We start from the raw sequence: 127,745 nt of genomic DNA, 5'->3' as shown, positions 1-127,745 counted from the left end.
TTGCAAAGATTGTTAGAAACACCTTGACTATCGGTGTCGACATGGTCCACTTCTAAAGGAAGAACTTATTAAAAGTTTGTTATTAAGCCAATAAAGAAGGCCATGCCAACATTCTTTTAGCAAATTAATGGAACAAGAAAAAAAATTCAAATGTGACATTGAAAATTTGTTTTTGTTTGGTGACCAAAATAGAAACACTCTAATATTTGGATGATAGTTTTTGTAATTTGCTCTATATAAATAGTGATAATAATATTACAAAAAATTGTTCTTGCTTCGACCATTGCTTTAGGTTAGGTTTGAAGAAGAGTAAAAGAATAATATTATCTTGAACTTTCATGTAAATATTTCAAAGATTCACTTAAAAAAATTAATTAAGTATTTGAGATAAAATCAAAGTATAATTTGTACACCAGTAATATATAAAATTAATTATGATTTTTAAATATTAAAATTCGAGGCTAACTATTAATTTTTAAATTTAATGTTAAAACATTAATATCTATATATATAATTAAATTTAATCCGCTTAAAACATAATTGGTTGCACTTTATTAAAATTTGAGAATATATCTAATTTTCTTAAAATAAATTAAAAAGAAATTAAATAAATCCAACCACCTAAAACAATTAAAACAAATTATTTTTAGATAAAATAAAAAATCCAACCTCCTAAAAAAAGTTAAAATTTAATTTAAAATAAATATAATTAATATTACAAAAATATTTAAATATTAAAATTCTTGATTTTCTTTTTCTCAATCTGTCAACCTTATCAATCATCTCCAATGAATAAGGATTCCTCCTTGTCAAAGTAGTTGAATTTCTAATGCAATTAATTATCTTTTAACGTCCATTTCTTCGTTTAACTCATAAGAAAAAAGAAAAAGTCTTTTTCCTTTACAAAGAATCAATAAATTAACTTTTTTTTATCTTAAAATAAATAACTTCCCTCATTTACAAATTTTAAATATTTTAATGTTCTAATCTCATCAAAGAAAATCACATATAAGCTCTATTGTTATTCAGAATATTTAATTTTTTCATTAATATTATAAATTTCGAATAAATTAAATAGGCCATTAGTCATGTTGGCCTTCTTTTATAATCAATTGAGCCCTACATCTTTGAAGTTGGGTTAAATTGATCCAATTTGGACGTAAAATGTTTGATTTTTTGTTAGCCACTAAAGTGGCTTATTTGTTTATGTCGCACTAAATGCAATTAATTTTAAAATAAAAAAAATTAAAATTGTGAATATTTTATAAAATATAAAAATTAGAAAACATTAAGATTAAAAAAATAGAAATTAACCAATTAAAAAAATGAAATTTGGGAAGGAAAATGAAAAAGAAAAACTTGAAAAAAGTTATATTTTCTTACATCATGTGATAAACTCAATTGAGTGCATATGTAATCGATTTTCAATTACAAAAAAGTTATACATGTATAAACTCAACTAATCTCAAATTCATCCTTCTATAACCCTATATTATTAAAAAAAATTATAGAAATATTATACTAATTTCAAAAATCATGCATTTTTGTCTCGATTTTCAAAACTAACAATTAAACTTTACAAATTTGCCATTTTCACTACTAAGCTTAAAATCTAACAATTTAGCACCAAAAACTTCAAGAAATCAAAAATGAAAACTTTAACAGTTTTACAAATTGGTACACAGATTAGCTAAATCAAGCTTCCGGGACCTCAAAAATATAAAATTTGCAAGAAACGGACTTAAAATCACATTCCAATTTAGAGACCAAAGTTTGAAAGCTTTGAAACCCTTTTTATTCTTCTTAGCTATAGTGGGGAGAATATGAACATGGAAAATGACCATTTTTTTCCTTAATTTATCTTTTATACTAAAATTAAACTTTAATTAATTATAATTAACTTAATTAATTAACAATTAATAATGTTAGCCTTAATTAGCGAATTAGGTGGACGATAGTTGTACACCATTACCATTCACTATATCAAAAAGGGCCCTATTAATCAATTGCTCCTTTAATTAATTAAAAATTCATAGCGATAAATTTTTACCACTTTTATAATTTGGTCATTATATCTTAATTAACTACCTAATTGACAAAATTAAGGGATCAATCTTTAATTAAACTTTATACTAACCTCGGAAATATTAAATAATGATAGTTAACGACTCGAATATCAAAAATGGGATTCTGAAACTACTATTTTCGACACCACTGAAAAACGGGCTATTACAGGCTCTGTCATCGATTGCGTGGTTTCACTTCCATTCACCACCTCCCACAGGTCTTGGCCTTGCAAGTACGACGTTATACATGTATACCAAGCAATGTAGTTCTGATTATTGAGTTTCTTAACTTCATTGATGGCATGAAGGTCGCTCATTTTGCCAAGAGGAGGCACAACAAACGATATAGAAACCTGGCTCAGATACTAGAATGAAGAACACACAGTAGGTAACAGAGGAAAACAATAAAAACAAGGGAATCTGAATTAAACTGATCAATAATTCCTGAAACCAAATGAATGTCTTATATAGGCTTACACCTCATGACACACCACTACCCTTAAAACTAGGGACACATCCCATAACAACCCACTACGCTAGAAAACAAGAACAACTGATTAAATTAAAATTGACTAAAGAATCAATTAACAAATCAGAATAAGACAATTAATTAGACCAACAGACCAAACATAGACAACATAAACATTATTGGTGTTGTTGCTTTAACACAATATAATAATTTAAAACCATCATTGTCAAGCCACTCAGGATGATAAAATATGCAAACAGTGAAAGCCATCATTGTCGGGCCACTCGGGATGATAGAATGCAAATAGTGAAAGTCATCATTGTTGGGCCACCCAGGATGATAGAATGTACAAGTTCTACATGGAATGTTGATGAAATTGCTATATTGTGTGTAACACTTCTTACCCAAGTCCGAGGCCAGGACTGGGTATGAGGCATTCTGGACTTAAACGTACACAACTATGTAAAATTGGGCCATAAAAAAATTTCGTTCAAATTAAAAACATTCATTCATATTCATAATGTCCCTTATATGGGCTTACGAGGCCCAAAACATACATCGAGGGTGGTTCAGGACTAAACCAAGACCTTACGAACTTTTTACAACACTTAGAAAATTTTCTAGTTTTGGAGAGTTACACGCCCATGTGGTTACACACGTCCGTGTGGTTACACACGTCCGTGTGGCTCGAACATGCCCATGTCCTCAGCCCGTGTAACTTTCTGTTTATAACGTCAGCAATATTTTAAGGTCACATGGCCAAGACACATGCCCATGTGCTAAGTCGTGTCTTCCACGCGACTGAGACAAACGGCCGTGTCTCTATCCGTATGGCCAATACTTAGGCTATTTTCCAAGCCTTGGTCAACCATAATTCCTCACACACTTATACAACATCAAACCTTGGTCAACGTTAATCCCTCACACACTTATACAACATCAAAGGCATAGAACTTGGTATCCAATTAAAAGATTAAACATCCTCAACTAAGCTACAAACATATCATTTGCATGCCATCATACTTGTGTTTCTCATACTCATTTGGCCTTGTCTATTATAATACCACTTATACTTTTATACCACGGTTATCATCATACTAATTAATTTCAACTTAATTATAGCAAACAAGTATAACCACATCACACAAGATCTCGGTACATATAAACACATGATCACATTTCAAGGTATTAGCACATTGCACATGGATAAATAGGTTTACAAACCCATAACCAATATAAGCCACATCTCATGGCTATATACACTTGAATCATTATAAGCCAATACATTTGGCCAAACCATTAAACACATAACACAAAGGACTAAGTCTCTATACATGCCACTCACTTGAAAACATTTAAGGTTTATCGATACCCCAAAATTGATAATTTGATAGTGTGATATTGCCTTCGATGATCTCCAACCCCAAGCTAACCTGGAAACACTAAATAAATGAAAAGAAGGGATCTCTTATCGATGCCTATGCCATATCCCATATATGGTCTTACAGAGAATCTCAATACTCACATGTCGTGATATCCGTATCTTAGCTATTCCTAGGGTTCAACCAGGATTTTTGAGACACCAACTTTTGTCTAATTGTCATTGAGACATCATGAATCGATTTCATAAAGGCAAATACATATACATATACATATACATATACATATACATATACATATACATATACATATACATATACATATACATATACATATACATATACATATACATATACATATACATATACATATACATATACATATACATATACATTTCATGCAATATTAAAGCATTAAACATATAATAATAACATGTTGCATTATTTTCATACAAATTTACCTCAACACCAAAATGGCAAAAAGGGACCTAACCGTCAATTTCTCGTTTTTCCTACATTCTAGGTTCGAACCTCATTTTTTTGATCTATAATATCACATTTAGTCTATTTATTAGTCACATTAGTCAATGTGGTCCCAAAATCATACAATGAAAAATTACATTTTTGCCCTTAAAGTTCCACATATTTACACTTTTACCCCTAGGCTCGTAAAATGATTTTCATTCAATTTCTTTGCACTTTAAGCCTATCCAAATAATTTTCATAACTATAGCAGCCCACAAATTCCACTAAATCATACTTTTATGACAAATTTTTTAACTTTTACAAATTAGTTTTTTTTAGCATTTTCACCGAAAACTACTTAATAAAAGTCGTTTAACACACAACAAACATTCATATTCCTCTTTTAAACATCAAAATACACACATGTAGCACATGGGTGAATTTTTAAACATCAACCCTGGCTCAAATAAATGGTAGAAATAGATAGATCTTGTTACGGGGATTGTAAAAACGTAAAAATCATTAAAAATGGGGATAGAACGGAGTTACAATTGAGCTTGGAAGCTTGAAAAATCCTATCCATGGTTTCTCCATGCAAGTTTCGGCCATAGCTTGAAGATGGACAAAAATATGCTTTTAATTTTGTTTTTAATTCAATTTAATGACCAAAATACCCCTAACTTAAAAATATTTTATTTCACCTATTTCATGTCCATTTTTGTCCAAAAAATTAACCAATGGTATAATTACCATATAAGGACCTCCAATTTAAAATTTCATAATAATTGGAAACCTCTAGCACGTAGAACTCAACTTTTTACACTTTTTTACGATTTAGTTCTTTTGACTTAATTGAGTGCCCAAACGTCAAAATTTTCAAACGAAATTTTCACAAAATTATTTCGTGAAATCGTAGACCATAAAAATATAATAAAAATAAATTTTCTTATGTCAGATTTATGGTCTCGAAACCACTATTCCGACTAGGCCCAAAATCGGGCTGTTACATTGTGATAGTTTGTTGTGTATAAGTTTACATCTAGAAGTTAAGTTCTTTTTTAGATTTGATTTGTTTAAGTTTTTAGATCTTACTTAAATTTGATAAAATTTATGTTCCCTTTAAATTTATTTAGATTTTAAGTTTTAATTAGAATTTTAGTTCTATAGCAAATTTAGATTTAACTTTAGACTAAATATTTTTTTTATGGATTTAGCATTTTAGGTCTTTATCTTTTTTTTTTTCATGTTTCTTTGATTCTAGAATTTTACATTTTTAGGATTAGATGAGTTTAATTAGATTTGAAGTTAAGTTAGATTCATTTCACTTTAGTAAATCTTCGGTTTTAATAGATTAAATTATACTTTGGTTTAGATTTTGTTTTTTTTTTCTAACTTGAATTGAGATCTTAATTGGTTTTTTATTTAATTTTATTTTTGTTTTAGATTTTAAATATTAGATTTTTAAAATTTTAAAATTTTTAGTGTTATTCTCAGGTCTTATAATTCTAAGTTAGATTTAATTTTATACTTTTTAAGTTAAATTTATTTTCAATTTTTGGTATTAATTTCATAATTAAATTTTCTTTTAATGTCCTATATTAATTATTAGATTTTAGTTTTAGCTTTCTTTTAGTTTTTGAAGGTAGGTGGTATATTTGAATTGGTGCTTAGAATTTTAATTTAGAAAATCTAAATACCAAACTTTATAGGATTATTTTTGAATAGGCGTTGTAGGGGTTCTCAAACATTCTACGCACATAATCGTACTCTCAAATCTAAATTTTGGTAATGAGACCGAGGTGTAGTATTTAAGTGGTTTTTTTTTTTCCATAGATACATCTTTAAGTTTAGTCTTCAAACTTTATGTAATAGGTATGGTTAACCAAACTAGCTTGAATTGGTTAGTGACGATACCACTTTTTTAGGTTTTCATGTCTAGTTTGTTAGGTTCTCGACTAGCACCTTATGACAGCTACGTGACTCCACTTGGAACTAGTTTAAAGAGTTGATTTACTTAGGTTTTGGTATTAGAGTTTCCACTTCTATATGTTGTGATATTCTTGGTTTTTTAGGGATTGTGCATATTCTTGTAAAATGATCAAAATGTCCTTTTGGCAAAATTTTCATTTTACCTTTTAGATCAATTTCTTCCCAACAAATAGGAATTTAGCCACTCAAATCCCATAACTCACATTCAACCTTTAATATGAATCCATTGGAGTGAAAATTACATCGTTACCCTTCTTCAGTAGAAATGAGAAATTTACCATTTATTCACTGTACTTATCATTTTTGAAGAAATCTAGTCTCTATAGGCTAGAAGATTGTTAAATTAAAGAAGATTATTGCGGTAAGTGGTAGCTGCTTCACCATGCTTCTACACATTTCAACAACAGTGCAACTCTTACATTTTGCTACGCGATTCTACTCAAATGTATAAAGTGTTGTGAACTCTTTGTTGATACTATTTACTTCACAAAAAGTGTTGAATTCTATTGAATAAACTTACCTCCCCTATATATTTGGAGAGTCGTTTTATTTTTTTCTTGTTCCTACTACAATTCAACCATTTGGAAACAAGGGGTTTGCATGCAGTATGTGCATGTTGCACATGTTGCCAACAAATAGAAAAATGGGTGGAGTTTATTATATGATTATCTTGTTGCGGCGGAGGGAGGCAATATCTGCGTGCAAGCTTAATAATTTCTACACATATTGCCTACAAATAGAAAAAAGGGGTGGAGTTTGATGGTTGATATTTGGCAATAAGCTGGCCTCACCATTTCAACCGAAACGTGTGGTAGATTTGAATTCGAGCTTGTTGTTATCACTATTAGTGCATGCATCCGAGTGAATGAATTAACAAAGGAATCTTAACAGCCTCAAACTTGATAAATTAATTGCATTGAAGAAAGTAAAATACAAGAACCCAAGTTTAACTTTGTTTCATTACTATCTAATTACTGTTTTATGAAACTTTTTTGTTTTCTCTGGATGAAAAGAAGGTTAAAACAAATGCTATTGAAGAGGAAAAATAACAGGCAATGATGGTAATAGTATGAGCAAAACAGGGAACTTTTGTCGTATGGAAATGGAAAAGAGTATTTCATTTATATATATGTATGTATAATTGATTTCTATACATGATGTAATCCAAAATTTGGTTTGGTTTTGTACGGGCCCAAATTTGCCCGGGCCAGATTTAACAAAACCAAAACAGTCCAAATTCATAAAAAAATTATTTAAAGTCCATTTACAAGGCCCAAATACTCTATGGCCCAATGCACTACCCAATTTCACAAATCCAACAAAAAACCCTAGGGCCCAATAAGCCCACTACCTAAGCTAGTTTCAGCAAAGCTGAAACCCTAGTTTCTCTCCAGTGCCGCAGCTTCCGCCACGTGCCTCGAGCGCACCACCCGCGCCTGGCCCCGAGGTCTGACCACCTCTGCTCGGCCTTGTACTAGCCCCGTCCCATCGCTTTACTGTCACCTGCAAATAGACCAAAGAAGAGCAGAGACAAACACAACACGCAAATACGCAAAAATAGTAAAGGAGTCAATGTAATCGGCTATAAAGCCGAAAGAGAAAATCGATTAGCGGGGGGATTTTTTTGAAAAAAAAAAGAAAACAGAAAACAAAGCTTCAAAAGTTTTTACTGTTGTTTTCAATTTCTTGTTTATTTTGGCTTTATTGTTATTTTCATTTTTATTTCATTTATATATGTGTATACGAAAATAATAAATAATAAAGAGAAGAAAAGGGCTCACCTGAACTGTTTTAGGTCATCGGAGTTTCGTCTGTTGTTCCAATAGGGTCGGAAGCGTGTAAATTATTGTACTAAAAAATCACACAAAGTTCAATTCCCAGGGAAGAGAGGTGGATCACAAGGATCTCTTAAATACCAAGTCTTTCCTTAGTCAGAATATTCCTTCTAACGTAATTTAATAGCACAATTAAATACTACTATTATACCCTCAAATATTGAAAGAAAAATAGGACAAAAAGAACATAAGAGTTTTAACGAGGTTCGGTAAATTATACCTACGTCCTCGGGCACTAACACCAGATGATAACTTTACTATCTCCAAAATATTACAAACAAATAGAATTCCTTAAGAATTCTCAAATGGGAGAAGAGAGAAAACTAAGAGAGAAAGATTGGTTGGGATGGTGTAAATGAGAAATGGTTAGGCCTATTTATAGTTGAGGTTCAGGGACTAACTTGCAAATGGCCTAAAAATTAGGGACCAAAATTGCAATTATCCCATTCAACTTTAAACAACTTGCCTACCATTTTTTTCTTTCGGTGCCACTTGCACCTCCCATTTTTTTGACTTTTCAACACCCCTTTTAATTTGTCTTTTCAACAATCTCCACCTTGAAGATTTGATTAGGATAATCACATCTTCACATACTTCCTTCAACTCCCCAAATTCGATAAAGCTATCTTTTGTAGTGCCTCCAAATGCGCTCTCGAGCGCCATACACCTAAAGGTGCTCAAATTCTCAGGATGTTAATCAAGTTCAAACAATGATTAAACTTGATTGTTGTTACCACCTTGGTCATCATATCTGCGGGATTATCTGCTGTCGGAATCTTCTGAAGTAGAATTTTTCCTTTTTCAAAGACTTCCCGCACAAAGTGATATCTTACGTCGATATGCTTGGTTCTTGAATGATAGACTTGATTTTTCGCTAAATGAATAGCGCTCTGACTGTCACAATATAAACTTATGTGACTTTGAACAACTCCTAAGTCTTTCAACAATCCATTAAGCCAAATAGCCTCCTTAACAGCTTCTGTAACTGCCATATATTCTGCCTCTGTAGTAGACACAGCTACTGTAGACTGTAAGGTAGACTTCCAACTCACTGGGGCTTTCGCAAGAGTAAACAGATACCCCATAGTTGAACGACGTTTATCTAAATCACCAGCAAAGTCGGAAAAACATATCCAACTACAAACTGACCAAGTGCTTCATCCTGTTCAAAAATTAAACCAACATCTACGGTTTTTCGAAGATACCGTAGAATCCATTTCACAGCTTGCCAATGTCCTTTTCCAGGATCATGCATATACCTGCTCACAACTCCAACAGCTTGTGAAATGTCAGGCCTCGTACACACCATCGCATACATCAAACTCCCAATTGCATTAGCATATGGGACTTTCGCCATATATTCTCTTTCATCTTCAGTCTTCGGAGATAATTGAGCACTAAGTTTCAAATGAGAAGCAAGTGGGGTACTTACATGTTTTGTGTTTTCATTTACACCAAAACATTGTAATACCTTTTTCAGATATTGCTTCTGATTCAAACAAAGCTTGCCTCTCTGTCTATCTCTACTTATCTCCATGCCGAGAATCTTCTTGGCTTCACCTAGATCTTTCATCTCGAATTCTTGATTCAACTGAGCCTTCAGCTTATCTATCTCATTTTGGCTCTTCGAAGCGATTAACATATCATCAACATACAAGAGTAGATAAATGAAAGATCCGTCATGCAGCTTCTGCAAATATACACAATTGTCATATTTGCTTCTTGTGTACTTCTGCCTTCTCATAAAGCTATCAAATCGCTTGTACCACTGCCTCGGGGATTGCTTCAATCCATATAGCGATTTGTTCAGCTTACAAACCCAATTTCTACCACCAGCATCTGTGTATCCTTCGGGCTGAGTCATATAGATCTCCTCTTCTAACTCACCATGCAAGAAAGCCGTCTTAACATCAAGTTGAGCTAGCTCCAAATTCAACTGTGCTACCAAGGCCAACAAAATTCTAATGGAGGAATGCTTCACAACAGGGGAAAATACATCATTGTAGTCAATTCCCTCCTTCTGAGCGTAGCCTTTAGCTACCAATCTTGCCTTGTAGCGAATATCCTTCTTGCTAGGAGATCCATCTTTCTTTGCGAATACCCACTTGCATCCGATTGCCCTTTTACCTTTCGGTAATTGCGCCAATTCCTAAGTATTATTCTTCAGGAGAGACTGCATTTCTTCATCCATGGCGCTTTTCCATTTATCACTTTCTAAGCTTTGCATTGCTTCTTGATAAGTGATAGGAATATCATCAACAACGGGAAGGGCGTAGGCCACCATATCAGTAAATCGAGCAGGTTTACGAATTTCTCTCCGTGGCCTTGCAACTGCAACTGGTTCTGGTGTACTTAGTGGTTCTTGGGTCAGAACCTCTTCAACCTCTAATTCCTCCATTGTGGCTGGAGAATTAGACTTATTAACTGGGCAAATCCCCATCTGCTCAAACTCCACCTGTTTTGGAGTACACTCCACCTGCTGTGAAGTATTGCTCGTCTGAATATCTTTATCTGCTACCTTTTTCAATGTGGCAGATTCATCAAAGGTAACATCTCTGCTACAGATCATTTTCTTTGTGCTTAAGCACCAAAGACGAAATCCCTTCACTCCAGAAGTGATTCCCATAAAGAGAGCTTTCTTTGCCCTCGGATCTAACTTTGACTCCTTCACATGGTAATATGCAGTGGATCCAAACACATGTAAGGAATCATAATCTGTAGCCGGTTTTCCAGACCATACCTCCATAGGAGTTTTTCTTTCTAATGCAGATGATGGCAAACGATTAACAAGATGGCCAGCGTATGTCACAGCCTCAGCCCAAAATTGCTTGCCTCAGCCCAAAATTGCTTGCCCAACCCAGCATTGGACAACATACATCGAACTTTCTCCAGCAATGTTCGATTCATACGCTCTGCCAATCCATTCTACTGTGGTGTATCCCTAACTGTGAAGTGTCGAACAATACCATACTCTTGGCACACATCGAAGAACGGATCACTTTTATATTCCCCTCCATTGTCCGTCCTAAGCCGCTTGATTTTCTTGCCAGTCTGGTTTTCGATCATAGTTTTCCATTTAAGAAAAACTCTAAGCACTTCATCCTTAGTTCTCATGGTATACACCCAAACTCTTCTGGAAAAGTCATCAACCAAAGTAACAAAGTAGTGTTTTCCTCCCAATGAAGGTGTCTTGGAAGGCCCCCACACATCTGAGTGAACATATTCCAAAATACCTTTTGTATTATGGATAGCAGTACCGAATTTGACTCTCTTTTGCTTTCCCAGAACACAATACTCGCAAAATTTTAATTTGTAAGCCTTTGCACCTTTCAACAATCCTTGCTTTGCCAGAATTTGCAAGGATTTTTCGCTGGCATGTCCCAACTTCATATGCCACAACTGCATTGAGTCCAATTCTTTGTTACCGGAAGCTGTAGCGACTGCTCTAATAACTGTACTACCTTGGTAGTAATACAAGTTATTTTTCCTGATGCCCTTCAATATCACAAGTGCGCCAGATGTCACTTTCAAAATCCCATCTCTCATAGTAACAACTGAACCATTGGATTCCAAGGCTCCCAATGAGATGAGATTTTTCTTCAAACTGGGCACGTACCGAACATCAGTCAGAACTCTGGTTGATCCATCTTGATTCTTTAATTGGATTGAACCTATCCCAACAGTTTTACAGGCATTGTCATTGCCCATATAAACAACTCCTCCATTTAGTTCTACTAAATCAGAGAACCACTCCCGATTAGGGGACATATGATAGGTACAACTCGAATCCAATATCCACTCATCTGAATGGAACGACGATGATGATGCAACCAGTGATAGTTCAGAGTCACTAGTATCATGCTTAGTAACACAAGCATCTACAGTAGCTTTTCCCTTATTCTTCAGCTTTGGACAATTTTTCTTCCAGTGGCCTTTCTCATGACAAAAGGCACATTCATCTTTCCCGAGTCTGGACTTTGACTTTGATCTCCCCTTTTGAGTTTTCTTCCGAGTGTATGAACGACCTCGGACTACTAAAGCTTTTGTATCTCTGATTGAGTTTTTCTGTTTGTCCTTCTTTCTCTGTTCATAACTGTATAAGGCCGCACAGACTTCGCTCAGAGATATATCACTCCTGCCATGAAGTAGAGTAGTTTCTAGGAACTCAAACTCCTCAGGAAGTGACCCCAACAGCATCAAAGCCAAATCTTCATCTTTGAATGTCTCATCCATATTCAGCAAATCAGTGACTAACTGATTAAATTTGGTGATGTGATCATTCATTGTGGTACTTGGGACGTATGTGAAGCGAAACAGTCTTTTCTTCAAGTGGAGCTTATTTTGACTGTTTTTCTTCAAAAAATTTTCTTCAAGTGCCACCCACAACTTATTTGCAGAAGTCTCCTTTGAAAAAGCATACCTCTGCTCTCGAGAAAGGCATGATCGAATTGTGCCACATGCCAACCGATTGATCGCCTTCCAATCTTTCTCCTGTACATCATCTGGTTTCTCTTCATCAATGGCAATGTCTAGACCCTGCAGAAAAAGGGCATCTAGAACCTCACTTTGCCACATACCAAAATGGCCCGTGCCATCAAAGATCTCCACGGCCAATCTTGCATTTGCAATTGTTGGTCTTGTCCACATGGACGATGTTGAAGCTCCTACACCGACCGTTTTCTCCATAATCTTTCAATATACCTAAGGAAATCTTTTCTGATGTGGAAGATCAGTTTAAACTGCAACCACAGAGCATACTACGATTAACCTTCGGCTCTTGATACCACTTGTTGTTCCAATAGGGTCGGAAGCGTGTAAATTATTGTACTAAAAAATCACACAAAGTTCAATTCCCAGGGAAGAGAGGTGGATCACAAGGATCTCTTAAATACCAAGTCTTTCCTTAGTCAGAATATTCCTTCTAACGTAATTTAATAGCACAATTAAATACTACTATTATACCCTCAAATATTGAAAGAAAAATAGGACAAAAAGAACATAAGAGTTTTAACGAGGTTCGGTAAATTATACCTACGTCCTCGGGCACTAACACCAGATGATAACTTTACTATCTCCAAAATATTACAAACAAATAGAATTCCTTAAGAATTCTCAAATGGGAGAAGAGAGAAAACTAAGAGAGAAAGATTGGTTGGGATGGTGTAAATGAGAAATGGTTAGGCCTATTTATAGTTGAGGTTCAGGGACTAACTTGCAAATGGCCTAAAAATTAGGGACCAAAATTGCAATTATCCCATTCAACTTTAAACAACTTGCCTACCATTTTTTTCTTTCGGTGCCACTTGCACCTCCCATTTTTTTGACTTTTCAACACCCCTTTTAATTTATCTTTTCAACATCGTCTCCTTCGCCGAAATCGAACCCAACAATGATCGGGAGTCCTTATCTGATTTTCGTTTGCTGTTGAAAGCGCTAGACCTTCGGGTATGGATCTCACGAGGCTAGAACAAGGGCTAAAGGCCCTGATTTGCTAAGCTCTGACCACCGTCCATGGCGAAGGAGTGGTGGACAGGCGATGGCGGCGCAAAAAGCTAGGGTTTCGAAACCCTAGCAAAGAAAAGGAGGGAGCTGCTCTTTGCTTCTAAAAAAGAAAGAAAAATGAAAGATTTTTAAAAAATTTGGGTTTAAATTCAACGTCGAAACGACGTAGTTTCAGTCCCTCCCCACACGCCTCAAAACGGCGTCGTTTGGGGAGAGAACCCGCGTGTTTTCGCCCTAATGGTTTATTTGCGGATCTGGTCCCTCTAATTTTGTGGTCTATCGCAGTCCGACCCTATTTCCCTTTTCTTTTCTTTTAATTTTTACCCTATAATCTTTGTAGTATTAGATTTTGACCCTTATTGAAATTATGCGTTTTGGGGGACGGAAATATTGCCTGTTTGGTCTCCCATCTCATCCGCACATGACAATTTAGGCCTAACATTTTATTTTCATTCCATTTTGTTCCTTTTGATTCTGTTTCAATTTTAATTTAATCCTTTCTCTCGTTTTCATTCACGATTTTTACCCTAAATTTTTTATTGAATTTTGATTAAGTCCTCTTGGTATTTATTTTTGTTTGAGCCTATTTTTATTTTCTTATTTTATTTCATTCGCTTTTATTTATTCTTTATTTGCGGTTTTATTTTACTTCAAACTTAAGATTCTTTTATTTCATTTTATTATTATTATTTTTACTATTATTATTATTAACCTATTATTATTTTTATTAGTATATTATTGTCTCTCTTTTTTTATATCATTGTTATTAACATATTTTATTATTATTAATGTACTGCTATTCTCTATTATTATTACCATTACTTTTATTATTATTACAGTTTCTATTATTGCTTTTCTATTACCATTTATGTTATTGTTGGCACTATTCTTTATTTTATTATTTTTATTATTATTATTTTTATTATTTTATCATTACTTTCTATTATTGTTATTATTAATATATTATTATTATTGTTATTAACGTATTATTACTATTATTTTCTACTTTATTATTATATTATTTCTATTGTTATCATCATCTTATTAAATTAATTAATTTTATATTGATTTTGTCACATTATATATTTTCTTTTTGTATTTATTTACATTATTATTATTATTATTATTATCTTTGAGCAACATATATTTTATATCATTATCAATTTTAAATATTTTACATATGTTATTTCTTTTAAACTATTATACGTATTATTTATTTTGAAATTTTTATGTACATCTTTGTATTTTAAATTATTATGTATATATACATATATATTACTTATCTTAAACTTCTTATATGTTATATCGTTTTATATAATAATTGTGTTAAATTCTTTTTATTATTTATTATAAAACTTTCTACTACTATCAATCTTAAAATTTCATATGTTATTTATATTAAACTTTTTGTATATATATCTTTTATATGTTAATGATTTTAAATTCTTTTTATTGTTATTTTGAACTTCCTATATATTACTTATTTTTAAATTTTTTATCTTAAAATTTCACTTTGAATTATATTTATATATAAATTTTCATTTAAACTACTTTTGTATATTGTTTATTTTAAATTTCTCATTTATACATTATTTATTTTAAGCTCTTTTATATGTATTTGAAAGGGTCCCTTTTTATTTTACTTTGTGAATTATTTATCTTAACTTATTTAACATATTATTTATTTGAAATTTGCTTTAAATATTATTTTATTTCGAATTGCTTTATATCTTATTCATGTTAAATTTTTTCATACGTCATTTCTTTTGAACCATTCTTTGGTATTATGAGTTTTAAATCTTAATTATTTCATTTGTTATCAAGTTTAAACATTTATCCTATTTATTTTGAATCATTTTTAGCATGTTATTTTACTTCGTTTGTCTTTGGTTATTGATGGGTATTAAAAAGTAATATACATTGTGAATATTGCCATTACATGTACTAGAAATTATTCACTAACATCTCCATATTGCGACGTTCATTAATATTGTATCCAATTCGTGTTTCATTATTCCATGCTCTATTTTGCACTTTTGGTTTTCCTTAGCTCGAATCATGTTGTGTATCAAACTCCAACGTATTTGTACAATATAGACCTATGCGTTTTATTCAAAACAAAATAAACGCGCATCATCAAATGCTATACTTATTATTATTCAAAAATAAAATTTTCAAAATAAGGCAATGTTTCGCGTTTTGGAACATCGAAGAATCGTGCCCTAACTTACGGGGTTTTGGTTCTCTCGTTGATTCTAAATAGCTAAATATCCTTTTGAGTTTTAAAATACACGGGATTCCAATTAAAGTTAAAGACGACCTTGCGCTCGGGGATTCATGGTATTGTGTCCTAACTTACGGGATGTGATACTCCGATATCTCGAGATAAGGAAATCTTTAACAATCGTTTTGAGCTAATTCAAGTGTTTTTTAAATCGACGTTAGTAAAGAAGGATCGTATTTTAAATCCATTCCTGATTTTCAACTTTCGACATTAAGACACTAACTAATCAATTTGGTACCAATTTTTGGGCGTGTCGAGGGTGCTAATCCTTCCTCACATGTAACAGACTCCCGAATCCATTCTCTCGAGTTTCGTAGACCAAAAACATCGTTTTAATAAACTAAAACGTTTTATTAAAGCAAGGGTGATCCGATCACACCTAATAAAGATCGGTGGTGACTCCCGTTCTAATTTTCACTTTCAAACAAAGTCGATTCCCATTTTCAAAAAATGGTTTCGACAGGTTTTTTACAGGGTAAGGATGTTAAGAAGCGAGACTCTTGCTTTGATCATACACCTGAAGAGGCATTCAAGTCCATCTTCAAGATCTTGAATAAACAGCTCCAAGTCTTTTAGCTGGTTTTGCATCTCAAGATTTATGATCTCAGATTTGGTTGTTCCGAAGGATTTCAAAGCAACATCAACCTTTTCGAATTCATTCACGTTTCTTGCAGCATCTTCGCACTCTATTTGTAACACCCCCATGCCCGAAACCGTCACCGGAGTCAAGCTTGAGGTGTTACTAAACTTATCTTACCTTTTAAACAACTCTAAACCACTTATTTTAATTTTCGGAATAAACTATTTTTCTGCGTCATGGTTGCTTAAAAATCTATTTCTCAAGTTTAAAATCTCAAAATTAAGATCCGTAAATTTTTCCTGAAACTATACTCATATATCTATCTACTAATTTTTTTCTAGAATTTTTGACTTAGCCAATTAGTACAGTTTATTAGTTAAATTTATCTGTGTTTCATAATTCGACTGCACTGGCCTCTACTTACTACGAACCACTTTTCTCTCTGTAAAAAAATCATATGACTATACCGTTTGTTTCTATTAAAACTAGATTCAATAAGGATTCTAAACATATAAAGTACACCACCTAATTATTTTTTTTAAAATTTATGGTGAATTTATAAAGTTGGAATAGGGGATCTAGAAATCGCTCTGGCCCTATTTCACCAAAACTCAGATACCCTATAAAATACAAAACCTTTACCTGTTTTGCTTATTCCATATGAAAATAGACACAACGAGCTTTAATTTCATATATTATTCACCATCAACCCATGTCTCTACAATTTCTTGTGATTTTTCAAAATCCCGTTATTTCTAATACTTGAATCTGTTTTTAAGTTACTTTCACATTTTTCTTAGTTTTCATGTGATAGTTACTACTTAATCATACATACTATTAAACATGTATATCATCAGCCACTCTATTAGCTAATCATTAGCAAGTATTTACACATCATTCATTGATCATATCATATCAAAAGAAACCAAGTTCCTATACATACCATACACAAAACGAAACGTCTAACTATGCCAATGTGATTTCTTCGATAGTGTGATCGGGTCTCCGACGTTTCCTTCGATCCCTGAGTGGCTTGATAAAAACTATAAAAAAAATAAAGAGAGTAAGCACTAGGCTTAGTAAGCTTACAAGCAAATAAATTACAACATTCAACATAATGAATAATTATTCATAATGTCACCTAGCCTCATAAACTTTCTTTACTTCTCATTTTCTACCTTCTTCTTTACTCACTTACCTTCTTTCTTACCTGACCTTTCACTATTCATAAATATAATCTACCTTCCCTTTTGCTGATAATTCACTATAATTTAATGTGTACAATGACCCGTTGAACCACTCGGAATACTAAGGATACTAGGGTCGTTCCTGTCTATCAATATCCTACCAATGTCATGACTTCGACATGGACTTACATGAATTATTCCTGTCTCCAATGCCATATATATATCTAATATGGGCTTACATGGCTCATTCCTGTCTCCAAAGCCATATATCTGATATGGACTTACATGGCTCATTTCTGTCCTGTCCTGTCCTGTCAACCCCAATATTCTAACATTCCTAAGGTTCAAACGGGGCTTCCTAATGCTTTTTCTCTGTCACTTCGCCTTTAATTTGACTTTAAATATTCAAAGAAAATAAGTATATAAATGCTGAAAATTGACAATAATAATGTAAAATAAAATAATATTGCATTTATTTACTGTAAACTTATCTCGATACAAAATGTGACTAAACTTTACAATTTAGTCCTTTACTTTTTCTTTTCCCCGATCTACTCCCGAATTTCGCTCTTCTTGATCTATAATAGCAAATTTAACTTATTTAATATTCACATTTATCAAAACAGTCCTTGACCCAAACTTTGGAAAAATTACATTTTTGCCCCTAAACTTTCACATATTTGCACTTTTGCCCCAAGGCTCGTAATTTAAACTTCATCCTATTTTCTTATGTTTTATGACATGTTGATCATTTTTCGCTTCTATGACAACATCAAATTTAGACTCTAACATGTACTTATGACTATTAGGTATTTTTACCGATTAAGCCCTTTTACTCATTTTCACTTAAAATCGAGTAGCACAAGTTGTCTAACATAATTTAAAACCTCATATTATATCATGAAACATCAAAATAAACACTTTTCACCTATGGGTATTTTTCCAAATATGAACCCTAACTTAAATTATTGCTAGCATAAGCTTTATCGAGCTACCGGGACTCCGAAAATGTAAAGAACATTAAAAACGGGGCTTGGAATCACTTACTATGGAGCTTGAAAGCTTGAAACAAACCCTAACTATGGAGAACCCTTGAAATTTCGTGCTAATGAAGAAGATGATGAATTTTGTGTTATTTTTCCCTTTTTATTTCATTTAATATCCAAATGACCAAAATGCCCTTCCTTATTAAACTTTCAAAAATTCCATCCATGTCCTATTTTGTCCATGAACCTAGAAATTGGTCAAATTGTTATTTAAACCCTCCTAATTAATATTCCAAAGCAATTTCATACTAAAAACTTCTAGAATGCAAGTTTTGCAAATTATTCGATTTAGTCCCTAATCTCAACTTAAGCACTTTATTTCATCACGAAATTTTCACACAATCATGCAATCATATCATGAACCTCAAAATAATAATAAAACAAATTTTTCTACCTCGGATTTATGGTTTCGCAACCACTATTCCGTTTAAGCCCTATTTCGAGATGTTCACTATTCTTCTTTGATGCAATAGTTTCGAAACTGATAACCAACTTCTAGGCTTTGGTCCGGAGATGAGAGATAACAAATCCTCAAACATAGAACATGTCATTGCTTCGATCTCCTTCAGCATGCTAACAGTTTCTGAATGTGAGACTGTGTTTTTCCTTTGTATGACCTTCAAGTTTCCCAATGCCTTGTGGATAGTCTTTTTGGAAACTTTCCTGGAGCTTATGTATTTCCTCACTTCACTTACAATCTCGTATTCACCGATTTTCCTTCGACGCAAAGCCGATTGAAGTTCATTTGTGCTTTCTTTTGTTTGCAGCACAATATCTTTAGCAGTGCTACAAAGGTCGAGGAGTCTAAGAGAACCATCCAACAACTCATCAGCACATTCATGGGCTAAAGCATGGTGGGACAGAGGCAGCTGAAGAAACTTAACAACACAATCATACAAATCTTGAAAGCCATTTAGTTTATGGCTTATTGATGTTGATGAAGTAGATGCCTCTTTAGAAGACCTCAATCTATTCAAATGCTCATTAACTTCTATTGCTAGTGGGTGTTGTCTAGATGAGCGGGGGAAACTGTTGGATCGAGTGGCTGCCATTGTTTTTCTTCTGAGCAAAGAAGCCTATTTGTTGAATCAATGTTTCTTGCAATTTTCACTGAAATACTAGGCATCTGCTCCCAAGATATATATGTATATGCATATCAATCCATGGAGACAAAGGGAATCTCAAATGCTTCTTCTATCTGCTAATGTTAACATGATTAAGATCTCGATCAAAGGGTGACAACAATGTTCATGCAATGTCTCCCCTCTACCATCTCTCCAGCTCACTATCCAAGCACTTCAATATATATATCCTTGCCATTTCTTTGCACACGTTGAAACCATCCTAGTTGCCAATGCACCGGAGTTGGTGACATTTTTCAAATATATTAAGGAAAAACAGACAACCAATCCATTATTTCTACGTGTGTGTTAGCACTTACCATTATTTTTCATGCAATTTGATAACCAAGTAAAGAAGGGTTCGAAGTTGAACAAGATCCACTTATGATCCTTGCTTCCTTTCACCCTAACATAACAAAATTTTATGATTGACATAATATCAAATTATCATCTTTTCATTGCCATTTTCCTTGTGATAAATTGATGGGCATCGAATTTTTTATTTTTAGCAAGTCTTCCATTGTCTTCAGTGGGACAAGAGGAATCCTGGCAGCTCACATATTCATAGAAATGTTCCATGACATATTCCAAGATGATGATGAGGCTCTATAATTCAACTTGGCAAAACTAAAGGTAGGTCTAAGTTACTCGGATTCGGGTGTAAATTTTGGATATTAGCATGTGCTGGATAAAAATATTTTTCAAAGTTTGTTCTTGTTTTGAAGTAAAAAATTCCTGCAACCATTTTGGAAATATAACTAAATGATTTAACAAGAGGTAGAATTTTGAGAATGAAGATTGTATAATCTTTGTATAATCTTTGTATTTCTTATCTATTGTATAATCTCTGTAAAATTACAGTATATGTACAACTGCAATGCCAATATTTAACGGCTGATGATATTAAGAACAGTAACTCTAGTTTTGATCATACGCCTGGAGAGGGTTTCAAGGCCTTCTTCAAGATCTTGGATGCTCAACTCTGAGCTTTGAAGCTCCTTTTGTACGTTCTCGACATGCTTCATGTTTTCGGATTTGATGCAGGAACGCACTGCAGCTTCAACACTCAGAATTTCATTTGCTTTCTGTTCTTCCTCGCACATTACTTTCTTCTGGTGCATTAGCTTCGAAACCAGCGACCAACGGCTCGATTTTGATTCTGCCTCTGACCCTGAAATAAAGGACAATACGGATTCTAGCACGCTGATGGTAACTGCTTCTACATCTCTTAAGATGCTAATCACAGCTCCATTCTCGCCAGGAGTACTGAGTTTATTCTGTATATGCTTCAAGTTCTTTAAGGCCTTGCAGATTGCCTTTTTCATGGCTTTCCTAGATGTTAAGTATTTCCTAAACTCATTAGCAAGCCCTTCGGCTCCACGTCTTCTGCGCAAAATTGATTGAAGCTCTTGTGTGCATTCCTTTGTCTGCAACAAGGCATCCTTAGCAGTGGTACATACATCCAAGAGCATGAGAGATCCATCCAAAAGCTCTTCAACCATTTCCCTTTGAGTGAGGGGAAATTGAAGCAATACATCAACACATTCATGCAAATCCTGAAGACCATTTAGATTGTGGCCTATCGATGATGATGTAGAGGCTGATTGGGATGTCCTCAATCGGTTCAAGTTGACGTCGATTTGTGAAGCGATGGGGTGTTGCCTTGAGGGCAAGCTGTTTGATCGAGCATGGTAAGAGGCTGCCATTTTCTTGTTTTGCAAAAGCGATTTGTGTTTTCAACTCTGCTTAGCTATTTGCTGTAGCCCCTTACCATCTGCTCAACATATATATTACATGTTGAGGGCAGACATGAGGAATCTCAATCATTTTAAATATCGATTGGAAGCAAGCAACATGAACTAACTGGATCTCGATCCCCACAACTATCGCCAAAATGTTCTGCTGTGTCTCCTCTCCACAATCACAACAACTCATCACCCTTTGGTAGCAACAAACACGACTAGTTTTCAATGCCATAATATCCATATATACAAATATCATATAATAATGCGCACGGCGGTACTACATTCAATGCCTTGTATTAATGAATCATTTGCTTTTAACTTGTCTCGTCTTCTTCTTGTTATTGCTGTATTGTCGAGTAGGTTCTGCAAGGAGGCAAGATCCGGTTGCTTCTAACAAATTATTTTTTTTTATGCAGCAACACATGTATATATGTGAATGAAATTAATTCTTTATTATTATTACTGGTTTTTTAGCCAATACGAGTCCTTTAGCTGGTTTTGCATCTCGACATGATGTGTTCATCTCCTGACTCACAACCAGCATCAACATTTTCAAACTCATTGTTCATAGACATGTCTCTTCGTGTTTGCTATTCGATTCTGGAAACTAACAACAAGCTGATCAAATATATTTTCATTAACTCAGTCGAATTAATCAAGTTTTATTCACTCTACCCTTACTATAATCATTAAATAAATATTCAAATTGAAAATCACAAGTAAAAAAAAATTGTCTATAAAGATACACAACATTTTATAATGACCAAAATATAAGATTTTATATATTTTAGATGATACAATCATTTTTCGTATAATTAAATCTCAATTTAATTAAAATAATCAAAGAATTGAATTAATTTCGTGCTAAGTTAACATAAAACTTAAAACGCATAGAAATATATATATATAACATTTTGTATTGATGATAATTTTTATTATTTTCGAATAACCAAATCAAATTAATTTTGATTCACAAATTGACTTTTTTGAAATATTATATTTCTTAGACATGGTAACTCGTTTTTTGTTTTGGCCCATTTTGAGCTTACCTTTATTACTTAAAAATAAAAAAATAAAAAACAATCAAGTGCTAATTTGTGCGCCTGAGCAACTAAGACGAGGATGTTTTGAACCATTTTTAATTGAAAGGCTAAATTCATCAAAACAAAAAATAAAAATAAAGGTTGAGGGCTATATTTATTATTGTACTTTATAAATATATAATTTTTAAAAAAAATTATTTTAAAATACCTTAACTTAAATATCAAAGTATATTTCAAAACAACGCAAATATACATTATATTTATCTCCACCAAAAAAACTCTCAAGAAGCTCAGAGAGATTTATGTAACATATGACTTTAAAAATAATATGGTGAAAAAACAAAATTTAATATTGTTCAAGCTGAAGATTGACACATTAAGCGGTTGAGCCATGGATTTTGCTCATTCCCTAGTAAAGATGATAAGTGTTGATGCAGTTTCTAATGGATTAGGTAGGAGAGTGACCTTTGATGGAGGTGGGATGGACTTAAATATTCTGAGACTCTTGCAATACATGGGAGAGCTAAGGGGCATCGAGTGCTGTGAGATGATTTTCAATACTTAAATTAGTATAGTGAATCAAGAAAAAAATAATATAGTGAAAAAGGAGAGGAAAATGTAAGAACAAAAAGTTAAGATGAAAGAGATGCCATTTATTATGGAATACCTATAGGTAAGGAAAAAGCCAAAAAAATTTATGGCGACCAAAATTAAGTTAAAATATAATTTTATAATTATATTAGTTTAAAATTTTCCAATTTATAGAATGATTAACCTATAAATTATTTATTTTTGAAAGGTTAGAATTGAATTATAAAATTTTAAAGGTGAAAAGTACGTTTTTACCATTGTATTGGTTAAAATAATTTAATTTTTAAAGAGACTAAAACAAAAATTTCCATTTTGGGGAGCTTTGGAGAAGATGATGAAACAAATCTTACCTTCACTAAAGCGTGCATATTATGTTAATGTTTTATCAGCCAGTTTTTTGCCCTAATGAAGATTGTTGTTCTAACACCTCTAACTCTTATTTGTCGCTGGAATAGGATTACGGAGTATTACCAAGATTTACAGATAAAATACAAACAATTTTACATCATTTCACATTCATATCATAAACTTGTAACAATCAATCATATCGTCCCTTATGTGAGCCCTCGAGACTCAAAGCACGCATTAGAATCAAGTCGGGGCTAAACCGGGTACTCAAAGAATTTTTCGCGAAACTTCAAAAAATTTCTTAGGTGCAAGGGACATACACGCCCGTGTCTTAGGCCGTGTGGACATTCGAAATAAGGCACACAACCGTGTCCTAACCCGTGTTAGTACCCGTGTAACTCTCTATCTTGGGTCACACAGCCAAGTCACTCGCCCGTGTGCTAGGCCGTGTGAACATAATAATTTTCATTAAATAGGTGCAAGGGTCACACAGCCAAGCCACACGCCGTGTGCCAGGCCGTGTGATCAATTTTGTGCATTTTGTTTTGAGATCTTAAAGATGCAGGGGGCCGTGTGTCACACACGACCAAGTCACACACCCATGTGCTAGGTCATGTGTCACACACGATTGAGACATACGCCCGTGTTGACAAAATAAGGTCATTTCTAAGACATATTTCTCACCCAAATTTGTCTTTCACCTATATAAACACTTAAACATATTCTCAAGCCAATACAAGACATTCAAATCCATTCAAAATCAGGTCTTATACATGATATAATACCTCTTATAACCAAGTATACAAACTTACCTAACTTACCAAATTCACATATATGCATTTATCATTAATTTAATACAATTCGTACTCAATTAAATCCAATTCACATCTTAGTCAAAAGTATCATTTTGTCCTTATACTTTTATTTAATTCTGATTTCGTCCCTAGGCTCGGAAAATGAAATTCATGCAATTTAATCCTTATTCCAAGCCTAGCCGATTTTTATATGTAACATTAGCAGCCCATGTATTTCACAAAATTCAAAATTTTTTCATGAATTTTACATCTTTTCAATTTAGTCCCTAAATCAAAATTTCATCAAAATTCCCTTTACAGAAGTTGTTTATCTATCAACAATTTTTCAATTTCTACCATAAAACTTCATAATTCATGCATATTAATTCATGGAAAAACCCTAGTACTTTGATAACTTTACAAATTAATCCCCGAGATAGCTAAATTAAGCTATTACGATCTCGGGAACATAAAAATCATTAAAAACGGGACTTGAATGCTCACCTAATTGAGAAAAATAAGCTTGTCTATCTTCAGGCTCTTCTAACTAGGGTTTTCATGTATTTTGTTTAGGAAAGATGATATAAATGATGATATTTTTTTATTTAATTAAAATACCATCTTTTATTATTTCATCTTTCCAATCTAGGGTCTGTTTGTTTACTAGGAAAACATTTTCTGGAAAATGTTTTACTGGTTTTCCAGTATTTGTTTGCTTGAAAATCACCTACATTGGTAAAACATTTTCAGAAACACGGGAAAATGATAAGGGATTTGGGGAAAATGTCTTACCGATTTTATTTCTGTAAGACATTTTCCATCTTTCCTCCTCCTTCCGTCCTTCTTCTTCATCATCCAATTGGACCAGTTCCCTTCCTGAAACAAAGCTCAAAATAACTTTTTTATGCTTTACTCTGTATTTCATTCAATTTGTCACCTCTCTCACTCAAATCTTCTTCCTTTTTTTTCTTTTGTTGAAGAATCTATTTGGATTTTGCATCTGTTTGGATTTTGTATCAATCTGTTGAAGAATCTTCTTCTTCTTCTTTTATGTTTTATTTAAAATCTATTTATTTCTGGGTTTTGCATCATTCAGTTTGTGCTTGCTCTTCTATTACCCTAAATTTGTTTTTTTTCTTTGATGTTTTGCGCTTATATAGTATGCCTCTATCTCTATGAAACATAGAGCCTTTCTTTCTTAGTCAGATTCTTTCCTGACTTGAACCAAAGCAACTCTTTCACCTCTCCATGGACACTATCGCTAAATCATAGCTACTTTCATCATTGATCTAGTGGCATTCTATCTTTCATCATTGATCTAGTTGCTTACTGCAACATTTACAATTCTTCTTTTATGGCATTAACAAAAACAAAGCATCGAGAGAGAGAGCAGGCCATTCCCCTATCTGTTCATTTTTTATTCAATCGAGTCCATAGATATTTGGTAACAAAACACTATCTTCCTTTTTTTCTTTCTCTCTTCCAAGTTCTTCATTATAGAAACAAAACCCAAAGGTAGAACCTTTTTTGCAAGCATACTTTTTCGGAATTTCAGATATCACTTCACTTTCTTTGGAACTTTGTTTTCTTCTTTCTTGTTTGGGAATTTAAAGATGAAGAAACGGAGAGATAAGCTGACTTGAAATATGATGGAGCCAGTGCCAGGGTCATTGGGAATTAGCGCTAGCTTGGCTCTTCGTTTGGGACAAACCATTTTCTCCTCTGCTTCACTTCTTTTCATGTGTTTGGATGTTGAATTCTATAACTATACTTCTTTCAGGTGATTCCCAAAAGCTTCATTTCTTCTATTTTTTTGGGTAAAATTTTGATTTTGGTTTTCTCTTTACCCTTTAATCGTCAATACCCATGCCCTTATTTCTGTTATTTTGTTGGAATTCAATTTATTGTTACTTGATAGTTGATTTCTGGTGTTAAAATGGACGTCTGTGGGAAAACTGTCATGATCATCATCTTGATGAATCTAGTACTATGTTAGGAGTTAAATTTTTTATGAGAGGACTGATCAAACATTTCTTTGCTTTTCCATTTTTATTGAGGAAGCAAGATAAATGCAGTCAAATGAACTGTATGCAATTCTTTTATGTGATCTTTTGGGTTCTGGGCTTTGGAATTATCAAATGCTTTCACTTGCTTAAATATCAAAATTCAGTAAGGATTCTAATATAGTTTATTGTTTGTGAGTTTAAAAAAGGGGTGAATTGTATGTTATTTCTTCTATTTCAATGGAAATTTCTCTAAGTTGATTCTAAAACTAGTTATCATGAACCTTAATGGATCTTGTATTGTATCTTCTAATGTTTTTTCCTTGGCTTTTGGTCCTTGATTTCTCATGTTCATATTAACTTCGAACCAGATAGTATTAAAAATTATTTCAATTAAAAGTCAATTAGTTACTCTTCCACTTCTCTCAGGTTCTAAACACTAAAAATTTCACAGTAGCTCATCACATAAACGGAAAACACAACAAAAAGATAACTACAAACTTAAACAGATAACTTGAACTTCGATAGTTACAAGGTCAACTCAAAAGTCAAAGCCAAACAGTAAATCTTTTAATTTAAATTTTTTTTCCATGAAATATCAGTTTATAACATCACATACTCCAAATATCGCAACTATTCATCAATCAAAACAAAAAAATTCAAAAAATAACTAAAGAAAAAGAAGAGAAAACTCACAGAAGAAAAAGAGTAATCCAAAGGAGATAGAGTAAACAAGATTAGAACCAAAAATAAAAAGTAAAGATGAATTACATGAATAATTTCGATATAATAAAAGAGAGCTACTTACATTTTCGATGATGAATTTGAGCTGAAAAGAAGACGAAATGAAAATAAGAGGATGAGATACTCTCTTTTCTAGATCCTTTTTGAGGTGTGTCTCTCAACTATCCATTCCTTTAGTTTCCTTGATTTCTCATGCTCATTTTCTCATGTTCATATAGTAGTTAAAAGCTGGTTCAGCTATCTGCCACAAGTAGTGACTCCAATATCCTATAGTTTCAGCGTTCTTAGAAAAGAATAAGGAAACTTGAATATCCTATATTCTCTTGATTTTAATATATACGATATGAAATGATGAATAATATAAAGAAAACCCGAGAGAATAAGAGAAAAAAATTCACACCAATTAATAAAAGCATGAGCTTATAAGTTGCTTGCAGCTACCAACATGAATAAACTATATTCTAATTTTGGTGGTAAGACTGAGTTGAGTGGGTGAAGGGTTCACGAACCTGGTTTCCAATAGCTTTACTTTCTCTAATCTTTCAATATCGTGCATTTTGGTAATTTCAGCATGCTTTGATGATTGAGACTGGTTATTGGCCAAAGCTAGAAGTAAGCATTATGTCTTTATCATCAGTTAAGTAAATAAATTATTTCCTCAAAAGCCCTATGCTTTATCTCAGTTTATTTTGGTCAATATTGTAGTGCTGATAGTGATGGAAATTTTGGAATTCAACTTTGAATCCGAAGTTGTTTAGTCCACTGAATTGTTAGCACAATTGGTTTAAAAATTTTAAAAACAAATTCTAATTGCTTTTGGACTCTTTAATTTATGAAGCATTTAATTAATTAATTTTATATCTAAAAAAAGTATCATTAAATTGAATACAATTTTTTTATTAAATATTTAATTAAATCATATTCTTAATTATTTTGATTAAAGTATTTATCGATCAATTTAATTGGACTGACATTTAATTTTTAACTGTATTGTTTTTGTCTTGTTGAAGTGGTCTATACTGTAGTACTTTTAATGTTTACGATCTGAAATGATGAATAAGTATAGGTCCGGACAACATTACATATGTACATTATATTATGACCAATCATTGGTTTATTCTCAAATTGAATCATATCTAATTTTAGTTGTGTCACTAAATTGGTACAAAGAAGAAAGTAGCTTAATTTCTCAAAAAAATTATTAATGCAATTATAATTAGCTTAATATGTATATGTAATAACCCAAATTTGACCGGGCCTTGAAACCCAAAACCAAAATTAAAATAAACAAATGTTTATTTGTTAAAAAGTCCTTTTACAGCCCAAAAGTTAAAACCTACACTCAGTAGCCCAAATACCCTTTAAACTATCCCTTAACCCGTTTACACCCTTGACCCATTACAATTACAACCTTAGCCCAAATATACCCAAAGCCCAGACCTAAACTGGACCTGAATAACAGAGGCCCAAAAACCCAAAATTATCAGTTAGGGTTTTCAACCCTAGCTTTTTCCCCTCACGCCGCAACAGTTTCTAGAAGCTTCGGGGAGCGTCGGTGCAACTCCCCAGATCAAGGCCGTCAATGCATACTGACGCGCCATCAATGCGTCCGTCCCTCTCGTGACCGTCCAAGCACCGCAATCTCAGGCCTCCCTTCTAGCCTTGGCATCACCGTTAACGCCGAGATCATTGGGATACCTGCAAGAAAAGGAAACACAGCAGATATGAAGAGCAAGAAAAAGGAAACTAAAAAGCATCTCAGCGAATCAAGGTCAAAGATACAGTGAGCAAGAAATAGAAAGAAATCAAAGATTTCTTTCCCAATTTTTGTAATAAATAGTGGCTATAAAAGCCCGAAAAACCAATGTAATAAGGGCGGATTTTTTAAGAGAATAAGAAAAATATACTGACATTCATTCAGAGAAATATAAACGGTCCCTAAAAGGTGATTTATTTGTACCTTGTTCTTATTTTAGCATGCATATACAAATCACTCTAAGCAGAGATTGTTGAGTTTTAGAAAAAAAGGAAGGAAAGTTACCTGTATCATGCTGGAAAAGGGAAGGGTTTTTAGCCCTCCGACCACCATGCACGGCGGCGCATAGGCGCGTGGGAACCAGTGGATGAAGGTTCCACGGAACTCCGATGGCCAGCCCCTAGTCCTCTTCAGAGGATTCTATCTTTTTTTAAAAAAAACGATATCCAAAATGATTTTTAAGCCTTAGTTTTGGCTTATATAGCCATAATAAAACAACACCGTTTTAGCTTAATCTGATAAGCTTAAAACGACGACGTTTTAAGACCTCAGGATCCGCGCGTTGACCCGATTACCCGAAAAGGATCCGCATGTTTTCTATTATTGGGATAATCTTCTAATCGGTCCCCCCTACATTCTCAATCCTTTTAATTTTATTTATTTTTATTTTAATTTGGGCCCTGGGCTTTTATATTTGTTTTGATTTAGTCCTAAACGACCTTTAAATTCGGTTCTACAGAACACAATCGTTTTGGGATTAGGGTTTAAATTACCCAATGAGTCCCTCGACTTTCAATTTATGTTTTGACTAAATTCAAAATTTTTTTACTATTTTACAAATTAGCCTTGTAATTTTATTTAAATTCAATTTTAACCCTTTCTTTTTATTTTATTTTCTTTATATAATTTATTTATTATAAAAAAATATACTTATATTATTACTAAAATACCATTTATATATTTATAAAAAATTTTATTTATTATACATTGTTTACATATACGTATATTTATATTTTATTATATAGCATTTATTAGGTTTTATTTTTTATATTACTTATTATTTTTTATATATTATATATCACATATTACCAATTATACAAATTATATTATTTTATATATATATTATTTTAAAAAATGTAAATTATTTTTATTAGATCATATTTTTAACTCACATTATATACACATTTCATTTTTTTTATTTGCTATACATATATTATTTCATTTTAAATTAATATTGTTATATTATGAAATCTCTTACATACTTTCAAACCAATATATTATTATATAATTATTATTCTATTATTCTTGTTACTATGTTATTATATTATATATTAAACACTATTGATATGAAATGTCTTGTTTTTTAATTGCATGTATATTTTGTTAGCAATCAATCTTTTTTTTTATTAGTTCTTCTATATGTTGTATGCGTCATGAATGTGTTAAGTTTATTTTTATTATAATTATATGCAAATTAACACTATATTTCTTCTATTTGTATATCATACATTATTTGCTTATGTTTTTTATGTCATGCATCATTTAAGTATTAATCCGTATGTTTATATACTTTGTTTATTCATTTTCAATACATGCTATATATATCTTTGTTTGCATTTTTTTGCTTTATATGTATTATTCTTTATATCGTAGTATTCATTTTTTATCTACCTAGTACAATAATATATTATTATGATTTATAATGTAATACAATTCTCCACGCATCATCTTTAAAAAGACAAGGCTCCAAAATTTTCAAAAAAAATATAAAGGCAATACTTGGTGTTTGGAAATTTCGAAAAAGTAGTGCCCTAACTTATTGGGTTGCAACTTTTCTCGTTAACTTCGAATAGTCAAGTACCCTTCTAAAGTTTTTAAAGGATTTCGAAATATAAGTGATTGTCTTGGAATTGCAAAGTGATATGTCCTAACTTACTGGATGTAGCATTTTGTTGTTTTGAGATAGAGATTTCTAAGGGCTAACTTATAGTCGATACTTTGATACAAGTAAACCCAAATTTTCAAATACTTTAAAGAGGATTACATCTTAAAGTTTTAATTTCCGACATTAAAAACATTTTGATAATCAATTAGGTACCAATTTTTGGGCGTTACGAGGGTGCTAACCCTTCCTCGTACATAATCGACTCTCGAACCCATTCTTTTGATTTCGTAGACCAAAACCAACGATTTTTAAAATGAATGTTTTAAAGGTGATCCAATCACACCTAAAAAGATTGGTGGCGACTCCCGTTTTTGTTTTTAAAGTCGATTCTCATTTTCCAAAACTCGATTTAAAAAATGATTTCGACAGCTTGGCGACTCCACTGGGGACCAATAAAAGAGTCAAGCCGTGTAATTGATTATCTCTTGTCTTGATGTCAGAAATTTTAAAAATTCTAAGATTTAATCCTCCTTGCATTACATGTGTTTGTATTATTGCATGTGTTGCTATATTCTAATACGCATTGCATTTGCATGACCGTTGTGGTCACAACCTTAAGTGGGAGTGAGAAGCTACGCCTTCGTGAGGTTTTCACCTTCGTGCAGGATAGTGGATCACTTTCGGGATACATCCGTACCTATGGTTTCGTGAGATTTTCATCTCCGTGTAGCCATAGGGAAATGTATTCCCCTGAACTGAACTCGATTCAAATGAGCCTATAATGGGTGAGGATCGAGGAATCTGCTGGTTCAGGTACCTCAAACTTTAGAACCAACCTCATATAGAAAAAACCATAAGAGCCCAACTTAGTTAGAGTTAAACTTTAGATATTACCCTTATAAATTATTGTTGAGATTTATTGATATCATGTGATACTGACTATTTCTCTTCTTTTGTTTGCATGACATTTTGCATTTACAAAGGTATCGATTCACGGTCAGTGTCTAAATTAGAGAGTTTTATTATGGAGAACAGACTTCTTGATAGAGTGGAGGGCAACGCCAACGTCCATAGATGGTCTAAGCAAACTCAGTTAGAAAAGGGAGATAGTATAGCTGCGGGATATATGTCGGAGCTGTCAGGATATACTCGCATCAGTGTTACGCAGAATAATCTCCAAGAGCTTAAGGAGATTTGGGATCAATGGGGCAACGAGACTAAACAATTATTCTACGGTAATTACAGAGACTTACCTTACTTGCTCGATGTTCAAATAGATGAGCACTTGTTTCGAGCCCTCGCTCAGTTTTGGAATCCAGCGTACAGTTGCTTTACTTTCGGGGAGGTAGATTTGGCGCCTACTGTAGAGGAGTACACTGCTTTGTTACGTTGTCCCAGGTTCCAGGAAGATAGAATCTATTCTAGAGCTGTTAATGTCCCTACCTTTTGGAAGAAATTGATGGCTATTACAGGGATGAGCGAGCAGTGGATTACTGCCAGAATTAAAGAGAAGGGCGAGTGCAAGTGCATTTCATGGGATGCTTTGAAGGATCTGATTTTGATACACCCTAATAAAGCAAAAAGTGTAGATGTTTTTGCCTTAAGTTTGTACGGATTGATGGTGTTCCCTAGGGCTTTGGGATATGTGGATGAGGCAACCACGGATCTTTTCCATAGACTCAGTAAGAGGGTCACCTCTGTCCCTGCAATATTGGCAGAGACATTCAGGTCCTTAGGCGCATGTAGGAAAGCTGGCGCAGGCAGGTTTGTTGGTTGTGCACAATTGCTTCTAGCTTGGTTCTATAGTCATTTTCGGTTGATAGATAAGGTCGTTTGTCGGGTTTTCTTTGAGGATTACTCACCGCTGAAGGACATAGTCGCTTCAATTAGGAAAGTTGATGTTCCAGAGGAGAATTGGATTGCACTACTTCAAAATCTTCAGTCGAAAGATGTTAAGTGGAGAGCTCCGTGGATGATTCCTGGTGAGGTTCTTTACCGTTGCGGCAGTTTCAATTGGGTCCCTTTATTGGGAATTTTGGGTGCCATTGGTTATGCTCCCTTGCTCGTGTTAAGGCAATTCGGTTTGAGGCAGTTCGTGCCAGCAACTCATGGGCTAACTCAAAGTGAGTTCGCATATAGAGAAGCCGATTACAAGAAAAGGGTCGGTGAGATCTCTAACGCTTGGAACAAGACGTGCCGGTTGAAAGGAGTAACTATTAGCCCTGCTACGACTTCAGAATATGTTGAATAGAGAGGTAGAAGGATCAATGATAACATTCCTGAGCCAAATATGGAAGGAGCTCGACCGATGGAGGAATATCTGTAAGTGATGCCCTCGGAGTTAGAAATTATGAAGCAAGAATTTGAGAGGAAAAATCTGGAGCTCGAGAAAAGGATAGCAAAGCTTGAAGAAGAAAAGATGTACTTGAGTTTAGATATTGATGTCCAGAAGATGGAGGTCGAAAAAGAAAGAAAGGAAAAGAGGAAGATTGAGGAGGATAGAGATGACTTGAAGGAACACTACAAAAAGGCACAGGTATCCTAGAGAAGAGCGAAAGTAGGAGGATCTTCATATCAGTTGTAAAAAGAGGTCCAAGAAGGCAAGGCTAGAGCTGAGCACTGGGAGAAGAGGTTTCAAGAGATGCAATCGCGGAATTTGGCATTAGAAGAAGAGAATAAAGGGTTGAAGTCTAAAGTAACTGAGCTTGGAAGATCCCTTCGTTGGCATCGCAACCATGATTCTACGGTCGAGTTAAAGGAACTAAAGAGTAAAGTTGAAGATTTGGAAGCAGCATTGCAGGAAGGTAAACTTCTGATCGAGCAACTCGAGGCGCAAAGAGACTATCTAAAGAGAGAGCTTCATCAGTCTAGAGGGTAGATTAGAGAAAGAGATCATGTCATGGAAGAAGCCATAGCTCAGATTCAAGAGGTTGCTGAATATGTGCAAGACTTGGCTGTACGAGCCGACGTATTAAGTATGATGTGTGGGTCATCGTCAGACATAGGAAGAGAGTTAGCCCTTTTATTAGATAGAGTTAAACTTTGGGCATTAAGGCGAAAGTATACTTGTAATCCATTTATATGTAAAGATATTTTTTTTCTAAATAAAGTTTTCTAAATGAGATTGAATCAAGATTGATACCTTTGCTGCATTCATACATTTGCATTACATCATATCATATGCATTTAAGGTTATAGAAAGACTCTAATTAGTTAAAGTTTCTTTATAAAGGTAGAAAAGAAAACTGGAAATTACACATCCTTACGGCACTCGCACTAAAACTAAGAACATGGATCAAAGGTTTGAGCAGTTGCAAAAGGATATGCAAGACCAGTTGCAAGAGCAGTTGGATAAGATGCAGAATGAGATGAGTGAACAAATGATGGAAGCTCAGAGGAATAAAATGGCCGAAATGGCTTAGTTACTGAGGGCCACTGATAAAGGAAAAGCTCCTATGGCCATCACTGAAGAGGAAAATGAGGGTCCTCCTCTAGGTTTTACACCACCGCATGTATCATTGCAAACTGAGGCACCTCCTAGAAGGCCATCTACTACTGTGAGGCCTCAGCATGGGCCAATTGATGCTAGTGTCCATGTGAATTTCCCGATTGGTTCAGGACTTAATATGGGTGACAATCTTACTAATCCTCTTGTTCCCGATCTAGATATGGTGGAAAAGGAGGATTTGAAGGTCGAAGCTGCAAGGCAATTGGATGAATGCTGCAGATGGTTAGAAGAAAAGTTCAAGGCCTTGGAAGGCACTGGCAACAATCATGGGTTGATGCCAAGGACTTAAGTCTGGTCCCAAACCTAGTATTACCTCACAAATTCAAAATGCCAGAATTTGAAAAGTACAATGGCACTACTTGCCCAGAAGCCCACATCACAATGTTTTGTAGAAGGATGACAGGGTATGTAAACAATGATCAGCTGTTGATCTATTGTTTTCAAGATGGTTTGATAGGAGCGGCAGCCAGATGGTACAATCAGTTGAGCCGGGCTAGAATAAGTTCATGGAGGGATCTTACACAAGCCTTCATGCAACAGTACAATCATGTAACAGATATGACCCTTGACAGGATTACCCTGCAAAACATGGAGAAAAAGTCTAATGAGAATTTTAGGCAATATGCATAGAGGTGGAGAGTGGTGGCAATGCAGGTTCAACCACCACTGTTGGAGAAGGAGACCACTATGTTATTTATTAATACGCTGAAAGCCCCATTTATTACTGATATGATTGGAAGCACTACTAAAAGTTTTGCGGACATAGTTATGGCAGGAGAGATGATAGAGAATGCCATAAGAGGAGGAAGAATTGAGGGGGAAGTAGTCAAAAGATCAGCCCCAAGAAGAAAAGACAATGAGGTAAACAATACAAGTGGTTTTAATTCAAAAGTAGTCATAGTTAGCCAGCCCAAAGTAGCCACAATTGGGCAACAAGACTCTCAAAAGCAGGAATCCAACACTAGGTATGAGAGGATGCAATTTACACCTATACCTGTGACGTATAGGGAGCTTTATCAGAATCTATATGATGGGCATGCTATAGCCCCTTTCCACTTAAAACCATTACAACCTCCGTATCCTAAATGGTATGATGCAAATGCCAGATGTGAGTATAATGCTGGAATATCGGGGCACTCAATCGAGAATTGTACTGGATTCAAGAAAGCTGTAGAGAGGTTGATCAAGAATGGGGTTTTAAAATTTGAGAGTACCCAAAATACTGAGAATCCTTTGCCGAACCATGACAATCAGAGAGTAAATGCCATTGGTGAAGCCGCTGAAAAAAGGGAAAAGGAAAATGTTGATGAGATAAGGATGCCTATGAGGGTAATCTGGGAGGAGATGATGAAGAGAGGTATGTTGACCTCTAAAAATACGAAAGAAAGAACGTGGGACTACGGTGAGTTCCATGAAGATTGCGAGGAATTCAAGACCTTGGTGCAAGGCTTCATAGACAACAAAGAGCTACAGGTTTATGAAGGTAGCTCTAGTGAAAAGCAAGTTTGTGTGCTGGAAAATGAACAGCAAAAAACCGGTAGACCAAGGATCATTATCTCCCTGCCAGGGAATAATGAAATGGGGACACCAGCAGCGCCCAAGGTTATTATCCATACACCTACTCCTTTCCCTTACAAGGATAGCAAAAAAGTACCATGGAGTTATGACTGTAGCGTGACGGTGCCGGGAGAAGAAAGCATAGCCAGTGCATCTAAGGATGTACAAGATGAAGGTTCCCATACGTGGAGTGGGAAGCGTTATGATATAGGGGACGTCAGACTGGAGCCTACAAAACCCAAGAATGTTGAAATTGAGAAAAAGAGTGAAGTATCTGTTAACGAGCCAGTAAGGGAGGAGGAAGCTAAGGAATTTCTAAAGTTCCTTAAGCATAGTGAGTACAGTATAGTCGAGCAGTTGCATAAGCAACCAGCACGCATATCGGTTTTAGCTTTACTACTAAGCTCTGAAGTGCATCGAGAAGCGTTGTTGAAGGTACTCAACGAGACATATATTACTCATGATATATCTGTCAATAAGTTGGACCGGTTGATAAATAACATCAATACTGATAATTTCATCTACTTCAATGATGATGAAATTCCACCTGGGGGCATAGGGTCAACTAAGGCTTTGCACATCACCACTCATTGCAAAGGATACACGCTTCCAAGTGTACTCGTTGATAATGGGTCCACTTTGAACGTCCTTCCATTATCCACATTGAACAGATTACCCATTGACAGTTCGCATATGAAGACGTGTCATAATGTGGTAAGAGCCTTTGACGAAACTGAAAGGAAAGTAATGGGACGAATTGACATCCCTCTAGAGATTGGACCAAATACGTATGAAGTTGACTTCCTAGTAATGGATAACAAGCCCTCCTATAATTGTTTGTTGGGGAGGCCATTGATACACTCGGCAGGAGCGGTGCCTTCTTCACTGCACTAAAAATTGAAGTTGGTGACGGATGGACGCTTGATAACCATCAATGCAGAGGAGGACATCATAGCAGCCGTCACTAGTAAGCCTCCTTATGTGGAGACAAATGAGGAGGCTATTGAGTGTTCTTTTCGTTCCTTGGAAATTGTTAATGCTACCTTCATTTCGGAGGGAAGCGAGGTGCCGGTTCCCAGGATGTCTAGAGCAACAAGGATGGCCCTATAAATAATGATGGGGAAAGGAGCATTGCCAGGAAAAGGACTAGGAAAATAGTTGCAATGAGGGATTCAAGTCCCGAAATTGACGGAGAAGAAGGATCGCTTTGATTTGGGTTTTAAGCCAGACCATAAACAAAAGAGACAGGAGATGGAAAAGCGTCAAGCAAGAAGGAAGGCGCGTTTGAACGGAGGAGAAGTAGAGTGGGAACTGATGACATTCCTACCTATATCCAAAACCTTTAAGTCAGGAGGGTTGCTAGTAGAAGAGAGTCATCAAATCAATGTTGTACATAATGAGTGGTTTGGACAAGAAAACCTTGAGGCTATTCACCCTTACGAACTGGGGAGCTCTCTGAACAATTGGACTGCGGAGGATCTTCCTGTAGTCTTTAGAAATTTTTCAGAGTAATTCCCGAAACATGTTTATTACTCTAGGGCCTAGGAGTAGTAAGATTACATTTGCGAAAATAGGCTTATGTTCATCTATTATTATTCAAATAAAACATAACTTTTACCAATTTAAAAGAGTATTGTCTCATTTTTATCAACCAATATTCCTTTAAATTCTAACAATTCTTATTCTTTTATTCATAGCACATAAACGATCATTCTCAAATTCATTCATTCTTTGTATATTCTTTCATACCCCTCACAGGTCTCTAGATATCAATGATATGAATGCTAATACTGCCGCTCTTGATTTCTCTTGTGAGCAAGACATGTGTTTAGAGGAGTCTCAGGATTTTGAAGATGTTCAAGATTGTGATGTATCTCTTGATCTATTAAGAATGGTAAAACAGGAGGAGAAACAAATCATGCCACATGAAAAAGAGGCAATAAAGAATATAGCCTTAGAGGAAGGGAAGGAGGTGAAAATTGGAACACTGATCGCTAATGACACAAGGCGTAGTTTGATTGAGTTGCTTCAGGAATTCAAGGATATTTTTGCATAGTCTTATCAGGATATGCCCGGATTGAGTACTGACATTGTAGTACATCGTCTTCCGATAAGACAAGAATGTAGACCGGTCCAACAGAAGTTGCGAAGAATGCGGCCAGACATTATCTTGAAAATAAAAGATGAGGTCAAGAAGCAGTTTGAAGCAGGATTTCTGCAGGAAGTAAAGTACTCTGAATGGGTAGCTAATATTATACCAGTCCCTAAGAAAGACGGGAAAGTACGAATGTGCGTTGATTACAGAGATTTAAACAAAGCAAGCCCAAAGGATAATTTTTCTCTGCCACACATCGACACTTTAGTAGACAACACAGCGGGATATTCGTTGTTCTCCTTCATGGACAGCTTCTCAGGATACAATCAGATAAAGATGCATCCAGAGGATATGGATAAAACTACTTTCATAACATTGTGGGGCACCTTTTGTTATAAAGTGATGCCGTTTGGGTTGAAGAATGCAGGGGCAACATACCAACGAGCCATGGTAAACTTGTTTCACGACATGATGCATAAGGATATTGAGGTATACGTTGACGATATGATTGCCAAGTCGCGAACAGAAAAAGAACACATTGAGGTCTTGAGAGGATTGTTCTTAAGGTTGAGGAAATTTTAGTTGAAGCTCAATCCAGCAAAGTGCACTTTTGGAGCTAGATCGGGGAAGTTATTAGGCTTCGTAGTCAGTGAAAAGGGAATTGAAGTTGACTCAGACAAGGTCAGAGCCATACGGGAGTTGCCTCTACCACGTACTCAAAAAGAAGTTCGAGGATTCCTAGGAAGGTTGAATTACATTGCTCGGTTCATTTCACAATTGACTGAGAAATGTGATCCTATCTTTTGTCTCCTCAGAAAGCACAATCAAGGTGCTTGGGATGAAGAATGCCAGAATGCTTTCGAGAAAGTCAAGCAGTATTTGTTGAATGCTCCAGTATTATCTCCGCCTAGTCTAGATAAACCGTTAATACTATACTTGTCAGTGTTCAGCAATTCTATGGGATGTGTGCTGGGTCAGCATGACGAGTCAGGGAAAAAGGAAAAGGCAATTTATTATCTCAGTAAGAAATTCACTGACTGTGAAATGAGGTATTCGTCAATCGAAAAGTTGTGTTGTGCATTGATTTGGACCACACGGAGATTAAAACAGTACATGCTATACCATACTACTTGGCTCATATCAAAATTAGATCTATTAAAATACATGATGGAATCAACGGCTCTAAATGGTAGAATAGCGAGATGGCAAATTTTGCTTTCAGAGTTCGATATAGTCTATGTAAGTCAAAAGGCTATCAAAGGAAGTGCGGTGGCAGATTTCTTGGCCAGTAGAGCTTTGGAGGATTACGAGCTATTGAATTTTGATTTTCCAAATGAGAAGCTAATGTGTATAGCAGCAACTGAAGATTCGCCATGGAAGCTAAATTTTGATGGGGCTTCTAATGCAGTCGGAAATGGGATTGGAGCAGTCTTGGTATCCCCGAATGGCGACCATTACCCGTTCACATGTAAGTTGGATTTTGACTGTACAAATAATATGGCTGAATACGAAGCATGCATCATGGGGCTCCAAGCGGCTATAGAAAGAGGCATAAAAACCCTGGAAGTATATGGAGATTCTACGTTAGTAATCTATCAGCTAAGAGGTGAATGGGAGACAAGAGACCCTAAGTTGATCAATAATCGAATGGTAGTTTTGGGGTTACTAAGAGAGTTCGATGACATCACCTTCAACTATCTCTCACGAGATGAGAACCAGATGGCGGATGCTTTAGCGACCTTGGCTTCGATGATTAAGGCAAACAAAGAGGAAGAGATGAGACCAATTCAAATGAATGTCTATGAATTTCCAGCTAGCTGTTGTAACCTTAAAGAGGAAGAAAACGGTGACAATCCTTGGTATCAGGATATATTGCGATATGTAAGAGATCGTAAATATCCAGCACAGGCATCTGAAAATGACAAACGAACCCTGAGAAGATTAGTTTGTGACTATGTTTTGGACGGGGATGTTCTGTACAAGAGAAGGAAAGACCAAGTACTTTTGAGATGTGTCGATGCTGTGGAAGCCAAGCTAATTCTAGAAGAGGTCCATGAAGGTGTATGTGGTACGCATGCAAATGGGTTCACGATGGCAAGACAAATCATGAGGTTTGGCTATTACTGGGCCACTATGGAAGGAGACTATATCAATTATGCCAAAAAATGCCATAAGTGTCAGACTTATGGGGAAAAAATTCATATACCACCATCACCTTTACATGTCATGACGTCTCCATGGCCATTTTCCATGTGGGGCATGGATGTCATCAGACCAATATCGCCGAAAGCTTCGAATGGACATCGGTTTATTTTCGTAGTGATTGACTACTTTACAAAATGGGTAGAAGCTACTTCTTACGCAAATGTTACCAAGTCAGCTGTAAGTCAATTTTTGAAGAAGGAAAATATTTGTCGGTATGGAATGCCTGAGAGGATCATATCCGACAACGCGTTGAATTTGAACAACAAAATGATAGCAGAGGTTTGCGACCAGGTCAAAATCAAGCATCACAACTCTTCACCCTATCGTCCAAAGATGAATGGGGCAGTGGAGGCTGCCAATAAGAACATTAAGAAAATAGTGGGAAAGATGACTGAGACTTATAAGGATTGGCATAAAAAGTTACCGTTTGCACTCTTGGCTTATCGAACATCTGTTAGAACTTCTACTGGGGCAACTCCGTTCTCATTAGTTTACGGGATGGAAGTAGTTTTACCTATTGAAGTGGAAATACCTTCTCTCCGAATTTTAACAGAGATAAAGTTAGATGAAGCTGAATGGGTTCAGTCTCGATATGACCAGCTAAACTTAATTGAGGAAAAGAGGCTGAAGGCTATCTGACATGGTTAGATGTACCAGAAGCATATGATGCGAGCTTACGATAAAAAGGTTCGTCCAAGGGAATTCCATGAGGGGGACCTTGTGTTAAAGAAAATCCTCCCCATTCAGAAGGACTTTAGAGGAAAATGGATGCCAAATTGGGAGGGGCCATACGTCGTAAAGAAGGCTTTTTCTGGTGGTGCATTAATTTTGACAGAAATGGATGGAAAGAGCCTACCCAATCCGGTGAACTCAGACTCAGTTAAAAAGTACTTTGTCTAAAAGCGAAAAGAATCCAAGGTGAAAACCCGCAAATGGCGCCTTGAATTTAAAAAAAATGGAGAGGCCAAGGTGAAAACCCACAAAGGGCACCTTGTGACCAAAGGGATTTTGAGTTGAAAACCCGAAAGGGCAGCTCAAATTTTAAAGGGGACACAGCAACCTTGCTATATTTGACTTAACAGAGAGTGAGGCACAGTGTACATTGGGGCATCAACAAAGTACTTTGGATCTTTTAAACACATGTCGAACAAAAAAAAGAGGGCTTCGGGGAGCTAATGTATAGATGCTCAAGCGGCGATATTTAGAGCATCTGATTTTTATCCTGTCTGCTATCTTTAAATTCTATTTCTTCTTAAAGATATGCTATCGGACGTATTTCCTTTGTACTGTTAACAATTCGAATCCAATTATTCTCAAATATTTACTCACCTTCTGATATTTTTAAAGAATGTTGCATTGAAATAATGAAAGATGAACTAAAATTTTCACAAACGAAGTTTTGCACATTACTTTGGAATTTCTAGATAATGCAAGAAACTAAAACAGGATAATTGTTTGAGAAATTTTCGTAAGTAAGGGATGAAAGAACTCTAGGGATTTCTTTCTTCCAATCCAAAAAGAAATGGATGATTCAATTCTTACAGACATCCTCAGTAGATCATAGCATTGGATGAAGGCCTACAAGCTGAAATTTTGAGAAAGACAAATGAAGGAATGAATAATGACACCCGAGATAGGGGTCATATTCACAGCACTTTGCATCACAACATGTTAAGGACATTCGACTCATTTCAATCATAGCATACTTAGGCATAGGCACATACTCATCTTACAGGTCATGAAGATCAAAGATTTCAACATGGCAGCCCTGTGCTTATGGGAAACAAATTGAAGACAGCAGATCTAGAGTTCAGACATTTATGCTGAAGCAGATCCAAGATGATTTGGTTTTCTTGTGTTTACAAGGAACAAATCGAGGACATAGCAGATTTGACTCTCACACGTTCTCAAATATAGCAGATCTAACTTCAGATGTTTATACTGAAGCAGATCCAAGATGATTTGGTATTCTTGTGTTTACAAGGAACAAATCGAGGACATAGCAGATATGACTCTCAAAAGTTCTCAAATGTAGCAGATCTAACCTTCAGATATTTATACTGAAGCAGATCCAAGATGATTTGGTATTCTTGTGTTTACAAGGAACAAATCGAGGACATTGCAGATATGACTCTCAAATGTTCTTAAACAAATTCAAGAGGGTTTGGCATCCTTGTGCTTACAAGGGACAAATCGAGGACATAGCAGATTTGATTCTTACACATTCTCAGATATAGCAGATCTAACCTTCAGATGTTTATACTGAAGCAGATCCAAGATGGTTTGGCATCCTTGTGCCTACAAGGGACAAATCGAGGACATAGCAGATTTGACTCTCAAAAGTTCTCAAATATAGCAGATCTAACCTTCAGATGTTTATACTGAAGCAGATCCAAGATGATTTGGCATCCTTGTACTTACAAGGAACAAATCGAGGACGTAGCAGATATGACTCTCGAATGTTCTCAAAACAGACTCAAACTGATTTGGCATCCCTACAAATCGAAGAAGCAGATTCGACATCTCTATGGTCGGCGGGGAACAGATCAAAGATATCAACATAGTAGTCATAAAATTGAATTCCATTATTTGATAAAGCCGGTCAAATTGGGTCTTTCTATGAGTCTTTGCTTGATTCCTGTTACACAGCAATAAGCAAAGAGGGGCAGCTGTAATAACCCAAATTTGACCGGGCCTTGAAACCCAAAACCAAAATTAAAATAAACAAATGTTTATTTGTTAAAAAGTCCCTTTACAGCCCAAAAGTTAAAACCTACACTCAGTAGCCCAAATACCCTTTAAACTATCCCTTAACCCGTTTACACCCTTGACCCATTACAATTACAACCTTAGCCCAAATATACCCGAAGCCCAGACCTAAACTGGACCTGAATAATAGAGGCCCAAAAACCCAAAATTATCTGCTAGGGTTTTCAACCCTAGCTCTTTCCCCTCGCGCCCCAACAGTTTCTGGAAGCTTCGGGGAGCGTCAGTGCAACTCCCCAGATCGAGGCCATCAATGCATACTGACGCGCCATCAATACGTCCGTCCCTCTCGTGACCGTCCAAGCACCGCAATCTCAGGCCTCCCTTCTAGCCTTGGCACCACCGTTAACGCCGAGATCATTGGGATACCTGCAAGAAAAGGAAACACAACAGATATGAAGAGCAAGAAAAAGAAAACTAAAAAGTATCTCAGCGAATCAAGGTCAAAGATACAGTGAGCAAGAAATAGAAAGAAATCGAAGATTTCTTTCCCAATTTTTGTAATAAATAGTGGCTATAAAAGCCCGAAAAACCAATGTAATAAGGGCGGATTTTTTAAGAGAATAAGAAAAATATACTGACATTCATTCAGAGAAATACAAACGGTCTCTAAAAGGTGATTTATTTGTACCTTGTTCTTATTTTAGCATGCATATACAAATCACTCTAAGCAGAGATTGTTGAGTTTTAGAAAAAAAGGAAGGAAAGTTACTTGTATCATGCTGGAAAAGGGAAGGGTTTTTAGCCCTCCGACCACCGTGCACGGCGGCGCGTGGGAACCAGTGGACGAAGGTTCCACGGAACTCCGATGGCCAGCCCCTAGTCCTCTTCAGAGGATTCTATCTTTTTTTTAAAAAAAAAACGATATCCAAAATGATTTTTAAGCCTTAGTTTTGGCTTATATAGCCATAATAAAACGACACCGTTTTAGCTTAATCTGATAAGCTTAAAACGACGACGTTTTAAGACCTCAGGATCCGCGCGTTGACCCGATTACCCGAAAAGGATCCGCATGTTTTCTATTATTGGGATAATCTTCTAATCGGTCCCCCCTACATTCTCAATCCTTTTAATTTTATTTATTTTTATTTTAATTTGGGCCCTGGGCTTTTATATTTGTTTTGATTTAGTCCTAAACGACCTTTAAATTTGGTTCTACAGAACACAGTCGTTTTGGGATTAGGGTTTAAATTACCCAATGAGTCCCTCGACTTTCAATTTATGTTTTGATTAAATTCAAAATTTTTTTACTATTTTACAAATTAGCCTTGTAATTTTATTTAAATTCAATTTTAACCCTTTCTTTTTATTTTATTTTCTTTATATAATTTATTTATTATAAAAAAATATACTTATATTATTACTAAAATACCATTTATATATTTATAAAAACTTTTATTTATTATACATTGTTTACATTTACGTATATTTATATTTTATTATATAGCATTTATTAGGTTTTATTTTTATATTACTTATTATTTTTTATATATTATATATCACATATTACCAATTATACAAATTATATTATTTTATATATATATTATTTTAAAAAATGTAAATTATTTTTATTAGATCATATTTTTAACTCACATTATATACACATTTCATTTTTTTTATTTGCTATACATATATTATTTCATTTTAAATTAATATTGTTATATTATGAAATCTCTTACATACTTTCAACCCAATATATTATTATATAATTATTATTCTATTATTCTTGTTACTATGTTATTATATTATATATTAAACACTATTGATATGAAATGTCTTGTTTTTTAATTGCATGTATATTTTGTTAGCAATCAATCATTTTTTTATTAGTTCTTCTATATGTTGTATGCGTCATGAATGTGTTAAGTTTATTTTTATTATAATTATATGCAAATTAACACTATATTTCTTCTATTTGTATATCATACATTATTTGCTTATGTTTTTTATGTCATGCATCATTTAAATATTAATCCGTATGTTTATATACTTTGTTTATTCGTTTTCAATACATGCTATATATATCTTTGTTTGCATTTTTTTGCTTTATATGTATTATTCTTTATATAGTAGTATTCATTTTTATCTACCTAGTACAATAATATATTATTATGATTTATAATGTAATACAATTCTCCACGCATCATCTTTAAAAGGACAAGGCTCCAAAATTTTCAAAAAAAATATAAAGGCAATACTTGGTGTTTGGAAATTTCGAAAAAGTAGTGCCCTAACTTATTGGGTTGCAACTTTTCTCGTTAATTTCGAATAGTCAAGTACCCTTCTAAAGTTTTTAAAGGATTTCGAAATATAAGTGATTGTCTTGGAATTGCAAAGTGATATGTCCTAACTTACTAGATGTAGCATTTTGCTGTTTTGAGATAGAGATTTCTAAGGGCTAACTTATAGTCGATACTTTGATACAAGTAAACCCAAATTTTCAAATACTTTAAAGAGGATTACATCTTAAAGTTTTAATTTCCGACATTAAAAACATTTTGATAATAAATTAGGTACCAATTTTTGGGCGTTACGAGGGTGCTAACCCTTCCTCGTACGTAACCGACTCCCGAACCCATTCTTTTGATTTCGTAGACCAAAACCAACGATTTTAAAAATGAATGTTTTAAAGGTGATCCAATCACACCTAAAAAGATTGGTGGCGACTCTCGTTTTTGTTTTTAAAGTCGATTCTCATTTTCCAAAACTCGATTTAAAAAATGATTTCGACAGTATATATGCACTTTAGTCATGGTAAATTTAGTCATATATGTGATCTTATGAAAATCTTGCATCTTTTTTGTAGTGATCAAATATTTGTGTGGCATTATTTTGTGTAGATGGATCGTAATCAAGATCAAAATGCAATTGCCGAAGTTGTGGCTTCAGTTTTAGCTTTTGGGGCTCTTTGGATTAAAAAATTAAAAACTAGGAAGGAAATTGCTTCTCACCCTCGTGTGAATCGAAATTATGAAAGAGAAAACTATATTAATAGTATTTTACATAGAGATGACCAGCATTGTATTGATGTGATAAGGATGAGACCGATTGCCTTTTTTAAATTTGTGTGATATTCTTAATAGGAATAATTTGTTACAATCAACTAAATCTGTGAATATTAGAGAGCAAGTAGTTATATTTTTTACATATAATTGGTCATAATGTGAGGTTTCGAGTGATTAGATCTAGATATTATAGATCAACTGACACAATTTACCGTTACTTTAGGGTTGTATTGAGAGCTATTTTGAAGTTGTATAAAGTAGTTATTAGATTACCTGATGAGTCGACTCCTAGTGAAATCAGAAACAATCCAAGGTTTTATCCTTATTTTAAAGATTGTATTGGAGCATTAAATGGAACTCATGTTTGTGCATCCATTACATTTAGCATTCAAGGAAGATTTCGTAGCCGTAAAGGGGGGACGACACAAAATGTATTGGCTGCCATTACATTTGATTTGAAATTTTCCTATGTTTTAGCTGGTTGGGGAGGTAGTGCACATGATTCTCGTATTTTAAGTGATGCACTTTCACGCTCAAGAGGATTAAGAATTCCAGAAGGTAATAATTATCATTAAATACCAAATAGTTCTAGTAAGCTCATAATTTATTAGTATTAATTATGTTTTGTAAAATTGTAGGTAAATATTATCTTGCTGATGCTGGATATGCCATCCAAAATGGATATATTACCCCATATTGTGGTGTCCGATATCATTTAAAAGAGTTTCATGCTCAGGGGCCTGAAAATGCAAAGGAACTCTTTAATCTTCGTCATTCATCATTACGAATCACTGTTGAACGTGTTTTTGGGATTTTAAAGAAACGGTTTCGTGTATTAGATGCTGAACCATTTTGGAATTTTTAAACTCAAGTAGATATAGTTTTGGCTTGTTGTATCATTCATAATCATATAATGGGAGTTGATCCTAATGATTTACTTAATCAAGGATTATACGAGGAGCCTGAGTCTGATTTGATAATACCAACTCTTATGGAGCGAGAAGAAAGAGAAGAAGCACCAGAATGGTCTACTAAGAGAGACGAAATTGCACAAACTATGTGGACTGATTATATGGCTAGAAATATTAGGTAGGTTTAGGGCTTAGGGTTATTGTTTCTATGTTATGTATGTTTTAGTATTAAAATTGTTTTTTTTTTTGTTAATGTTGGTTGGATAATGATATTGAAATTTTAGTTTGTTGGATTTTGAAATTATTATGTCTTGGATTTGTTGGATATTGATTATGTTTTAAGCTTGTTAGATATTGAATTTATTATGTTTTAAGCTTGTTGGATATTGAATTTATTATATTTTAAACTTGTTGGATATTGAAATGATTGACAATAACAATTATTAATGTAGAATAGGTAAGGGCAACAAAAAAGGGACCTCCAAGCAATTCAAGTGGACAAAACCGATGCAACGTCTTTTTCTTGAAATTCTAGCAGAGGAGACCCAGAGAGGAAATAAGCTTTCTAATACTTTCAAAGCAGTTTTTATTAATCGAGTTGTCGAAGCTATTTCTGAAAGATTTCAAGTCCAATGCAATACGAAGCATGTGGAAAATCATTTGAGGACTGTAAAAAACTAGTGGCAGATTATATGCACAATTCGGAGTGAAAGTGGTTTTGGATAGGATGATAACATGAAAATGATCACATGTGATAGAGCGACATATGATGCAGCAGTAATGGTAACATATGTATATATATGTATGTTAAGTATATTTCAATTATTTTTTACTTGTTATTCTAATTGTGTATAATATCCAATAGGCACACAAGAAGTATGAACCATTTTTGAATAAAAGCATTGATCATTATGATGAAATAGCTTTGGTTGTTGGCAAAGATATGGCAACAGGGAGTTTTGCCAGAACATTTGCTGACATAGATTTGGATTATGGTAACCAAGATTCAGTGCCTATAGACTGCGACAATGAAAAGACTGAAGAGATAAGAACAAAAGTATATTCATCTGGCACAGCCAAACGTAAAAAAAAATGTTCAAGAAAGTGTCGTTGATGAACAAATTAAATTTGTGGGTGAACAACTTGGCGAAATTGCTAATGCTTTGGAACAATTTACTGCGGATAAGACACCACATCTTTACGAAGAAGTGATGTCGGTGGAGGAAAAAGGATTTGATGATGACTTCCTATGTTCTGTGTTTGATTATTTAGTGAGTCATGAATCCGAGGCCAAAACTTTTTTAGTTAAAAGTAAGAAGCATAGAAAAATTTGGCTTCAAAAATTTTTCTCAAGGTTGAAGATATTGACACTTTTAATGTGGTGTAATATTAGTTATGCACTTGGACAATGTCTAATATTAGTTATGCACTTGGACAATGTCTAATATTAGTTATGCACTTGGACAATGTTGTTGTTATTGTGTGATGTACTACTAATTATGCATTTGGATAATATTATTAATTTCTAGTATTAATTGTGGTTTGGAAGCTAATTTATAATTATCCAATCCTTGTTCTTTATTTTTTTATAACACAATTACACAATTTATTTCACTTTGGTTGTTTTCAATTTATGATGATTAATATTCTAGCTTAATAATTGAGTATTATTATATATTTAATTTAATTTATTTATAAATAAATCATTGCAATATATGTAAAAACAGTTTAAAATATAAATTTATTTATATATGTAAAAACAGCTTTTCCGGAAATGATTTTCAAGAAATCTGCCAAACAACAGAAAATATTTTACACAGATCCATCCAAACAGCAGAAAAGTAAATCATTTCCAGAAAAGTAAATCATTTTGCAGAAATCATTTTCAGGAAAATATTTTACTAGCAAACAAATAGAGCCTTAGTCATTTTCTTTATTTAATTTTCCATTGATGAATCATCATACTTATCTACTAACTCTTCTTAATGGTCTATCTGCCATATAAGGGCCTCCAATTTTAAATTCCATAGCTATTTGATACCTATAACTACTAGAACTCAAATTTTGCATTTCATGCAATTTGGTCCTTTTATCAATTAAACACGTAATCGGTAAAATTTTCTTAACGAAATTTCTATATGATATTCCTATCATAATGCAGATCATGAAATAATATTAAAATATTTTTTCTTTAGGACAAGAATTTGTAGTCCTGAAACCACTGTTCCAATTTCACTAAAAACGAGTTGTTACAGTTGTTTATTGGAACAGTGCAATTACATCTCTATTTTTTAAGCTGCGAGAGTTTAAAGTTTTTTTTTTTTTGAGAAAAAGTTAGAAAATGTAAAAATAAAGTTTGAAAAGCGAAAAGTAGCCGCAAAATCTTTGGAGCATTAAGAATTGATCGAATTCAATATGAATATTTGATTTCTATTTCTCTTTTTTTCATTGTTTTTATTTTCATTTTTACTTCTAAACTTTTTAATTAATTAAGTTTCTTTCCTAAAATTGCAGTCTATTCGATGTTTAGTTAATTAAAATTTTCTATTTCCAATCCTTTTTTATTTGTAATAGAGATTTGATTATTTATTGGCATAATAATAGAATTTGCTTTAACATTTACATCTTTGTCAATTTGGTTTTTTTTAGTTAAATTTGATTCTCAACATTTTAAAAACAGTTAAATTTGACCATCAATATTTAAAAAAAAGTAAAATTACTATTTTTTATTGGAAATAAAGACTAAAACGCTAAATTTTTAAACATATCAGTCTGCATCGCAATCCACATCTACTTCATGCTAATTGTTTTTTTTTGACTTTTATATATTTTTTGAATTTCAATTTTTTAGTATCATGTCAATATGAAGTACACGTGAATTGTCATGTAGGTTTCCACACCAAATCGTTAAAAAATAATATTTTAGTTAGCATTTTCTTTTAAAAAACGATTTGACTCTTTTTGAAAAGTTAATAATCAGATTTAATTCAAAAAATTTTGTTAAATTAACAAAAAAAGATAGATGTTGAAAGTTAAATTTATCATCATGCCTTATAAATACCTAAAAGTATATCTCAAAACAACACCTCTATATCTCACATTCATCCTATAATATCTCTAAAAAATTTGGGGTAAAACAATTCATTAACAAAATGAGCTGATCATTTGATTATTTTTTATCAAGTATTTAAAAAATATATTTTAATAATCAAAGTATTTTCATTAATTCAATCGAACTAATCTAGGGCCGAATTCAGGGGGCTAGCAGGAGCCTTGGTCCCCTAAAATGGAAAAATTTTAATTTTGGTCCTTTAAAATTTAAAAATTTTAAATTAGTAAACATAAAATTACATTTTAGTCCCCTAAAAATGATAAAATTTTAATTTAATCCTTTAATAATTATATTTTTACTAAGCATGATTTTCTAAGCACAGCGTATTTGTTTTAAAACCTCATCTACAATACGTTTTATCTCTAAGCAATTAAAAGAAAGAGTTCTAAAATTGATAATAGCGATAGGGGCAAATGAACTGGTATGATTTTCAACCCCATTTCATATGACACTTCCGGATTCGGTCATAACGTGTAGGCCGGGTTTGGAGTGTTACAAGAAAGATGCTCATCTTCCTCTCTTTTTATCTATTATAATATTAATTAATAAAATATTATTACTTATTAAAATATTATTATTTAATAAAAATATAATTTAAAAATCATCACACTATTGATTTTTTTAAGTAATGGTAAAATTGACATAAGTCCTTTCCATCAAAATAAAAATGAAATACTTGCATTTTAATTTCTATACTTTCTCAATTTATTCAATTTAATCCCTAAACTTGAAACTAAATTTTTAACTTAACCACATACTCCTACTAATAATTCTCTATGTTTTCATAACTGACAGTTTTGTCTATAATTTCTTATATTACCATTGATTTATAAATTACTTATTCAAAAAATTTTACCATAAATATATATATTTTTTAAAGTGGGGATGTTACCTGTTAAGTTTACACATAGAAATATATATTATATTTTGTACTTATGATAATTTTTAATTATTTTTTAATATCCAATCAGGTTAACTTTGATTCACAAATTGACGTTTTTGTAAGATTGTATTTCTTAAACATGATAAGTTTTTTTTTTTAGTTCTGGCATGTGTTAGCATATCATTTTGATGATAATTACCTATACATTTAAAAAATTTCAAAAATAACCTTGTGGTCAAACTGCTAATTACCTATAGCATGTCCCTTATTATGGAGTAGCTATGGGAAAGGGCAAAGCAAAAAGAAAAAGAAAGTATGGGACCAAAATTGAGTTACAAATATAATTTTACCTATAGATTTTTTATTTTTGGAGGGTTAGAGTTGAATTTTAAAATTTTAAGGGTGAAAAGTGCATTTTTTTCCATTATATTGATTAAAAAAATTCAATTTTAAAGAGTCTAAAACCAATTTTTCCATTTTGGGGGTTGTTGCATTCTAGTGTTGTTCCTACCTGTAGGTGTTTGTACCTGGTTCTTAGGCTGCTTGACTATTTACCGTTGGTTTGCCTCATTGCCAGTAGCTAACTCGGCTCAATGAGCTTGACTATTAAGGGCTAGTTTGGTAATACTTTTGAAAAGTGTTTTGAAAAAGTGTTTTTGAAAAGTTTGATTTAAAATTTGAGTATTTAGCATTACTGTTAAAATGTACTTTTGAGAAATAAAATATCAATTTTAGACATGTTATTATAAAGTAACAAATATGCATTTAAATAATATTTAAATTAGTTAATGTTATTATATTTTAGTAAGAATATAAAAAAATTATTATAACTTCTTGTTAATATTTTAATATATAAAATATAAATTTTAAATATTTTTAAGCAATAAATATTAATTATTTATAAAATTTAATTAGAATATATAAACTATATTTTAAATATTTAAATATAACTATTAAATATTTGTAATTAGTATTTTAAAAAATATTTTTTTATTTTTAATTAATGATTTTAACACATTTGTAATTAAGTACCAAGAAAAAAAAAGAAAAAGTACTATGTTATTGGAGGAGTGAAAAAGTAATTAAGCATGAAAAGTGCTTTTGGGAAGGACTTCTGAAAAGCTAAAAATTTCAACTAAAAGCAGCTTGTTTTGCACAGCTTTTCTTCCAAAAGTGCTTTTGGAGTCAGAAGTGCTTTTGAAAAGCAATACAAAACTGGCCCTAAGTGTACCGTGTCAAATTATTAAAAACAATATTTATCATATTATTTTGATATAATAATTGTCAATCATATAAGCCATAACTTGCATTGAACAAACACAACAAAGCGATGCAAATTTAGGTAATTACTTTGGAATTTTTTATTTTATTTATTTTATTTACTAATTTCAACATTTCTATATTTAAAGACAGTCTCATTTTCTTAAAGATATAGGCTTACATATTTACCATTAATTTATATTTTTCTTTTTCTTTTTTAAATTTTCGATTTCTCCTCTAATTTATGTGAAGGAAAATTGAGGGAATGAACTTCAACCATTATAATAGGTGTAGAACTAACTATATGCTAAAATTAAATTGTGTGGACAATTACCATGCACAATACATGCCTAGAAAACACTATTAAATTTGCACTAATTCCAATTCCCTAACACACAAACCCCTTACCTTCTGTCACTTATTGTATCACTTTCGTCCAAGAGCAGAGAAGAGGAGAGACTATGGGAATCAACCATTTCATCCTTGCACTTATCTCCCTCACCTGTCTCTTCTCCTTCTCAACCTCTACCGATGCACCTCCACCCCTTTTTGATGCTTCTGGCTCCGCTTCTTTGAAACTTTATGATATGATTGAGATCATGTCAGAATCACCATCTCCATTTGCATTCGATGGTACAATATTGGAAAGTATTGAGGATGTGTTAAGCATACTACCTGGAGGTGTTGACCCTGCCCTTCAGGAAATTTGTGGGAACACTGACCACCCCGTCGAATGTATAAAAGCAACTATGCCATTCCTAGATGAGAAAGCTCCTATTAAGCCTCTTTCTGTCCTTAAAGCTGGGGTTGAAGCAATGGATAACCAGACCAAAAATGCATTGGCTGAGGTTACAAAGCTCTCAATGAACCCTACTACCCTTAAAAATGTTGTTCCCATCCTTCAAACATGCATCGATGTCTACAATAATATTCTTAACAATGACCAAAAATCCCTTGAAGCCATCACTAATCATAACCTTGTCAAGTTGAGCACAGAGTTAGGCGCTAATGTGGAAAACGTACTCGGTTGTGAAAATGCATTCAAACAAGCTAAGCTTGAATCACCGATGAAAGAGATGGATGCAAAGCTTGCAAAGATCATTAGCAACACCTTGACCATTGGTGTCGACCTGGTCCACTTTTAAAAGAGCAACTTATTAATAGTTTGGTATTAGGCCAATAAAAAAAATGCTATGTCAACATTCTTCTAATGATTTAACGGAAGAACGATAAAAGAAATCAAATATTGAAAATATTAATGATGAAATTGAAAACTTGTCTTTACTTGGTGATCAAAATAAAAATATTCCAATAATTAAATTACAGTTTTTATAGTTTACCTTATATAAATATTGATACTAAAATTATAACAGTTGTTATAATATATATGTAATCAAATTTAACCCATTATTGACCCAAAGAACCATAATTAAGTTTAAAACATAATTGGTTAACTTTATTAAATTTTGAGAAACTCTCTAATTTTATTTTAAGAAGATACTATAGTAAATTAAAAACAAATGAAATAAATCTAACTGCCTAAAAATAGTTGAAAGAATTAATTTAAAAATTACTAATAATATTAAAAAATGTAAATATTATAATTGTTGATTTTTTTTTCAATCAATCAACTTTGTCATCATTTCCAATCAACAAGGATGTATGTTTGTCAAGTTGTTTAACTTGTAATGCAACAATAAATTAACTTTTTTTTATCATATCAAATTGTTATTTTTATGATTTTTTATATATAATTAATTATTTCAAAATAAATGAAGTTGAACATAACACGTTTAAAGAACAATATCAAAAGAAAACTGATTAAAATTTTGACTAACATAAATATACCTATCAATTAATAGTATTACTATGGCGATTACAGATATTGTTCCCACGAAGATTAAAATTACTAGTAATTATCGTCTTTCTATTTTTTAGCTAATAAATTCAAATGATCGATTAAAAATTAAAATTAACTTAATTAATTAATTAATGAACACAACAAAGAACAAAACAGGAAAATAATTGATTAACAATCAAAAATCAAAACAATACCCAATAAAGAATTCATCTAGACTTCATCTGTCAATATCAATCTAAATTACGCAATATTTTTACTTTGTATCTTGATTCGTAAAAATCTCTAATAATTATGCTAATATCTCTTTTGAGAGTAAGAGCAATTGGTTCTAGGTTAATTAATTGAAATTTCTTTTTAATCAAAATCTCTATTATCGCATTAACTCAACCTATGGATTCCCCTATTAGATTTGACTCTAATCTGGTAGATTTATATCGTCTTATTTCTAGGATTGCATGTAACACCACTCAATTATGTTAGATCTACTCTTAAACATTGTTTATTCCTCCTCTAGTTTAAACACATCAAACATGGATCAAGATCTAAGTATGTATTGCGTAAAATAAAAATCAAAAAACAAAATTCATCATAGGGTTCATCTCCCGTAGGTATTTAGAAAAGTGTTAAATATAAGATTGGTATCCGAACTTATCCTCTTCTCCCAGATTGGTACTCATGGTTTTTTTTGTCCAAGAGTGGCACCTGAACTTTTTTTTCCATCCACTATATTATTACCTGAGACTAACAACGTTAATTTTTTGCTAATGTAGCAGCGATGGCCAATCACATGCCTAAAAAAATGGAAAATTTGGTTTTAGTTTCTTTAAAAATGAAATTTTTTTTAATCAATTCAACGGTAAAAAAGTACTTTTCACCCTTCAAATTTTATAATTCAATTCTATCACTCCAAAAATAGAAAATTTATAATTTAATCCTTTTATAAATTGAAAAAAAAAAGATAAATTAATATAATGATAAAATTATATTTGTAATTCAATTTTGGTCCCATAAAATTTTTTTAACTTTGTCCTTGCGCATAGGTACTCCAGAATAAGGGGCATCTCTTTCATCTCTAACTCCTTGTTCTTATATTTTCCTATCCCTTATTCATTATAATAATTTAAGCAACAAAAAGCATTTACGTGTAGCAGAGACTTCGATGCCCCCTAGCACTGCATCGTATTGCAAGAGGCCTAGAATATTTAAGTCCATCCTACCTTCATCAAAGATCATTCTCCTACATGATCTTTAAAAAAAATTGCACCAACACTTAGCATTGTTCATTGGGAATGAGCAAAAACCCATGGCTCAACTCTTGATGTGTCTTAGTTTAACCGAAATGAGGTATACTCCACACCATGCAACATATAATGACATCTACCCAAACATTAGATATCCCCTTCCAGAGTATTAACCAATTGATTCCCTATTTTTCACGAGAAAAGAATGGTTAAGCTTACCCATCCTTCTGAGATCCAGGTTTGATTATTTATGGATCATAAAAACTCACTTTTCGAAGATCTCTTCCCTCTCTTTGAGATCGAACATCAATTACAACTATTCGATGAAATGCTCATTAGGATAGATATAGTTAAATAATACTCCCTGGAAACGTATAAGAAATTTTCTCCTCGCACGACTCGAGAAAAAAAATTGATTAATTAAAAGTAATGTCTATGTATAGAATTATAATGTACAGAATTAAAATGTTAAAAAGATCCATAAACCAACAAATCAATTAGATATTTAACTCCATCTTCTTCTTTTCGAAAAACAAAAAGAAGAATAAAACATTCTTACTCTCATAATTCAAGTCAAATAATTCTCAAGATGCTCAAAAACCTTCTGAAGTTGGTTTGCAGACAATACATCCTTCCACTTAACCAAATCAATAGCTCTCTGAGTATTCGAGTATCCCCAAATGAAGCTTCTAATAATCTTTTCCAGCAGACAGCTGCGGGTATAACTGCTGTTGGCATAGTATAAGTGGGGATTGAAGCCAATACAGACATGATTAAAATGAAGGCCATGAAAACGATGAGAGCAACTTAATTGATGCTTGATGAAGCTAGTCGAATGTTTGACCTTCAGCAAATAAGGTCCTATTGATGATATTACCCAGGTTGTTCATGTAATTCCGAGAAGTTACCCTGGCTTGTAGAGAAGCTACCCGGTACTATTGATGAGGGTGATGTTTTGCTTCCATTCCAAGAAAGCTTGTGTTGTTGAGATTGAATCACGGCTCTCTCACAAGGGTTTTTAGGTTGCCGCCTTTATCAGGCTTCACTAATGGAAATTCTACAAAAGTTTAAATATGGCATCTTCCATGTTCTTGTAGCGACTGATGTTGCTGCCCGTCATATTGACATCAACTCAATTGTGAACTTTGATATTGCAAAAGAGACCCATTGGTGGGACAGGTCGTGCTGGTGATAAAGATGGCACTGCATATACTCTGATAACTCAAAAGGAGGCGCGGTTAACAGTTTGATTGCCGCTGGTCAGAAGTCCCAATGGAACTCATGGATCTTGCTATGAAGCTAATTCAATTACTTCATTTAATATTTGTTTTGTAGTCAATGGCATTCATTAAAGTTGTTGAAAAACAAAATGAAATACGCTTTTTGCTCTTCATTTCTAGATTGCTTGCCAACAACAATACCTGTGATTGATGGAACTCTCTTAATTAATTCCCTAGCTTTCCTTTCTTGAAATTGTGGCCACTGGATATGATTTACATGCACTTTAAAGTTGTCGCGTTTGCCGTGTCCATAAATAGGATAGGATGCAAGAAAAGGAGGTATGATTCTATTATGACATGCCAATGCAACTGTATACATATGCTTGTTTATATGCAGCTACAGTTCTGTTTAAGCTTTTGTGAAATGAAATGTAAAGCAACTAAGAAAAAGTTTCGATAACCAGTTTGTTTTATATGTTTTCCCTAAAAAACTTATGGCTGATGCTATTTACATGAACAAGAAATTTTCTGTTCAAATCTTGAATTAGCCTTGTCTGTATAGTTATCAAGCTTAGTTAGTCCCCTTGTTGCTTTCTGTTTAATCATAAATTCAGTTAAATTTCATATTTATGGTCTTGAATTTTCACTTTCTGCATTTTTATTTGCTCTCTATCTTTCCTTGGTCGTGTGTTCCTATTTGAGGAGAATCTTTAGTTTGCTGATAGAGGCAACAAATAATTTTTAAGAGCAGCAAAATGTTTTAGGGAAAAAGGTCAAATGGTGCGTCATTCACTGCGGTCAACTACGAGAACCATTCCATTACACATAGCAAACAAGAAGCAATGGCTGGGAAATGCTCAATTCATCTTTGCTTCAATTGTGAAGGTACAGCACACTGGTCAGGCTCGTTATCGGCTGTCAAATAAGCCGGCAAATATTGATAAGTACATGGTAACTTGTACTAGCAATAAGATTTTGATTTTATCCCATAAACAATAAGGGAGAGAGAGTTCCAGGGGAGTTCAGCTATAGAGAAATCTTTATATATCAACAATTCGTACACATCCACATTTGGGTAGGTTGGAAGCCTAAATCAAGATGTTATGCCTTTGGACATTTCATCACATCCACGTTTCTTTGAATTTCATGTCGTTTATTAGCAATTGGGCATACATCCAGGCAGGGCTCTTTTAGGGTGTCATCATCCTCCGGCAATGGTGGGCTAACCCCAAATTTGAACTACCATAGCAAAGTTAAAACAACTTAAAACAGGCAATTGGTGACCCTTGAAATCAGCAGTTGCAGAGATAACAAGAATATAATAGTGCATCATTAGAGGTACTTTGGCTTTGCAAATGAAAACCTAGCCACTTTTTTGAGGTAAAAATCTAGTTAATAGATTTTTACTTCTTCTGCAGAAAAGGAGGCTTGCCGATGATAAACAAGTGAAAGTGAACGGGTGAAATTACTTGTCACCGCTCAATCTGATTTTGCTGACAATGTTACTCCCCATAACCAAAATGTGTTTCAGAAGATTGAAACGCACTTCAATGTACCAAAATTTTATGAAGAAAGAGATGGGGCTCGAGTCCTTGGAGTTACCTGACAGCTATAATCGCTGAAGTTAGGCTCCATCAGCAGAGGGACCCCCATGTAGTCCTTGAAGAAACTCTGCAAAACCAGTAATGCAACAACTCTCAAGGTAAAAGTCCACTTAGATTGCAGGTACGCTGAACAATTTCATGCATATAAATATAACAATTACTAACCTGTGTTGGAAGCTTACAAGTATTGATACAAATCCCCACGCACTTACTTTCCTCTAAGTACTTGCATCTCTCTACAAAAACCTGCAAGAAATTGAAGTGCTCCGATCATGAAAATGAACCTCATTTTGTTCATATTATCATGTGAATCTTAAATCAAAGTTTACCCCGCTATTGCAAGAGGTTCCATCAGGAAGATCCACAGAATTAACCTTGCAAGTGCCCATAAGCCACTGACAGGTAAACACAGTCACCCTTGCTTAACAACACACACAAAGAGAAGAAAAAATTGAAGTCATAGCCATTTAATTTAACATCAAGTACGATCTGAGAGAAAACTGTCCTATGTTATGAATGAAGATTCAACTCACCAACCATCATTGCAGCGACCTTCCCTCCATCTATAGGAGCTATAAGGATTTTGTAAAGCTCTAACAATAATGGCGGAAACAGTGACTTCAATATTCGAACCTGTCATGTCCAAAGCAACCACCACCAATAAGATATATAATGAGCAAAACAGGGAGAAGAAAGAGTTCAGATTGGAACACCGCAGCATCTTTGGTGTGAGAATTGCTTCTGCTGTTCATCATGAGGGCTTTCGCCAATTCAATAAGTCCATCATATCCAGGCTTCTCCGAATCCCATCCAACTTCCTGTAACAGCCCTTAAAACAAAAAACACCGAATAAATGTTTCTTATTTGACTTGTCATACACCAAATTGAGTAGCTGGATTGAAACAATTTCCCCCAAACTTACCTTTACCAATTTGTCACGAAAGGAATTCAGGAAAAAATGGTCCAAGTTTCCTGGCTTGTACTCAGCCTTTGAACCTTCACTGTGTATCTGAAAAACAAATAGGAGAAGTAGTAAATAAAAGAATTCAAATTACAGAGTAGAGTAGGAGATGAATGGAAACCCACCGTTTCGGGAGAGACAGAGGAGCAAAAGGCGCGGAAAGATGTTCGATTATGCAGTGAAGATGTTGGAAGAAGGTAAATAGGAGATGAAGATACCATCACAGTTTGCGGAGCATGAAGAGTCAGGGCCAGAGGCATCATTTTCATTTCACTTGCCAAACTAATTATCACTCTTTTCCCCTTTATTTTGGGGTTTTAAACTTGAGATAGATAGAGACGAGTGTGAAGGCAAATAAAAGATTGCCGGTACAGTGAGTCATTAGAGCTCTCGTTTCTGCATCACCAACTATAAATTTTACATTTCCTCCTAATTGGATAAAATAAGACATCACTGATCAATATAGGTAGTTCCTCATTCTTGGTTATGGCTATGGAATTCAACTCAATCAATTTTTTTCTTAAGAATATTTTTGTATATACAAGAATTCTTGGCGGTGCCTTCATTATTTAATCATGTAGAATATTTTGTATTCTTGTTATCGCTATCATCTTATTATTATTATTATAATTATTCCACTCTCATAGTTTAATAACATTTTTTACCCTCATTTGTGATCAATAGCAATTAATAAAGTACACTTTTAAATAATCTTTACCTGCAAAATATCACTTAATTATTAAGTTGTATAAAATAAAATCCAACATCAAATGTTATAAAAAATTGTTTGATCATTCTTCGGATCTCGCCAAATGTTTCCAAATCCCCACAACCGACTAACACGTGCATGTTTTGGAGTGTCCATTTCTTAATTCTTACCGTAGTTTTGTTTTACCCGAAAAAACAAAAGCTACAGCATTTAAGTATTAGCTGCTTCACTAATGTTCCAACTTCCAAATAGCTCTCTATGAATGGATCAACTTTGGGATACGATTGTGAAAGAGGCAACGAAAGTTCTGCACACACACTCACGGACCTAAAACTTGCATATCAAAATCAAGTCTAAAAGGAACACTAATGATATCACTCTCCGAAATTACAGACACCTTTCTCAATTTATCTATTTGGAGTTGGACTTGTAAAGTACATCTCATCCAATTTTATTAAACTACAAATACAGTGTCCATATCGAAACAGACTTGCAAACCCACCACCGCCAAAAAAAAAAAAACAAAGAAAATGCTAGAAGGTTAGTAAAACAAAAAAGGATAACCCAAAAAAGAGCCAGAACAATACCAAGGACACTGACCTATAGACATTGACTTTGAGTAAATACCACTACCAGCCCCCATGAAGTATGAAGTTCAAAAAAGGATGCACCATTGATTCTTATGATGGTGCTGAAACTTTGTTTGGAATAACAGAACATACATTTAGAATACTTATTTGCTTATGTTTTGATTTTAGATGCTTTGTTTCAGATTCACACTGCGGATCCCTATAGAAGATTTAGGTCGATAATGCTCATCTGTGTCCACCTCTTCAATTTCCTGGGCAAAATATTGTACCAACACATTAGATATAACTTTAACCGCAGCTTCTAGGTTTATGAAGCATATGGTATCTGAAAATGATAACCATATGAAAGAAATCTGGAAACATTTTAAATGCCTCCAACCAATTTTGAAAAAAGTAATGCACAAACAATTCAATGGAAATAAACAATAGCTTGCTTGTTACCTGAACAATGTCTTCTCCCTTAATGACCTTCCCAAAGACAATAAGCTTCTCATTTAGATCTGGGATTGGTGCAGTTGTGATGAAAAGCTCAAATTCTTTCTTATCATGCTTTACCTTAGAAGTTCCAAGCATGAATGCTTCATGCTTCAAACTGGTTGAACATCAGAGGATGTAAGTTACAACAAGAAGTATGCACGTCTAGCCTTAGTCAGGATGGTCGATCAACGAAGAAGTAAAGAGGACAGTATGAGTGATTGAGTTCAATCATCAATGTACTAACCTTGTATCAAGTTGGCTGTATTGCTTTCCTTTCAAAGTCCAGTCCTCTACAGCTCCCAGCTTATCACTATCGGCAGCCTGAATCACATAGTGCTTTATCACATGGCGAAAAAGCATTCCATTGAAGTGTCCTCTCTGACTGCATATCAATCGCATGATTTGTGAGGATGACTTTGGAAGACACAGGTCTTCCTTTGAACCGGCTAATGAAATTCAGTAGCACACCATGTTCAACAGGAAAAAAGGGAAAATAATATATTTTTAAACATAAAAAGAAAGAAATTCTTGCACTGCACTTCCTAGAAGTGTTTGGCTGCCTGCCTATCCCATGATTTAACAAACCATGCATTTGCACATCCCACCTAGACCAACTACTTGAAAGTACAAAAGAAATGGGTCTGTTTTTATTCCAAAAGATGCTAGATTAGAAGATAAAAATATGGCTAAACATGATTTAGCACTAAACCTAAATTAGATGGAACTTACATCAATTCCATTAAACAAATTTGCCAGTTTAAACCAAACTCTGAGAATGAATCTTAAGAATTAAAACTATAGTGATGAATTCCATGCATTCATGATAGATAGACATATGCATAACGCTCAACCAACAAAAACAACACCATGATGCCCAAATAGACGGCAATGCTACAAGATTAGAGCCTAACAACTTAAAAAATAAAACTGAAATTTGATCTAGAAAAATAATTTAAAACTATTACCGACTGTTCCACAAGCAAGTATGAACTGCTCAGCTCTACCAACATCATTTTTTTTTCAATTCAAATATTGATCACATAGACTTTACTGATTCCAGTACTTACCATAAATCAAGGAATTGATCAACAACTTCAGGAGAAATGTCCTTGAAGAGCTCCACTGTAATAGAGCCTTTCGCAGTATCTAAAATCTAGTCATAAGAAGGGGTAAAACAGAGTTAATTCAGTGGATAAAACTCATTCTGAATAAGATTTCGATATAAAAGCCTAAAAGTAAAACAAAGTAATAAATGAACAACTCAGCTAAATTTCATTCATCACAAAAAGCCAACCTGTCAAGATTGTAGGATACAATTGAAAAACCTCAAAGGAATACCAAAAAAAGATGCTTTATTGAGAGACATGCTAATGAAATGTTTTCTTAATAGGTGATGCTACCGAGAACATGATAAAAGAATTTCTTTTGTAATGTCTTTAGATGAATTCATGTACACACAAGACACGTGCCTGCAAGATGAAGGAAAAATTTACTTGCAGAAAGCTGGTTAAATAGATAAAAGAAATGCCTTATTGAGAGACATACTAAGGAAATATATGTTTCCTTAATAGGTGACGCAACCAAGAACATGATAAAAGAATTTCTTCTGTAATGTCTTTTGATGAATTCAAGTGCTCACAAGACACATGTGCAAACTGAAAAAAATATTAGTAGCAGAAAGCTGGTTAAATAGATAAATCTATATAGATATATATGCATTGGATAAAAAAACACATTGTAAGTTAATCACCTAGGTCAATATTGTTTCTCAGAACTAGGCACAGCCAGTATTACAAGAAAATAGACATTATTCACACAGGCACCAAATATTAATTAGGAAAGAGCTTAGCAAGTAAGGAACCTACAGCATATCCTGGAAGATCAGATTTCTTTGAATCCATGAAAGAGTTGTCACCCTACCAAATGCAAGCCACAATCATTAGAGAGGATATAAAGTTAGACACAATAATAACAAACGGGCAAAATGCCTCATCATAGAAAGCCTCATAAACTAGGATACATTCACAAAAGAACAGAGAAAAATTGCCTTCAAAAATCCTGAAAAGATGATACGTTGATACGGGGCACTGAGTAAAGAGTTCTACTGTAATTGATGAAACAAAGACTAAAACAAATATGAGACCATGAGGATCAAGAAAACCATTTAGAATAAGTAAGGTTCTTAAAGAGTGTACCTCAATAACTGATTCCCTGTTTTCAATATGAATTCTTGACCTAAAGACAAGAAAATTGAGTCAAATTCCATTGACTACTAAATAAAAACCATAATTTATTCTCCAAAAGCAGTTTTGCTTTTAAATGCACTGCTCTGCAATTTGCAAGTCATACAGTAAATTACATGAATAAACAAAGCATGCACACAATCAAGTTTAAAAGCATTGCCGCACTAAATCTCATGGCCAACAGCCGAATTGCAACGAACCTTTGAGTCCAGTGTCTGTAGGTGGCATACACAAAAAACAGAATCAAAACGACAATCAAAGTCAACATTATAATTGTTGTAAGACTTATTCGAGCTGGGCCTTTCTTCCTTTTGCTCTGTTGTAGCAAAGCTTGTGGTTTGATCCTCGCCATCACCTTAAAACTTCAGTTCCAACAATAAAATCCTGAATTTAGAAACAAAAATTCGTGTCAAATCCTGGAGGTAATAAATGCATTGCTAGCTATGAAGCAGTAAATAAACCACGAACTCTTTTAGTTCAAATATGTACCGGAAAAAAGATTTATTGAGCGTAGGAAAAATAAACTCATAATTGGCCAGTGTGCCATATACTTCGGATATAAGTGCAGGTCATGATCTTCCAAATATATAAAAAGGCTTAGGAAAATTATAGTATTCTCGCGAAACTCATCCTCCGGTCCTCATAACATAGATTAAAACTAAATTTTTTAAAGCTACAATAATTTTTCAAAGTTTACAGTATCAAGAATCAAGGGTGAAGTTGAACATCCTAAGATCTAAGAGTTGAAAATTGAAATATATGGAAACTTAGGAAAGGAAAATATATAAAATAATAACTCCTGACTTGAATTTTTGATCCAGTTGGAAATAAAAACCCTAGAAAAGAGAATCTTCTGGGACGAAAAAGCAGAAATTGGAGGAAAACAATTATAAGACATCAAAGTTCAAATCGGTTAACTTCAAATCAATGGAGAGAGAGAAAGTACCTGTAATTTAGAGTTAGTCCCGTCGAAATGAAAAGGGAAAAAAGTGAGAGTATTTGTTACTTTTTTCTGGTGTCTGGAGTTGTTGATCCCTTCGTATGGGCACCGCGACGAGAAGATCCAGCCAAAGCGTTTTACGATTCTTCCAGTTTTCTACCAGTTAATCCTCATTATTCACAAAAATAGATAACGGGAATTTTAGAGTTGGGTCCGTAACCTTTTCTGTTAATGGACCTTTTATCCTTTTTTTTCTTTTTTTAACTTCACAATATATTCTCTCTCTTTTTAACTTTACGCTTTTAAGTCACCATTTACCCTCTAATTATTTTGATACTTAATTTTTTAGGGTGACCTTTTTGGCCGAAAAATTATTCTTTTAATTTTTCATTTAAGTTTTTTAGTTTTTTACTTCTTTAACTTACATTTTCTATTAAATCACCCAAAATTAATAGAAATTTTAATCTTTGTTAACTTTCCTAACTTAGTATACCCACAAATTGTTATGTAGACGGACACCTCATTATTTAATTAATTTTTTGATCTTTTAAAAATATTTAAAAATATTTTTTATGATTTTTAAAATTTTTAAATAATTTTAATGACTTCTAATTTTTAAAAATAGTTTTTATATTTTTTAAATTTTTAAATTTTAAAAATTAATTAAATGATGACATGATATCCATGTAATAATTCACATGCATGTAATATCAACAAAATTTAAAAAAAAATTAACTTTTACATTTATTTTAAGTGATTTGACAAAAAAACGTAAATTTAAAGGCTAAAAAAATAAAAAAAATTAAATAAAAGGTTAAAATCAACCTTTTCTTTTTGTAAAATTAGAGGCAAAATAAATTATCATACTTTAAGCTTTTTTTTATTTCACTTTAATAACCTAACTATCATTTTTGTTCTATTTTACCAAAAAAAAATACTGATAAGAACATAACACGTGACACACCATTGGTATATTGGGGGGAGGGGTTAAAATAAGGTATAAACATATTTTTTCAAAGTTTTGGCTAAAATAAGAAAAAATTTGGTCATTTGTAGTACAAGAAAGAAGAAAACAAAACATAATTTGTAAAAATAACGATGGACCACCATCCAAAATGGTTCAACTCTCAGTGCACCAAGAGCATACTGGTAAATCAACAATGCCAAGGAATAAGGATTGAAGTGGATGAGGAAAATCAATGGTGATTAAAGAAGAGTTGAACTAGCTAAGGATTGAAGTAAAGCTGAAAGATGTAAGAATAAGCAGGTACAGTCCCTTAGACAAATATGAGGGAGGTACAAGGTTTCAAAAACTTTGCAGCAATAGTAGAAGCCAAAACCATGTCCTCCCCAACCCGAAGTTGAGTAAGGATCGTCCTACTCTTTGGTCATGTTATGGGTGATGTAAAGCACACCGTACCCCCCATGGATTTCTTCAATGCCAACTTGGCTTTCATTAAGTAGTTCTCTCCACAAAACGGTTAAAATTAGTAACACCTTTAAAAAGATATCTCCAATCTAGCATTGTCTTTGCAGCTTTACCTCTCCGTAACTTCACTGAAATCTTTGTAGAAAATTAATTTTCGAGAACCATTAAGACTAAAAATAATTAATAAACAAACCATTCACCCAACGAAGCTTCTTCTTATCATTATTTCAACAAAAATGATTTTCATACTAAATAATTTACCGAGAAAAATGAAAAATGATTCCTCATCGCCAGGTTGAGCAGGAAGCAAGACGTATATATGTCTTCATATAATCTCCCAATGGCTTTTCCCACCATTTAGAAAGGAAAAACATGTTTTCTGAAATAATGCATTGGTCAAGCAAAGAGAAACAATGTCATAAGAATCTGACATCTTCTTCTTCTTCTTCCAGGATAATGGTGGCAAGAGCAACTCTATATGCTGAAGACCTAAGGTTCCTAACAAGGACATATATCTCCTTCCTCCTACGATTCACTGTCATCTCCTTCCACTGCTCTTCTCTCAGACTAGCAAGCAAGACAGCCTCACAGAAAGCCTCTGCCGTTGGCTTTTTGCTGCGTATATAAAAAGGATAATCACTATATGCAAAGCCACATAGGTTTTAATAAAAGTACTATACTGGATACTGAATAGAATCCAAGTTTTGTGGTGCTGATATTGGAAAAAGCCGGTACTAACCTCCCTCGAACAAATCCAGTTGTGACAAAACCAACTGGCCACCGATGATATTCTCTAGAAGCAGGGTCATCTGGTACATTGAGTTCCCACTTACCAGAAGGTTGTTCCTTGAAGTATGACCCCACAGCAGAATTAGGCATTTCGAGTCTACCTTCAATGCTGCCTGTGCTGCAATATATCCAAATTCAACACATTAATCTCACAAATAAAAAAAATTTATCAACCATACGCAAAGAAGTGTCAAGGACAAAGAAAAAAGTAAATCTTATTAGATTAAAAATGGGTGATACTTTCACCCAGAAAAAGGGATCAGAGCATGAACTTATATTTTCCTTGCAATGGCGCTCTAGATGTACCAAGCATGTTGGAGTGAATACATTTCAGGTAGATAACTCCATTAGCAAAGCCCCAATAATTAGAAGACATACATGCAGGTTTACCCATTCACAACCAAGCAAGATAGCAGATTTCAAATTAAGTATCACTTGGAATATACACAGTGTAATCGAATCACTACCTGCAAGTCCACATTGATATATCAGTGAGACATGGAGCACATATAACAGCTCCGTCTTCAAAAACACCCTCCTTGTATGCATGAAGATGAACCCTTACAAAACATAACTTATGGTTATAGCTAATTTGAGTAATCCCATTTTGGCCTTTTTCCATCATGTTTTTGTCCTTCATAACCTTAACAAGACTTGATTTTCTATTTTGCAATTGAGGAAATAGAAGTAAATGTTCACCCTGAATGCCATTCAAGAATTCAGTCAGCAAACTAGATGTCCTTGCAACAATGCCACCAAATGAATCACGATATCTCAATGATGTAACATCACTTCTTTCACAACTTGAATTACTCATCGAGTATTTCCGAACTATATTTTCTCCACTTGAAACTTGAGCTTCTTTAACCCTCCTGGACAGCTTGTCAAAAGCAGTATGGACAACATTCCAAGGTGATGGAATAGGAATTCTAAAAGGTCTTACAGCAGGAGGATGCTGCTCTGCATTTTTCCTAGAGGCAGCGGCTTCAATTTCATTTAAGGTCAAGTATGAATTGCAATCGGGGAAATCAGAAGGAAAATAAGGCAATCCAATCTGCAATAAAGAAAAAAAATTAACATGCAGCGCTGGATAAGTGGGTATTCCAAGAGAGGATTCTTAGGACCAAACACTTACTTCACAAGCAATCCAGTGTTTTTCTCTCAGCCCAATCACATGGGCCCCTTTGGAGACAAGAAAATTCCAGAAGACCCTAGCCCAACTTATAGGTACTACAATAGACCATCTGCAACAAAGAATGAGGGAAAAAATTATTCATGAGTTGACATTTCTGAATCAAGATTTTTCAAAGAAAATTGCCTCCATAGTGGCAGGCAAAACGAGATAATGTTCCTGCTGGATCTATCCTAAAGCAGCATAGAAAACCGTTGCGTTAAACATCCAAGTTCCAATTCTCATGCTTAAACTTAAAACAAAATAAGGCACAAGTAAGTGAGCTGAGCTTAGAGCTCTTGTCCTTGTGTGCACTAGACCTTTTGTCTCCATTGTGCTTGTGTCTAAAGGCCTCCCCTCTCTCTCTTTTGTGGCACTGCTGCATTTGGCACGAGATAATTTTTTTTGTGAAATAGAAGACATAGCACAACACTACATCAAAATGTTATGTAATGTAAGAATGAACTCAAACACTTTTATCCTTATTCAAATTGGTATGATATATGGTTCTTAAATGCAAGAATAATGCTGAAACAAATTCTTGTGCATCAAAATTCTAGTGATCAACTTATTTCTAGAGATAATTAATATTTGGGGGGAAAGGAACAAAGTAGTTACCCCATAGGAGAGCCCTTCTTGTTATTATTTTTTAGAAGCAAAATAGGGCAAGAACACGAGCACTGCACCTTGTTCGAAGTCTTTGGAGGCCCTGGTTTTGGTTCATCAAGGCAAAAGAAACCCATCCGCTGCTGATGCTTTTCCATGCAAAGTTCGTTTTCTTCCTCTGGAGGATCTATTCTACTGCTAGAATCCCACAAATTCCTCCCACCAGATAAAGTTTCAATTCCTTCAGGTTTTGGACATGAGGGTGAGGCTACCTTTTTGTTCTTATCTAAATTTCCAGTTAAACTAATATGGTCACTGGCTCCAACTTCTTGCATATCAATGATAGAATCTGGCTCATGAAAATCTTTGGTCTCTTTTGTGGGCAATAGACGAGGATCCTTGACGGTAAAAGATAAAATAGCACAAGAAGGACTACATTCCTCATCTTCAAGTGTAAAAGAGTTTTTATTTTGAAAGTCATCCCTATCCCTCTGAAATGAACACTTCTGTAGTCGCCAAGAATTCTCCACGATGCTGCAAGGGCAATAAACTCAGTCAGCTCATTTTAAAGTCTTATCTTAGTACAAAATGACCAGAATCTATGCTAAATAACTAACCAAGAGACAGGATGAACAGTCTTCTGAAGAAGTTGAAATGCCTTGGACCCAATTAATTCCAATCTTGCAAGTTGACCCTCATGTGAAAAACAATTAATGGTGATGCCTCTCTCAATCATCTGGAAAATAATTAGATGCAGAACTGAGCATCTAACCCAATAACGGCTTGTGATATATACAACTCTTTCTGTTTAATGTCTATGTAAGACCAAATGAAAGAGCTTGCTCACATTCATGAGTTCCATGAAATTGTACTATAATTTAAACATTCTCATAAAGTTCAAAGATGGATGATTTACCAGTTTCTGACAAGCACATTTTAGAGCATCATATCCCTCATTAAAAGCTGAGGCATGGATCCAAACCCAAAGTTGGCGAAAGCAAGAACCATAGTTGGTTCTACATTGCTCCTTAGTTCCAACCACATCAAGGCAATTATTGTTGTCATCTTTTTTACTCCCCTGATGAGGACGCCACATATAAGTCACAGGTGCAATTGGCTGTGAAAGAGGTGCTCCAACATGATGAAGCTGAAAAAAAAAATCAAATAGCAAGTAAACGATTGAGTATTATTATTTCTTAATAATAAGAAAGGGTGCAAGAATGACCTACCATAGCAGTCCCATAAGTAGCACCGGAAAGAACAGAGTCAGAAACACCTTCAGATTTAACAGATGTAAAAGGAACTAAAACCATCTCTAATGTTGCCACTAAATAATCCTGGAAGCAAACAAAAATATTAAAGTAAAATGTGTGATCCAATTATTACTAAAATCTACTAAAAGAAACACAAAGAGGAGTAAATTAGACTCAAAAAGAAAAGGGAAGCGCCTGCCTCTGGACCTTCTAGTTGAACAGCAATGTTATAGCTCGCATCATGGAGAAGCACTCCCTGTTTGAACCACCTCAAAACCGCCCTCGACCCCCCTCCTCTATATCATATAAACACGGGAATTTCGAATAAGGAATTCTAAAGATTCGGGCTTTTTCTAGACTATCAAAACGCTTAAACGATAAATTTAAGTACCTGCCATGCAATCCTAAGGGAAGGTAAAACCCCCACCGTTTAGCCATTGTAAACCGCTTCGCGTGCCAAACGTGCGTTCTCAATCGCTTGGTACCATCCCCTGAAGTAACGAAACCGCTTTGGGGATTGTTTTTAAGCTCCAATCTCCGACGAAGGCGACGTGGAAGGGGAGATTCATTCTTCTTCTGCTCCGTCTCTAAACCTGAAACATTGCTTTTATCAACCTTAATTAATCTCTGCCTCTTTCTGTTTCTCTTCTTGGAAGCTTCATTGTCGAATGCTGTGGTCCTCCTCCTCTTGTTTCTACGAGACCTAAAATCGTTATTGAGTCGAGCGGACACAGTTGAGTGAAGCGACTCGAGCTCGGCAGCTCTGGATTCAGCGAATTTTTGTAAGTTGATTTTGCGCGGGGGTTGAGACGCTGAAGCTTGAGGTTTTTTACTTCCTTCAACAGCCATTGTAGGAAAGTTTTAAAAGATATAAATCATTGTGCAAGGATCTAGCCAAGAAATCAACACTGTCTTTTACTCTTTGGGGAACAGCCAGTAAATAAAGCAGAGCAGCTTTCGAGAAAAAAAAAACACGAAGGGGTTTAGGGTTTTTGCTTTTGGAGCGAATGTTTAGAGCGACTCCTTTCTATAGCAACGGAAGTGCCAAACTAAGACACTTTTTGTTTTTTTTTTTTTAAATTACATTTTGTTTTAATCCTTCTTTCATTAGTTCTCCTTGGACGAGTGATAGAAAACTAACTTGAGATTTTTTTTATTGATTTAATAATACATTTAGTTTTATAATTTTATATATTTTATTAATTTGACTTTAAATGTAAAAAATTTAATAAATTTAGCTCTTAATATTTACAAAATTTATTATTTTAGTTTAAGTTCTAAAAAATTAATAAATTTAACACTCAACATTTATAAAATTTGTCAATTTAATTATAATTCTAAAATTTTCAAAAATAAATAAATACATTTTTAAAAAATATTTTTTAGTCCTTTCGTTCACCTTTTGATTTAGCTCACTAGCAATGAAGATTTTCTTTTTCTCCTAATTCAAACATAAACATGTCCCAACTAGTTTGGGAATGATAATTCGAAAGTGTGTCTTAATTTTCGTATCAAAATCAATGCAATTTTCAAGCTCGCTTGTCACTCGGTCAATTGCATGTAAGTGTTATTAAGCCTGTTTTTAACGATTTTTATATTTTTGTGATCAGTTTAGCTTAATTTAGCTAATCTGGGGGCCAATTCGTAAAATTGTTAAAAATGTAAGGGTTTATCATGAATGAATTGGAAGTATTTGTGAATTTAATTGATAGATTATTAAGTTTGGTAATTAAATATAAGTAATTTGTTAAGTGATTTTTATGATTTTAGTGTTTAGGGATTTATTTGTGAAAATAGTAAAATTCCATGAAAATAGTGTGAAATGATGAGAAAATAGACTATAATGGACCCTAGGAAAAATCGGCTAGCTTGGTTTTTCATTGATTGTGGTTAATTTGTGAGTTTCGGGTTTAGGGACTATATTGCATAAAAGGTAAAACATTGGGAGTAATTTTGAAAATTTCTTATTGATAAGGGTTATAAGTTGAATTGATTATATTAAGTTATTTGAATGGTTTAATTGAATGAAAATTATTATTTAGATCAAGAAACGAACCAAACGGATCTAAACCGATGAAAAGCTAAAGTGCCGGATTAGTCGTCAGCTTCGTTTTTACAACAGTTTTTGTTGAGGTAAGTTTGTATAATGGTAAAATGGTTAATTTCTATTTTGGATAAACAATTAATTAAGGTTATACTTTGTTTAACTTTTATTGAATATAAATTGTTAACTAGTAATTTAGAGTAAATCGTAATGTTTATTCAATTGATTCATATTTATGAAGAATGTGGAAATTTACGAATGTGTGTATTAGAAATATTATAATTGAAAGAAGTTAAAAGTTGGATATGGAAAATGTCTCGTTTGAACCTTATGAATACTTATAATACAAATGACATGTCATTAGGAATTATACGGTTTCGGGGGTTGGTCCTAGATGTCCTACAGATGGTTGAGGTCCTACATTTGTTGCAGATTCTCCACAACTCCTATGAGTAGCATAGTGTAGCTAACATCTCGACCCATAGCTTGTGTAAGCAAGCCCATTTCATAGCTCGTGTGAGTATTATAGTTGATGCTTACGGTTACATGTAATGACACACTTTATGTAAGTATTTCTCGAGTATCCAATGTTATTCTATTTGGTTCAACGGACAATTAAGGTTTAAAATGAAAAGGTATGCATATAAATGAGCTATGTATTGAGAATAGAAAATGGAAAATATAATGTAAGTATTTGGATTGAAAATGTAACAATTGAATTATATGAATGAATAATTTATATAGTGAAATTTTTTCCATGATATGTGTCATGTTTCATTGGTTGGTATGTTCTCAAATGTATCTACTAATATTATGGTGTTGTGATCAGGAAAGGAAAGTATGCGTAAGTATATAAGAAATACTTTAATGATTTAATCATTTATGTTCGGTAAGTTAAGTTCATTTATACGAGCTTATTTAGTTTTGTACAATAATACTCCGTAACCCTAATTCAGCGACGGAGACGGGTTAGGGGTATTACAAGTTTCACAGACATGTCAAATGAAAATTCCTTCTATATGGAGAGTTTTCCCTCTAGTTATTTCTACCTCTCATGTAACACCCCAAACCCGGCCCAGACGTTATGGCCGAATTTGACGTGCCACTTTAAAGTTAAAAATCCACATTTCATTTTAGTATTTTAAATAACCGACTTTTGTTGAGCTAACAAAGTGAATGGAAGCTGTGCACCAGGTAGGTATTCGAAACAGAGGAGGTGAGCCATGAAGGCTGCTTAAGTACCAAGCTCTTCGATTGGATCCAATCCTAGACATGCCCACAACTATTGCCACACTTGGTTATAACGAGTTGAAATTTATTTGAGTGGATATCTTTGATAAACCGAATAATCGTGACGTTGTGTTATTTTGAAAACAAGTATCATTTTGAAAACGCGCCCTAAGTCTAGCCCCTTTGAATTGTTATCAGAAAGTTTAAAGTTATTAAAAATTAAATAATCCCAGAAAAGAAAAAAAATAAAGTTAAAATGGCCTTATTACAACCCAAAAATAAATAGTAAATAAGGTAAACTAAAGGAAACCAGTTACTTATTTTAAAGTCCAAAAAGTGATCACCGTGGTCACTCTGAATCCCCTCCGGCTCCAAGTCCCCACATCAAGGTTCACCTGCATGGTTAAGGAAGGGGGTGAGTTGGAAAATTAGTGTGCAACAAGCCCCTTTCAGAGCCCAAAACAATATCAGCATACTGGGCCTAAGCCCAAAATCAGTCTCAACATATACCGGGCCGAAGCCTTTCATTAAACGATTACTGGGCCGAAGCCTTTTCATAATTCATATCACTGGGCCGAAGCCTTTACTGTAAACGGTATGGCCCATAGGCCCATTTCATTATCATATGTAACATCAAAGAATGCATGCAAGCCCATTTGGGGAGATTACTCAACCCACCATCCGCTACTCTCCACCCGTACCAACCATGTGACAGCCCTAATTTAACCCTAGTCGGAAAGTGGTTTTGGGACCACAAAACCGAGTCGCAAAAATAATTAACCGTCATATTCGATGCTTATTATATGTGAACATGCATGTGTGAAAGATTCAAGCTTTGATTTGGTCATTTGCATGTGAATTTATTTAATAGGACTTATGTGAGACACTTTTGAAATGTGATAGGTTAATTTTAAAATGGGCTATTAACGCATGTGTTGAAAAGGATGGTTTTGCATGTTAAATTACCCATTTTAGATAGTGGCCGGCCATGTTACTAGTTAAAATATAATATATGAATTTTATATTAACATTATTTTAGTTAAATGGCTTAATATCATGGAATTATAATAATTAAAAGTATAAAGTGGGTGAAAAAAAAAGGTGTTCATCTTGTTCTTTCTAGCCGAATGTAAAGAAGAGTTAGGGAGAAGAACCATTCGGCCACCTTAGGTTTTCATTAAGCTCAAGAGCAAGGGGAAACAAAGTTGGATAGGGGAAAAGAGAAAGCAATAGGGTAGTCAATCCACAACCATTCCAATATACCGAGGTAAGTTCGGATAGTCACATTTAGTACATCTTGATAATGTATTGACATATGAATAATAATTGTACCATGCTTAATTGAATTCTTTGTAAATAAATATATAAGGAGCTCAGTAAAAGAAGAAATCCTGACTTAAAGTCCGCAGGCTATATGCTGGAATAAATCCGGACTTAAAGTCCTCAGGCTAAGTGCTGGAAAAATATCCGGGTTAAGGACCCGCAGGCTCATGCTAGTAATGTATTTCGAGCCTTAAGATTTGACAGAATCAATGCCAGCAATGTAAGTAAGATTGTAAGCTCGAACGTCCGTAGTAAAACTCGTTGCATAGGTACAATGTATTTTATATGTTAATGTTCACGTTACGTACTCAGATTTGAATTGATTTCTATGTGAATTATTAGTATCAAAGTACGGTATACATATATATGTGAGTGAATGAAATTCGGTATTTAAGGATAAGACAATGATATAATTGGTGAATGTAAGTTATCATATGAAAGAATGTGGTTAAAGGTAATAGTATAAGCCTTATAAATAATGGAATATGTACTAGAAGTTTTTCCTGCGTGTATATATATACATACATATTCGGCCAAGTGATGATTAATTAGAATATTAAATGTGAATTTATGTACTCGATTTTAATAACAAGTTGTAAATTGTTTGCATTACTTAAAACTTATTAAGCATCAATATGCTTACTCTGTTGTCTTAGTTCTTTGTTTTATAGATCCTGCTCGTTAGCTATCGGATTCGGGAGTTTTCAAAGTCAAAGTCGTCCAACTATCTAAGCCCTTTCGGTACTTTTGTAGCTGAACTTTGTTAATGGCATGTATAGGATTGACTTTTGATGTTAATTAAGTATCTTTTTATAATGTATATATGTATTGCCATGCGAAAATGGCTTGTTAAATTATTATATGTATTCCATATAGTTAATGTGTATGTGTGGTTGATATTCGATTAATGTTTTAAATGTTTTGATGTGAATTAAACTTAGGAATTATTGGTATAGTGTTAAATGAAATTTCGTGCTTATTTTGTAACACTCCTTAATCCCTCCGGCAACGGGTACGGGTTAGGGGTGTTACATTTTATTGGTATCAGAGCTACGGGTTAGTCGATTCTAGGACTAACGTAGAGTGTTTGAGTCTAGCTATATATGCCATTATGTGTTAATATGATAGTGTGGTGATTTCTGACGGTTAAAAATGTGTTTTCGTATAGTAATGGATCCCGATCCCAATCGAGCGGTAGTTGATGATGTTGAGAGTGTAGCGCCTACTCCCGCGCATGGAACAGTGCCGGTGGACTCTCAACCTATTGCAAGTAATCAGAATGATGAGGCTAGACAGGCTTTCTATAGTGTAATGAATGATTGGTTCAATCAATACATTCGAACCAATACGGCTGTTCCACAACCCCCACTCCCGAATAATACACCCCCTGCACCTATGATACCTCCGGTAACTGATCAGACGAGGTTAAATAAGCCCTCGGTTGATAGAATCCGAAAGCATGGGGCTACTGAATTTAAGGCTACAGATAGCGATGATGCTGAACAAGCTGAATTTTGGTTGGATAACACTATCCGAGTGTTTGATGAACTGTCCTGCACACCCGATGAATGTTTAAAATGTGCTATATCTTTGCTACGTGATTCTGCCTATTATTGGTGGAATATGTTGATTTCTGTTGTGCCCAGAGAGCGAGTGACTTGGGAGTTCTTTCAAATCGAGTTTCGAAAAAAGTATATCAGCCAGATATTCATTGATCAGAAATGGAAAGAATTTCTTGAACTTAAACAAGGTTCCATGTCGGTTACAGATTATGAACGAAAATTTGTGAGGCTTAGTCGGTATGCCCGAGAATGTGTTTCTTCAGAAGCTATAATGTGTAAACATTTCGAAGATGGATTGAACGAAGATATAAAATTGTATGTTGGAATTCTCGAAATCAGAGAATTTGTAATACTTGTCGAGCGAGCTTGCAAGGCCGAAGAGCTTAGTAAAGAGAAAAGAAAAGCTGAGTTGGGAGCAAGAGAGTTCCGTAAAAGATATTCGGGAAAGCCCTTTCAGCAGTCACCGAAGAAATTTAAAGAGGATTCAGGTCGATCTAAAGACACTTTGGGCTTTTCCAGACAAGACCATAATCGACCCCCAATGAGTACGCGAGCCACTTTGGTTTCCAGTGTTGGAAACGATCGTCGGGACAGAACAGAGTGCAAGTATTATGGAAAATGGCATTCGGGGAGTTGTAGATTTCATGACCGCTCCTGTTATAAATGCGGGGCAGCTGACCACTTTATCAAAAATTGTCCGAGGTTATCTGAACAAAATATGAATCAGAGTGGGAAACCGAGTAATACTGCAGCACGAAGTAGACCACCCAAGAATACGGGGAATGCCAGCGACGGTCAGAGAGGGTCTAAAGATGCTACCACCAGATCCGAGGCTCGTGCTCCTGCTAGAGCTTATGATATACGTGCACGCGAGGATGCTTCTTCGCCTGATGTTATTATCTGTACTTTCACTCTCTTTGATACTGATGTGATTGCTTTGGTTGACCCTGGTTCTACTCATTCTTATATATGTGAGACTTTAGCATCCAGTAAAACTTTACCTGTTGAGTCTACTGAGTTCGTTATTAGAGTGTCGAATCCCTTGGGTCGATATGTGCTTGTCGACAAGGTGTGTAAGAAATGCCCCTTAATAATTCGAGGCTCCTGTTTTCCGGCTGACTTGATGCTTTTACCGTTTGATAAATTTGATGTTATTCTCGGTATGGATTGGTTGACAGTACATGATGCAGTTGTGAATTGCAAAAATAAGACCATTGATTTGAGATGTGCAAATAATGAGATAATCCAAGTTGAGTCTCCTGATTTGAGCGGATTATCAGCAATAATAATATCCTCGATGTTGGCTCAAAAATATGTGAGAAAGATGTGTGAAGCGTATCTTGCATACGTACTTGATAGTAAAGAATCAGAAAAGAAGTTTGAAACAGTGCCAGTGGTTTGTGAATATCCGGATGTTTTTCCCGAAGAATTACCGGGATTACCGCCTGTTCGAGAGTTAGAGTTTGGCATTGAACTTGTACCTGGGACTACACCAATTTCGATAGCTCCGTATCGTATGGCACCATTGGAATTGAAAGAATTGAAAACTCAGTTACAAGAGTTGACGGATAGAGGTTTCGCCCGACCAAGTTTCTCACCTTGGGGTGCACCAGTATTGTTTATGAAAAAGAAAGACTGAACTATGAGAATGTGCATCGACTATCGTCAATTAAATAAAGTGACAATAAAGAACAAATATCCGTTACCGCGTATTGATGATTTGTTTGATCAGCTGAAGGGAGCCTCAGTGTTTTCGAAGATAGATTTGAATCGGGTTATTATCAGTTGCGAGTTAAAGACTCAGATGTGCTTAAAACTGCTTTTAGAATGAGATACGGTCACTACGAGTTCTTAGTGATGCCGTTTGGGCTCACTAATGCCCCTGCGGTATTTATAGACTTGATGAATCGAATCTTCAGACAGTATTTGGACCGGTTTGTAGTCGTGTTCATAGACGACATTTTGATCTATTCGCGAGATGAAACCGAACATGCCGAGCACCTGAGATTAGTGTTGCAGATTTTACGGGACAAGTAGTTATATGCTAAGTTCAGTAAGTGTGAGTTCTGGTTGAAAGAAGTTAGCTTTTTGGGGCACGTGGTATCCGCATCGGAAGTTCGGAGCTTCTAGAAATGTTATTGAAGTTCGGAGCTTTTTGGGACTTACCGGTTACTACAGACGGTTTGTAAAAGGTTTTTCGATGATAGCTACACCAATGACGAAGCTACTTCAGAAAGATGTTAAGTTCGAATGGTCAGAGAAGTGCCAAAAAAGTTTCGACCAACTAAAAACCTATTTGACTGAAGCTCTAGTGTTAGTGCAACCTGAATCCGGTAAAGAGTTTGCTGTTTACAGTGATGCATCTATAAATGGGCTGGGTTGTGTATTAATGCAAGAAGGTCGAGTTGTAGCTTACGCTTCGAGACAATTGAAACCACATGAGAAAAACTATCCGACCCATGATCTCGAATTAGTTGCCATTGTATTTGCTTTGAAAATTTGGCGACACTACTTGTTTGGAGAGAGGTGTCATGTATATTCGGATCACAAAAGTCTCAAATATTTGATGACTCAAAGAGATTTGAATATGAGACAAAGACATTGGTTTGAATTGTTGAAAGATTACGAGCTTGTCATTGACTATCATCCGGGAAAGGCTAATGTGGTTACCGATGCTTTGAGTCGCAAGGCACTGTTTGCTTTGTGAGCGATGAATGTACATTTGTTTGTTTCATCTGATAATGTATTAGTAGCAGAACTAAAAGCCAAACGATTATTGATTCAACGAATATATGAAACTCAGAAAGTCGATGATGAATTGGTTGCTAAACGAGCTGAATTTGTTTTGAATATGAATTCAGAGTTTCAAATTGACAACAATGATTGTTTGAGGTTCAGAAGTCGATTGTGTGTTCCAAGAAATTCGAAACTTATTTTGATAATTTTGAGCGAGGCTCATAGTAGCCGAATGTCAGTCCACTCGGGAAGTACGAAAATGTACAATGATCTGAAACGTCAGTTTTGGTGGCCTGGTATGAAACGAGACATTTCTGATTTTGTTTCGAAGTGTTTGATATGTCAACAAGTGAAAGCAGAACACCAAGTACCTTCGGGATTACTTCAGCCGATTTTGATACCTGAATGGAAATGGGACCGAATTACAATGGATTTTGTATCTGGGTTGCCATTATCGCCAAGTAAGAAAGATGCGATTTGGGTCGTTGTTGATAGATTGACAAAGTCGGCTCATTTCATTCCTGTACGTACAGATTATTCCCTTGACAAGCTAGCTGAATTATATGTTTCTCAGATTGTAAGGTTACACGGAGTACCTATTTCTATTGTGTCGGATAGAGATCCGAGATTCACATCACGATTTTGGAAGAAATTGCAAGATGTATTGGGTACCAAGCTACATTTTAGCACCGCTTTTCATCCCCAGACAGATGGTCAATCCGAGCGGATAATTCAGATACTCGAGGATATGTTGAGATGTTGCATCCTTAAGTTTAGTGGTTCATGGGAGCGGTATTTACCTTTTATTGAATTCACCTACAATAATAGTTTTCAATCAAGCGTTAAAATGGCACCTTACGAGGCATTGTATGGTTGTAAATTTCGTACACCGTTGTTTTGGACTGAGCTTAGTGAAGGTAAAATCTTCGGGGTTGATTTGGTTAAAGATGCTGAGCAGAAAGTAAAAGTAATCCGTGAAAGTCTAAAAGTAGCTTCAGACTGTCAGAAGTCGTACGCGGATTTAAAACGAAAAGACATTGAATATCAAGTAGGAGACAAAGTGTTTCTTAAAGTTTCGCCTTGGAAAAAGGTGCTCAGATTTGGCCGTAAAGGCAAATTGAGTCCGAGATTCTTTGGACCGTATGAGATATCCGAACGAATTGGGCCAGTCGCATACAGATTGATTTTACCCCCTGAACTTGAAAAGATTCACAACGTTTTTCATGTCTCGATGCTTCGCGTTATAGATCTGATCCATCGCACAAGATTAATCCCTCTGAGGTTGAAATTCAAACTGATTTGAGTTACGAAGAATAACCGGTTCGTATTTTGGCTCGTGAAGTAAAAGAATTACGAAATAAGAAAATCTCATTAGTGAAAGTACTGTGGCTCAAACATGGGGTTGAAGAAGCTACATGGGAACTTGAAGACACTATGAAGGATCGACATCCTAACTTATTCACTGGTAAGATTTTCGGGGACGAAAATTCCTTTAGTGGGGGAGAGTTGTGACAGCCCTAATTTGACCCTAGTCGGAAAGTGGTTTCGGGACCACAAAACCGAGTCGCAAAAATAATTAACCGTCATATTCGATGCTTATTATATGTGAACATGCATGTGTGAAAGATTCAAGCTTTGATTTGGTCATTTGTATGTGAATTTATTTAATAGGACTTATGTGAGACACTTTTGAAATTTGATAGGTTAATTTTAAAATGGGCTATTAATGCATGTGTTGAAAAGGATGGTTTTGCATGTTAAATTACCCATTTTAGATAGTGGCCGGCCATGTTACTAGTTAAAATATAATATATGAATTTTATATTAACATTATTTTAGTTAAATGGCTTAATATCATGGAATTATAATAATTAAAAGTAGAAAGTGGGTGAAAAAAAAGGTGTTCATCTTGTTCTTTCTAGCCGAATGTAAAGAAGAGTTAGGGAGAAGAACTATTCGGCCACCTTAGGTTTTCATTAAGCTCAAGAGCAAGGGGAAACAAAGTTGGATAGGGGAAAAGAGAAAGCAATAGAGTAGTCAATCCACAACCGTTCCAATATACCGAGGTAAGTTCGGATAGTCACATTTAGTACATCTTGATAATGTATTGACATGTGAATAATAATTGTACCATGCTTAATTGAATTCTTTGTAAATAAATATATAAGGTGCTCAGTAAAAGAATAAATCTGGACTTAAAGTCCGCAGGCTATATGCTGAAATAAATCCGGACTTAAAGTCCGCAGGCTATATGCTGGAATAAATCCGGACTTAAAGTCCGCAGGCTAAGTGCTGGAAAAATATCCGGGTTAAGGACTCGCAGGCTCATGCTAGTAATGTATTTCGAGCCTTAAGATTTGACAGAATCGATGCCAGCAATGTAAGTAAGATTGTAAGCTCGAACGTCCGTGGTAAAACTCGTTGCATAGGTACAATGTATTTTATATGTTAATGTTCGTGTTACGTACTCAGATTTGAATTGATTTCTATGTGAATTATTAGTATCAAAGTACGGTATACATATATATGTGAGTGAATGAAATTCGGTATTTGAGGATAAACAATGATATAATTGGTGAATGTAAGTTATCATATGAAAGAATGTGGTTAAAGGTAATAGTATAAGCCTTATAAATAATGGAATATGTACTAGAAGTTTTTCCTATGTGTATATATATACATACATATTCGGCCAAGTGATGATTAATTAGAATATTAAATGTGAATTTATGTACTCGATTTTAATAACAAGTTGTAAATTGTTTGCATTACTTAAAACTTATTAAGCATCAATATGCTTACTCTGTTGTCTTAGTTCTTTGTTTTATAGATCCTGCTCGTTAGCTGTCGGATTCGGGAGTTTTCAGAGTCAAAGTCGTCCACATTATCTAAGCCCTTTCGGTACTTTTGTAGCTGAACTTTGTTAATGGCATGTATAGGATTGACTTTTGATGTTAATTAAGTATCTTTTTATAATGTATATATGTATTGCCATGCGAAAATGGCTTGTTAAATTATTATATGTATTCCATATAGTTAATGTATATGTGTGGTTGATATTCGATTAATGTTTTAAATGTTTTGATGTGAATTAAACTTAGGAATTATTGGTATAGTGTTAAATGAAATTTCGTGCTTATTTTGTAACACTCCTTAATCCCTCCAGCGACGGGTACGGGTTAGGGGTGTTACAAACCAACACACCATGTAGGGAATGATTCGACCCACCCAATCAACACACCACTGGCAGTATAGCTGCTTTGTCATATAACTGGAGGCCTAGCCTCTTTTAATAACTGGGGCAAAGCCCTTTTTGATAAACTGGGGCAAAGCCCTTTTCGGTAAACTGGGGCAAAGCCCTTTTGCACTTCCTCCATTCATAACAAAAAACCCAACCCATGCATAAATGAATACATCATGTGCATATCATACATATCATGTGCATATCATATCAAATCATGTATATCAAAATCTCATGCATCAAACTCATAATTCAACCCTAGGGGTGAAATAGTCATTTTCATATTATAAGGGTAATTTCGTAATTTTACCAAAATATCAGGGTTCCCACATTCATTAACAATTATCAATAACTCCAAGTGTTTAAACAATGATTTTAACGCACTTTATCAAATTCGAGCCTTTTGGGCCCAAAACCCCTAATGGGCTCTATATAGCCGATTTAGTCATCTAGGCCCATTTAGCCTATATTTCATAGCGGTATTAACAGTCTTAACGCACAATTTAACAGGATTTCATTTTTTTACCAACTTTACCCAAATGGGCCCGGGAGCCCATTAGGCTCGATTTCAGCCCCTCGAGGCTCAACTTACCATCGTGCACCAAACTATGCCCTTACCTGTTCCAACGATCCCGATCATCGAACTTAGAGAATCTAACTAACCTATGAGCGTTCGTATGCTCAAGAGTCCTCGAAATGCCAGAATTTCGGCATTTCGGCTTTCCGGCGAATATCGAGTTAAGCTATGAAAGAAGGTTCGTTACACACCTGATTTACGATATTCCTTGACGAGATCTCCTACGCGATTTCTCCTATAATCAATCGCTTATAGATTAGGTCATGATAACATTTAAACCAAATCGAAAACTATCTATTATCATCTCTTACATATTCGGCCACCATCCACAATGGCCCTAGGGTTCATACCTTTGCCAAATTTGATGACTAGATCTAGATTTAGTCACTCCGATGATCCAAGCTTATCCGAATTGATACCCCACGCCTTGCTGCTCCTCCAACATATCTACTCTACTATATAAACCATAAAAATCAATTGCAAAAACCCAATAAGGCCTACATCACAAATCGGTAACCACCCTCAACTATAGGGGTTTCGGCTTTTGTCAACAATTACTACTGAATCGACTTAGAGTACGAACACTTACCACAGTCTCCCTCCTTGAACCGTTTAACGCCTAGAAGATAAAGGGATTGGCCACCAAAACGTGAAGGGAAAAAAAAGGTTGCTGGTTAATAAAGAATCGGCACCACCAAGCTTTACAGGTTCGGCTCTTGCGGCTTTTAGGCAGAAGTGGAGGTGAGGAAAGAAGTAGTTAACTGGTTTTGGAAAAAGAAAAAGGAAGAAAAATGATGGATGGAAGGGTAGTAGGTTCGGCTAGAGAAGAATAAAGAAAAAGAAAAGACTAATCCTATAGTTTACAAAGAAGAAAATGGCACAACAAGCTCCCCAAATGCCGAAATACTAACCTAATACCCCTCTGCCGAAATCCCTTCTCTAATCCCCTCTATTCGACTAACTCTATCCCTCTTTCCAATCCCTAAAATCTCTCCCCTTATCACTCCTTAATCCATGTGTTTGACTGATTCAAACTCTCTCCTACAGAGTTCCATTCGGCTACAACTCCTGCATGCTCAAAGCATAAAAATAACATCACTTTTGCCATCACAGGGGATCGAACCCAGGTTTTCCCCCAACCACTTACACGCCACCTTTTCAGCACCCTAGTGGCGTCACTTAGCCACTCTGCCAGAGGCTATTTTGTGATACTTTTTACCCACAATTTTTAATAAAGCCACCTATCCAAAGCCCCTAACTTCTTAAGTCCAAAATTCAAAAATTCTACCGGGTTTTGGCCATCACGTGGGCCATCCATAAGCCCATTTACTCACTCAAATTATGAATTTCACATCCAAATACCAAATTTTAAAAACTTTATCAAAAATCTCGAGAAACATGAAAATCCCGAAAATCAGGATGTTACATCTCAGCTAACTTGATTGATTTTGCCTTTGAACCCATGCAACTTAGGATTCACAGGATAATAAAAAAAATATTATCTTTTTACTCCGCATCATCCCCTATATAAATGCACGTTCCCATCCATTTAATTCAATATCCTAAATTGTTTTTTTTTCTTGTGTGTTGAAATTTTTGAATTTAAAGATTTATTTCTCTCTCGCATTGAAGGAGACATAGTCATAGTTTTAAGTTGCGTTTAGGTTTAGGGTAATGTCATGGAGCTCGATAACCTACAAATTTCACTTGTCATATAAGTATGGCGTCATCACCTAAAAAATCGAGATCACTTTGTAATTGAGATCCAAGTTGGCAATGATTAACCATCTCAAGTTGAAGTGTAACCAGGGCTTCAACGTTATAAAGTTATGCTGTCAAAGGACGGAGTATAACTGGGGCCTAGTTGACGGTGGTTATACGGGCACAACAACCAGTTTCTTTTCGTCGAAGGAGCATGCCTTATAAAACCCATATGGAAGTGCGAAGAAGAAAAATGGAAAGGCCTTCCATGTCCATGTACACTAAAGGCAATAACCCTATTAGTAAAACCTGTTACACCCCAATTGTGTCATAGGTTTTAATAACTGGGCCACCACTTTTGTTAGATCTGGATAAAACGAAATACTTGATTATACTAAAAGACCATTGCATTTTTCTTCTTCGTATGTTTGTTTGGGTTTTATAAAGCATCCTCTTCTGACGAGGAAACTTGGTTGTCGTGCTCACATAATCACCATCAACTAGGGCCCTAATTATGATCCATCATTTGTCAGTATAACCTTTGTAACCTTGAAGCCCTAGTTACACTTCAACCCTAAATCGTATAATCACCATCAATTCGGACATTGATTTTCTCATTTCATTTACTCAACCCTATTAACATAACTCGGACTCAGACGGATACACGGATCCAACCAAACACACCAGTAAGGCACATTGTGCCTAAAACGGTACGTAGTACCTGATCAGAATACGACACATAAGTGCCTGAAACGACACACGAGGTGCCTGCTGCGACACACAATGTGCCTGAAATACGACACATAAAGTGCCTGATCAGTAAAGCCGACAAATCCCGTACACTTTCAGTTCCTATGGCATGCCAATTATATCCGACTAGTCCGACAAGTTAATAGGGAATTCAATTCTCATTTCAATTTCACTTAATATTCATATTTACCCCTATTAACAAGACTCGGACTTTGGCGGATACACGGATTCCATCCAAACACACCAAAATGTCCAACCAAAACACACAAGTATAATCCTCCAAAACACACCAGTATCATATAATCCACCCAAACACACCAGAATAATATAATCCATCCAAAACACACCAGAATAGCACAAAGTGCCTCTTCGGATAAATCCAAATGATATAAACACCAGTATATCCAAATCTCATCTCCAAATCCCTTCTCAAAATCCTATGGCATGCCAACTATATCCGACTCAGTCCGGTACAGTTAATAGGGTATTCAATTCACTTTCCAGTTTCCAATCAATACACATTTATATTAATCACATATTCATATCAATTTCATTACATTCCCAATCAATAAAATTTTCAAATATAACATATATCCAAAATTCTATTTCCACATCAATCACATATATCCATACAAATTTAATTCAATATTGATACTTACCTTAAAATTTTACTTACTATACACATAAATTTAAATATAACATTTATTCATACCTTTATGAGTTCCGACTCATCATAATCTACTTTTGCTCACATATTTGAGTATCGCTTTCAACATTATCGTAATTAGCTCGGTTGGGGAAGTATCTCTATCTTTAAGTAAAATAAATCTCATTAGAGTTGGAAGATATTAAATTATCTTATTACAAGTTATATAATGGCATGTATTTCTAGACTTCACATATGCTACGTTCGGTCTGAGAACCGACTAAACCTTAGTTCTGATACCAATAAATGTAACGTCCCTAACCCAAATCCGTCACCGGAATAGAGTTACGGAGCATTACCGGAGTTACCGATTCATTTATCAGATATTTCATTAATCCGATATCTTTTCTTTTCCACGTTCAAGTCTCGTATTCAAGTCATCCGGATCTTTATAAAGAAATTTGATCGTCGTTTTCATTTATTTCATGTTATAATACATTCAATTAATGCTCTAAACAAAATTATCATTTTACCCCTAAACTTTTAATTAATGATGATTTCATCCTTAGGTTAAAATAAAATAAAATTATTGCAACTTAATCCTTATTTCTAGCCGTTATTCTCAGACAAATTGATAACAACCTATGAATTCTATAATATGTCAGAATTTTTCGTAATTTCAACACTTTTTAATTTAATCCTTAAAACATGTTTTTCCCTGATCTTGAGCTAAATTAATAATTTCATTCAATTTTGTAATTTAAATAATAAAATATTCCATTTCATGCAAATTGGTCATTTCTAACTTTTTTTACAAAATTACCCATAAAATTTTACTTTTATTCAATTTAGTCCATGAGCCTAAAACATAAAAATTAGCCATGCTAGCTAAATATTCATACATATTTTTCTCCTCCTCTCCATTCCACATCCTTAATTTATATAACATGCAACAAGTAACATTATCAATAATTTCACTATTTACTTATGTATATTCAAAACTGTCTATTTGCGTCATAGTCACTAAATTATTTATATCTTAAGCTACAAAACTCGAAATTAAGATACGATAATTTTTCCTGAAACTAGACTTACTTATCTTATTACCATAAAATTTTCATAATTTTTGGTTTAGCCAATAAGTACAGTTTATTCTTTAAAGTTGCCCCTATTTTGCTGTCCGACAGTTTCGACTCTTCTTCACTAAGAATTAATTATCTCATCGTACGAGATTCGGATGATGTTCCTGCTTATTTCTATTGAAAATAGTCTCTTTAATTATTTTAAACATATAAATTTAATCCCTTAATTATTTTTATCCAATTTTTGATGATTTTCCAAAGTCAGAACAGGGAAACCCGAAATCATTCTGACCTTGTCTCACAAAAGTTATCGTATCTCATGATTTACAATTCCATTGCTTACATAATTTATTTTATAAGAAACTAGACTCAATAAGCTTTAATTTAATATTTTATTCATCCTCTAATTCGATTTATAAAATTTTTGGTGATTTTTCAAAGTTAAACTACTGCTGCTGCCCAAAACAGTTTTAATGCAAAATGTTGATTTCCATTTTACCCCAAATTTCACAATTCATACAATTCAGTCCTTACTCAATTAACCCCTCAATTAAGATAATTTTCTCAATTAATACTTTTTCTATACATTATAAGTTATTTCATAACTATTGAAATTCAGAATTTCCACATAAAACTCTAACTTCAAACTCTTTTACAATTTAGGTCCCAAACGTTCACTTTCTATTCAATTCTTTCAATAAAATCAGCATATAAACAATTTAAAGCTCTAATTCTATGTCAAATCATCATATACTTCCAGCACATATTCATAGAAACTTTCAATTTCTTTCATAGAATCAAGAACTAATGAATTCAACAAATGGACCTAGTTGTAAAAGTCACAAAAACACAAAAATTTCAAGAATTAGTCAAGAATTGAACTTACTTGCAGTAAAAATATGAAAAACCAGCTTAATGGAACTCTTCCATGGTGTTTTTGCTGATGAGAATGCAGCAAAATAAAGAGAAATCTAGATAATTCCACTTTAGTCCTAGCTTTATTAAGTAAATTTTGCAATTTTCCAATTTTTCCCTTATTTTCTTGGTGATTTCATGCTCTTGCCGTCCAGCCCAAATAGACCTTGGGTCTATTTCCCTTTTAAACCCTCTTTCTTTTATCATTTAAGCTATTTAATCATTTCTCATAATTTTGCATTTGATGCAATTTAGTCCTTTTTGTTCAATTAGCTATCAATACTTTAAAATTTCTTGACGAAACTTTAATACTAACTTATTAACACTCCATAAATATTTATAAAAATATTTATGGCTCGATTTAAAATTCTCGAGGTGTTGATACCTCGTTTTCAATTCTAATTATTTTAATATATATATTTTGTACATTTCACTATTTCAAAATTTTTCCTAACTTCACATTTAACTTATACTCACTAAATTAATAATATTTCCTACTCATTTGTAGGATTTAGTGATCTCGAATCACTGTTCTGACACCACTGAAAATTAGGCTGTTACAGCATTACTAAACTTTATGAATTAAATACGAATATTTCACAATCTTTGTTACACATATTAAAAATCAATCATATAAAACTTATATTGTCCCTTAGATAAGCCCTCGAGGCCTAATATACATATTAGAAGTGAATCGGGACTAAATCGGATACTCAGGGAATTTTTCCCAAAATCTCAAAAAATTTCTTAGGAGCAGGGAACACACGCCCGTATGGCTCACACGGTCAGGAGACACATCCATGTCTTAGGCCGTGTGGGCATTTGATATGAGGCACACGGCCGTGTCTCAGCTCATGTCCTTCCCCGTGTAACTCTCTAACTTAGGTCACACGGCCAACTACACGCTCGTGTGTAAAACCCTGGGCATTCTGTTTTGAAATTTTAAAGTGCAAGAGACACACAACCAGACTACATGCCCATGCGTCAGACCGTGTGTCACACACGACTGAGACACACGCCCGTGTTTTTACCTGTGTGGACGAAAATAGGCTATTTTAATACCACTTTCTCACCCTTCTTGATATCAACCTATACACAATATTTTAATACATCAAATAGCTCCAGTCAAACAATCAACACAAGCTAAAAATCATGCTTTAAGCATAATATATCATCACAAAACTCAATTGCCTAAACTTACCAAAATAACTCCATTCATTGATTTACCAAAATCTACTACTAAATACATTCATACTAACATATAAATATAAATGTCATTCACAACCATACTTCAAATTTAGCTCTTTTTCAATCCAGCCCTATACATGTCATATAAACCATAAAATGTATAACAAAACCTACCGGAGCAAACTAGATAGTGTGGCTCGATGTGTTGATCTGATCCTCTGAACTTCTTGAAAATCTACAAAGAACATTAAATGACACAATAAGCTTAATGAAGCTTAGTAAGTTCATTGGCTTTAAATATAAATCTTATCGAACATACTATAATAATTCAATTAGGTAAATCATTTCACAAACATTTCCTGCCAATCACAACTTCAATTGATGAATTCACTTATTTGAGCTTAATATCAATAATAATTTAAATTATTCCATGTTAATTCCATATGGTACTTACCAATCCTTGTCAAATCAAAGAAAGTTTTACGGATTTGAGTATATCATAAACAGAAGCCCGAAGGTTGTACAGAAGCACATAAGTGCTAAACGGAAACCCGTAAGGGTTAAACAGAAGCTTATAAGAGTTGAACGAAAACCTATAAGGGTTAAATAGAAGCTCAAAAGAGCTAAATGGAAACCCATTAGGGTTAAACTGAAACTCATGAGAGCTAAACATAAAGTAAACACGAGAGCTTGCAACAAATGCTGAACCCTGGTTTACTTGGGAAATTTACCGTCAATTCCTCTTTACCTTGAACAACTGTACTCAATCCTGCATTCCGTTCACTTTGAACACTTGATTCAATTTTGTAAATTTAATAATAATTTTATTTACAAAAAAATGGTACAAACAAATACAAAATACCATTTATCAATTAACATATAACATTAAAATTTAACCATACGAACTTAGCTGGGCTAAATTGTAAGTTTGTAATAGTTAGGGACTATTCTGCTAATTTGCCTTTTTTCTCGTTAATCTATGAGCTCTTGATCTAAAATATAAAATTATTCATTCATTAGCATAATTTTCAATTCTAATTCACTTCACAATTAATAACTTTCAAATTTTAAAATTACACAATTACCCCAACTTTTACACTTTTTACAATTTAGTCTCTCACCAATTATCCTATCAATTGAGTAATTTTTTCTCAATTGACAATTTATCTAACTATTCTAGGCTATCTCACAGCTTTTGATAAATTGAATCTGTAACACCCCTAACCCGTATCTGCTGCCAGAATAAGGTTTCGGAGCATTACTACCATTTGCAGATCACTTAAAAAAATTAAAATACTTACCGATTCAATGCATCATATAAAATAAATATATTACCATTCAATCAACAGTTTGGCACTTGTATAAGCATCAAACAACAACATTGTTAGTATACTTGCACATATCTCATATAAATTCAACATTGATATATCTATTTTCTCGACATGTCGCACTTGAGTTTAATAATAGTCTCAATTACATAATTTCCTTGTATCAACATATCAAAGATAATCATATATGTACATGTCATGAAACATATCATGCTCTTACCATTTCTTCACAAGCATATATCATTCATTTCATTATATCAATATTTTATGCTTCATCATTTCCATATATTTTATGTATATTTATTCTGCTAATAGCTTATATCAAACTTAACATAAATTATATTCCATGTACTTATACTTATTTCGTTTATCCATTTTCATAATTATTTCATACAACACTTTTGTACATATATTTCCATATGACCAGTTCTTGTAAACATTTCATACAACCATTTCATATAACCATTCGCCATCTGATACATTTTACCTGAATATCAATTGTTCAACAGATATTATAGCGTCTCCCTTCCACGGTCTTATTTATCTTTGACGTGATGCCATAGTGTCTTTTAACTATGGTCTTACTCATTTTCTGTCATGTTGCCATGGTATCTTTCAACCATGGTCTTATTCTTTTCATGTCATGTTGCCATGGTATCTTTCAACCATGGTCTTACACATCTCATATCAGGTTGCCATGGTATCTTTCAACCATGGTCTTACACATTTCATATCAGGTTGCCATGGTATCTTTCAACCATGGTCTTACACATAGGTTGCCATGGTATCTTTCAACCATGGTCTTACACATTTCATATCAGAGAGCACACTCTCGCGAACCTCATCCTTACAATGGGATTACCAGTCCAGGCTAAATCCCCTTGTAATATAAACTCATAGAGTATTGTCGGGATTACCAGTCCAGGCTAAATCCCCTGCAACGACAATTACTCTAATGAGCTTGGATCGAATTACCAGTCCAGGCTAAATTCAGGCCCTAATTCGGATTACCCGTCCGGGCTAAATCCGTTTTACACATATTCTTCGGGAGGGCTATATTAGGATAGGATCACCCATCCGGGCTAGATCTTTTTTACTTTAATTCCTTTTCAGAGATCCATCGAATTTTCCTTTCATTCAACCAGGATTTCTTCTCCTTTTATCAAATTTATCAATGTTTCATAAATTTTCATACAATGAACATTCAAATCATATTCATATAAATAACATACAATCTCAAGCATTTAAGAATATAATTCAATTTACACGAACTTACCTCATTGCTTGTTTGTGTTTATAATTTAATTAATCTGATATCTTTTCTTTTCCACGATCAAGTCTCATATTTGAGTCGTCCGGATCTTTATAAATAAATTTGATCATCATTTTCATTCATTTCATATTCTAATGCATTTAATTAATGCTCTAGGCAAAATTACCATTTTGCCCCTAAACTTTTAATTAATGACGATTTCATCCTTAGGGTCAGGAAAATAAAATTCTTGCAATTTAATCCTTATTTCCAGCTATTATTCTCATATATATTGATAATAATCCTGTAAGAGTAGTGCTATAGTTTACTTTTATTGGTTGTTGACCAACAGAAAGCATGGGAGTCTTTGGGCATTTCTTCTTCTCTTACGATATTTCTAATTACCTAATAGAATAAATACTTTAGTTCGAACTAGTTTTTTTTAATTTAATCCCTAAAACATGTTTTCCCCCGATCTTGAACTAAATTAATAATTTCATTCAATTTTGTAATTTAAATAATAAAATAATCCATTTCATGCAATTTGGTCATTTCTGACATGTTTACAAAATTACCCATAAAGTTTTACTTTTATTCAATTTAGTCTCTGAGCCTAAAATATGCAAATTAGCCATGCTAGATGAATATTCATACATATTTTTCCTCCTCCTCTCCATTCCACATCCTTAATGTAGATAACACACTTGTAAGTAACATTATCCATAATTTTTATTATTTACTTTTATGAATATTCAAGCTGTCTATCTGCATCATAGTTAGTAAATTATTTATATCTGGATCTATAGAACTCAAAATTAATATCCGATAATTTTCCCTGAATCTAGACTCATATATATTCTTACCATAAAAATTTCAGAATTTTTGGTTTAGCCAATAAGTACAGTTTATTCTTTAAAGTTACCCTTGTTCTGCTATCTGACAGTTCTGACCCCTCTTCACCAAAAATTAATTATCCCCTCATACAGGATTCAAATGATGTTCTTGTTTATTTCTATTAAAAATAGACTCATTCAGGATTTTATAATTATAAATTTAAGCCCCTAATTATTTTTATTCAATTTTTTTATGATTTTTCAAAGTCAGAATAGGGGAACCCGAATTCATTCTGACCTTGTCTCAAAAAATTCATTATATCTAAAAATTTACAAATCCATTTCTCACACTATTTCTTCTATGAGAAACTATACTCAATAAGCTTTAACTCCATATTTTTTTCATCTTCTAATTCGATTTCTACAATTTATGGTGATTTTTCAAATTTAGTCTACTGCTGCTGTCCAAACTGTTTTTGTGCAAGCTATTAATTACCATGTTATAACACCCTTATTTTCTTTTTCTACACCATTTCTCATCACTTTCTCTTATTTTCTCTTCACTAACATATCAAAAACATAGGACCTTATGTAAGAAAACTCTACTATAACATTATTTCCATGCTTTGTCAACAATAACAAACTTAAAAACATATTGAAATCTTGATATACTTACCTTGTTCTATTGATACTAATCTTTAACTTAATTTTCTCTCTCCTCCAGCTTCTATTTCTTGAATCCAACTTGATATTCTAACTCCCCATGCTCTCCTTAACATTTTTGTCTCTTGGTAGCTATGGAAATTCATTTGATTTTTGGGTGAAAATGATGAATTTTTGATAAAAAGACCAAATTGTAAAGAAAGCAAAACTTTCATTCTTCCTCTCTTTCTCTCACGTTAGTGCATGGGAAAATATGGATGGGAGTTTCTCATCTTTCTTTCTTTATATAATAATAAAATAATAATAAAATATCTTATTAAAGTATTAATAAAATAATATTTATCTAATTAAATAATTATAAAATATCAAAATATCTCTAGCATCATTATTACTTTCTAGATTTCTCTCTCTTCCAACTGACCATTTTGCCCTTCATTATCTTTTAAAATTCCATCCTTGAGTCATCATTTAATTTAGTAAAATTGCAATTTAGTCTCTCATAGTTCTTCATCTATTCAATTTGGTCCTAATTCATCCATTTTTCTTAGTTTCTAGATCATTCCACTCTTAAATTATTTACACTATTGGTCCTTCAACTTTTTCATATTTATGCTTTAACCCCTCAAATTATGAATATTTACTCTTGTGCAACAAAACTTTTCCCACTTTTACAATTTAGTCCTTTCTTGAATTAATATATCATAATATACTTCTCAATATTGACATAACTCAAAATTTCCCTTTTTGTCACTTTATTTCCTTATTTTACTATATCAAGGATAATATCTTACTGTAAAAATTTTCAGGGTATTACAGAATCTAATATCAAACCCTAAGATTTAATCTTTTTCACAAATTAGTCCTAAAATCAATTTCTATTAAAATTACTTGATAAAATCATCATATAACAAAATTAAAACTTCAATTCCATATTAATTCATCATAAAAATCCAACACTCATCATTGGTAACTTTCAAAATTACCCATAAAATAAAAAAAAACTAATGAATTAGATAGTTGGACCTAATTGCAAAAGTCTTAAAAATACAAAAATTTCAAGAAAAGAGCAAGAATTGAACTCACATGTAGCAAAATATGAAAACCAGCTTATTAAGGGTTCTTCAATGGTGTTTTTGGTTGAGGAATATGAAGAAATTCTCTAGAATTCTCTTTTTATTTCAATTTATAAACTAAAATTTTCAATTTTTCCAAATTTGCCCTTATTTCACCTGATTCTTTGATTTTTCTCTGCCTATGCTGCCCAAGCCATCATCTTTGGGCTAATTTGCCTTTTAAGTCCTCCCTCATTTAACACTTGAGCTATTTAATATTTTAGAAAGTTTTGCACCTTTTTTAATTTAGTATTTTTTTATTAATTAACTATCAAAATATTAAAATTTTCTAACGAAACTTTAATACTAATGCAATGACACTTCGTAAATACTTATAAATATATTTACAACTCGGTTTATGAAATTGAGGTCTCAATTCATCATTTTCGAAACCATTTTACCTAAGAACTCCTTCCAAAACATAAATCACCAATTCAAAAATATTTCTAAAATCACATTTGACTCATAAATAATAATTAATAAAATTTTCGAATTCATTCGTCAGATTTAGTGATCTCAAATCACTGTTTCCGAGACCACTGAAAATTGAGCTATTATAGTTGCAAAACAATCCGATTTCTCAGGTGATGCACCATACTCACATGGCAAATGACATTTGTAAGTCACCCAGCTCCACGACATGACCGTAAATTCAAACATTCCTTAAAACTATATCTCAAATCTAGGCAAAAGTAAATTTACAAACTTTTAATTTCTAATCGCAAGAAAAAAAAACAATTTTTTCCAAAGTGAAAACGTGACTTATAGGATGTGTTTTCCTTTTATCTTTCCAAAAACAACGTACATTAGTAAATTTTAAAATTTTCAGCATACTTTCTCAAATTTTTTTTAGCATATTTCAATAAATTAACCAATTTAAATTATTGTAGAATAATTAAATAAAACAATTAAATTCTATAAAAAAACTCTTTTTTTTGAGTAATTGACACTATGAAGAGGGGTCATGCTTTTTTGAAGAAAAGTTGCTTTCCGACCCAATTCAATTGAAGAGAAGAAACCAATAATTGTTTCTAAAGTCGCCTTTCGATCCAATTAATTGAAGGTGGTCCAAATCTATTTCAAGAACAAGTCAAGAGCATGTCAACATGACCTTTAAAACAATTCACATCCATTCAAGATCAAGTTAGACGACCATTAGATCAAAGTCAAACTAAAAAGGAATTTTCTTTGTAAAGAAAATTTTAAAAATTGTAACTTTCTTTTAAATTGTCAATAAAATTGATTTTGAATTATCAAATAAACTTTCAACTCGAAATTTGTGTCTACACCATGCACTACAAATGTAAGAAAACTAATTTTTTTTTTATATTTTAAATATTTTTATGATTATCTAAAAAATCATTACGAGGATGAATTTAGATAAATTATTGTTTGAATTTCTAGATTTAATTTTTAAATTTTTTAAAAAACATTTATTTATTAGTTTTTTAATATTTACTAATGCCACATTTTATCGCATCAGGATAATATACATGTGACAGTCACTTGTTGCCTCTCCATTAATCTATCAACCACATATTTAAAGATTAAAAGAAATTTAATTTATTTAAAAATTCAATTAACTGGAAATTATTAGGCTAAATTAATTTTTTTTCAGCTATTCATATTTACTTTAAAATTTGCCAGTTCCAGTGCCAGCCGTGTGCTTTACGTGCTCACCACTCCAGTTTACAAACAAAAAGGGGTAGCAAAAAGTTCGTGAGACGTAGCTGGAGTCCATGCAAATCCCTCATTACCTTTTAGCCAAAGTCATTGACGTAAGCAAAGGCCAGAGTCAAACTCCGCCCTCTCTCTATTATCTGTTCCGAATCTATTATTGGTTGAAAATCATCACCTACCCTGCTCCCTCAATTCAACCACTTGGATTCCGACACGAATCAGATTCAGACATGGTCGTCCGTATCAGCAAATGGACCCACTAAATCCAACCAATCTAATGAAAAAGAAAAAGATATTGTGATTGGATCAAATTCTCCGATATTTTAGCCAAACACCAATTGATTCATTCATCTATTTTTTTTGTCCGAACCAAATAGGTTAAACAAACCCCTAAACCGAAAATATCTATCGTTGAAAGGCCTAAAACTAGAAACAAAACTACAAAGTGGAGTAGAGCTCAAACAGTATTGACACGAGTGGGCGTAGATATCAATGTCTGAAGTAGATAGATACATAACCCACTTCGGCTATCTCATAGGGCAAAACGAAAACACCCTACTTTCTCCTTCACTGTCCTCCATTCCTCAGTGGCATCCCACTCTCATTTGCCCCCCCCCCCCCTCTTCTTTCATTATCGAATCCCTTATAGCTAGCTAATCTCTCCTCTACCCTCTCTTTCCAGTATACCACTTAAGTCTTCTTTTTTGGTCTCATAAAATTGAAAATCATTGAATGGCGTCAACGCCACCGCACTGTTCAATCACAGCTTCAACAAAGTCCTACAAGAACCATCAACACCCAAAAAATCATTTCAAAAACCACCAGAATAACCACCGCAATCATCCTCTTCCCCGAAAGTTTTCCCTTTCCAACCCGCTTCCTTCACCTTGCAATGCAGCGAAACACACCGCCACCGCAGCATCCGCCTCCACCGTCCGTGCTCCCCTCTCGCAGGTCTCCACCCCTTTCCCTTCCCTCGATCCCGATTTCTCTGGCCGCCGGTCGACTCGGTTTGTCTCAAAAATGCACTTGGGCCGTCCCAAAACCAGTATCAACACTCGCCACACCTCTATAGCTGAAGAAGTCCTTCAACTCGCCTTACATAACGCTCTAGCTGGCCTTGAAAGCATTCTCGTCTCCTTTGAATCTAAGCTTAGCGGCTCCGATGACTACACTTTCTTGCTTCGAGAGCTTGGAAACAGAAGTGAGTATGAAAAAGCCATTAAATGTTTTAACTTCGCGGTTAGAAGGGAGGCCAGGAGAACTGAACAAGGGAAATTAGCTACTGCCATGATTAGTATTCTTGGTAGATTAGGAAAAGTGGAACTTGCCAGGGGCATCTTCCATACTGCTTTAAATGAGGGTTATGGAAAGACTGTTTATGCTTTCTCTGCTCTAATTAGTGCTTTCGGAAGAAGTGGGTATTGTGATGAGGCCTTAAAGGTTTTCGATTCCATGAAAAACTATGGGTTGAAGCCTAATCTAGTTATTTATAATGCTGTGATTGATGCTTGTGGGAAAGGAGGATTGGAGTTTAAAAGAGTCGTGGAGATTTTTGATGAGATGTTAAGGAGCGGTGTGCAGCCAGATCGAATCACTTTTAATTCCTTGCTTGCGGTTTGTAGTAGAGGGGGTTTATGGGAGGCTGCTAGGAATTTGTTTAGTGAGATGGTTGATAGAGGGATTGATCGAGATATTTTCACTTATAATACATTTTTGGATGCAGTTTGTAAAGGTGGACAAATGGATTTGGCTTTTGAGATTATGGCAGAAATGCCTGCTAAAAACATTTTCCCTAATGTTATTACCTATAGTACTATGGTTGATGGGTATGCAAAGGCTGGTAGATTTGATGATGCACTCAATTTGTTCAATGAAATGAAATTTTTGGGTATTGGTTTGGATAGAGTTTCATATAATACTTTGCTTTCTATTTATGCAAAGCTTGGTAGGTTTGAGGAGGCTCTAGATATTTGCAGGGAGATGGAGGATTCAGGGATGAGGAGGGATGTTGTTACTTACAATGCACTTTTGGGTGGATACGGGAAACAAGGAAAGTATGATGAAGTTAGAGCACTGTTTGATGAAATGAAAGCTCAAAAGGTGTCACCTAATTTATTAACTTACTCCACAGTGATTGATGTGTATTCGAAGGGTGGTTTGTATGACGAGGCTATGGATGTTTTTAGGGAGTTTAAGTGGGCAGGATTGAAGGCTGATGTTGTACTATACAGTGCATTAATTGATGCTTTATGCAAGAATGGGTTGGTGGAATCTGCTGTATCCTTGCTTGATGAGATGACAAAGGAAGGAATTAGGCCTAATGTTGTTACATACAATTCTATCATTGATGCTTTTGGTCGGTCTGCAACTTCAGAACATGTGTTTGATGCTGGTGGGATCCCTGAGTCACAAGCTGACTCTTCTTCTTCATTGGTCATCAAGCAATGTATTCATGGCAAGGCAGTAGATAGGGAGGATAACCGGATTGTAAAAATTTTTGGGCAGCTGGCTGCTGAAAAAGGAGGCCAAGCAAAGAAGGATTGTGGTGGCAAGCGGGAAATCTTGTGCATCTTGGGAATTTTTCAGAGGATGCATGAGCTAGAAATTAGACCAAATGTTGTCACCTTCTCAGCCATCCTAAACGCATGCAGGTATAATTATTTACTTTTTCCTTTGCCTGTCAGTTTATTTGTTCCTTTCCATATCTTGTTCAGTGAAAAATCTGGACTTAGTGCAACAGTCCCAGTGTCCTGTTTCTTTCTAGCTCCATTGAGCATTTTTGGCAATTTCATGTGTATGTTTAAATCTGTTTGATGCCGTGACTTGAAAGGTTCATTATTTTTTTTATACTTGTGCTTAAAATTTTCTCAGCTATGTATGAGCACGGCAATTGCTTGTTATTAAAGTCTAGAGCCTGACTTGTAATTGCCCAATGCAGGAATGATATATGTGCACTATGATTACTGACTATGTTCTAGCTGTTCAAGAAAAATAACATTATCTGAAACTTGATTTTCGTTCCATTAGCTTACTCATTATCCACTTGCATTGAACAAATCAAGTGGCCTCGAGATTTACTTGATTTTTCAGGTTTATTTTGTTTGCAAACAGTGGGAGTTTATTTTTGAATTTTCCTCTTTTCTTGTTGTACGTATTAAATAATATTGATCTGGAAAACATGGTTGATCATTTGAATTTATTGCCTTGGATGCAGTCGCTGTGATTCCTTCGAGGATGCTTCAATGTTGTTGGAAGAGCTCCGGTTGTTTGATAATCAGGTCTATGGTGTTGCCTATGGTCTTCTTATGGGCTATAGGGAGAATGTTTGGATCCAGGCTCAGTCCCTATTTGATGAAGTGAAGTTGATGGACTCTTCAACTGCTTCTGCCTTTTATAATGCTCTGACTGACATGCTGTGGCACTTTGGTCAGGTTAGCTTTTTGTAATGCAGTTGCTCCGCTAGTTTGATACACTTGTAGCTCACTTCTATTCCGCTATTTTTATGATTTCTGAAACTTGTATAATTTAATAGCTTGACACTATTAGTATTTTGCCGTACAGAAACGGGGAGCCCAGCTGGTTGTGCTTGAAGGAAAACGCCGGCAAGTGTGGGACAATGTATGGTCTAATTCTTGCTTAGATTTGCATCTTATGTCCTCTGGTGCGGCTAGAGCAATGGTGCATTCATGGTTGTTAAACATACATTCTACTGTTTTTGAAGGTCATGAATTGCCAAAGCTGTTAAGGTAACCAAAGTGGTTTTGCATTTAATGAACTGATTAACTTGTTTCAAAAATGAATTTGTTTCCTTGTTTTTCCAGCATTTTGACAGGTTGGGGCAAACATAGCAAAGTAGTCGGTGATGGTGCACTAAGGCGAGCTGTTGAGGCACTCCTCACTGGCATGGGTGCACCCTTTCAGCTTGCTAAGTGTAACTTAGGTAGATTCGTCTCGACAGGTCCTGTAGTTACAGCCTGGTTAAGAGAATCTGGCACCAAAAACTTGCTTGTTCTTCATGATAATAGAACACAGCCTGAAAACACAAGGTTTGAAGAAATCTCAAATTTACAGACACTTACTTTATAGTAGTATGTATAATATAATGAACCCTTTATTTAAAACTTAAAAGAGAGTTTTACTAATGTAAATTGTACAAATTATCAAAGAATTGACGTTCGTGTCTCGATCTCGCTTGCTATCTCCTTTCGCCTGTTAATGCAGGCACTAATGCATCGTTTGCTCTTTCTTAGTTTTGAACTGGGTATTTCTTGTGCTGTTTCGAGTTAGCTTCGTCAAATCCAAGGTTCATGAAAGAACCAATGTTTCAACTTCATGTGCCATGCATGTTTAATCACGTGTCACTAAAGAATTAAAATAAAACCCCGAGGATTAGGTGTACTGATAAAATACATTATTTTTAAGAAGATATATAAATTGAAACTTTGAAAATAACAGTATTAACTCTAAATAAAACATGAAAAATGTTGTTTCATGGCTTGGCTCCTATAATACAGCACGCTTGATGGTTCAGTAATAACTAATTATTGGAGGACTGATCTTTCTAGCTAATCTCAAATTCAGCTTCCTTCGAACTTAATCAGAAAAAAATGAAGTTTAGCATTATTAGATTTGTTGATGAGCCAGTATGAGTTGGTAGTCCAAAAATATTTTATACGAATTAAACACGGCCCGACTGTCTGTACTGAATCTCCATTGTCTGGGGTTTCAAGTTTTTCATGATGTATTTATTTTTAATAATAAATCAGGCAGGATATACGAAAATAATAACATGTACCTTTATAAATTAATGCATACAGAAACATATCAAATTCTTTATTTTTACTTCTAAAAATATAAATAAAATTGAGGATGAAATGAAAATATAAAAATAACAACTTATATTTATAAGTTTAAATTAATAATTTTACAGTACAATATTTTCAATTTTGTCTCTTCTTTTTCCTCTCTTTCCCTTCTATCCATAATCTGTCACATCTCTACGGTGCTACTGCCACCCTTATATAGTTGTTATAGATTTAATAAATTATAGAATCGAGCCTAGAATGAAAAGCATCTTATCTAAGGCCTGGCCCATGTGCGCTTGGTTCAACAGATGAGGATCATAGAAGGCCCAGGTGGGTTCAGTCAGCTAGCCCCAAAGCAATAAGTTTAAGTGGAGTGTTGTCAAATTACAGGGAATCGTCTTAGCGGCGGGAGGGAGCAGTACTTTTCCCGGCTCTTACTTCTCACCTCACCTCACCTCACCTCACCAACTGTAAAATAATTCACTCAAATTCACTAAACGATACGAAGATGGATATTGCTGGCGTGGCGTCACATTCAAAACCCTTAGGGTTCATCACACCCACCTTTCTAAACAATACACTGTTATATAAAGGCATAAACCTGTCCAGCTTTCCCTTGTCACACAAAGCAAAACACACACACGCAAAAAGAGGAGGCATATTTCAGGTTTGTGCATGAATCTAATAAAACCATAAGCTAGAAAAAGAAGATGGAAAGGTGGATTTGTTTCATGTTAGATTCACGCACAAACTCGTAATCTGTCTTTTCATTTCACTGCCTCATCGTTTCTTCAAGTTGTTATCTGTCAACATCCTTTTTCTTTTTACCCCTCTTCCATGAATTGCCAATTTTAACTCTTTAATTGTGGAGAACAAACAGATAGTTGATGCAAGCCTGCATGTTGAGTTAAAAGAGGCGTCGACTCTCTAAAATTTCAGGGTAATGTTGTCTAATTTTACTACTTTTATTTAATAATTAATGGTTGTTTTTGGGAATTATTGTAGGATTTGATTTTTTTTTTATATCACAGTTTGGTGGAGTGACTTGAATCAAACAATAATAGGAAAAAAGGTAAAAAATGGTGATTGGAAACGAGATTACTGATTCGACTTTTCCAGTAGTTGTGTCAAGCAAAACACCATACTCTTTCAATGCAAATTAGGTAGATGAAGTTGAAAATTTTTGATATCTTATTTTCATCCTCTTTTGATCTTGCATCATCAATTAGATATCGCTATGAATTTCCTTTTCAACCTGATTAAAAAAACGACTTTTCTTTGAAAGCTGGCACGAATTGAAGAAACCATTGCTTTCTATTCATTTCTCTATGTAATTCCTTAAAATTTTGTTGACCAGCATGTGTAAATCCTCTGCCACGAAATCTTAAAGAATTTCATGCCCTTTTGAGTATAGCAGTCGTGGTGAAGTAGTTTTCGATGAATATTTGTATTGGCTTGACCTTTGGGATTGCGATAGGGTGAAATATATAGCCCATTGCATTCCAGCTTCATTGAAGTAGTTCTGGGCATCCAAAACTAAACCCTGAACAGAAACCCGTTCTTTGGATACCATTTGTTGCTTGTTCCTTTGGGACTGCGATTGAGGGGAACTATATGGGAATGGTGCAAACCAGCTTCATTGAAGTAGGGCTTGGGAGTTGGGATTCAAAACTAACTCTGAAGGGAAACTGGTATTTGTGTCATGTGTCGTAGATCAAAGCCCTTGACGAGTGCATATGGAATTCATTGCATGGAACCTCTGATGAAGGTCAACTGATCAAATAAGACTCATTTAATCTACATGAAATGATCCAATTCGTGTAATATATAAAAAATTCATCAGTAGCTCTATCATAGTAATTGTTGTAAATTTTAAAAGATAAAAGATGTATAGACTTTAAATTCTTTGGGACTCTCATCTTGTAAATAAACATTAATATTAGTTATAAATGTAATTTGATCTGTACCGTTAAATCTAAGGAAATTCAATTTTAAATAAAGAATTTCTACTCATATGTAATCACGTGAGCATTTACTCAAACACTTAAATGTGTATTATTTTTTTATAGTTTTACTATTCATTTGAAAGTAAAATTTATTTAGGTCACACCATTTATTAGACTAAAGTCTTAGTCCCATGATGTATGTGTTTAAAAACCAACCTCGTATTATTAAACAATTCCAGGAGGAAGATATATATCTAAGTAGAAGGACCATATTGATAAGGGATGTCATCAAGAGCCCCTAACAGAAGTAGAATTCTGGGACACTTGTATTCAGTGTTCTCCGTTCTATTTTTGTCCTTCTCACCAGATGGCTACTAATTGCCAAGTTCTGTAAATTGATTTAGCCATCCTTTGGTGGGTCTTTGGTAATATCAGGGTTTCTTTTAGATCTTTCAATCCATATTCTGTCTCTTCAACTTTCTTTGCCTTCCGTTAAGTGTAATTAGGAATTAATGTTCGATCGAATCAAATGAAAAAATTTTAAGTTAATCGAGTTGACGAATTCTATTTTATTATCTTAAATCGATTTGAAATTTTCTTGAATCGAGTCGAGCAAGATGGGATTCGAATCGAATTGAATATATTTTTTCAAGCTAGATTTAAAAAATGACTTTGGGTCTTTGTAACCATTGTCACACCCACCATAATCAAATCTGTTATTAGCTTTCATCCCTTCGTAATTTATTTATTTGTCACCATGTATTTTGAAACTAGAAAATATATTAAATATAAAAAATGTGATTTTTTAATAAAAGTACTTTAAAAATAAAATGTAAAATTGATACCAATATACAATTTTAACATGGATATTTTAAGGCATCATTAATAAGTTTTTGGAGTTTGAAGGAAAGTTTTGGGGGAAAAACAAAAGGGAAGCACATTGGTTTGATATTTAGTTTATATAAATTATTCGAGTTATTCGAATTCGAAAAGTCTCGATTCGAAGTCGAAATTTGAAAAAAAATTCGGATTGATTCGATTAACTCAATCAATTTAATTCGAATAATTTAAAATTTAATTTTTTTTAATTTTTTCAAATTGAATTAAATTTTACTCAGCGATGATTCATCAGCATTCACAAATAAGTTTTTGCATTGAATTAATTGTTCTGATTTTTAATAGTAATACCAATAGAAAACTCAATTTTATGTTACAACCTGATTGAATTTGGTCAGTTTGCAGTCTTTTCCTTGGTTTGAACTTTGAAGAGTCATCTTTGATAGAAATATGGCATTTTGACTCCTAGGTACCAAAGGAAAAGACTTGCTAACTTATTCTTGTCGTATTTGAAATCCTTTTCCTCATAAGGAGTAATCAATAGCATAAACTAACTACTCTGTTTTTTCTATTTTGGATTGTTTTCACCCTTTTACGGCATTACTGGTTTTTACTCTTGTATCACCTATGCTATGGGTAGCCATCTAAGACAGATTTATTGTAAGCTCTGTCGATGTTTCATTAATTATAGCTTCTTTTCCAAGCTTAGTGCAATTGCAATGTGCCAGTAATTAATGGTTCTGCAAACGACGTTAAGAAATTTTCTTCTATAAATTGCTTAAACATGAACTTTTAGTAAGATTTCCAAAAAAAAGAGCTGACGCTTTTTGGTTTCTATAGTTTGCTTCCACCAGGATTTGCTCCTTGCCTTAATTTGATGAAGGAAGCAGAAAGTTCAACATATCTTGTGGTGGGTGATTTTTTGCAAACATTGAGCACCACATGATTCTGTATCGTTGATACTTGAACCTGACATATGAAAAAGGAGAGCTATGAATCTTTGGTTGCAGCAGAAATGGCTTCTATAATCTAGGGTGTTAGGGTCACCTTTTCAGGTTCTCTCTCTCTCCTCATTCATAAAGTTTGTTTTACATTTCGGTATTAGGGAGCTTCCGAACAGAATAGGTAATATAAATTGAATGCTATTACTTTTGTCAATATAAGTAAAGGATATATAACCTAAAAACATCTAGTTTTGAACATGTCAATTATGTCATATACTGATACTGGCAACTAGAGTGAGCATTCTTATAATCCTATTTACGAACTCTTGACTAGAGGGGGACTCACTTTTATAATTTTCTCCTCTTACAGTTCAGCAGTAAGACTGAGCTTGGTACAGCTCTTCCAACTTAAGGGGTTTCAATGCAATGCAGAAAGATTGAACTATGGACATGGTGTGTAAATTTCTATCTGCCCTTGTGTGTGCTTGTTTGGATGATTAGTAACATCGACCACCCAACTCTTAAGCTGGTCACCATGGTATCGCTCAGACGAGGATCCAGGTAGGATTTGAGAACCTTCGGTTATCCAAGTGCAAATGAGCCGGAGGAAAGTTGTCTTTGATCTCTGTGAAATGATGACAATTTGGTAGGGATTTTTGTTTTTCTTTTTTTGGAGGGAGTGATATGTGGATGCATTTTGAAACAAAGTTTAAGTTTAAGAAAAGATTTGGATGGCCCGGCAAAGTAGAATGAAAGGGTAAAGGCTTAGACAGGACAGGATCTTTCCCTCGTGATATCAGGCAGTGTTTCAAGATTTGGAACCTTTCCAATGCCGTATCAACGCATCATTGTGGGAGCATTCACCTTGCTAAGCTTTTAATACGCAACAATATCAAGTAATTTTAAACTTGTTAACCTTTTGCCTCTGGACGAAGTGTGTGATAAAGTTGAAACTTCGCATAAAACTGGAATTCGAAGCTAACAGAATAGTTGGCAAACTCTATGATGTTGTTGATGACGAACGCCGACACGTTTTAGTTGAGAAACAAAACTGGATGTGGAAAGAATCAAACAAGACCGACATTCTGGTCAGTTGTCATAGCCGAAATTTCCAATGAAGAAGCAATCGTGCAAAATGCGTCGGCACCTACCAAATTACAAACAAGGTAATCATATCGGACCAGCTAATAGATTTTCAACTTCACCCATCTCGTATTATTTTTTAAAAATATTTTTATATTATTTAAATAAAAAACCTCCTAAAGTATATCACAAGTGACTCATTTATTGTCCTATTTTATTTTTGTTACTGAATTATTAATTTTTTTTAACTTGTTCACCCAACTAATCTAAATTATTATTTATTCATTTTTAATAAGTGTCTTTAAATATCTTATGAGTGATGTGACAATTAAGAAATAAGTATAATAATAAATTTAATTTTTGATTTTTATATATTATATCGATTTAATCATAATTTTTTAAAAATTAACCCAAAAAAATTTTCTCATCTCTTCACCGAACTGTCATCACCACCTGAGGACAATGCCCTTCTCTCAATTTCCTGGCTACGCAGATTCATCGATGTTTTCCTTTATTGCGAAGCTGAATTCGAGGCTATTCTCATTATGGATTGTGACCCTTCCCAGCTCTCTAAGCCTCCTTTTGATCGCTTGATCCCTGAATTCCTAGAACGGGCCGTCAAGGCTTTGGACATTAGTAATGCCGTTGCCAACGGGGTTGACTCCTTTAGGTATTGCCAAAAATTGGTTGAGATTGCTATTTAAGCTTTGGACCAAACACCTAAAGGGATCGCCATGCCAAGCGAACAAAAAAGGCCCTACTTATGCTTCTCTCTTCAATGAACTTGAACGATAAAGAAGGCACCCATGTTAAAGGCACAAAAAGAGTTGATCCTTTGGTCACCGAGGTGTTAACAAAGAGCAGGTTGTCGGATATTTTAGGTCGCTTTCTTGGCAAGTGGTTGCTTGTTCGGTGAGGCAAAGCTCATGATGATGATGGGTGGATGGATGTGTCCCATAAGTTGATATGATCATCAACAGAAATCAACTAAAAAGCAGATTGAGTGATGAAATTAAAAAGATTGATAGTTTGGTAAAAAAAATAGTGGAGTGACCAAATTTAAAAAAATTGATAATTAAGTGATAAAAAATTAAAAGTAATAATTGAGTGACCTGTAGTGTAATTTACCCATAAAGTTATTGCTTTATTTTTCTCTCTCCATATGTTCAATCTTCACTTTCTTTCTTCAGTTCACAACCTCGTTGAAATCTAATAAAAACTCTATATACTGTGATAGTTGCAGATCCATTCTTTTTAATCTTTCAGTTGAAATTTATTATAATACTCATTAAACATGTGACTTTGGAATTCAATAATTAATTTATGACCTATATTATTTTTATGAATTTAAATAATAAAAAAAGCACCGATCTCTATGACAAAAGTTTCAGATTTTGGGATTCCATTCTAAAATTTCCAAGACAGCAGCATCAAACTACAAAGACAATGTTTACTGTGTTTGTCGGTAAAGGTAAATTTGTATTTTTTTTGGTTGTCAGAAAAGTAAATGGATACTGTCTTGTAAGTGGTAAAAGGTGATAGTAACATGTTTTTGTTTTTGGTTGAAATAAAACATAGAAACATGTTGGTGCATGGCTGCTTGTAGCGTCACATTTAAACTCACCATTATTATTTATTACCTCATCTAAATTGTGGGAATCAATTTAGGTCAAAGTCAAATAGAGACATCCTCCGACTCTGAACAGTCTTATCTCTCTGGTAAAGACGTTAGACGCACACTTGCAGACAGTAGAAAGGAAAGCAGATCATAGGATCCCAATCCCATCAACCAGATTTCTGCCACCCCACAATAAATTTTCGACATTTTGTCTCTTTCCCTTTGTCTCCTTCTCTCTCTTACATACAGATTTTACCATGAATACATTTTATTATTCGAAGATCATGTTGAACATGCCAAAATCCTTTTCGGCTTTGACTTGCCCATGCCCATGCCATTGCCATGTGCAACTCTCCTGCTCTTGAAATGGGTCAACAATCAATATATGATTCACAAAAAGATGAAACTGAAAAATGTTCAACTCTCATTCACGAGCTATATAACATGGTAACGAAAAAGGATAAGTTCACGGCTTCCTTTCCAAGTTGGTGAGTTTTTTAATGATATAGTTATCAAATCTGTTTATATAAACGCTTTATGGTTTTAGCTCTTGGCCTGCCGATAATGAAGGCTAATTGCCAACTTATTTATCATTTTATGGATATTTATACTTAATTTATTATCACATGAGTACAAAAATGAGTTACACAAATCATATTTTAATTTGAATCTTGCCTAACTTTTTAATTTAAAACGTTGTCCATATTCATCCTCTCAATTAACAAATAGTCAACTGTATATTAAATGCTTAAATATCCTCCTTACAAGTTCCTCATATTTATATTGAATATTTTTATTAGAATTAAAATTTGAAAAATCATATATATTATATTTTTTTTGTTATACCTCTCTTACTTATCTTTCGTTTTGATTAAAGTAGCATTAATCTCTTGCTCTTGCGTTGTTGACCCTTCACTCTTCTCAAAAAGGGTTAGGCACCTACCTTTTTAAGTATGAATACTTTTCAAATGTGAACCGTCCTCAAGGTCATAGAGACCTACTTAAGCGTAACAACTTCGTAATGATTGAATGAATGGCGAAATAGGCCCATGATGCATGCCTTTCATGGATTGGATGAGGATAATTTTTTTCATAACAATTTACTACGTCACACTAATGGACAAGAGAACCTCTCCTATAAATGCTCTAATCAACAATTAAGAAGGGATTGACTCTTAAATTAAAGTCATTGTGAGCAAATACTCCCTCCACAATCAACCTATCATTTTATTCTTGTTTTGATCAACCGACCTACACAAGGACACTTTGATTTCTTCCTTGCTCCTTATCCTTTATCCTTATTGAACACTCTATTAGCACTTTTAAATTATTAACCAGACAAACAATTTCATTGACGTTGAATCACAAATTTTGTACCAATTCTTGATCATCTTCTCATGATGTCTCATTAATTATTTTATTTGTACAGTATCTTTAGAGAGCCATTAATATATATATATATTAAGAAGAAGAAGGGGAAATAAATAGCTTAAATTCAAGCCAGCAATTCTTTTTCTTAATTGTAACTCATTAACATCTTTAAAACCAACCAAAAAGAAGAATTAATATTCAAAGATTTGAAAGGAACAAAAGTGTAATATCAATTAATTAGATGGATATGTATTGATCATTGTAATTCAGATGTAAGATTTAGTAATTAATTATGAAAATCATTTATAAAACCCTGTTTAGTCTATTGGCTTCCAAGGTAATGGACGATGATGAGTTGGCAAAAGAAGGAATAAAATAAGGAAAAGAAACTTTAATAAATTTAAAAAAAAAATGCAAGAGTAAGGCATATACCTTGCCTGTTTCTTGAGCTCCCAAACTTATCCAAGCATGTACTATAATTAGGGGTGATATCCGTGACGTGAAGTTCTTTTTTGATTTTTTTATATTAACTTTTTATTTTTAATTTTTTAAATTTATTTCTATAAAATGATTTGATTATTTAATAAATTCCCAAGGTCCTTTTAATAAATATTTTAAAAACAATATTTTTCTCTAAAACATTTAAATTGTTTTTACCATTTTAAATATTTTATATCTTAAAAAAAATTAAAATTAATAATATATTAAATAAAAAATAGAATTCAATTCGATTTCGAGTAATCGCGATTTTTTAAAATTGCATTCCATAAAACGTGTAAATATATTGGGTTGGAGTAATTTTTGGTCTGGGCAGTTTTTTTTCGGCCATAATTATAATAGAAATATGTAAAAGGATTAATTTAAGAAATACCCAAAATAGTTAATCATACAGTGCACTGTACACCACCCATAGATCATGAAAAACATAAATAAAGTTGTTTATATAGCGTGTATGGTTTAATTTGGTAAATTGTGAATAATTTAAATAATGAATATGGATGTGAATGTGTTGCAAAAACAAAACAAAGCAGCCTGGCAAAGAATATTCCAATGCCGCGTATAAACTTGACTTCCCTTGTCGTTCCAAATCTGTATAGAGGCTACACTACTTGTATTTCCCAACCACTTGTTCTTTTTATTCAAGTCCAAAAAGAAGTACAATTATACGTCAAATCTTTTTAACATGTTTTCCAGAAATTAAGAGTTCCAGAGTAGATGCATGAATCAGTACTATTTAGAATTGAGAAAATTATTACAAACAAGTGGAAATGTATTATGAAAAGGATTAAAGCAAACACAGTAAAAGAAATGGTGAATTGTAAGTTGGAAAAGGATTAAGTATAATTGAAAATAAGGCTGAGCTAAAGTATATGTTGAGAGAGTTTTAGGATTCATAATCACAAAATGTCAAACCTCCTTCGCATCACTCTTGCTTAATACAAATTACAAATTTAAACATTAGATATGATATATGAATAATATTATAAATTACTTACATTGTTTTTATTCTATTTTAAATAGTATGTTGAATACAACGGTAAGATACATCGTATTCTCAATAATAAAACGTAAGTTTCAACCTTGTAGATGATATTGTTAGGAAAGTTAGTCACAAAACTTGAATTAAACTGTAAAACGAACATGGATGATAAAAAAAAAAAGATCAAATGTTTTGTTACAACTAGAAATCCTATCACATATGTATGCATGTAGAAACCATAGCTTCAGAAGATTGACGTGTGTTTAAAATAACATATAATTGTTAAGTGATGAAAGTAATAGAATGTGTATAACAAAATTAAAATGTATAAATAAGTCAATATAAAGACTTGGTTGAGTAGAGTTTTTTCAATGTAATAGACATGAGTTGAAACACCCTATGCATATTTTTATTATTTTTTTTCAAAATTAAAAAGATTAAAATATCATTGCATTATAACATCAATTTAATTAAAGATTTTATTAATTGTATATATTACAAGATGCAATTAATATGGTTGAACCCAATAAAATATATATTTAATTTATATACTATTCTAACAAAAGATGTTGACAAAATTATAATTTTGATCGTCACTATGATTATCCATTTTCTTTAATTAATTATTATTGGTATTACCATATTGAACTCCTAGGGCTAGAATGTCAATAATTACGTTCTTAAAAAAGTAAGTTCAAGTTCCCATTTAAAGAAGAGTAAAAACTTAGATTAAACTTCTCCCAAAGTTCATCAACTTCGTGATCCTATTATATTAGTCTATCAAGTTTTCCTCCTCTTGCACTGTAGCCTACTATTTTAGTTTTCTGTTTATTGTCACCTACATTTTCTTTCTTTCAATTTTAGTAAGAAAGATATTAGTGCATGCCTTAGTTTGGGGGTTTTTTTATTTAAATAATTTACAAATTTTAGACGAAACAAAGTATTTACAAAAATTGATTGAAATAAACAATAAAAAGGTGATATCGGTTACATGTCAAGCGACATCACGTATAAAAAATAATATTTTAATTAAAAGGGGTGGCAACCCACCTTCTTGTTGTTTTTAATTTTATATTTTATAGTTTCCATAGTTTAATTTTATTCAATAAACATGGTTGAATTGTTTTTTTTTATAATTTTAATTTTTAATATTTTATAATTATAAATTTTTGAATATTTATAACAATAATTGAGTTGATAATGTGTAAACCTTGAAGGTAAAATGTATTGAATTTTTTTAGAAATAGAATCAACATGATATAATGTGCAAAATATTAGGAGCTAATTTTGTTATTATACCAATCAAAAGAAGGTCACATTGGCATTTTATTTGACGACCAAGTATATTTTAATGGTGGAGTGACTAGAATTAGAAATTCACCTAATGGGAGTGACTAAGTATTAACAAAAAAGAATTCGACGACTAAAATAAAAACTCGTTAAAAAACTTGAGTGACTATTTAAGGAATTTACCCTAATGATTTTATGTTAATTTTATAAAAATTAATTAACTTAATCATTATTCTAAATATTCAAAAATTTATAATTATAAAATACTAAAAAATTATAAAAATAAAACAACTCAACTATTTTTTATGAAATAAAATAAAATTATAAAAACTAAAAAATTACAATAAAATTTATTTAAAAAGTATGAAATTTTAAAAAAAATAAGAAGGTGGGTTAAAAAAAGGGGTGTTGCTGGACTTCCCTTTTAATTAAAATATTATTATTTATTATTTTATTTATTCTATTAAAATATTAATTTTTATAGGTGATGTTTCTTTATATGTATGCAATGCCACCTTTTACTTTTCATTTCAATTCTCTTAAAATTTTTTTATTATTTAAATAAAAAGTCCCTTGATTTTGCTATTAAAGGTCTTTCTCATATTTTTCAGATTTCTATGAATTCATTTTTTAACTAATACAAATTGAGAGAGTTGATAAAATTTTAAAAATAAATCATATGAGCTCTAATTTTATAAAAAAATTATTTTAGTTTTATATTTTATTTTTCGTCTTTTTTAATTATTGAATTTGTATTTTTTTTATCAAATTATCCAAAAATGACTGGAAAAAATAACATATTTAACTTTATTAACGTTGCATACACGTGGATTGCCACATGGATAACACATCAACATTTAAATTTTTTTAAATTTTAAACATTTGAAATTTTTTTTATAAAAACCATCATTAATAATTAAAAATCATTAAAAATATAAAAAAGTATTTTTTAAATTTAAAAAAAGTTAATTAAATGGCAACATGTCATCTATGTGGCAATCTATGTGGATGCCATGTCAACAAAATTAGTAAACATTAACTTTTTCATCTATTTTGAAAAGATTTGACAAAAAAAATACAAGTTCAAAAGTTACAAAAGATAAAAAATTAAATAAATAACTAAAATGACTTTAAACTTGAAAGGCTAAAAAAGCCATGATGCTAATTTTAAATTCATGTCAGTTGGGTTTCAAATAATAATTTTAATTATTGTTTTAAACAAGTTTTGAATACGAACAATTTAATATCACCAAGGACTTTAATCTTTCCATAAATTATAAAATTAAAAATTATTATGTAATTTTTATCAAAGAAAAATTATTGTATAATAAAATTACACTTTAGTCTTTTAAAAATAAAAATATTTTTATTTAGTTGTTTCAAAAGGAATGAAGTTATAAATTAATAAAAGATAAAATTTCTGGATTGAGATTGGATTTTCGTATTAACATGAAGTTAGTATTATTGTTATTATCATATCAAGAGAAATAAAATGAAAAAAAAAACCTGAGAAATAAATTTCCAAAACAAGGCTTTGAATTTTTGGAAAAAGGCAAGAACGGTCCAATTAAAATGAATGATCCCAAATCTTGTAACGTGGTAGGAGAGGAGAAGGCATGAAATGTAACATATACATTCTCGGCCAAAAAGCCAAAGTCACGGCACAATCAAGGCCACGTGCTTCCTGATGTCATCATCTCCACGAAAATCTCACCCGTTGGATCAACCACGTGGAAGTTAGCGGTGACCTCCCACAAAAAATAAAAAGAAAATAAGGAGGTCCGGTCCCACAAAAGCAAAGTCCGTAGGCAAAGGCAAAGACCACGTGTGCGATCGAGAAAGGTGGCGAAAGGCTCCAACGGTCGCATGCTATCGGTGTGCGGTCCTCTATGGGCACAGACAGCCAAGCCGGCCCTTTATCATCATGATTCATGGCCGCCGCTTTGGTTTTTGAATTTCACGTAATACAACAAAACAAGAAAAAGAGTTCTCGGCTTCTAGTCTTTAAGCTTGGATTTTACATACTTGTATTATTTCTATCCTTGTTGGATTCAGAAAGTTGATTATAATACGGAATCGTGCTGGATATGGTAGTAGATGAAAATTAATGCCGTATCTCTAGTGAAAGCTACGAGTGGATAAGACTGTCGTGTAGTTTGGGGTCTTAGAGGGAGAATTTCATGTGAAAATAAGTTAGTAATATTTTATTTGGAGAATGGATATAAAAGGTTTTCTTCATAGAATCATTTGTCTAGTTTGCGTTATACAAGCATAATTATATGGTCCTATTAGTACAGATCTCATTGGGCAAGCTAGGCGTCTTATGCTTCTCACGAGATGGTAGGTGGGAGTAGTTGACATGGAATCGATAATAACTCTCCTTTTCTTAACTTTTAATCATCTCCATCTTAGATAATCTTAGGGGCAGAAGAAGAAATTTGTATATTTATATTCAAAATTAGTTTTTTTAGTATGAATGTGGAAGAGCTAATTATTGATGGGATAATAAGATGTGTTTAGAATATAATTAGTTTTAATTTAAAAATTTATTTTTATTTATCAGAAAAAAAAAGTCTCATCTCACGTTTATCCTTCCAACAAAATTAAACATGTTGATATGATGGGGGTGTTAGTAATTAAGATGTGTGGATGTGAGAATCAATGACTGAAAAAGGAAAAAGATAGAAATGATGTGTGAAAAGAAGCCTCTAAATGAATCCTTAATTTCCTTACCCAAAAGAGTTAGGAACCTAATAATGGAAGCATGCAAAGCTAAGTCCAGCTTACACGCAAATTATTACATATATCATATCACAGCTTCCCATTCCCATTTGGATTTTACATTTGCATTTGCAATTGATTAACGATTATAGTGTGCCTCTGCAATATGCTACACCACCCCCACGTGCATCTACTTTAGCTTTCTCATAATTTCTTTCCTCTCCAATCCCATACCCCAAACAAACAGATTTCCGATCTTCTTTTCCTTCTCTTTTCTGCCTTTATGTAGGATTTTCGCCGGGAAGAAGGCTATTATTTTTCCCATTACCTATGCAATTAAATAAACAATGGATCGTACATGTTGTCCCTACAATTACATCATCTTTATATATGTATAGGACGGATGAAAGTCCCCCTCACTAATCTTATATATTATTTAATTATCTAAGCATTACATTAATACATACGTTATCTTATCTTCTTAAACGAAATTCACAACCGTACACGTCCCCCTATATAATAATATAGACTAGAAGGGTACAAGCTAAAAAATATATTTTTTTTCATTTAAAAGTGTGCTAAGAAGTCTGAAGAAAAAAGTATGAGTGTAATGCAAAAATTAAATGTAATTATTGAATTGTATATAAATAAATTTCTTTTGTATTTCCGAAACTTATTTCTTCAATTTATTCCTGCTATCCAAAGTATTGTTTGATTCACATGCACAATAAAGATAGGTATAGTTTTATTTAATTTAAATAAACAAAAAAAAACATAATTTTAATTATTTATACACCCAAACCGAAGCCAAGAGCTTTATCATTATGGTTTATGCCGTAAGAATATCACATGGGGGTGAACTCCGTTCACACTTGAACCAGATAAAAGACCGCCCAAAAATCTACGTATGAAAGCCTCCACCCCACTGTCCGACCAACAATGGGGCGCTCATGCCTCATGCAATGAATGACAACCGGCAGTGTTCAATATCCGTACAAGTGTTTGACCTACAATTGCCCGTCGATCCTTTAATAACTCTCTCTCTCCCTTTCTCAGTTGCCAAAAATCTCACTTTCCTTTAGAACTCTCTTCCTTTCTTTCTCTCACTAAACAAAGCATTCTTCTTCTTCTTCTTCTTCTTCTTCTTCTTCTTTTCTGTGGTGTGCAAGCTCTTTTTGATGAACAAGAACTGGAGTGTTTGATTGATACATGGAGAGAAAACAGGGTGTAAAGGTGGAAGATGTATTGGGAAACTCATCGTGTTCGGTGAATGATTTCCCATTACAAAGTATATTTGATTTGAGCAGCAACGAAGAAGAGAAGATCCGGTCGTTAGGGTTCATGGACTTGCTGGGTGTTCAAGACTTGATCTGTAGTCCTGTATTGGAGATCATGGCAGCACAGCAGGCTCCCTCTCTAATGGCAACCCAACCACCCAATCCTTTTTCTTCCACGAAGATCGAATCTCCTCATGAGGTTTTCAATCAGCCTGCCACTCCTAACTCTTCCACGATTTCATCTGCATCAAGTGAGGCTGCTCATGATGAACCTGCTAAACTAGATGACCAAGAAGAGGACCAGCGAAAAACCAAGAAACAGTGAGTTCAACTCTTTATACTACACTATTTTCTTTTCTTAAGAAGAGAGAGAAAGAGACGAAGATGTGTCTTTTCCGTCTATGTGAGCCAGTGTTCCTGTTTACTGCTAAACAGGTGTCCCATTTTGAAATTAATTTGGATAAGATATCAGGGTTTTGGTTTCCATCAAAGTGATTTGAAGCTGATCATGAAGATTATTTTTTGTTGTTTTGGCGTTTATGGGTTTAGGTTGAAACCCAAGAAGACAAATCAGAAGAGACAGAGAGAACCGAGATTCGCGTTCATGACAAAGAGCGAGGTTGATCATTTGGAAGATGGTTACAGATGGAGAAAGTACGGACAAAAAGCTGTAAAAAACAGCCCCTTCCCTAGGTACTAACTTCAATGTCCCAACTTCAACCTATTTTAGTTCCCTCATTCTGTATGTTATTCTTTTCACCAATTTAGTTAAAATCACAGAGACAGGCAACTTCCATAGGTTATAATGTTTACACTGTTTAATTCTCTTAGGAGTTATTATCGTTGCACCACCATCTCATGTAATGTGAAGAAAAGAGTTGAGAGATGTTTCAGTGATCCAAGCATCGTGGTAACCACTTACGAAGGCCAACATACTCACCCCAGTCCGGTCATGCCTCGTCCCAACCTTGTTGGTTCTCATCTGAATTCAGCCATCTCCGCCGCAAGTTTTGGCATGCCAATGCAAACTACTCCATCTCACTATCACCAGCATTTTCAACAGCCTTTTACTGATAACTTGTCTCCTTTGAACTTTGGCCATAATGGGTCCCTTAACGCCACTTTTCTTAATCAGAAGCGCTTTTGCACCCCAGGGCCAGAACCAGGACCGTCTTTGCTTAAAGACCATGGCCTTCTTCAGGACATTCTGCCATCCCATATGCTGAAGGAAGAGTAGATTAGAACATCCATTACCTTTATATGTAATTCTCCACTTGGAATGGAAAGAGGTATAGCGAAATGATCAGTTCACTGGTATGTGGCTTTTTTTTTTTTGCTGAGAGGTGGCATTTTTATTGAACAAGGAACTCGCTGCCCCTTTTATGCAAAGCTTGATTAATATTACTGTAAATTGGACTTGGTTTTAGTTTCTTATTTGGGTTTTTTTTAAATGTTTTTTTGCCACATTTAGTTAGTCTGGATATGTAGAGATTATGCACCAGGGAAATGGTTCTTTCTTTAACTCTTCTGAGTGATCTGACCCTTTGTTTGTCCTATACCTTTGTTTTTGTTATTATCAAAGGAATATGCATTGATTCCCGTATGAAACTAAGTAGTGCTTGAGGGCTAGGGTTCTTCAGAGAACAATTAATGCAGAAGCTAGAAAGCTCTCTATTTTCTATTTGTCTGGGAACCAGCCAAATCCAAAATGTTCGTAGCACTAATGAGGCCCTGCAAAAAAAGAAACAAAAGAAGGGGGAGTTAGAATTTAGTGAGAAAGAAGATGAATGTGCAGTAGCTAAATATGCTTGAGTTGGGTTGGGGCAGATGGAACAATAACTTGAGATCGACTTGCATAGTAATAACTCTCCTTTTCTTGCGTCTACATCTCAAAGATTTGGTTCATTGAATGGTGAGATGGGGGGATTCAGTGTATTGTTTAATTAAAGGGAGATTGAAGTCATTTTACCTATTCATGCACTATACATTACACATATATATGGAGCAATGATTCTTTTATTCTAATTATATTATGGGGTCTGAATTGAACATCGCTATCGACAGCTTCTTCGCGGTTGTATATGTGATGTCTACTGGGCATGTGAATATCAGTCACTGTTAAAGAATAATATTGTCGCCAGTGCCAGGTTGATTATTGGGAAAGAAATGGTACTGAATGCAAAAGGGAAAATCAGTTACCTTTCTAGGGTATAGCTAGCTAGTATAAAGAAAAAAGTCGAGATAATCCATTCCGTGATTGCTAGGGCCTACTGCCGCCCCCCAACCCAGGACATAATCCCCACTTTTATCCATCTTAACAAATATTTGTTGCAGCAACATAGGAGCGAATATAACAGGTAAGCTATAGTCTTGAATGTTGGAAGCATGATTAACATTGGCCATTCGGTTATCAAAGTTGAACCTAAATTTATCCTTGGGCTGCAATCATTTCATATGTTACCAAAGGGTGGAAACATGACGTTGCCTAATGTTTATGGCGTAATAAGAAATTGCTATGTTGTAACAACCTAAAATATGAGGAACCAATCTTGGCCTGACAGCAGCGAACATAGACCAACAGCTCTTTAATTCAATTTCACTTCGAAAATCTATACTTATTCTATTATTTAAGTATTTTATTGAGTCGGTATTATCCTCAATGGAGTCATCAATTTAGTTAAAAAGTTATGAGAATGTCCTTCCATAATTAAAACAAATAATATTATTTGGGGTATTTTAATATTTTCACTTAAAAATCAATAAAAATATGCATATAGTATTATTTGAATTCATGCCAAATAACATTAATAAAACTTCTATCAACTAAAACTTTTTATTAATATTTTTATACATTTTAATTTTATTATGTATACTTTATTACCTCTATCAGTTGTATATTTATATTATTATTTAAGCTCTTGATTGAGTTGATGTCATCTTTAACCGGGTCACCAAACTCGATTAAGAAGTTATGAGAATGCCCTTTCATAATCTTTAATTAAAAAATTAATATTATTTGAGAGTATTATAGTCTTTTTACTTAAAAAACCAATAAAAATATGCATATGGTAAAGTTTGAATCCAAATCAATTGCATTAATAAAACCTTTAATTTACCATTCAACTAAAGTTTTTTAAATAATATTTTTATACATTTTAATTTTGTTATGCACACTTTATTACATTTATCAATTGTATATCTATACTTCTATACTATAATTTAAGCTTCTGGTTGAATCATTGTCACCCTCAACCGAGTCATCAACTTGGCCTCAATCGAGTCATAACTTGGTTAGGAAGTCACGAGAATGCCCTTTCGTAATTAAAACAAGTAATATTATTCGAGAGTATTTTAGTCTTTTCACTTTAAAAAATCTATAAAAATATGCATTTAGTGAGATTTGAATTTACACCAATTACGTTCGTTAAACCTTTAATTTACCATTCAACTACAACTCTTTTTTTATTTATATTTTTATACATTTTAATTTTATTATGCACACTTTACCACATTCATCAGTTGTATATTTATAATTATTTAACTGTTTTATTGAGTCGGTGTCACCCTCAACCAAGTAACAACTCGGTTAGAAAATTACAAGAATGCCCTTTTGTAATTAAAATAAGTAATATTATTTAAGGGTATTTCAGTCTTTTCACTTTAAAAAACTAATAAAAAAATATATATGGTGAGATTTGAACCCATAACAATTGTGTAACAACCCAATTTTCAATGACGTTGGAAAAAATCAATTTTAGGGTCGAATTTGTAAATCAAGTTAATAATAAATTAGAATCGAATAATTACGTGTCGAGTATGGGAGAGTGAAATTGAATTATTAAGTTATACTAAATTAAAATGGTTAATAAGAATAGTATAGAGACTAAATTGTTAAGTGAGCAAAATGAATGAAAATTGATTTTTAAATTAGCAAGTGCTTTAAATGGCAAATGAACAAGATGTTGGATCCAGTGCTCTAAGTATAGTATATTCATTTGTATACTTATAATTTTTTGAACATATTGGTTAATAAAATTATTCATGAATTACATTAGTACTTTTTTTATATTGTCCTCACGTGACTTTTCCATGTAAAGCAAAATAGAAACAAATATTAGCTCATTTGTTGTCTAATGTTTAACTAATACTAAGCGGTATTACATGGTCAGATCGTAATACGAAAAGACAATTTATATTAGTAGATCAAGCTAAACATGTACTTAGTCTAATCAGAAATGAGCATATCAATTGAAAGATTAATTTATTATCTATCAAGTCTAATTGGGGAGATGCTTTGTTGTCTATCAAATACACTATTATCGGAATTTTGTCTCTCGTACTCGGAGAAGAGTCCAAAGGAGTTCATGGAATTTAAGAAGCGCTTTAGTTGGTGGAGATATGACCTACAAGCTTACGACAAACATGTTAGTATTATACAAAATATTAATTATGCATGTTGTGCTTGTGGGGAACCAAATCATCAACCACTCCTTCGCTTATTAGTACTTTTTGTTTTTCTTTTGTTATAATCTACACTTGTAGTTTTACATTATTATAAAACAGATTGATGGAAACTCAATTCAGAAGCTAAAAACAGTGATGGAATCTCAATTCAAAAGCTAAAAACAATATTGGACCTTGTTAGATAAATGTTCCCCATATGTTCTTATTCAATTGCTGGGTAGAAAATTAGATGTTGATGAATACAACTGCTTTCTTGGGAGTTTATATACGGTTAGCTTGTTGTAATATTAATGGAAAACAGACCAGACCTAGACATAAATTATGATTTCTAGTAAAATTTACAATGAATACATTGGTCTACCAAGGTACAAGATACGGTAAAAAGGAATAAAATAAATTTCATGGCTTTGTGCCATGGCAGCAAGTTTAATCGATTGGTAGCTGGGTAATTTTTGTAACACCCCTAAAATTATTGTATTATTAAAGAGATAATAAATTGAGATTATAAATAATTAATTTTTCAATAAATTAAAATAAGGAAATGAAAGTGATAAAAGAGAAGGTTGAGTAGTATCAAAGAAAGTTAAATTAAAAAATATGTTGTGGTATACTAAATAAGGATTAAATTGTAAATAGGTAAAAAGTTTTGAGGTTTAAAAATAATTATTCAAAATTAAAGGGTTAAGGTATAAAAATAAGAAATTTGAAGGACTAAAATTGAAATTTACCAATTTTATTATGACATGAAATTGGTGTGCAAGGGCCAAATTTAATTAGTGAAGAAATATGAGGGACTAAATTCAATTTTACCAAAATTGAGCAGTGATTTAAGAATAAAATTTTAAAGAAATATGAAGGGTAAAATGATCATTTACTAAATTGGATAATTATGAAAAAATATCATGGTTGTTGACAAAATATGGACCATTGATCAAATTGAAAAGTGAGAAGAAATCTTGGCCATTAGATTGAAATTATGACATAAATATATGTTATATTATAATATTTTAAGATATTTACATGGGAACATGAAGAAAAGTCCTCATGCTTCCAACGTCACTTATATATACAAGCAAAGATATTTTTATTTTATTACAATTTGGTCATTTACCATGAAATCCTACTTTTCTCTCAAATTCTTTGAAATTTTCCATAGCCACCTAAAAGGAGAAGTGAACTAGAGAAATTTTATTCCAAAAGTAGTTAGAATATCATCTTGGAAGAAATAAATTAGAAGTGGAAGTGACAAAAGTTGTGGAAATTATAGAGACAAGGTAAGTACTTCAAGAATTTTAATCTAAGTGTAGAGAATTTTCAATAGTTGAATTAATTATGAATGTGCAAATATTATGTCTGAAATTAAATTACTGCATTGAAGTAGTAGAAAAAGACTAAATTGTAAAATAAAAAAAATAAGATATATTGAATGGAATGTTGAAAAGAGAATATAAATGAAGTGTGATGATATAGTGATTTCATAAAAAGTGAATGAGTGATGAAATTTCCAAGTTACATTGACTTTATGATAATGGGACTGAATTGTAAAATTTTGTGATTTAAGTAAAGTATCAGGATAAAGGGTTAAAATGAAGTTTTAAGTGTTAATGAATTGATGTTAGGTAAAATTATAGTAAATAATGAATTTTCATAATGTTAGGGATTAAATTGTAAGCTTATGAAATTTCTAATTGAAATAAGAAAAGTTATGATAAAATTATATGTTGATGATAAATGAGTTTTAAGGATTAAATTGAAAAATAATTAAAAGTATAATGATTATGTATATCTAAATGAAAGTTAATACAAAGAATCATCAAAGAGTAAAAATTAGCATTAAAATAATTTTGGGACAACAATAGTGGTTCAACTTTGAAAATTCACCAAATATTTTTGAAATCGAGTTAGAGGTTGAATCAAATACTAAATTAGAGCTTATTGAGTATATAATAAATTTTATGAGACAAGGTCAGAATGATTTCAGGTTCTTCTTTCTAACTTGGAAAAATCATTTTAAATTGTATAAAAATGTTTAGGAGATGAAATTTATATGCCTAAAATATTGATGAATCTATTTTCAATGGAAACAAATAGAAACATAATATTAGACCTATACTGAAAGATATTTAAATTTTAGAGAATAATGGTCAAAGTTGCCTAGCAGCAGAATAGAAAAGACTTAAAGAAAAACACTGTATTAAATGACTTATCTAGAAATTATGAAATTTTTATTGTATAAATCTCATTGAAGAAAAACACTGTATTAATTAACTTAATTTCGAATTATATAGATTGAGATGTAAATAAATTAGTGATTGTTATTCAAATAAATTAGTGATAGGAAAGTCCAAAAGACCTAAGGTTATAAATTACCTACCCATATACGAAGGTTAAGATGCTCGACTTTCGAGATCATTAATGTAACACCCCTAACCCGTATCCCTCGTCGGAGTAGGGTTACGAGGTATTGCCGATCAATTCACAACATAAAGTATTCATTCTCATACATTTATGCATTTATACTCAAATATCATTCAACACAATCATAATGTCCCTTATTAGGGCCTACGAGGCCCTAAACAAGCTTTAGAAATGATTCAGGATTAAACCGATAATATACAATAATTTTTAGAAACTTAGAAAATTTTCAAAAATACAAGGGTCACACGCTCGTGTGAACAGGCCGTGTGCCTCACACGGCTTCAAACACGCCTCTGTCTCAGGCCGTGTGGAAACAGGACATACATACTGACTTGGGTCAAACGGCCAACCACATGCCCTCGTGTCTAACCTGTGCCGAAACTGTAGGGTATATTGACTTATCAACACAACCAAGTCACAAGCCCATGTGCTAGGTCGTGTGCCATTTAGGGGGTATACTGACTTGTACCACACGGCCAGTCACAGCCTATGTGTGAGACCATATGGAGCATACTGACTTCATTTAATATCAACACCAGGGGACACACGACTGTATAACATGACCGTGTGTCGCACATGGCTGAGACACACTCCCGTGTCTCTGCCCATGTGGACAAAAATAGGCCATTTGCAAGGCCAACTTGCCACCCATTTTGCATATACCTATAAAAACTCAAATGGTACCATTTCATCATACAATTATACAGCCAAAATCATCAACCAAATGCACAATTCATATCATATCTATTCAACCAAATTCAATACTCAATTCCATGCCAATTACCTATTCAAATACTTATCAACTCAACTTCTAAAATCATACTTCATCAAAGCATTATACTCCATAATTCAATTAATCATTTGCAACCATAAAATCATAACTATTTTCATACCAAACATGCCAAAATAAACCATCACTTATGGCTATATATACAACCAAAACATATACATTTACAAGCTATTTCTAATAACTAAACACATACCAACATTAACATCATTTACGAGCTAAATCTCATGGCTATAATCACAACCAAAATTACCACACTAGCTTGTACATGCCATATATCATATTTACTCAAATCAAAAGTACCAAATATATGTCTAATAATGCGATGATGTTCTTGACGACTCCCGGATCCGAGCTAGCCTTGATTCACTATAAAACATAGGAAAAATAACACAAAGTAAGCTTCACAGCTTAGTAAGTTCGTATTAACGTAATGAGTAACTTAACCATCATTTCACAACTCAATCAATAGAAATTCAAGATAACAAAAATACATTAAATCTTAAACCATTTGATAATTAGTTCACTAGCTTACCAAGAATTCATTCATTTCATGGATTCAATGTTTATAAACTTTACAAACATAGCTGTACCAACTCGTACCAATCTTATTCTAGTCTACATCTTTCAATTTCTCGTTGAACTATTCAGAATAGAAGTCGGATATTCAAAGATCTTAATCGATAAGTACCTATACCATAGCCCATAGCCAAATTAAGGTAACTCCTCTCCAAAATACCTATACCATGGCCCGTAGGCAAATCAAGGTATAACTCGCACCCGAAGTGCCGATATCATGGCTCGAAGCCAACTTAATACCTTAATGACATGTCATTAGTATCCTAGACTATCCCTAAGGCTCAACCGGGAATTTTCAATACCAAATCATAGTCGAATCATTTTGAATTACTATTGAATCGTAGTCGAATCATGGTCGTACAAGTCAGTAGTCTAGTATTTACAATTTATGCATAATCAAAGCATTTAAAGACAATTATAGTAAAGCTCGTTACGTACGAGCTTACCTCGAGTATGAAAATGGCGAAAAGAGTCAATTACTCGATAATCTTGCCTTTCCCCTGACCTAATTCTGGATTCCTCTTTTCTTGATCTAAATATATTTAAAATTAATCTATTTAATCAACCATTCATTCAATTTAGTCCTAAAACATGCATTTAGGTATATTTGCATTGTAATGCCCCGAATTTTGGGCCTAGAAGTTTTGGGTTTTGAGTATAGGGACAGGGAGGAAGTTGCACATTTGTGTATGGCTGTGCGTTTTAGTGACAAGAATGGGCCTCCTGGTCTGGTGGTTAAGTGGAGTGTTAGTGTGTTGGAGGTTGTGTGTTCGAGTCCTCTTGTGAGCATTCTAGGAAACGATTTTATTTTAGTATGTTTTAAGTAATTATTTAGTATTACTTTGTTTGGTTTAATATTTGTATTTTATTTTTAACTTATTTTATTTGGGTTTTATTATTTTTATTTCTGGTGGGTTACACGTTCTTTTTCATTTATCTTTTCCTTTTTGTTCTCTGTTACTTTTTCTTCTAGGGGTTATTGTGAACGTTTTTGAAAGCGGGTTGTCTGCGGATTTTGGGTTTGCGCTCCTCTTTCGTCGTCCTTGATCGCAAAACAAGTGTGGGATTCAAACCCTGTATAGAGTTCTTATCTGTTTATTTTGTTTTGTGAATATTCGCTTTCGGCTTTCTTGATCGTATGCTAACCCATTAGTTTTGGGATTTTTAGTTGATGGAAGTGATAGGAAATTGTCACTTCTTGATATATGTTGATGGGAAAAGGTTAGAGACGGTTCTGGTGGATGAAGCGATGGTTTTGGGGCTGTTTTAGGGTGGTTTCGTGATCACCCCGACGGCCACATGGGCGTGCTGTGGCATATTGCCGTGTGGATTTGGGAACTAGGGTTTCGGGCCACATTATGTGCCACACGGCCGCATGGCCAATTTGGGGATTTTGCCGAAATTCGCACTACCGTGTTCCTTGGGCACATGGGCGTGTGGGTTTAGGAATTAGGGATTCTGAGTTTTGGGAGTCACACGGCCGTGTGGCTGATTTGGGGATTTAGGGATCCCATACGGGCATGTGTTTCAGAATACATGGCTGTGTCTAGCTGGCACACGGGCGTGTGAGACCTTAACATGGCCGTGTCTGCACTGCACCTTATTTTAGTGATTTTGGACAGTGAGTTACACGGCCGTGTGCTACTCGCCATACGGGCGTTTGGACCCCCACACGGTGTGGATTGCTCCACATGGTCGGAGCACATGAGCGTGTGTGTAATGACCCAAATTTTACGGTTATTGAAAAAGTGTATTTTTGAGTCTCCGTTACTGAAAAACGGATCCGTAAATATTTATCAAAAATATTTAAAAAGTTAATTGAGTGGTTAATTAGAGTTTAATTAAGTGAATTTAGCTTAATTAAGGATATTGGATAAAAGAATTAAATTGAATAAAGTGTGAAAGTTTAATTATAGATTAAAAGAAAATAAAAAGGACCAAAATGATAATTATGCCATTTAGCATAAGTGAGGCGACATATAAAGTAAAAATCTAAGATTTTTAGTTAGATTTTAATTATAAAAAATATATATTTATTAGTAATAAATGATATTAAATTAATTTATTATAATTATATTATAAGATATTTATATGATAAATAAATTAAATTGTGACAAGTGTGTGATAAAAATAAAATACATGTGTAATACATACTATACATACATTTGTAATATATGTATGTATTTACTTATTATTTAAGTAAATATTAATGTTATTGTTATTATTAAATTGATATTATATTATGAAATAAATTAAACTAAGACAAATGTATGGTAAATAAAATATACAAGTGTAATACATATATTTGTACAATTGTAGTATATTTTATTTAATTGCTTTTTATTTACGTAAATAGATTTTTATATGAAATAAATAAAATAAATAAAAGAAAGACAAGTGTATAAGAATGATTTGGTAAAAATGTAATAATATATGCATATAAGTGTTAAATAAAAATTTGTTATTAAATAGATTTTTAATATAGATATTTTATTGTTATTATTATTATATATATATAGTAAATAAAGAAAAAAAAAGAAATGAAACAAAGAAAAGAAACAGAATAGGCAAATGAAAAGAAGAGGAAGGAAAGAAAGAAATGAGAAAGAAAAGAAAAAGGGAGAATTAGGGTTTGAAGGTTTGGAAGTTTAATAGGTAAGTCAATTTAGCCAGTTTTACTTCATTTTGATGTTTTAGAAGCTTTGGAATAAGGTTTTGAGGAAATTAAGTTGATATTTTGAAAGTTATTAGATTTCTAAATATGGTTCATGTTGAATAAAATGATGAATTAGGGATTAAATTGATAGAAATTCAAGTTAGAAGTGCAATAAGGATTGAATTGTAAAGTAATTCATAAGTTTTATGCTTTAGGGACTAAATTGAAAGAAATTAAAAATTAGGAATTTATGGGAAATTAGAGAGTTGAAATTTGATTTTAAGTGATAGTTGAGTGAAAAATAGAGAATAAATTGTAAAGAAAACAAGTTAGTTTGAATTGCGAATAAATTAGAAGTTATGTACATATTGAGTTGAAATTGGAATATATAAAATGAAATTGTATATTGATGAATTTTTAATTGTTTTAATTTCCGTAGTTAACATTGTTCCGAAAATCTCGGCTAAGCAAGAAAAATGCAAAGTCGACGAGGGTTAACCCGAAAATTACGGTTTGTATTTCTACAATCCGAACTTAATATTTAATTATTGAATTTATAACTTAATATGTATAGAAAGTGCTTTGAGATGAATATTTGAATTAGAATACATATCGATTAGAATTGAAAAGTGAAATTATTTATTTATTGTTGAATTTTGATTGAATATTATGATAGTAATTGAGGTGAGAATTATTGTGTTATATAATTGAAATAGATTGATTATTTATATGTTAAATTTATTGAATTTATACGGATATATGTGATTGTTGTAAAAATTGAATATTTGTTATTGAAAAGTAAAATGAATTATATCGAATTATGAATATATATATGATTGTTGAGATGTGAAATGATTGGAAACTGGAAAATTAATTAGAAACCCTATTAACAGTATCGGGCTAAGTCGGATATAGTTGGCATACCATAAGATTTGAAATGTTCAAGGATATTCCGACTTTGTGTCGATGAGACACTATAAGTGTCGCCTTACTATTACTGATCCAGATTTATTCCGAAGAGGTACACCATACCTTACTGTTATTATTCCGTATTTATTCCGATGAGGTACTCTGTGTACCGCTGCTGTTACTGTTACTGTTACCATTACGGTGTATTCCGGTTCTGGCCAATGAAACACTGTATGCTATCCTGGTTTGTGAGTTGGATCCGTGTATTCATCCGAGTCCGAGTCATGTTAATAGGGGTAAATAAAGGTACTGAATAATTAACTGCTACTGAATAACTGACTGTTATTGGATAACAGACTGCAACTGCTGACAAACCATAATATATATACATATTTTTACCCCATGCTTGGAATATTTTTGGAAGGTTTATCATAATATTTAATGAATATATGTTCCTAATCCTTTAATTTCATGTTTCATACTCAGGAGAGCTTAGGATAGCAAAAAGAGCAAGAAACAGGTTAAAAATGGACAAAATGAGCCTAATTTAGTTTTTCACACGGCCTAGGCAATTCCACATGGGTAATCCACACGCCCTTGTGTCATGACCGTATTGACTAAAAACCAACTCAGAATTATACACGGCTGGAGCACCTTCACATGGGCGTGGCACACGACCGTGTCCCTGTCGAACCCAAGTGTAATTCTACTCGAAAAAGGCTAATTTTTAGGGTTTGGAAGCATTCCAAAGTTTATATAAACACCCTAGAAGAGAATCAAAAGGGAATGCAGAGTAGAAAGTAAGAAATACTCGAAGACAGCCATCGGAATCAGCTCAGAAGCAAGATCTACTTCAATATTGAAGAGCTCCATTTAATTTCCTTAGAAGTTCTTATGTTTCTTTATGTTTTGTTGTTTTCTCAATTTTGAGATGTTTTCCCCTATCATTATGAACTAAACTCCTTAAATACCTAGGGGAGATGAAGCCTAAGACAAATCTTATTACTATTTGAATTATATGATAAATACTTATTCTTATTCTTAATTGTGAGTTTTAATCCTTGTTTTAATATTTCAGGATATTAATTCAAGTTTTGATGTGCTTATTCAGTGGAGCAAAAGTCCATCTTTAAGAGTAGATCCCACATAATTAAGCGGAGTTGCATGCAATCTTAGCGATAGGACGACATAAATCTGCCAGATTAGAGTCAAATCTAATAAAAGAATTCATAGATCGAGTTAATGCGACAATAGGGGTTTTAATTAGAAAGATATTTCAGTTAATCAACTTAGAGTCAGTTGTTTTTAGTCTCGAGAGAGATATTAACATAAATCAGGAATTTCTATGGATTAAGTCAAGTGAATAAATCGTCTAATTCAGAAGTAATAAGTGAAGTCTATGTGGATTCTTCCTTGGGTATTGTCTTCTCCATCGGTTTTTCAAAAGTATTTTTTTCAACTTTCAT

At 33.5% G+C, this 127,745-nt stretch overlaps 10 protein-coding genes and 2 long non-coding RNA genes across 18 annotated transcripts; 7 read left to right on the top strand and 5 right to left on the bottom strand.

The window, feature by feature from the left end:
- Positions 1–16,457: 16,457 nt before the first annotated feature.
- Positions 16,458–23,451, bottom strand: LOC107923201 (uncharacterized). Its single transcript, XM_016853420.2, has 2 exons — positions 21,006–23,451; positions 16,458–16,565 (listed from the first exon to the last, which is right to left on the bottom strand). Exons 1-2 carry the CDS (start codon positions 21,627–21,629, stop codon positions 16,458–16,460), a joined length of 732 nt encoding a protein of 243 aa, XP_016708909.2. The 5' UTR covers positions 21,630–23,451.
- A 2,015-nt stretch (positions 23,452–25,466) lies between these two features.
- LOC121209749 (uncharacterized) lies at positions 25,467–27,767 on the bottom strand. Its single transcript, XR_005904848.1, has 2 exons — positions 27,592–27,767; positions 25,467–27,458 (listed from the first exon to the last, which is right to left on the bottom strand). It is a non-coding gene; the product is annotated as an uncharacterized lncRNA (long non-coding RNA).
- A 4,191-nt stretch (positions 27,768–31,958) lies between these two features.
- Positions 31,959–33,083, top strand: LOC121209969 (uncharacterized). The gene is made up of 2 exons (XM_041082017.1): positions 31,959–32,230; positions 32,333–33,083. The coding sequence occupies exons 1-2, from the start codon at positions 31,959–31,961 to the stop codon at positions 33,081–33,083; spliced, it is 1,023 nt and encodes a 340-aa protein (XP_040937951.1).
- Positions 33,084–34,988: 1,905 nt separating this feature from the next.
- On the top strand, positions 34,989–37,007 carry LOC121209968 (uncharacterized). Its single transcript, XM_041082016.1, has 3 exons — positions 34,989–36,385; positions 36,569–36,704; positions 36,801–37,007. Exons 1-3 carry the CDS (start codon positions 34,989–34,991, stop codon positions 37,005–37,007), a joined length of 1,740 nt encoding a protein of 579 aa, XP_040937950.1.
- Positions 37,008–39,489: 2,482 nt separating this feature from the next.
- LOC121209966 (uncharacterized) lies at positions 39,490–40,718 on the top strand. The gene is made up of 2 exons (XM_041082015.1): positions 39,490–39,990; positions 40,656–40,718. The coding sequence occupies exons 1-2, from the start codon at positions 39,490–39,492 to the stop codon at positions 40,716–40,718; spliced, it is 564 nt and encodes a 187-aa protein (XP_040937949.1).
- Positions 40,719–52,514: 11,796 nt separating this feature from the next.
- Positions 52,515–53,418, top strand: LOC107923748 (uncharacterized). Its single transcript, XM_016853915.2, has one exon. It carries the CDS (start codon positions 52,596–52,598, stop codon positions 53,277–53,279), a length of 684 nt encoding a protein of 227 aa, XP_016709404.1. The 5' UTR covers positions 52,515–52,595; the 3' UTR covers positions 53,280–53,418.
- Positions 53,419–57,299: 3,881 nt separating this feature from the next.
- Positions 57,300–59,578, bottom strand: LOC107924348 (beta-carotene isomerase D27, chloroplastic). Of its 2 annotated transcripts, none has more exons than XM_041081058.1 (8): positions 59,147–59,578; positions 58,983–59,069; positions 58,774–58,878; positions 58,594–58,693; positions 58,390–58,481; positions 58,226–58,306; positions 58,059–58,127; positions 57,300–57,949 (listed from the first exon to the last, which is right to left on the bottom strand). In XM_041081058.1, exons 1-8 carry the CDS (start codon positions 59,288–59,290, stop codon positions 57,929–57,931), a joined length of 699 nt encoding a protein of 232 aa, XP_040936992.1. In that variant the 5' UTR covers positions 59,291–59,578; the 3' UTR covers positions 57,300–57,928. The 2 variants fall into 2 exon arrangements, with proteins under 2 accessions (XP_040936992.1, XP_016710237.1); XM_016854748.2 differs by having other exon boundaries at positions 57,300–57,695.
- Positions 59,579–60,102: 524 nt separating this feature from the next.
- Positions 60,103–64,205, bottom strand: LOC107924349 (peptidyl-prolyl cis-trans isomerase CYP21-4). Its single transcript, XM_016854749.2, has 8 exons — positions 63,987–64,205; positions 63,241–63,424; positions 62,993–63,032; positions 62,663–62,713; positions 61,865–61,950; positions 61,042–61,179; positions 60,762–60,912; positions 60,103–60,571 (listed from the first exon to the last, which is right to left on the bottom strand). The coding sequence occupies exons 2-8, from the start codon at positions 63,390–63,392 to the stop codon at positions 60,485–60,487; spliced, it is 705 nt and encodes a 234-aa protein (XP_016710238.1). The 5' UTR covers positions 63,393–63,424; positions 63,987–64,205; the 3' UTR covers positions 60,103–60,484.
- A 1,399-nt stretch (positions 64,206–65,604) lies between these two features.
- LOC107922772 (ribonucleases P/MRP protein subunit POP1) lies at positions 65,605–70,274 on the bottom strand. Of its 4 annotated transcripts, none has more exons than XM_016852937.2 (11): positions 69,620–70,272; positions 69,428–69,524; positions 69,205–69,312; positions 68,892–69,122; positions 68,593–68,711; positions 67,988–68,509; positions 67,334–67,442; positions 66,898–67,252; positions 66,666–66,758; positions 66,149–66,316; positions 65,605–66,024 (listed from the first exon to the last, which is right to left on the bottom strand). In XM_016852937.2, the coding sequence occupies exons 1-11, from the start codon at positions 70,075–70,077 to the stop codon at positions 65,972–65,974; spliced, it is 2,313 nt and encodes a 770-aa protein (XP_016708426.2). In that variant the 5' UTR covers positions 70,078–70,272; the 3' UTR covers positions 65,605–65,971. The 4 variants fall into 4 exon arrangements, with proteins under 4 accessions (XP_016708426.2, XP_040936991.1, XP_040936990.1 ...); XM_041081057.1 differs by having other exon boundaries at positions 66,149–66,311; XM_041081056.1 differs by adding an exon at positions 67,690–67,748 and having other exon boundaries at positions 66,666–67,252; positions 68,056–68,509; positions 69,620–70,271.
- Positions 70,275–95,440: 25,166 nt separating this feature from the next.
- On the top strand, positions 95,441–99,278 carry LOC107924444 (pentatricopeptide repeat-containing protein At2g31400, chloroplastic). Its single transcript, XM_016854899.2, has 4 exons — positions 95,441–97,745; positions 98,309–98,525; positions 98,656–98,840; positions 98,916–99,278. Exons 1-4 carry the CDS (start codon positions 95,824–95,826, stop codon positions 99,178–99,180), a joined length of 2,589 nt encoding a protein of 862 aa, XP_016710388.1. The 5' UTR covers positions 95,441–95,823; the 3' UTR covers positions 99,181–99,278.
- A 747-nt stretch (positions 99,279–100,025) lies between these two features.
- On the top strand, positions 100,026–101,905 carry LOC107923291 (uncharacterized). Of its 2 annotated transcripts, XR_001691565.2 has the most exons (3): positions 100,042–100,839; positions 100,931–101,062; positions 101,257–101,905. It is a non-coding gene; the product is annotated as an uncharacterized lncRNA (long non-coding RNA). The 2 variants fall into 2 exon arrangements; XR_005904847.1 differs by lacking the exon at positions 101,257–101,905 and having other exon boundaries at positions 100,026–100,839; positions 100,931–100,972.
- A 12,107-nt stretch (positions 101,906–114,012) lies between these two features.
- LOC107895304 (WRKY transcription factor 23) lies at positions 114,013–115,988 on the top strand. Of its 2 annotated transcripts, none has more exons than XM_016820614.2 (3): positions 114,013–114,787; positions 115,016–115,159; positions 115,298–115,892. In XM_016820614.2, exons 1-3 carry the CDS (start codon positions 114,399–114,401, stop codon positions 115,701–115,703), a joined length of 939 nt encoding a protein of 312 aa, XP_016676103.1. In that variant the 5' UTR covers positions 114,013–114,398; the 3' UTR covers positions 115,704–115,892. The 2 variants fall into 2 exon arrangements, with proteins under 2 accessions (XP_016676103.1, XP_040936989.1); XM_041081055.1 differs by having other exon boundaries at positions 114,018–114,787; positions 114,902–115,159; positions 115,298–115,988.
- The last annotated feature ends 11,757 nt before the right edge of the window (positions 115,989–127,745 follow it).

The sequence above is a fragment of the Gossypium hirsutum genome, chromosome A11, assembly GCF_007990345.1.
Source record: "Gossypium hirsutum isolate 1008001.06 chromosome A11, Gossypium_hirsutum_v2.1, whole genome shotgun sequence".
Taxonomy (NCBI): domain Eukaryota; kingdom Viridiplantae; phylum Streptophyta; class Magnoliopsida; order Malvales; family Malvaceae; genus Gossypium; species Gossypium hirsutum.
The sequence above is the reverse complement of the archived record's forward strand: the minus strand, read 5'-3'. Positions and strand labels throughout refer to the sequence as shown.

Excerpts from the sequence above, each read along its gene's own strand:
- LOC107923201 (XM_016853420.2), bottom strand. The coding sequence starts at position 21,629 with ATGGCAGCCTCTTACCATGCTCGATCAAACAGCTTGCCCTCAAGGCAA. Across the intron at positions 16,566-21,005 it reads TGTGCGAGGAAGAACAGAAA|CTAAAAGACTTGGAGCTGTT; the intron begins GCAAATGAAATT and ends ATGCAAAACCAG.
- LOC121209969 (XM_041082017.1), top strand. The coding sequence starts at position 31,959 with ATGTCGGAGCTGTCAGGATATACTCGCATCAGTGTTACGCAGAATAAT. Across the intron at positions 32,231-32,332 it reads GCTTTGTTACGTTGTCCCAG|AATTAAAGAGAAGGGCGAGT; the intron begins GTTCCAGGAAGA and ends GATTACTGCCAG.
- LOC121209968 (XM_041082016.1), top strand. The coding sequence starts at position 34,989 with ATGCAGGTTCAACCACCACTGTTGGAGAAGGAGACCACTATGTTATTT. Across the intron at positions 36,386-36,568 it reads TCTGTCAATAAGTTGGACCG|ATTACCCATTGACAGTTCGC; the intron begins GTTGATAAATAA and ends CACATTGAACAG. Across the intron at positions 36,705-36,800 it reads CGTATGAAGTTGACTTCCTA|TTGGTGACGGATGGACGCTT; the intron begins GTAATGGATAAC and ends TAAAAATTGAAG.
- LOC121209966 (XM_041082015.1), top strand. The coding sequence starts at position 39,490 with ATGGCTGAATACGAAGCATGCATCATGGGGCTCCAAGCGGCTATAGAA. Across the intron at positions 39,991-40,655 it reads ACAAGAGAAGGAAAGACCAA|AACTTCTACTGGGGCAACTC; the intron begins GTACTTTTGAGA and ends AACATCTGTTAG.
- LOC107923748 (XM_016853915.2), top strand. The coding sequence starts at position 52,596 with ATGGGAATCAACCATTTCATCCTTGCACTTATCTCCCTCACCTGTCTC.
- LOC107924348 (XM_016854748.2), bottom strand. The coding sequence starts at position 59,290 with ATGAAAATGATGCCTCTGGCCCTGACTCTTCATGCTCCGCAAACTGTG. Across the intron at positions 58,879-58,982 it reads TTCGTGACAAATTGGTAAAG|GAAGTTGGATGGGATTCGGA; the intron begins GTAAGTTTGGGG and ends GGGCTGTTACAG. Across the intron at positions 57,696-58,058 it reads TCAGCGATTATAGCTGTCAG|TTCAAATTTGGGGTTAGCCC; the intron begins GTAACTCCAAGG and ends TTGCTATGGTAG.
- LOC107924349 (XM_016854749.2), bottom strand. The coding sequence starts at position 63,392 with ATGGCGAGGATCAAACCACAAGCTTTGCTACAACAGAGCAAAAGGAAG. Across the intron at positions 60,913-61,041 it reads TACAGCCAACTTGATACAAG|TTTGAAGCATGAAGCATTCA; the intron begins GTTAGTACATTG and ends ATGTTCAACCAG. Across the intron at positions 60,572-60,761 it reads AGGGAGAAGACATTGTTCAG|GAAATTGAAGAGGTGGACAC; the intron begins GTAACAAGCAAG and ends TATTTTGCCCAG.
- LOC107922772 (XM_016852936.2), bottom strand. The coding sequence starts at position 70,077 with ATGGCTGTTGAAGGAAGTAAAAAACCTCAAGCTTCAGCGTCTCAACCC. Across the intron at positions 69,525-69,619 it reads CCCTTAGGATTGCATGGCAG|AGGAGGGGGGTCGAGGGCGG; the intron begins GTACTTAAATTT and ends TATATGATATAG. Across the intron at positions 66,317-66,665 it reads ATATCAATGTGGACTTGCAG|CACAGGCAGCATTGAAGGTA; the intron begins GTAGTGATTCGA and ends GATATATTGCAG.
- LOC107924444 (XM_016854899.2), top strand. The coding sequence starts at position 95,824 with ATGGCGTCAACGCCACCGCACTGTTCAATCACAGCTTCAACAAAGTCC. Across the intron at positions 97,746-98,308 it reads GCCATCCTAAACGCATGCAG|TCGCTGTGATTCCTTCGAGG; the intron begins GTATAATTATTT and ends CCTTGGATGCAG. Across the intron at positions 98,841-98,915 it reads GAATTGCCAAAGCTGTTAAG|CATTTTGACAGGTTGGGGCA; the intron begins GTAACCAAAGTG and ends TTGTTTTTCCAG.
- LOC107895304 (XM_041081055.1), top strand. The coding sequence starts at position 114,399 with ATGGAGAGAAAACAGGGTGTAAAGGTGGAAGATGTATTGGGAAACTCA. Across the intron at positions 114,788-114,901 it reads CAGCGAAAAACCAAGAAACA|GTGTCCCATTTTGAAATTAA; the intron begins GTGAGTTCAACT and ends ACTGCTAAACAG. Across the intron at positions 115,160-115,297 it reads AAAAACAGCCCCTTCCCTAG|GAGTTATTATCGTTGCACCA; the intron begins GTACTAACTTCA and ends TAATTCTCTTAG.